Source organism: Budorcas taxicolor, chromosome 7, assembly GCF_023091745.1.
Source record: "Budorcas taxicolor isolate Tak-1 chromosome 7, Takin1.1, whole genome shotgun sequence".
NCBI classification, from domain to species: Eukaryota; Metazoa; Chordata; class Mammalia; order Artiodactyla; family Bovidae; genus Budorcas; species Budorcas taxicolor.
In genome coordinates, this window is record NC_068916.1 from 64866104 (window position 1) to 65010282 (window position 144179).

The 144179-nt window shown below is 43.0% G+C and overlaps 2 protein-coding genes and 1 non-coding gene across 4 annotated transcripts; 1 reads left to right on the forward strand and 2 right to left on the reverse strand.

The window, feature by feature from the left end:
* Window positions 1–40983: 40983 nt before the first annotated feature.
* FAM114A2 (family with sequence similarity 114 member A2) lies at window positions 40984–77227 on the reverse strand. The gene is made up of 14 exons (XM_052643551.1): window positions 77185–77227; window positions 72204–72424; window positions 71740–71839; window positions 71258–71350; window positions 66512–66603; window positions 65249–65383; window positions 64579–64737; window positions 63837–63960; window positions 60223–60302; window positions 52283–52405; window positions 51646–51785; window positions 48035–48107; window positions 44205–44258; window positions 40984–42159 (listed from the first exon to the last, which is right to left on the reverse strand). The coding sequence occupies exons 2-14, from the start codon at window positions 72408–72410 to the stop codon at window positions 42058–42060; spliced, it is 1482 nt and encodes a 493-aa protein (XP_052499511.1). The 5' UTR covers window positions 72411–72424; window positions 77185–77227; the 3' UTR covers window positions 40984–42057.
* Window positions 75577–75679, reverse strand: LOC128051877 (U6 spliceosomal RNA). Its single transcript, XR_008199794.1, has one exon. It is a non-coding gene; the product is annotated as a U6 spliceosomal RNA (small nuclear RNA).
* Window positions 77228–77288: 61 nt separating the features above from the next.
* Window positions 77289–90539, forward strand: MFAP3 (microfibril associated protein 3). Of its 2 annotated transcripts, XM_052644033.1 has the most exons (3): window positions 77289–77321; window positions 86421–86630; window positions 89746–90539. In XM_052644033.1, the coding sequence occupies exon 3, from the start codon at window positions 89889–89891 to the stop codon at window positions 90537–90539; it is 651 nt and encodes a 216-aa protein (XP_052499993.1). In that variant the 5' UTR covers window positions 77289–77321; window positions 86421–86630; window positions 89746–89888. The 2 variants fall into 2 exon arrangements, with proteins under 2 accessions (XP_052499993.1, XP_052499992.1); XM_052644032.1 differs by lacking the exon at window positions 77289–77321 and having other exon boundaries at window positions 86598–86892.
* The last annotated feature ends 53640 nt before the right edge of the window (window positions 90540–144179 follow it).

A 144179-nucleotide genomic window follows, 5' to 3' on the forward strand; every position in this document is an offset into this window, starting at 1 on the left:
TAATCTCAGTATCAGTGAGACCCTGTTTTCCTCCAGGAGGGAGAAAAATGTCCTCCATACCCAGAAATCCTAGTTATTTCCAGCGCCCCAGCTAGCCACTTCCCTTTCCTTGGTTATTGGATAATTTATAAGCATAAGGCTTCATCTCCTGTGAGACTGTAAGGGTGAAAGAATGAGAACCAGTGCTCACTGATCACTCATTGTAATCATCAGGACCACCAGCATAGTAAGCATCACCAATTTTGAGCCCCTTAGATGACCCAAGAATGTGGCATACATTGTCCTCTCCTCCTGACAATGCTGTGAGGTAGATATATCATTTATGCTTTTCCAGACACAGACACAGGGTTTTAAGGTCACTGTCTCACCCAAGTTTGCAAATCTCAAAAGCAGGATGTCTGGTCACAGCCTTCAAAGCCCGTGATCTTTCCAGTACTCCATGGGCCTCTCGGCAAATCCCTCACATCCATTCCAGTGTGTGAAAGACCATCTCAGTCAAGAAATCCTCTCATCTGTCTGACTGAATTCCTTCAAGCTGCTGCTTCAGATCTTCCCTTCCTCTCTTGTTCTTGGAGCAACTGGTCCCCAGATTTTAACTGCTCTTCTGCTATAACTGTTAAATCACCCCTTGACCATCTTTTAGGCTGAACCATTCTAAAAGCTTCCTAGGCCTGATTTTGAGGGGCCATTAATCATTTCAATTCTCTTGACCTAAACACTCTTTTGATTCTCTGCAGCCATCTGACATACTCTCTCCAGTTTGAAAGGTTCTTAAAATTGTCCAGGTGTTTTTAGGGGGAGGTGGGCCATGGCATTCAGGGGTAGAGAATCTTTCCATTTGTCTAAATAGAATCCCTTGTTCCTGAGAGAAGAGAGATTATAAGAAAGCTCAGAGGGCTGGGGCTAGGGAAACAGAACAGAAAACGAAAATAGATGAGTTCAAATGAAGATGAATCAGAAACACGGGATTAAATTTCCCTGAGGCCTTCAATCTTACCAGGAAATGTACTGGATAAAATAGATTTGGATTTGATTTATCAAATGCAAAATGATTTCTTCCTTTAAAAAAAAAAATTAGGTAAGATGCTGAGTATCCTTCCAGATTATTCACTGTTGGAATTAAGCACCACAAAGCAAGCACTGCTCCCTGACTGAGTAGGAGTCTGGTCAAGGCTGGATGCCTGCCTGTGTCTCCCTGGAGCCAGCAGTTTCTAGCAACCTGCCTCCCATGTATGTCAGCAGAGGAGGCAGCAGGCATGTAGAAATAAGAACACCATGCTGGGACATGAATGGACCTAGAGAGTGGCATACTGAGTGTAGTAAGTCAGATAGAGGAGGAGAAATATTGTACGACATCCCTTATATGTGTAATCTAAAAAGAAGAGGTACAAATGAATTTAAGTACAAAACAGAAACAGACTCACAGACTTTGAAAATGAGCTTATGGTTGCTGGGGGAAAGGATGGGGAGAAGGAATAGTTAGGGAGTTGGGATAGACAAGTACACACTGCTATATTTAAAATGGATAACCAACAAGGACCTACTGTGTAGCACATGAAACACTGTTCAATGTTATGTGGCAGCCTGGATGGGAGGGGAGTTGGGGGAGAATGGATATATGTATATGTTTGGCTGAGTCCTTCACTGTTCACTGGAAACTATCACAACATTGATTGTTAATCGGCTCTACCCCAACACAATGTCACAAACCTCATTCCATAGTTTATCAGGCACTCTGTCTATCAGATCTAGGCCCTTAAATCTATTTCTCACTTTCACTGTATAATCATAAGGGATTTGATTTAGGTCATACCTGAATGGTCTAGCAGTTTTCCCTACTTTCTTCAATTTGAGTCTGAATTTGGTAATAAGGAATTCGTGATCTGAGCCACAGTCAGCTCCTGGTCTTGTTTTTGTTGACTGTATAGAGCTTCTCCATCTTTGGCTGCAAAGATTATAATCAATCTGATTTCGGTGTTGACCATCTGGTGATGTCCATGTGTAGAGTCTTGTCTTGTGTTGTTGGAAGAGGGTGTTTGCTATGACCAGTGCATTTTCTTGGCAAAACTCTATTAGTCTTTGCCCTACTAAGGTCCATCTAGTTAAGGCTATGGTTTTTCCTTTGGTCAAGTATGGATGTGAGAGTTGGATTGTGAAGAAAGCTGAGCACCGAAGAATTGATGCTTTTGAACTGTGGTGTTGGAGAAGACTCTTGAGAGTCCCTTGGACTGCAAGGAGATCCAACCAGTCCATTCTGAAGCAGATCAGCCCTCAGATTTCTTTGGAAGGAATGATACTAAAGCTGAAACTCCAGTACTTTGGCCACCTCATGTGAAGAGTTGACTCATTGGAAAAGACTCTGATGCTGGCAGGGATTAGGGGCAGGAGGAGAAGGGGATAACAGAGGATGAGATGGCTGGATGGCATCACTGACTTGATGAACATGAGTCTGAGTGAATTCCGGGAGATGGTGATGGACAGGAAGGCCTGGCGTGCTGTGATTCATGGGGTCACAAAGAGTCAGACACAACTGAGCGACTGAACTGAACTGAACTGAACTGAATCCCAACACAAAATTAAAAGGTTTTTTGTTTTTTTTTTAAGATAGAAAGAAAAGAATACCATGCTGGGAATCAGAAGACCTGGGTTCTAGCCCCGGCTCTTTGTAACAGGTGGATAATCCTGGCAAGTCCCTTCAACCTCCCTGAGCCTCAGTTTCCCAAATTTAAATCCAAGGGCTTCAGATAAAGAATTTCAAGCATCCTTTCCAGGTCTCATACTTTATAATTCTCCATTGAGTATCAACAGAACTCAAAATGGGGCCCACCAAACACTGAACCTAAGAGATGCTCCGTGAAAAGATAGGTCAGTGGTCCCCTAGGTTTGGGAAATGCTGTCTATGTGAATTTCCCCTTAGAGATTCACAGTGGCTATTAGCACATTAAAGATACTGTGAAAACCTAATGTAAAACAAAACCCCAAATATGCCTAACTCAACCCACCAGTTCCCTAATCTTACACCACAGAACTCCGTGAGGTATTATCTATGACCTTACAGAATACATTTTGGGAAACGCTGATAAGTAAACTCCTGTACCTCCTCCCTCCTCACCTCCAGGGCTTGAGCCTCAGGTGTGCCTGTCCTGCCCAGGCACGGACAGGGGGAGCTGGAGGCTCTGAGCACTGGTGTCCTGAATGGAACGTGTTGAGGAGCACACGGCCCTGAGATAGCCACGTGCTTACAAACAGAACCAGGGCTAAAGCGGCAGGACGATGAACTGGCTGTGTTTGGGTGCTCCTGGTGCTCTAGAGGGAAGCTGCAGGTGCTTCTTGTTGTTGTTCAGGCACTAAGTTGTGTCCGACTCTTTGCGACCCCGTGAACTGCAGGCGCTTACCTGCCCCTGAACATCACCTCACAGGACGGTCCTTTTCCTCAGGGCCTTGGATGTTTCTGGGCAAACGGAGCATGGCCATCAGAAGAATGACGTCTATTTTGGAAAAACTCAGCTTCACTGGAAAAAACCCACCAGGTGGCGCTAGTGGTAAAGAACGCGCATGCCAATGCAGGAGATGCAGGAGACGTGGGTTCGATCCCTGGGTGGGGAAGACCCCCTGGAGGAGGGCATGGCAACCCACTCCAGCATCCTTGTCTGGAGAATCCCACGGACAGAGGAGCCTGGCGGGCCACAGTCCAGGGGGTCACAAAGAGTCAGACGCGACTGAGCAACTAAGCACACACACAGCTTCACTGAGGTGGTGCGGTAGTCTGCCAGCCTGACAGAGCGAAACATTACCTACCGGGGGCTTAAACAAGAGAAGCTTATTTTCTCACACTTCTGGCAGCTGGAAGTCGGAGATCAGGGTGCCTGCCGTCAGGGCTGGTTTCTGATGAGACTTCATCTCCAGGCTTGCAGACAGTCACCTTCTCCCTGTGTCTTCACTTGGCCTCTTCTCTGTGCCCACAAATCCCTGGTGTCCCTTTCTCTTCTTTTAAGAATGTCAGTAGGGGCTGCCCTGATGGTCTGGTAGTTAAGAATCTTTTTCGTAATGCAGGGGATGCTGATTTGCTCCCTAGTCAGGGAAGATCCCACGTGCTGCAGAGCAGCCCATGCACCACCGCTAATGAGCCTCAGCCCTGGAGCCTGTGAGCCACAACCATTAAAGCCTTCACTTCCAGAGCCCCGTGCTCCACAACAGGAGAAGCCACCCAGTGGGAAGCCCCAGCACGGCAACTAGAGAGTAGCCCCAGCTTGTCCCAACTAGAGAAAGCCTGCTCAGCAACAAAGACCTAGCACAGCCAAAACTGAATGAATAATAACCGCTGAAAAACAGAATGCCGTTAAGGCCCCACGTTAAAAGACGCTGGCTCCTTGGAAGAAAAGCTATGACAAACCTAGACAGCGTATTAAAAAGCAGAGACATTACTTTGCCAACAAAGGCCTGTCTAGTCAAAGCTGTGGTTTTTCCAGTAGTCATGTATACATGTGAGAGCTGGACTATAAAGAAAGCTGAGCGCTGAAGAATTGATGCTTTTGAACTGTGGTGTTGGAGAAGTCTCTTGGACGGCAAGGAGATCAAGCCAGTCAATCCTAAAGGAAATCAGTCCTGAATATTCATTGGAAGGACTGATGCTGAAGCTGAAACTCCAATACTTTGGCCACCTGATGTGAAAAACTGACTCATTGGAAAAGACCCTGATGCTTGGAAGGATTAAGGGCAGGAGGAGAAGGGGACAACAGAAGATGAGACAGTTGGATGGCATCACTGACTCGACGGACATGAGTTTGAGTAAACTCCAGGAGTTGGTGATGGACAGGGAAGCCTGGCGTGCTACAGACCATGGGATCGCAAAGAGTCAGACACGACTGAGCAACTGAACTGGACTGAAAGCCCCCACCCTAATGACCCATTTCAACCTTAATTACTTCCTTAAAGGCCCCATCTCCTAACAGAGTCACTGATAGGGGAGTGGTAGGAAGTAGGGATTCAATTTAGGAATTTAAGAGTGGGACACAATTCAATCCATAACAGGGGGATTCCTCTGAACTGTCACTCAGAAGGAGAGAGAAAGGTGAGCGTGGGAGTTTGAGAAACAGACTCAGAAAAGGAAGCAACCGGAAATGCCTTCCAGGGCTGAGTGGATCAAGGGGTCTGCAGGTGCCTCCTGCCCTTGCAGGCACTGAAGCTTTTGGAAATCAAAGGGGATGTCTTGTGACACACCTTGAGAGGCTGTGCCCTGTGTGCTTTCCAGGGGCCAGCTAGGCACAGAAGATACAGAGTCAAGCGCTTTCAAGATCCCGTAGGCTTGAATTAACGAAGGTATCAGCTGTGAGTGTGTGGACACAAGGTCTGAGCCATACACACCACCCCCCACCAACCCCTGGTACACAAGGCCTCAGGACATGCCAAGGACAAGGAAGGGCCTGAGCGATGACTGCAATGGAATCACCCACCACCCAGAACCATGAAATCTTGCAGCAGATTCAACCCGTTTTAGAGACATGAACTAGCTATTGCACACACCTGTGTTTGGAGTAAAGTTCACATCTGACACTGACATTACTACCTGGGGGCCGGGGTAGAATCCATGGGGAGCAGAGTGAGAAGCAAGGTCTCAGGGGCAGGTCCAAGCCTGGGAGAGAGAGATTTGGAGGATTTCCAGCAAGGCTGGACCACAAAAATTTGGACCAGTCAAAATTCATGACACTGGATTTGTAATAATAACCAATATAGTAAATGCTGACTCCTTCGGGACAACCAAGCCCGGTAACTCAGTCTGGCTTAGCTGTCCTCTTTGACTTAGTGGAGGGAATATTAGTTTCCTGATATAAAAAATTATCACAAACTCGACGACTAAAAACAACAGGAATTCTTTCACAGTTCTGGAGGCCAGAACTCCAAAATGAAGGGTCACCTGATTTTGTTGACAAAAAAAGGGTGTTGACAGGGCCACCCTCGCTCCAGAGGCTCCTGGGAGAATCTGTTCTTTGCCTCATCCAGCCCCTGGAGGCTGCAAGTGTTCCGTGCCTTGAGGCTGCATCACTCCAATCTCAGCCTCCGTCTTCACACCACCTCCTCCTCCTCAGTGTGTCTCTCAGAACTCCCCCGCCTCCCTCTTGTAAGGATGTATGTGACTGCATTGAGGGCCCACTGGATAGTCCAGGAAAAATGCCCTCTCTCCAGATCTGTAGCTGAATCACACCGTCTGCAAAATGAGGTCCGTTCACAAGTTTCAGAGCTTTGACACGGATATCTGTTGAAAGGTCATTTTCAGCCCACTACAGGAGGGCCAAGACCTTGGGAAGCTTGTCCCAGGACAAGGCCTGGGACATAGTGTGGTGGGTTCTTGAGATTTGCTGAGTGAACAGTTTGTTGAAAGCAATGTGATGAGAAGTAAAGCCATGGGCTTTACTTACCGGTGGACTCTAATTTTTAAAATTTTTAAGTAGATAAACCTACATACAGACACAAAAGTTGGAAGTGGGGTCACGCACAGAAGGGCCCCCACCTAGAACTTCCAGGCTTTTCAATTGCTATGTGAGGAGATGAAAGAAAATGCCATTTACTTTCATAATCATTTCATAAAAGAAAGAACATTTTAACACCAAAAGGAAGGTCATTGCCTCAGAATAAAAGACAGTCCTTGAAATTAAATAAACCCAGCCTCATTAAAAATTCACACGCAGTCCTTTTTTTTTTTTTCTTTCTTTCTCAATTTGCCACAGACAAATGAAAATTCCATCATAGAACCATTCCAGTTTGCAAATGGGCGTCTAGAAGAAACCACAGAGGAAAGACGTTAGAAAGGAAAAAGCTGAAACCGAGCAGGCCCCTGTGGGGCTCCTGGGCACAAAAGCCTTTCCTTATCCCTCGTTACTTGCTTGTGGGAAACAGGCTTCATTCAGCCTCCATGACCTTCCCTGAGTTCCAAAGGAAGGACAGGTTCAAACAGTTGCTAATCACAGAAGGGAGAGGATGAAGAGACATGGGAGGAGCAGTGAAAAAACCCCAGCTTGGGGCAGGGTCCTGGTTCCTCCTCAAGGGACACACATTAGCAATATCTTTGAGCTGTTCTGCAGACACTGAAGCCCCCACCAGGTGGAAGAAGTTAACTATATACTATCCACAAGCATGGTGACCACAGGCCTGTTGGAACCAGAAGATTGATGATGCTGACTCCCAATTACTTCACCACCAACCAATCAGAAGAATGTCCATGAGCTGATCACTGCCTCCTCTCTGAACCATTGCTATAAACCTCACTACCACCACCCTCCAGTGGGGACATACAGTTTTGAGGGCATTAGCCTACTGTGGCCATTTTTCCTGGGGAAACAATAAAGCTTTTCTCTTCTACTTCACCCCAGACTCTGTCTCTGAGATTCTATTCCATACCAGGGTACAGAGGCCAAATTTCCTCTACAAAGCTACTCAATTCTAAGAATGAAGGAATGGGCATGTGTTGTTCAGAATGCCTCCTCCTCCCCACGATACCATCAGAACTCCAGGGCATCAGCCTACCTGTGTCCTTTCCTGCCATGAAGCAGATGTGTACATTCTTGAAGAGCCTCTCCCCTTGCCAGGGTCCACCCCAGGATTGTGCCAGCAGCATCTGCTTCTTAAGGACCTGTCTGTGCCCCATGCCTGGGCCCAGGTGAGGTGAGCTCCAGGTGCTACTGTCGGGGAAGCCACTAAAGAAGGAGGTACATTCCCCCAGGTGCTATGTGACCAGGGGGATTTCACTGCTGGGCTCCACGAAGCTTTCAGAACACCTCAGAGAAAGAAGCCACTGGATCCCACGAGTCAAGCCTGTGAAGTCCCTGGAGTGGTGCCAACGGTCGCCTCTGATCCCTGGGAAGAACTTAGGACTCTGACTGGGAATTTACACAACCATCAGAGCTTCTCAGGTGGCACAATGGTAAATAATCCGCCTGCCAAAGCAGGTGATAGATCCCCTGGAGAAAGGAATGGCTACCCACTCCAGTATTCTTGCCTGGAGAATCCCCATGGACAGAGGAGCCTGGCAGCTACAGTCCATGTTGTCGCAAAGAGTCAGACGTGACTGAGCATGCATGCACGCATGCTAGAGGACAAAAAAAAAAACAAGTTCCTTAGAAATGAGCCAGATAAGGGGCCGAAGGAGGGGGACAAGGTAGGTGCTGTCCAGTGAGTATAAACCTTCAGTTATGCTCAGATAGATTGCCTATTTCCATAGCACATTAAAAAAATTTCAATTATGCAAGATGAGTAAATTATAGAGACCTGTACCTACAGTTAACTATACTGTATGTACACTTAAACATTTGTTGAGGTAGGCCTCGTTATCTATTCTAACCACAGTTTTTAACAATAAAGAAAATAATTTTTTAAGCTAGTCTCTTTAATCCAGTAACCCTACTGCCAGGAATTATGAGAAAACACCAGAGATCCATTTGCATTTTAGGTATAAGAATGTTCGCTCTAGTTACATGTAACAGGAAAGCATTGGGGAAACAGGAAATGCCATCGTGCTGGATTATCTTACAGCTAATAAAGGTTACCCTGTAAAAAAAGACTTCTTAATTACATTTAGAAAACAGTGACAGAATAATAAGTTGAGAAATTCTCTGGTGGTGTTGTCACTGTGTAGAAGCACTGGCGAGAACAGGAGCTACTGTGCCTTGCTCTCCCTGCGTTCCTTCCTTGCCCACACGAGCCACGGCTCTGCTTGTTGGCCTCAGGGGAGACTGGTGATGCAAGGCAACCTCCCTTCTGGGTTTTAGTTCTAAATTCTGAAGTCACTGGGGCGATTTGCAGGGGGAAAGGGAGAAGCTGTTGACAGGGAGAAAGAAGGGAGAGGAGAGAGGGAAATAAAGTTTGGTAGGAGCTCTTTGCCCTCCTCACTTCCCGGGTCGCCCATCCTCTGTCTGCACCATGGGTTGTTGGTGGCCCCGGGAGAAAGGCGGCAGCCTGCCCGGGGGCTTTCCCTGAGTTCCAGCCCTGTACTGTCAGTCTTGACGGAAGTTCCCTGGGCAAACCCAGCACAGAACCTGCAGCAGGTTCACTGTCAAGGGACACCTGGCAATGGGCCCACAGCCCAGCACATGCAAAGGACCCGGGACAAGACTCATTATTTCCAGGCCAGTCCTAGGGAGGCCCAAGGTGCAGACATGGGGAGCCCACCAATGGGGCACGGTGGGTATGCTAAAGGAGAAAATATTTGATTTAAAGATCTAATCTGCTTCTGCTTACATGCCCAGGTTTATGGAATAACATCCATACTGACTGCAGTAGTAAAGTGAAAAACACAAGTCATAAAATAGTGTGACCTGTATCATCCCATGAGAAAGATGATGCCATTTTCTCCATTTCACAGATGGAGGCACAAGGAAATCAAGCAGCTCCCTGGATGGAGGCCATGCAGCTGCCAGGTGTCAGAGCCAGGTTTTGAACCCAGGTTGTCCAAGTCGAGTGCCCCTCACCGTCCACAGTCCCTGCCTCCACGTCACACCCATGCAAGTGCACCCCACAGAAGCATATGGACTAAAAGGGTCATAGTCTAACCTTGTTAGCAACAATACTTCTCTATGTTCTTCTCCATATTTTTTGTAATAAACATAAATTTCTTTCACAGAGAAAATTCAGTTCAGTTCAGTTCAGTCGCTCAGTTGTGTCCAACTCTTTGCGACCCCATGAATCACAGCACGCCAGGCCTCCCTGTCCATCACCAACTCCAAGCTATATTTAAAATGAGGAGCGGGGGGAGGCCTCTGTGTTCTCTGAAGTCCCGGGAAGCACCCAGAGCTCAGAACAGCCCCAAGGGAGAACAAGTCCTAAGTCGGCACACCCTATCCCCCCTCCTGCAGGCACAGGATTCTGCTCCTTGCCCAGCAGGATGAGTCCAGCTGCCTCTTGGGGGCCCAAGGGAGAAAGGCACATGGACACAGAGGTCAGCTGAGCTGCCTTCTCCCCTCAAGAACCCACCTGCCAATGCAGGAGGCATAAGAGACAAGGGTTTGATCCCTGGAGGAGGGCATGGTGATCCACTGCAGTATTCTTGCCTGGAGAACCCCATGGACAGAGGAGCCTGGCAGGCTACAGTCCATGGGGTCACAGAGAGTGAGACATGACTGAAGAAACTTAGCTCACAAAAGAGACCCCAAAAGGCAGCTCCACAGCGCTCTTCTTCCCCTCTACCCTCCAGACTCCAGGCCTTGAATCTGCTGGCTCACTGGCTGGGTGGGAGGACTCCTGGGGGCCCTCGGAATGCATAACATTTGGCTGTGCAGGAACTGCCCTCCCAGCCCAGCTCCAGCCCTGATGTCAAATCCCAGTCAATGAGACCAGAGCTGGTGAAGGAGGCTCGGATTCCACTGAGTGGGGATGGTCTACTAGACGCCCCCTTGAGAGGGGAGGGCAGAAACTCCCCTGATGGCCAGGAACCAGGTCAGCCCCAGGGAAGAGGCACCTCAGCAGCCCATTGACTGCCAGTTCCATTCAGCCCCTGACAGCTCTGTCCTCCTGTAGCAGCCTCAGTGGGCCCTTCTTGGCTACCCTATCTCTTCATAGCTGGGATGGCTCTCTGACTTGTTCTAATAGGTTTTCTCTCCTACTCCTGATGGACAGTCTGTCCTGAGCACCCATTCCAGGAGTTCCCAGAGCACAGGAGCCCTTTCCTGCCTCTGGGCCTTTGCTGGACCTCCTACTTGGCACACGTCGTAGGACAGGCTGGGTCTTCAGGTCTCAGCTTGGAGTTACCACCACCACAGCCCCCTGAACACCCTAAGTGGGGAGCCAGTTCCTGAGTGCAACATTCCCTGGCCAGACATCACCAACTCAAAGACGAAACTGGCCCAGGGTTGGTGGATGAATGGCTATGGCACTGGGCTCCTGGGCTAGATGATGATGGGGAGTAATGGAGACGGTATTAGACCAGAGAATGGGTGCCTAATCCAAAAAGGACAGCCAGCATACAGCCTCAGTCAGGGTGCTGCCTTGTAGAAATGTAAGCTATGCTGTTGAATTTCTAGTTCTCAAGAGGAGTCAGAAACCTGGATTTCCATGGGAACCCCTTAGGTCGTTTCTATCGGCTTCAAGCACTGCCGCAGGCACCAGCAGGTTCCCCTGAGTCTCTAGGGTTGAGCTCCACCACTGCAGCCAGAGCTTCCCCCGGGGCTCAGGCCCCTTACCGATCTCCTTGCCACTGTCCTTGGCTCCACACCCCACCCCCAGGATGTGCGTGGTGGCCCGCACACTGGCCTCGCTGATCCCACTGTTCAGAGGGTAAAGCTGGTGGCCCCACCTCTTACCCAACTGAAGGAAAGAGCTTTACAGGGTTTTTCCAAGTCTGCCAACACCATACAAGTGCCCAGGAGCATCAGTGCCAAACCACCAGGGAACACAGACAAATGCCACCCCCACCCCTCGAGTTGGTGAGCTGTTTCCTGCCACATCCTGCCCTCCCACCCACAATCTGCAAACCAGCGTGTGCGCCTCCGCCTCACTAGCTGCAGGCTGAAGGATGGTGCTGGAACCCTCCCTCTGGCTCCTGGGCACCAGCAAGCAGATGCATCAGGAAGCCACTTCCTGGACTCAGGTGAGCAGGGGCAGGGAGCTGACCTGCTCCAGGCTCCATGTGCCTTGGGGTCCTTTTCCCTCATAGTCTGGAGAAGATCCCAACATTTTTCCCAGTTCTGGAATTCAGTTCCTAAACTCCTTGGGAAGGGACTTCCAGCTGGAATAAGGCTGTCCATCTCTCAACCTCTTCAGGTCCTTCATCCACGACTACACAGAAAGACAGCCAAGGCTCCAGCTGCAGAGCACACAGCAGGGGCACAGCGTCACCTTCTCTGGCCGGTCTAGTGAGATGTCGCGTCCCCGACACCAGCTTCCAGGATGAAATCGATGTGCAAAGACGGGGTTTATCCATTAGTTCAAAAATTTCAGCAAACCCATTTGGCAGGGACTGAGCCACGCTCAGCGCCAGGTGGGCTGTACTAGCTAGCTGGATGAGGTCAGCCGACACTACCATCTCCTTTTACAAATGAGGAAACTGAGGTATAAGCTTTAAGTAACTTTCCCAAAGTCACATGGCCAGTAAGTGGCAGAAGTGGTATTGAACCCCAGCCCATGGAGGCTTTCATGCTTTAATGCTGCCCAGTAATTGTCACAAAACTACTGGGGCACTTCTATACTTATCTACATAGAAACATGCTCACGATCTGTTATAAACTGAGAGAGAAAGTGGCAGAAGAATACTCAGAGATCAATCCCTTTGGGAGAAATACACATATATGAACATGCGGTTGCACAAGCTAGAACATGAAAAGTCATGTCCCAATGACAAGGCGGTGGAGGACCATGGGCCAGACAGACCTTAGCTGAGTCCTTGCTACTCCATTCTCTCCTCCTGTGCCAGCTGCCCACAAGTCACTTACCCTTGCAAAGGCTCAGTTTCCTCATCTGTAAATGAGAAGCATCTATCATCATTCGTGTTGATGAAGACCACCTAGCACACTGCTTCATTTATGTGAAATATCCAGAAAAAGTAAAACTATGGAAACAGCAAACAGATTAGTGGCTACCTGGGGCTGGAGGTTGGGAATGGGGATTAACCATAACCAGTCCTGAGAGATTTTATTGGGGCACTGGAAGTATTCAACAATTGGACTGTGCTGATGGTTGTACACCTCTGTAAATTTACTTAAAAGTCTCTGCATTAAAATGACTAATTAAAATGTGTGGATTTTATGGCATATAAATCATACCTCAATAAAGTTCTTAAAAAATTATATGGAGTGGTGCACAGCAGACCCTCAGCATGTAGAGGTGGTTACTGCCATTATGATTGTTAATTGAATTGTTGACAGGCTTATGAAGTGGTATTCCGAGTGAATTAAAATGTTTCTGCTTATCCATATTTTTTTATGTTTGTACAATAAACATGTATTTCTTGAATATTAAAAAGAGAAAGAGAAAAACAGTTACTCTAAAATATCCTTGAAGAGAAGGATCCTATTATCACGGGGGTGATTTTAATTTTCTTCCTTTGGTTTATTTTCTCCTTGGCAACAGTGAATATGTACTGCTTGGGGAAAACAGCCTGTTGTTTTCATATAGAGCTTATTTTATGTTCAACCCCGGGCTAGACACTCTGGCGTATGCACACAGGAAGATGAGAGAATGTCCGCTAGGGTCTTTTCATCTAGAGTGGAGGCAGGACAGGTAAAGGATGGATCTGGAAAGTTGAAGAACAAGAAGATAGTCTGTGCTAAGAAGCCAATGCGTGCCCCTGGCAGGGCCAGAGGACCCCACAGAGGAGAAACTCCTGCAGGCTGAGAGCTGAGCGGCCAGGGAAGAGGGCCTGGGAAGACAGCCAAAGAAGAGTAATGTCTGTTCCCTCCATAAATATTAACTGAGCACTGACTGTATTCCAGACCATGTTATGAGCTGGGAATTCATGGTGACAGGGCTGACGGGGTCACTGCCCCGCGATGCCATGCGCCTGGCCACACCAGCCCGGCTCTGAACACAGCACCCGCCAAACATCCTGTGCCTGGAGACGGGGAGGGCAGGGACTCCCGCACTGCCCAGGGCCTCATCCACAGCTGCCGGAGGCCCGAGAGTAACAGGAGGCCCAGAATTATGAGATGGCCTGAATTCACACGCCAGCAATGCTGCTAATTCCCGGATGTAAATCTCTTCCTTCTCCACGCACCAGTGTCCCCATCAGTTTAAATGAGAGCGTAAAGATTAAGTGCGCAGCTCCGAAGCCAGAAACCTGCAGGTCCCAGCCTGGCTATGCCAGTGAACCAGCACTCTCACCTCCACCGGACGGCTGAGCTTCTCGGAGCTCCAGTTTCCTCCTCTGAACAAATGGTGGCATGATAGCACCTAACTCGGAGAGGGTTGGGGGGTAGAGGGGATTAAACTAGGTAACACACAGAAAGCATGTCAATAAGCCAGACGAATAACTGGGCAAACGTGGAGTACAGCTGCAGCTGGCTTCTACCAGATGAGGGTTCAAGGAGACCCGGAATTCCTGGGGCAGCCCAGCCACGAAGATCAGATCTGAGGTAACAAACAGCATCAGCTCAGCAAATGCAGATTTAATAGCCTAGTTTGGCTAGAATGTGGGAGGGAAACAGGCTGCAAAACCACCTGAGGAAAACAATAGAGGATGGTTCTCCAGTTAGCGGTTCCTCTTCCCCCGCCTCCCCCGCCCCCCCCTTACCCACGAACTCAGTCCAGCACTGCCACCTGCTGGAGCTTTGCAGGAAAGACACCTTCCCACTGGTTGTTGAGTCGCCCCGTCCTGCGGGACTCTGCGACCTCATGGACTGCAGCACACCAGGCCTCCCTGTCCCTCACCATCTCCCGGAGTTTACCCAAGTTCATGTCCATTGCATCAATGATGCCATCCAGCCATCTCATCCTCTGACGCCTTCTTCTCCTTCTGCCCTCAATCCTTCCCAGCATCAGGGACTTTTCCACTGAGTCCGCTGGTCCTCCAATTAGCCGCTCCCACCCTTACCCACATACTCAGTCCAACACTGCCACCTGCTGGAGCTCTGCAGGAAAGACACCTTTCCCATTAGCTGGGGATCTTTAATTCCAGCCTGAAAAGATAGAGTCGGAGATGCGGAAGGGGTGTCATGCAGATAATTCCATTAGAAGAGATTAGAGCTCTGAAGCCGTGAAACTCAAGTTCAAAGGCAGGCTTTTCTAGTTACCAGCCATCAGACTTTGGATAAACTATTTAACCTCCCTAAGACTCACTTTTCTCAACTTTGCAACGGGAATAACGTCTCCTCGTAGGAAGATAATTCATGTAAAGTACCTGATACAATGAGAACTCAATAAAGGGTTTTTTCCCTTTGGATTTCTCCTCCCACCATACCACACCTCTGGGGTTTAGAAAGTGAGGTACAGCGCAGGGGTGTATCATCATCCCTGAGTGCTTGTCAAAAACACAGATGCTCCAGTTATTAGAGAAATGCAAGCCAAAACTGCAATAAGGTACCGCCTCACGCCAGTCAGAATGGCCATCATTAACGAGTCTTCAGATAAATGCTGGAGAGGATGTGGATAAAAGGGAACCTTCCTACACCGTTGGTGGGAAGGTAAGTTGGTGCAACCACTGTGGAAAACAGTGTGGAGTTTCCTCAGAAAACTAAAAGCAGAACTCACATATGATCGAGCAATCCCACTCTTGGCACATAAGCAGAGAAAACAGGGATTTGAAAAGATATATGCACCCCAGTGTTCACTGCAGCACTGCTTACAATATTCCAAACATGGGAGCAACCTAAACGTCCATCGGCAGATGGAGAAAGAAGATGTGGTATATATATATGTGTGTGTGTGTATATATATATGAATATTACTCAGCCATAAAAAATGCTATTTGTAGCAACATGGTTGCAGCTAGAGATTTGCATACTGAGTCAGAAAGAGAAAGACAAATACCATATTACACCACTTACGCATGGAATTTAAAATATGACGCAAATGAACCTATCTATGAAACAGAAACAGAATCACAGATACAGAGAACACCAGACTGGTAGTTGCCAAGGGGGAGAGGGTTGGAGGAGGAGTGGAGTGGGAGATTGGAGTTGGCAGATGCAGGCTTTTAAAGATGGAATGGATAAGCAGCAAGTTCCTACTATATGACACAGAGAACTATGTTCAGTATCTTATGGTAAATTATAATGAAAAAGAATATACATATGTATGTATTTGAGGCACTTTGCTATACAGCAGTAATTAACACAACACTGTAAGTCAACTATACTTCAGTTAGAAGAAATACAGATGCTCAGGCCCCACTGAAGTTGCTCTGGATCTTCTCTCTGGGGATGATGGCCTAAGAATCTGCATTTTAGCTAAGCCTCATGTAACTCTTACACTCCAAGCTTTAGAGTCACCAGCACGGTGCAAAGAATACCAGGGTGGGAGCTGTACTTCTACCAGAAGGGCATGTCCTCTGGCCTCTCTGTTTCTGTTTCCCTGCCCCTGAAATGTGGCCAAGAGTCCTGGCCAGCAATCCTCACAGTGGGGGGCAGGGAGGATGCCCTTTGGAGACTGTGGTGCCCATCTTAGCAGGAGAAGCAGGGGTGGTCAGGACAGCAGAGGCTGAGAGCTGATGGGGAGAGGAGGAGCAGGCCCAGCTCCCTGACCTCTCTTTCCAGAAAGAGCCAGAAAGCCTGGGTGTTCAGGCAGATGGGCCTGACTCTCAGTCCCCACAGAGCTTGTCACCTGCAAGCTATGTAACCCATCCCACCAGGTAAAAGGTAGGAGGCAGAATTCCAGCTTTGGCACGACAGCACACAGCAGCCACCACAGTCGGCTGGTCCTTTCTGAGAAGTGGGTCAGAAGCAAGGGGAAGAATCTGGAGTGTGCCTGGGTTATGCTTCCAGGGAGAGCAGCAGCCCCTCCACTCCCCTGCACCCTCCCAGGTCACCTTCCTCTCCCCCACCTCCTGGCTGGACTCACAGCATCCCTGAACCCTGGAGACAGATGGAGTCTTCACTTTGCAAATGGTAAAATCAGGGCCCACAAAAGGGATGAGAGGCCCTTGCCCAGCATGTCTTAGTAAATCCTCAGCCCAAGGCTCACTAAATCCTCCTGACAGTTACAGAGTAGGCAGGGCAAAGATGAATATTTCCATCACAATGAGGAGAAGTACAGATCAGAGATGTAGATATGCAGTTAGCCCAGAGGCACACAGCAGAGCTGAGCCTCAGACCAGGCTCTCTTCTTACTACCAAGACACGCATTTATATTCCTGCTGCAGGTAAGACACTGGGCCAGATGACCTCCAGGCCTCCTCCAATTCTCCCTTTTATGATGCCAGGGCTATATTCTTTCATGTTTATCTCCCTTAACTTCCCTCAAGAAACCCACAACTTAGGCCTCCTCTCTGTCCTCTGAGAAAAACCTGAAAACTGCCTGTTTTCCTCTGTTCCAAACCTCCCTCCACCCATCCAATCTCACGCTCATTTTGCGTATTTCTAGAAATTCTCCAGTCCTTCAAAGCCCAGCTCAAGTGACACCTGCTCCAAGAAGCCTTCCCTAGTCTCCCTGGAGAAGAATAATATCAACTTGGTGTGGAGCAGGACAATGGGATCAGAAATGCCCGCCAGTTAATCCCTGAGAATGTGATTCAGGCCCTGGGCTCAGAAATGCGTGCACTTGTATTATATATATTGTGTCTATGTACCTCATACACCTGTTTCCACATCCCCTCACTTACTCTCAAAAGCTCCCTATGAGGCAAGAACTGACAATGTGGCCATCCTGCAGATGTGGAAACCAAGGCTTAGTTTGCTGACATGATGCACTTGAAGTTGTTTGAGAAGCTGTCATCCTGCAGAGAAAGGCTCAGGAGGAAATACTATTAATAAAAACCAGTGTGAAGAGGGGAGAGTGCTACAGGGAAGCAGGTTTCAGACCAACATAAAAAGAATGTGGAATGAAAACCCCATGAGGACCGGCAGTCACAGGGCCCAGGGTCCAGAAAGTCCAGCTGTGACAGCAGCTGGTTAAATGGCACAGGACTTAGGCAAGCCTGGTCTCATTCAGTACAGCCATCTTTTAAGAAAGACAGTCTCCTCATTCTTCAAAGGAGTCAAAAACCAGCAGTAAGTCCTAAGCAGGTACACACTGGCCTGGGACAGGAAGTAAGCTAGATTCCAGAATCTATGTGCTTTCTGGTGGAGGGGTCCCCGCTTATCCATGGGGGATCCATTCCAAGAGCCCCAGGAGATGCCTGAAACCAGATAGTACCAAATCCTGTATATATCAATACTATGATTTTTCCTATGACTACATACCTATGATAAAGCTTAGGCACAGGAAGAGATTAACAACAGTAACTAGCAATAAAATAGAACAATTATAACAATATACTGTGATAAAAGTTACATGAATGTAGCTTTACGCTCTCTAGAAATATCTTATTGGATAAGTTTAACGCCTTTTGCATCTTAACTGAGCACTTATCCCACACTGTGGTAGCAAAGTTTGCAATTTGAGGCACGACAGTAAAACCAGCACAAATTGCTTTTTCCTTCTTCACTATTTCACGGATAGAAGATTCACTCTTACCGCAGATATTAGCAGCCTCGGCAATTTCATCTTTATTAAGTCAAGAAATTTCCCCTTTCCCCTTAAAAAGAGCATTTGATCGTTTCACTTTGGTATATCTGAACTGCCAGCATCACTGCTCTGGGGCTTTGGGGTCATTAGTAAGTCAAATAAGGATGACTTGGACACAAGCACCATGAGATCGCAAGGTGGTCTGAAGCGAAGTTGGTTACTGAGTGACTAATGGACAAGTTAGCTGAACACAAGAGTGATTCACGTCCTGGGCAGGACAGAGCGGGACAACCCGAGATTTCACCACACTACTCAAGACGGCGTGCAATTCAAAACTTATGAGTTATTTACTTCTGGAATTTTCCATTTAATATTTTTGGACCTCAGTTGACCACAGAAAGGAAACTGTTGCAAGTAAAAGCGAGGATAATGGGGGACTGTACACAACTTAATGTATAATTTTCAAAGTTACTCAGAAATACTTACTTAGAAGGCTCCTCTACTCCTGGTCTGGCCCATGGCCACTGTCCTGACTTGCCGCCGTCCTGGGTACCCAGACGCCCTCCTGGTGTTCAGTTGATTCTGACACTCCAGGACCCCTGATTCTGTAGAAACCCACTTCAAGTCTTCACCATCTTCAAAAGCTCCATGTGAAAATGACAGTGTGTCTGGAGGGGTTTGCTCCTCGGTAGATTCATGGCTGACTGCCAGAACAAAGCCCCGGGCAAATGGAAAATACAGCATGGAGAAAGGGGCTGGAGAAGAGGTGGGCACCCATTCACCCAGTGAAGTCTGAAGGTCCCTCTGCAGGTGTTGGGGGTACAGTGAGACCAAGACAATCTCCACAGATGCTGCCTCCCTCCCAAGTTAGCTGTCGGGGAGGAGAGCACAGGAGGGCTCCTCCTACCCGGGGACCCTGGTGGTCCCACTGGCTTGGAGTCCCTCTCAGCCACAAGCTCCATTCATCACCCCTTGTCACCCTTCTAGGTACAGCTCTTAGAGGACCTTCCCTGGCATGGCCTCCCAGAATCCCAGCTCTCCTCCCACCCCACCCCAGAGCTGGATGTGAGCTCTCCTTCCATCCTGCATCCCTCCCCCTACCCTGTGTATCCATCACATCCACCCAGAGCCCAGGGGCAGGCTCTGATCCCCTCAGGGACCTCTCAGGGTCTTGGAGATGCAAAAAAACTTTTTCTAAACGCGTGAGTGAGCAAGTGAGGTCAGTCAAGGATAGAAGGAACCAGCTATTCCACGGTCCTGACTCTGTAAAGGAAGCTGATTGGTGACAGGGTATCCAGGCAGGTGAATGCGAGTCATCTGGGTTTATCTTGTCTACCTGAGAAGCCACCTGGCAGGCAGCACCACCAAATGCAGAAGAAGGGTGGCCGGGTATGAGACCACAGGAAGAGTGAACAACTGGAGATTGTGGTCAGTGGTGGCTGGGTGACCCAGTGGGTTCAGGCAGTGTCTCTACACAACGGGTCCATGGAAGCCTAATTTGAGAGATGATCTGTAAGAACAGAGGCCACGGTTAGATTTGTTTAGAGAACGCAGCACATTCCTCCTCTTTTTACAGACTCACAGCACTAAGGCACTGAGCGGGTGTGCTGCAAAGTCGGCAGTTTAACCAAGTGCTTCCCACACTGAATTACTTTTGTTTTTGTTTGTTTTAGTAAAACCTATTTCACATCCCAAGGAACCAGTGTGTCCACAGGACACACCCAGAAAACAAGAGAGTGCTAGTTATTTAGGTGTCTGTCTCTCAAGCAGGCAATCTATGATGAAAATGTTTCTTCCTTTGTAAAAAAAAGGAAAAAGAAAGAAAGAAAAATCTGTATTTTACAGGAATTACCGCTTTAAAACAAAAGGACAAAATTCCAATGGTGGACAGTTCCGTACCGGTCAGCCACGTGGGAAGGGGGAGGAATCTGCCATAAAATCTCTTTTGCCCTCTGTTCTTGACTGTAGATGTGGCCTTTTAACAACTGACGTTTCTGGGCCCCCTGTTCCTGTTTTGTAAACAGTCACAAGGATCAAATGAGTTACTCGCTAATATATCGTGACTAGCTCTTATTGTCACAAACATACAAATTTAGTGATTTCCTTTTCCACTCACATGATAAGCTTGATAGGCTTAAACTTGGTAAAATAGCCCTTTGTGTGACATAATTTTGGAACAGAGAACGTTTACAAAGGGAGGATTCATCTGAGTCTGGGTTGCTGCTAGGAAGACTTCCTGGAGGAGTGGAAAGGTGAGTAGGGCATGGCCTGGGTAGGGAGGACGGTCCTAACAAATAAATAAATAAGAAAGGACTGTCCCCGGAAGGGAAGGGTGTCAAGGGAACACAGGCATGGAGGAGCCGATGAGAAGAGCCTGGGCCTTGTTCACTCAGCTGTCGTTCCCAGTCAGAGAGACCGCTCCCAGGAAGACTGCTGCTGACGGGAGGCGAGCCAACCACTGGGAGCTGGCAGCTCTGCTCTGTCTGCTGAAGAAGAGAACCATCTCGAGGTCGCGGAGGTAACGAGAACTGACAGGTGGTCCTCTGAGCAGAAGGCAGCGTTTGCTTCCCCAGTGTGCAGCATTTGCTTCTGGGCAGCTCTGTGAGCTTCCCACCGCCACCCCTCCCAGAAACCCCTCCAGGGCCAGGCTGGTTGGGAATCGCATCCCTGAGAGAGGCAGAAACCCAGTGGAGCTCACTCAAGTGAAACGTGGTTGGGGAGGGATTCGGGGCATCTCAGGGAAGGCAAACAAGGGCAGGGGGCAGCGAGACTTCGGGGAAGAATGGAAAAATACTGAGTGCCAGGGGCTCTGTCTGTCTGACTTCTTCTCTTTCATTGTCTAAGTCAATCTCCATCCCCGATCTCCCCCTCCCTCTCTCTCACACACGTCTCTATTCCAGTCTCTCCCTCTGTGTCTCTCTGTTTTTACCTCTGTGTTTCTGTCTCTTTGTATATATGTGTGTCTGTCTGTCTGTCTCTCTCTGATGTTTGTTGCAATCTCTTTCACTCTCTAAGTGTCCCTTTCCCTCTCCCTCTCTCTCACTGCACAATCTCCCACCTCTAGTTTCTCTCTGCTGGTCCTCTTCCTCCATTTGCTCCTCAGCATACGTGGTACACAAATCACCACCACAATCCCCAACCCTGGAGTCTGCTTGACCTCTTAGCCCAGCGCTGAATAGCATCTGTGACCCGCTCTCTTTCAAGAGAAAATCTGAATGACCCAACTCAGAGAGCACTGCTGGCCAGGGAGAATCCCGTGATGACACCATGATGGCTTCTTTTAAGAAGGGGTCACAGAGGGCTGTTAAAAGAAGGGGTCTCAGAGGGCTGTTGTCCTTCAGTGTGGCTTTTCCAGCAGGACAGAACTGCACTGCCCAGTGGGAAGGGCACCCACTAGGAGTCATGGGATTCGGCCTCTTATGAGCACCCATGGAACAGCTGTGTGAGCTGAGGCAAGCCACTGCCCTCTCTGGGTCTCAAATATCCCATCTATAAAAGGAGCAATTGGATAAGGTGTTCTGTTAAGAATACTTCTAGCCCCCAAATTCTATGATGTTCTCTTTACAGAACAGGTCTGGAGACCAGGAAAAAGAGAGGAGAACCTGTGAAGTGACAGAAGCGTGTTAAGAAAAGAAAAACTATGTCCTAAAGTGTGTCCAGGGTGGGCTTTGAGAATGGCAGGGTAGGGCGTGGGTGCAGGCAGTCGGGGCCAGTGCTAATGGCTGTCATTCCCGGTGTGGAGAGGTGGGCCAATGGCTCCTCTTCACCTGCCGAGGCTGATGTAGGTGCAGATTCCAGGCCTCTCCCCGCTGGTCCGATGCAGTGCATCACCCTACGTGACTATGGTACAGGAGGTCTCAGAACCACCCTTTCAAATCACTGAGTGGGACTTCTTGGGCTTCCTAGAAAAGGTAGTGATTCCCCCACCACTGGAGTATGCAAGCAAGGCGAGGCTGCTCTAGATGACCTCAACTCCAGATGCTAGACCTCTAGATCTAGACCGCAACTCTAGATGACCCACAAGGCTGCTCCAGAGGACCGTCTTGCCTCCTCAACACTCTGAAGTGCAAACAGAATCAAGACTGTACTGGGAACTCAAGACTCAGGTGGGAAAAAAAAAAACTTTCCTTTCTTTCTGAGGCTGCTTATCTAGGTCTCACTCATCCAAGCGAGAGCCCATGGATCTTTTTAAAAAACATTTATTAATTTGGCTGCACCAGGTCTTAGTTGCAGCATGATCTTAGATCTTCGTTGCAGCCTGAAAGATTTTCAGTTGCAGCCTGTGGAATCTTTAGCTGTGGCATGTGGGATCTAGTTCACTGACCAGGGATTAAACCTGAGCCCCCCACCCCCACCCCCGCCACCCTGCATTGAGAGCATGGAGTCTTAGCCTCAGGACCACCAGGGAGGTCCCAAGGCCATGGATCTTATGTCCAGACTAGGGGCAGGAAGAGAGTTGGCTAAACTGATCCTCCTCTGCCTCTCCCATTATAGCTCCTGAGCTTTCAAAGCCTAGAATCCTGGTCAGTGGGAGTAACTCTAAAATACTCTCTTAGACTAGGACTCACTCATCTTTCAGAAATAAGCAGAATCTGGGTGGAAGGAGGGAGTTCAACTATAGACTCTGTCAAGAAGCCTGAGATCCTGAAGCCAGGGCATTAGAAGAATGGCTCATCCCCCGTCTCTAAGGAGGGCCCCATAGCCTGTGGACTAACTGGGCTCCAGTTAGCACCTGGCATCCTATGTGGCTTGGGGAGGACTTAAATAGATGTGGTAACTTGAAGCTCTTTATTAAAGGGCTCAAGAACTCACAGAGCACCTTCACACCAACTAATCTGTTTAATCTTCTCAGGAATCTGGTGTAGGGGTTGGTTGTGTGTTGAAAGGGGAAGCTGAGGTTCAGAGAGGCTGGAAGTGGTGCAGATCTGAAGGAGACACAGGTCTCTGCCTCCCTCTCTCTTCCGTGCCCCCTACTCCTCCAGGAAAGCCCCAGCATGGAGAGGTGGATGGACACACCACCCAGTCAGAGCAGAAGCTGGGGCCAGGAGAGAGTGGATCCCATGGAAGTGAGTGGATGGAGCAGCGTGCTTATTAAGTAGATAGCTCTGTCTCAGGAGGACAAGGAGAAGTGACCAACTCGGATGGAATCCTTGGAGAAAGGGGTAGGAGTCAGCTAGGCAGACAGGAGGCCCAAGGGTTTGGGTGTCAGGGGACCTATGTGTGATGTGTAGCCTGGAGCAAGTCCCTACTTCTCCCCAGACCTCCATGTCCCCACCTGTTCTTTGGTGTGGCTGGACTCCATGGTCTCCACTGTCCATCCTTCTCTGGCACTGGGGATCTTCCCTCCCTGAGTCACCACCCAGCCACTAGCAGCACATGGCCAGTGTGACTCAGAGGCCACAGAAATTCCCTGGGCTCTCAGGTCACCTCTGGTTCTGCCGCCAGGCATCCCTAATCCCCAAAGCGACCAGAAGTTTCCTAGACACGTCTCAGTATTACCTTGCCCGAGTGCATGGACACACTGCAAAAGGCTGCAGTGATCTGGATTGGCCAGGAGATGGAGCCAAATGCCCTGAAAAACCTAAGTTTGACCTTGTGAGTTTTTGTTTCTAGCAGTACAGGCGCAGAAACTGAACCATAAGCACTGTAAGAGACGTACTCAAGGCATTCCACCTGCTCACTGGCAGAACCGGAAGCCAAGCCCCTCTTTCCTGCCCTTGGAGCTGTCTACCCTCCCTTCCTCTCTGCTTATGCCACGGGATTCTGGTTCAGTCGCATTCATCCCAAGATGCCCTGATCTAGTTGTTCATTTGTGTTAGGTTTACAGGACTGGGGAGGCCCTGAGGGAGAGACAGCGAGCCTTTAAGTGGATGGGGTCTGGCTTTCATGTTTTGTGTGGATAGGCAATATGGCCATACACACTCATATGTGAAGCCCACCCACTCCACCACTGTGTTAACTTTGGGCAAGTCTCTGATGCTCCTTAAACCTGTTTTTCTCATCTATAATTTAGAATGATGATACTATAGACCTATTGTGTTGTGATGTTAAGTAATTGAGAACCACTCTAAGCACCCTGCCTGTGATATAGTTGGGGCAGTAAGGACCAGGAAAGTGGACACTGCAACAAAGAGACATGGATTTTAGTCCAAATTCTGACACTAGCTTCTTGAAGTCTCTGACCTTAACTATAAATGGCTGCTGTCAGATTCCTTCTAGAGAGCCTGATAAAGGTACAAGGAAGAACCCCCACCCTCAGCATCAAAGGCTACAAGGGGAGGATGGAGGAGGAAGAAGTAGGCAGAGAAAAAGGATGGGGTGGCATCACAATTTTCCTACTGTTAAGTCTTCTCCAAGGGCTGCCCAAGGCAGAAGGCAGCTGCACCCATTAATCTGCTTCTTCACAAGCTTCAGAGAGAAGTTGGTTAGGAAGGAAAATTTCTAGAGGAAAGGGAGAATGTTATTTGGGGATGCTGCTGCTTGGACATAAGACTCACGCCAATGACTCTTTGAGGAAGCTAGGACCGTGTCCCTGCCCAGCTGAGGTGAGGCTGGAGAGGAATCAGGAGCAGATTCCTTCGTCTGATACAAGGAATCACAAGGACTAAATCAGACCAGTCCTTGGTCTGGGAACAAGGACAGCATCCTGTAAATCAACATGCCCTATGAAGCCCACAGTGCGGCTTCCCCAGCCTCTCAACCCTACTCAGTAATTTGTATGTGGTTTTTGAATCCTCTTATACAGCCATTTGACATTGAGGGGTCCATACACAAAGTGCTGAAGTCACTTCACAGTTGGCCAACAACTTCCTTTCTGGGTCCTCTTATCCCTGAGCAGAGCCAGCCTCCCCCACTCCAGGATATCTGTCGGCCAGGAGAAGCTTAAAGCTAGACAGCACAGTCACCCCAGGGAGAGTGTCCACATGAGCTGTGGGCCTGGCAAGTCTCATTTCCTGAGTTCTGACACAGAAAAGGGTACAGGGGCCTCTCCACCTTCTCAACCTTCTGCTGCTGCTTCTCACAGGACATACTCTTCAGCTTCCCCTTCTCTTTCTCATGCTCCTTCTCTTTCATCATCTTTGCCAAACTCTGGAGCGGGTGGTGGAGAGAAAGCATGCACAGATGAGAGATTGGCTTGACAGTGTGACCTGAACTCATCAGGGTCTGTTCCTCCCATGCCCACCTCTCCTTTGCCCCTTCCTCCTCTCACGTGCTCAGTTTTTGCAACTTTCTCAGAGCACTTTCATATCGAGTATTACATCTGAGCCCTACTGCCATTTTCAGAAGTGGGTAGGATAGGGATTATGGACCCATTTCACAGAGATGTAAACTGAGATCCAGAGAAGAAACGTGGCATCTGTAAAAGCAAGAAAGGACGTTGGTGCCATGGGGGAACTAGAATCTAGGATTTCTCCCACACAGTCCAGGGTCCTTCCCCAACTAAGTAGACCATGATGGTCTACCAGCTCCCCCATCAACACTGACTGGTGGCCCTAGTTAAGCACCTCCCCAGGTGGGACCTGGAGTCTCTGCCTGTGCGGGAAACTTTGAGGTCAGCCTTTGGGCTCCTGCGGGCTGTGGGAAGGGATGCTGGGTGCCTGGTGTATGTAATGACGAGTGAGTGCCCATGGGTGATTGTGCACGTAGCATGCCCGAGCTTGGCCATTCACACTTCAACAACCCATGTGTGCATGTCCCCCAGTGGCCATTTCTGCTCACGGCTGGCATGGCCTCTCACTCCAGTATTGTTCGTCTTGGGCTCCAGACTTCCTGATAAACATTTGTTGTCATTGTTTAGCCGCTCAGTCGTGTCTGATTCTTTTGTGACCCCATGGACTGTATCCTGCCAGGCTCCTCCATCCATGGGATTCTCCAAGCAAGAATACTGGAGTGGGTTGCCATTTCCTTCTCCAGGGGATCTTCCTGACCCAGGGATTGAAACTCCATCTCCTGCACTGGCAGGCTAATTCTTCACCACAGAGCCACCAGTGAAGCCCCTGATAAACATTATTATTTTCTAAATCCTAATCAGACCTCAGAAACCCTGGAAAGAGCCCGCTGAGCTGGCTGCTTCTCCGACCACCCCCACAGAAGGTCATGCCCAGGATACAGAGAAAAAAATCCCAGGTATGGAGTAACTCATACTTTAGGACAAAAATCTATCTTGAGTGAAATTTCTTGCTTCTCCACACACCAACCTGAGAACAAATAGATGGACAGCAACTGGCATCTTCCTGGCACATTCCAGCTTACAGGGGGTGTTTATGGATATTGTTTATGATAGGCAGCCAAATGAGGTCAGCATTGCTAGCCCCACTTGATAGATGAGGAAACAGAGGCCCAGGGAGGTGAGAGGAATTTCCCAAGAACCCATGGAATCAGTGCCCACACACAGTTCTCTTTGCCTAAAACCTCCGATATCTCTCAACAAAGGAAGGAGCTGGGTCAGGCAGAGAGCCAGGCTGGGGTGCAGAATAAGGACCATTTGCCCCTCTTTGTTTTCCTATTCTCTGCCTCCCTGAGCCAGGCCTCCAACAGCCCGGAAGCCTGGAGGATCCCCCTTTTCATATGAAGCCCCAAAGGGAGGTTGCCTCCAGCCCCAAGTGCACATTCTCCAGGGACGACTGCCAGGAAAGGCTACCCCTCCAGTCCTCATGACTCATCCCTGCCCGGTGCCCATGAGACTGCTCTACTTCTCAGCCTTGGTCTCGGGATTCTCTGAGAACACTGACACCTCCCTTCCCTCCACCTCCACCAGACAACTTGCTAGAGCAGCAAAGACCAGGCCAGGTCAGACAGCACTGGGCTCTAAATATGGGATTTCAGACTGCAGAGGCCTGGAAATGATGGTTGTGTGGATGTGAAAACTGAGGCCTGAGTGGGCAGGGACTGCTGAGAATCTGTTGGGCGCTTAGAGGCAGAGCTGGGCTGGAACCCAGGTCCAAGAACCCACCACCAGCATGCCTGGCCAGGCATTGGCCCTGCCTCCCACCATCCTGTGATCATGGGAACTGATTTTCACAGCCTCTCGTGAGCTGCCCAAGGACTTCTCTCCCTCCCCAGGGAGTCTGCCCTCTGGTTTGGGAACACCTCCGCCTGGGTTTGGCAAGAAGCATCTACCCTGGTGAGAAGACGAATGAGTTTCTCAAAGCCCCAGCCAGTTCAGAGACCAAGGGGCTCCTTTCCAATGCACCTTTGACTCACAAACTCTCATGGGTACATACTTCTCAAGTCCCCCTGCCCACAGAAGCCTGGAGGAAATGGACTTTCTCTGCACAGCCCTAGTGGATAGAATTGGGGCCAGTAGGTGGAGTTTATACAGAGGCAGACTCCAGCTCCACATAAAACAGAACTTTGCATAATCAGAACTGTTCCCAAATGGAATAGGCTGTCTCCTGAGGTGGTGAGCTCCCCAACACTAGAGGCAACCAACCTGCTAGGGAGTTATACTAACAGAATAGAGTTCCTCAAGTGTAACCCACCTGTATCAGAATGGACTATCTGGGGTTATTCTTAAAGGGGCAAAGTCCTGGGACCCACTCAACACTCACTGAATCAGGCTGCATGTGGGCTAGGATTACCTTTCTAACAAGCTCCCAGGTACTTCTGATGTAGGATTCTGGTTCACAAATGAATGTTTGAGAATTCCTGCTCCAGAAGAATACCTGATGGAATCTACTCCCTTTTACCTCTGAAATTCTATGATTCTACCCTCTGAAATGCGTCTCTCCCCTGCTTATTTATGTTGTACAGGACCATCCTAAAGACAGATTATTAAGTTACAAAGTCACAGCTCCATGATGGGAAATGGCTGGCAGGGGAAGTATGTGGGGGCAGACTGACCACAAAGGCAGCTGTTAATTCTCTGCCTCCCAACCCAGTGCTGACCTGAAGTGATAGCCTAATATTGCAGATCCTTGACTAAGACTCCATGGTCCCACGCAATTTGATCGCAACACCATGGTATCTAAGGCCCAAATTCACTAGTCATAGCAGAAGCCAAGAGAACAGAGGAAATATCCACTTACCAATCTGGAGCTCAAGGGCAAACTGGTCTCTCTGCTGCGCTGGCAGATACTTCCCTGGGCTTCTCTATTTTGCATGCTTTCTACGCTTCCTTTTTTCAGCCCTGAGGTGAACTAACTCATTGTTCATAGCCCGTAAGGCATCACAGTCAGACCATGACAGATGTTTCCAGCCAAAGCCTGGGGCTCAGTTCCACCCCTTTGGTCTCCCTGTCAGTGGCAAGCACACCCTCCATAAATTGGGGCTACATTTTATGCCAGCCTTCACACTGCTCTCCCCTCTGACCCAGGAAACAATCATTTATGTGTTCAAAGATGCGTATAAAATGGTAACAACTAATAGCATTATCAAAATAATAGACCTAAAAGAATAACCTTCGCTAACACACATACAGTACTTAGTTGTTTGATTTCCTAAACGCTTTTCCTATAATAATTTATTTAATCAGCACAATCACCCATGAGCCAAGTATTGTGATTATCCCCAGGTTAGAACTTGTACATTCCCTTCCAGAAACTGAAAAATAATTTGAAACAACCTGAGTGTCTGACAATAAGGGATTTGCCAAATAAACTATGGAACTTCTCGAAAATAGAATATTATGAAGCTATTATATGTGAGGTTAAAAAAGTTTAATAAGCCACAAGTATGCTCATATATTTGGTAACATAAAAAGCACAGCAAATAAAACTACATATCACTGAATTTGGGGTGAATGTGCGTATGAAATAAAAGCATACTGTGGTTAGGTCCTTGGCAGGGAAGGCTTCCTGGAGGAGGCTGGCATGGAGCTGGGGTTTGTTCAGAAAGCTGGTAGGGGGCTGGGGGCTGTGCTCCTGAGGGGAGAGTCCTGATGCGAGAAGCATGAGCTGTTGCCACTCACAATCTCAGGAAACGATGTCAGAGGACGGGCAGGACTTGAGATGCTTAACACTGCCTGAGAGTCTGGAGATCACTGTTCACTTCTGACTGTTACCAGGTGCACAGTGAACATGGCCAAGTACTATCTCTTCTCTGGGCCTCAGTTTCCCCATCGGTACAAAGGTGATAATAACACTTTTCCCTGACTCTCCTATGAACCAGGTTGGAAATGCAAAGCTCAAGTGAGGGCTTAAGCTTGAGAATTCCTAATGAGCCATAGCAAAACTGGACTCTTTCTCCTAACCACTTACTGAGGGCTTACTGTGGACCACAGACCAGGCCAAAGGCTTGCAAGCACATACAGGGCCACCTCATGGGTGTGTGATCAGTTCAATCACACAAGCCCCACGCTCAGAAGGGCCTGTGCTTGGGGGTTTAATGCTCTGTGGCTACTACCATCGTGAAATGCTTAATAATTTTATCTTTGGACTGGACTCTTAGAAGCAATGTCAGATGGCCAATGAAACATGTGCTGGGGTCTTGGAGCCTCCACTAAAACATGGCCCAACTCACCTTGTCTGAGGGCTTCCCTTGTGGCTCAGTTGGTAAAGAATCTGCCTGCAATGTGGGAGACCTCGGTTCAATCCCTGGGTGGGAAGATTCCCTGGAGAAGGGAAAGGCTACCCGCTCCAGTATTCTGGCCTGGAGAATTCCATGGACTGTATAGCCCATGGGGTCACAAAGAGTGGGACATTACTGAACGATTTTCACTTATTCACTTGCACTTGGGGCCCCAGGTGCCTATGAGGGTCTAGCTAGCCTGCCAAGTATCCTTGTTCCTGAGAAAGCACAAGATTCAACAGCAAATAAAAACACCATGGCATGCTGAGAGAGGAACCACAGGTACCTGCATGCTCAGTGTTTCTGACTCTGCGGCCACATGGACTGTATTACAGCCCACCAGGCTCCTTCATCCATGGAATTTTCCAGGCAAGAATAGTGAAGTAAATTGCCATTTCCTCCTCCATGGGGATCCTCCCAACCCAGGAATCTAAGCCACGTCTCCTGCATTGACAAGTGGATTCTTTATCACTGAACTACCCAGGAAGCCCTGAAGAGCCATGGAAGAAGGTAAAAAAGCTCTATTCTTGCTTTTTGAACAGAGAACCCCACATTTCCATTTTGCACTGCAGCCCATAAATTAAATTGCCTGGGAAAATCCAAACATTCCTATAAGGAATGTGCTTGTTTTCTTCCATTTCACAAGCAAGGAAGTTGCTCTTAAGAGTTTATGGTGCCTAAGGTAACATAGCTGGAAGTATTAATAGCTTAGACAGAATTTGAACCCAAGTCAGTTAGAGTCCAGAGCCTGTGGTCTAAGCACTGCAGGCTGTCAGCCCAGGTGGGGAGCCCCTCCAAACCAGTAGCCCCTGATGCCCTCTAACCACAATCAAGGCCATCACAATTCATACCAGGGTCAGCGTCTCACCTAGATAGAGAAGGCAGAGACCCCCTAGAGGCGATGAGAGGCTTAGGAAAGCCCTCACACCTTGAAATACTCTTCATCAGCTGAGATAGTCTGACCTGATCTCAGCTGGCTGTATGAGATTCCTCTGCCTCCTGGGGAAGCTGAGCGGAACCCATAAAAACCCACATTTCAGCAGAGCCACCTACAACCGAGCGAACAGACACTCCTCTCAACCCCTCCAGACCTCAGATACCCCACCTTAAAACAGGTGTGAGGCTTCTCTGGTGGCGCAGTGGATAAGAATCTGCCTGCCAATGCAGGAGACAGGGGTTCAGTGCCTGGTCGGGGAAGATCCCACATGCCGTGGAGCAACTGAGCCCATGCACCACAACTACTGAGCCTGTGCTATAGAGCCCAGGGGCCACAGCAGCAGAGCCCACACGCTGCAACTACTGAAGCCTGCACCCTACAGCCAGTTCTCTGCAACAAAGGAAGCCACCGCAATGAGAAGTCCACCCACGGCAACTAGAGAGTAACCCCCACTAGCCACAACTAGAGTAAAGCCCAGGGATCAACGAAGACCCAGCCCAGCCAAAAAAAAGTAAAAATTTTTTAATGGGTGTGGAAATACTTTTGTGCAAGTTTTATACACAGGGAAGGTGATACAGTCATTGCCATATGACCTTGCCCACATCAGCAAGGACTTGCCAGAAGCTGACTGCTTTTACGGTCCTGATGATTTGTCTAGGGGTGCAGTATTATGTGCACTGGGACTGAAAATGTGAGCCAGGGCATCTTTTGGGGTAGAGAGGAGAGCAGAAGGCAAGAAGGAGACTTTGGAGAAGCCCAGTATTCAGAGGAATATCATATGGCTTGCAAATGCTTTGTTTGAGATCCCAGACCCCTTCCTGCTAGTCTCTACATTAAATCTTACTTACTTACTTACTTACTACGGTGGGGTGGGGATCTGAAGTCTACCCAGCAGCCTCAATTCAGGATGAGGGAAATAAGCAGATCTAGCTGAGTCAGACTGGTTGGAATGGCCAGAATGAAGCTTGGTCTGGGATTTACTTCCCCTGCTGCATCTCTCAAGTTTGCAAACCAGAAATGTTGGCATTGGCTCCTTTAATTAGGAAACAGGACCACAGATGGGGACAGTGTGGGGAGCAGATTCTGCACTGGATCTGTGTTCCAAGCGCTTTATCACCTCAGTCCTCATTCTGGAAGTTAGGGCTTACTACCCGTATTCCACAGTGGAAGAGACAGTCTCAGAATGGGAATCATTTACTCAAGAATATCTTTAACATTCTAGGCCTCATGGTGCCAATTCTTCAAGTGCTCTCATATACAGTATCTTAGTGAAGTCGCTCAGTCATGTCTGACTCTTTGTGACCCCATGGAACGAAATCTAACAGGCTCTTCGGTCTATGGGATTTTCCAGGCAAGAGTACTGGAGTGGGCTGCCATTTCCTTCTCCAGGGGAATCTTCCCAACCCAGAGATCGAACCCGGGTCTTCCGCATTGCAGGCAGACACTTTACCATCTGAGCCACCAGGGAAGCCCTAACTTCCAGAGTGAGGACAGTATCTTAAGAGATGCACAAAGGTGTTATGATGTGAACAGAGGCAGATCCTAGTTTTCCCATATTATAGGTGAGGAAGCTGAGACTCAAAAAGAAAAACTAAAGGACTAAGGCAAGAAGTCCCATTTCCCCATTCTCTGCCCCCTGGAGGTCCTAGAGCCGAAGGAAGACAGAAACTACTCTGGCTTGCAGAAGATCAGGAAGCTCTGGGGACCTTATAATATCCTCAGATATCTTAGAGTCATAATCATTGGAGCTAACATTTATGGAGGGATTACTGTGGCCAGGCACTGTGCCAAGCACCTGTGTAACACTTCACCCAACTCTGTGGGGTGGATGCCAACCCGATGTTACAGGGCATGAAACAGCAGAGAGGTTCAACAACTTGCCAGGTCACACAGCCTGGGGCTGGGAAGTGAACAGAGGCTCTGTGGCTCCAGGGCTCACCCTTGCTCTAAAACATCTTGCCATTCTGCCTCCTCAGGGAAAGTGATCAGGGTAAGGATTGCAAGCTGAAGTGGATTTTAAGCAGCCGCTGACAGCTGCTGGGCCCGCCCACTCTAGGGCGAAGTGTTCTCTCACCCTAATTTCATTTGAGTGACCTCCTTTTTAAGACATGCTAACCCTGAAGTATAGAACCAAAAACCACCCAAAGGTAGTCTCCTTAAGCCCGGAGGAACTTCGAGATGCAGAAGAAAACCCCTCAGCAGTTATTTTGCTTGTTAGCAGTGTTATCTGTCCTCTCCTGTTGGATCTTGGTATTTATCTTGGCCAACAGGGGTCCTATCCTGGTTTCCTTCCTATGGTACATTAACAGCACCAGCTGCTTTTCCAGGAGGGGTTAATGTGAAATTGAATAACCAGAATACCAATATTTTATCATCCTATTGCTTGTCTTTCCAGTAATCAAAAGAGACAGGCTATGATATACATTCAACCATCAGGACTCTTTAGAGATCCTAAGTCTACTGGAGAGAGAGGGCTTATTATTCACATTTAATTAGGGTGTAACAGGAATTTCTAAGTCAGTCACATCCCTTTGAAGAGTAAAAAAGCATTTCATTACCCTCTCTGACCCTCAGCCTGCCCAGACTTATCTTCTTCCCTGTGGGGCAAGATTGGCAGTTCTTATATTATTTCCTTACTGCCCCCTGATAGGTTCAGGTGAGAACTAGCTAATTGGCTCAGCCATGAAGAATCCAGACCCAACAGCCCAATCTCCTCTTTTCAAGGCTGAAAACCAAGCTGCCGTCAGTGCAGTGGCTATAAAGGCAGGCAGAGCTGGTGGTGAATCTGCTTGCCACCAACTCCCACCACACACCATATAACCTCAGGCTAATGTCTTCACCTCTGCAGGCCATGATTACAGTTCTGGCTTTGTTGGGCTATTGTGAAAATAAATAGCATAATGTACTTAAAACCTTCAGCACACTAGCCTGACACATAGTAATCACTCAGTTAACATTATCTATTATCATTATCAGGATTAATAAACTGAAAGTGTCTCCGTATAAATCTTGAAAGTTAGAGACTAAACCAGCATTACAATCCCGCTCTCCTGGGTAGCTTCTGTTCAAACCTTTGTTTATAAATAACTTTTATTTAATTCATAATGCTTCACCAGTTTGATGAAGAATCTGGCTCTGATAATGCTGGAAACAGAATTCCACAAATATCTTTTCGACTAAATGGGTGGATTTCAATGAACAGTTCAGTCGCTCGGTTGTGTCTGACCCTGTGACCCCATGGACTGCAGCATGCCAGGCTTCCCTGTCCATCACCAACTCCCGGAGCTTGCTCAAACTCATGTTCATCAAGTTGGTGATGCCATCCAACCATCTCATCCTCTGTCATCCCCTTCTCCTCCTTCCTTCAATCTTTCCCTGCATCAAGGTCTTTTCTTCGCATAAGGTGACCAAAGTATTGGAGCTTCAGTATCAGTCCTTGCAATGAATATTCAGCACTGATTTCCCTTAGGATTGACAGGTTTGATCTCCTTGCAGTCTAAGGGACTTGCAAGAGTCTTCTCCAGCACCACAGTTCGAAAGCATCAGTTCTTTGGTGCTCAGCTTTCTTCATGGTCCAACCCTCACATCCATACATGACTACTGGAAAAACCATAGCATTGACTAGACAGACCTTTGTTGGTAATGTCTCTGCTTTTTCATATGCTGTCTAGGTTTGTCATAGCTTTTCTTCCAAGGAGTATGTATGTGTCTTTTAATTGCATGGCTGCAGTCACCATCTGCAGTGACAACAATGGATTAAAATCATCCAAAAAAACTTCTCACTTTCCACTTTGGAACCTGCTCCCCAAGGACCTGCTTATGAAGAGGAGCCAGATGGTGCTATACTTAACTACTGTTCCTGCTTCTGAGCCCCTGTGACAGGGACAGTCACCTGAGAGGCCCCTAGGCCTTTGTTAAACCCAGGAAGTGGGCAACGCTTCTTGACTCTTTGGCTCTGTTGACCCGAAGCCCTCCTTCTTTTAAAAAATTGAAAGAGGTATTGAGATAACTAGATTCACATTTGATTATAAGAAACAAGAGTCTGTGTATGTTTTACCCAATTCCTCCCAATGGTAACATCTTACAACACTAAAATTTCACAACCAGGATACATATTGATACAATCTATCTGACTCATTCAGATTCCTCAGGTTTCCCGGACTCAGTATGTGCATATGCGCATGGATGTGTGCTTTTAGTCTATACACCTTACTACACAACTAGATTCCCGTGGCCACCATTACAGCCAAGTTAGTCCATCACCACCAGGATGATGTTGTTCTTTTAAAAACACACCTACCTACCTCTTACCCCATCCGCATTCCTGTTACAGAAATGGAATTATATACCTGAAGCAGTATTGAGGGGACTGGATTTTTTTCACTCAGTATAATTCCCTTGAGATTCATCCAAGATCTTACATGTAGTTTGTTTGTTCCTCTTGATTGCTGAGTAGCAACCCATGGTGGGGACACACCATCGTTTGTTTAATTATTCTTTAGTTTTCCCCACTAAAGAACATCTCCAAACCGAGCTTCCAGTTTGGAGCTATTACAAATAAAGCTGTTATGAACATTCATGTACTCCTCTATCCACTTTGATCACTAATTGATACAGATGCTCTTACTTCACTGAGATCTTTGTTCCTGCGGCTGCAAACATGACTTGTCACCACACCATCCTTTCTGTGCCAGCTCCTAGTGGCTTTGGATAATCTGCCCAGATGCTCCCCTACAGACACTTATCACTAGATAGGCACCTTCAAGCCTTTCTCCTAAAAGAAATAAAATAGAACAAACATGAGTTTGGGAGCCAGACAACGTGGGCTCACATGGCAGGAGCTCTGCCATTTACCGTGGTGAAATCTCACAAGAGTCACTTAATGCTCAATCTGTTTCATCATCATAATAGAGTAGCTGATAGCTGGAAAAGTTTCTTTATCAACAGCTTTTGGTGGCAGTGTAACGTAACAGCTAAAAACAGGAACTCTGGTACCAAGCTGCCTGGGTTTGAATCCTGACTCTATCACCTGTTGGGTATGAGATCTCAGGCAGGTTATTTAACCTCCTTGTGCCTCAGTTTTTCCACCTGTAAACACTTCCTATCTCATGAGAATTAAATTAATACACACAAAACAAATGTTCACAACAGTTCCTGGCACATAGCATTTATTAAGCATTAGTTCCCACTGCTATGTGGCAGACACTATTCTAAGCACTTTATGCAGATTATTTAATCCTATCAATGACTTTTATTAGTGCTATTATGAGATCTATTTTACAGATGACAAAGCTGCAACTTTAAGGGATTAAGTCACTGGCTCACGATCACACCGTTGGAAAATGAGGGAACTGAGAATCCATTTTGAGCCTGTCTTTGTTTCTCACTTCTATGCCACCCTAAAGGCCCATGAACTGGGAATGGCAGTGTCCTGCCTCCAGCAGTTATGAGGATTTACAAAGAAGTGTCTTTCATGGCACCTGGGAGTCAACCTGTTCCATATGTGTTAGTGTCCCCTTGTAAATACTGGTGGCTGATGAACAATACATCATTCTATAGTTCTATATACAGCAGAAACAGGCCTCTGAAGACACAAACCACCAAAACAGAAATTTGCGGGTTTTGAGGATGCATCTTCAAACATTTACAATGTGACCTGCCCAACAATCACAACCAGATATGGGGTGAGTCCATCCAACTCAGCCTCAATCCCTTACAACAGAGCAGCTGCCTCACTTCTTTCTCGGAAGGTTTTACAGCTACCATGCAGAGATCACTCAGACAGTGGCACCCATGGAGTTCCTACAGGACAGAAGCTACACATTCTGCAGTCTGCTCCCTGTAGCCCTTATCCCAGTAAACATGTACAGAACCCCAGGGAGGCTCTGGTGTAATGGAGCAACAAGGCCAGCATCCAAAGACCCAGGTTCAAGTCTCCACTGAGCCTTCTATCAAGCCATGTGACTTTGGGGGTCACTTCCTTCTATGAGGCCTCAATGTCCCCAGCTGTGAAATGAGCATTTTCCACCTCGTTGTTGTTGTTCAGTAGCTCAGTCATGTCCAACTCTTTGTAACAGCATGGAATGCCAGGCTTCCCTGTCCTTCACCATGCCTGGACTTTGCTCGAACTCATGTCCCTTGAGTCAATGATGCCATTCAACCATCGCTTCCTCTGCCACCCTCTTCTCCTCCTGCCCTCAGTCTTTCCCAGTATCAAGGTCTTTTCCAATGAGCCAGCTCTTCGTATCAGGTGGCCGAAGTATTGGAGATTCAGCTTCAGCATCAGTACTTCCAATGAGTATTCATGACTGGTTTCATCTCCTTGTTGTTCAAGGGACTCTCACCTTCTCTAGCACCACAGTTCAAAAGCATCTATTCTTTGGCACTCAGTCTTCTTTGTGGTCCAACTCTCACATTCATACGTGACTACTGAAAAATACCATAGCTTTGACCATGTGGACCTTCGTCAGCAAAGTAATGTCTCTGCTTTTAAATATGCAATCTAGGTTTCCATTGCTTTTCTTCCAAGGAGCAAGCATCTTTTAATTTCATGGCTGCAGTCACCAGCCACAGTGATTTTGGAGCCCAAGAAAATAAAGTCTGTCACTGTCTCCACTGTTTCCCCATCTATTTGCCATGAAATGATGCAACCAGATGACGGGATCTTAATTTCCTGAATGTTGAGTTTTAAGCCAGCCACACTCTTCTTTCACCTTCATCAAGAGGCTCTTTAGTTTCTCTGCTTTCTGCCATTAGGGTGGTATCACCTGCATATCTGAGGTTATTGGTTTTTCTCCCAGCAATCTTGATTCCAACTTGTGCTTCATCCAGCCCATCATTTCACATGATGTACTCTGCATATAAATTAAATTAACAGGGACAATATACAGCCTTGACATAGTCCTTCCCCAATTTTGAACCAGTCTGTTGTTCCATGTCTGCTTCTAACTGTTGCTTTTTGACCTGTATACAGATTTCTCAGGAGGCAGATAGGTGGTGGTGTATTCCCATCTTTAAGAATTTTCCAGTTTGTTGTGATCCAGAGTGAAAGGTTTTAGCATAATCAATGAAGCAGATGTTTTTCTGGAATTCCCTCATTTTTTCTATGATCCAACAAACATTGGCAATTTGATCTCTCATTCCTCTGCCTTTTCTAAATCCAGCTTGTACATCTGGAATTTCTCAGTTCACATACTACTGAAGCCTAGCTTGAAGGATTTTGAGCATAACCTTGCTACCATATGAACTGAGTGCAATTGATCGGTAGTTTGAACATTCCTTGGGGTTGGAATGAAAACTGACGTTTTCCAGTTCTGTGGCCACTGCTGTTTTCCAAATTTGCTGGCATATTGAGTGCAGCACTTTCACAGCATCATCTTTTAGAATTTGAAATAGCTCAGTTTGAATTCCACCACCTCCACTAGCTTTGTCCGTAGTCATGCTTCCTAAGGCCCACTTGACTTCACACTCCAGGATGTCTGGCTCTAGGTGAGTGATCACACCATCATGGTTGTCTGGATTAAGACCTTTTTTGTACAGTTCTTCTGTGTATTCTTGCCACCTATTCTTAATATCTTCTGCTTCTGTTAAGTCCATACCATTTCTACTGGTTAGGATTTGGTGCTCTTACTGCTGTGGCCCAGGTTCAATTCCTGGTCAGGGAAGCCTTTCTTCTTGAGTTCCAAAGAATAGCAAGGAGAGATGAGAAAGGCTTAAGTGAACAATGCAAAGAAATAGAGGGAAACAACAGAATGGGAAAGACTAGAAATCTCTCCAAGAAAATTAGATACCAAGGGAACATTTAACACAAAGATGGACACAATTAAGGACAGAAATGGTATGGACCTAACAGAAGCAGAAGTTTCCACCTTACGTGTTTGGTATTCTAGCTCCATATTCTCTAGTAGCAGGGAAGCACTAAGCATCCTTTTCTTTTTCCTTCCCTTGCTCCTTTTTCTTCATTCTTTCTTACAGTCAGACAATATTTCCTACCATGTGCCAGACCCAATACCAAGAGCTGGGAACACAATGGTGAGCAAAACAAACACAGAAAAACAGGTACTTAAGTGTTTGTTGATTTACTGAATGCTCTAAATGCCTTTATTGTTGTTATTCAGTCACTCAGTCAGGGCCAACTCTTTCAACTCCGTGGACTGTCGCCCACCAGGCTCCTCCATCCATGGGATTTTCCCAGGCAAGAATACTAGAGTGGGCTGCTATTTCCTTCACCAGGGGATCTTCCTGACCCAGGGATCGAACCTGCATCTCCTGCACTGGCAGGCAATTCTTTACCACTGATTCTTACCACCTGGGAAGCCCCTCTAAATGCCTAAGAATACTCAATTCTTACTTTGAAACTTCTGCTTCAACATACATGCTAACCATGCAGTTTTCATTATGCTCAGTAATGCAACTGGAAGCAACAAAGGAAGAGCAGGCTGTACTAAAGAGAAGTTCTTCAGTTATGACATAAACAGCCACAACTATGATGTAAACAACTCAGGCTTAAACAAGTTTGGCTGAAATTGGCTGAACTGTCTGGTAGAAACTTTGTGACAGATTACTCCAACTTTAAAAATGTGCTTTAAAAAATTAAGGATACTGGTACGTGTATCAGCAGATTTGGGAAAATGACTTCCCTTTAGAACTAGCTTAAGAGCATAGCACTGGCCAGTGTGTACACTGGAGATAAATGTGGGACTGACATTAGTTTATGAACATTTCTATTTCCTTTACATCAAATTAATGAAGTCTCTTAATCACATCCTTTAAAAAATCCAATAGTAGGAAGAGGAACATTTAACATTTAATCTACCAAAGTGCTAAGTGAATTGGGAAGAGGTGGGTGGCATATACTAAGACACAGCTAAATCTTTGATACCAGAAAATTTAAAGGAAGTAGCACCAAAAAGGGAGAAGGCAATGGCACCCACTCCAGCACTCTTGCCTGGAATATCCCATGGATAGAGGAGCCTGGTGGGCTGCAGTCCATGGGGTCGCTAAGAGTCGGACACGACTGAGCAGCTTCACTTTCACTTTTCACTTTCATGCGTTGGAGAAGGAAATGGCACCCCACTCCAGTGTTCTTGCCTGGAAAATCCCATGAACGGAGAAGCCTGGTGGGCTGCAGTCCATGGGGTCGCTAAGAGTCGGACACAACTGAGCAACTTCACTTTGACTTTTCACTTTCATGCATTGGAGAAGGAAATGGCAACCCACTCCAGTGTTCTTGCCTGGAGAATCCCAGGGACGGGGGAGCCTGGTGGGCTGCCGTCTATGGGGTCACAGAGAGTCGGACATGACTGAAGCAACTTAGCAGCAGCAGCACCAAAAAGAGTAGGGATCACCAAGAAACTACATCATGTACTCACTCCAAATGGGATAATGAAGCATGCATCATCTAAAACCATCACCATAATCCAACAGGTTCCAATATGCCCCCTCAACCTACCTACTTCACCTATCAATGAAGGTTTATGTTCTTATTTCCTCAACTCTACCACATTAAGGAACTTTCATTCTTTTTCATTATATTCTAGGTGAAGGGTAGGCAACTGTTATGCAGAATCAACTAGCCCTTTCATCACTTCATTGGTGGTCTCCATAATCCACTGAAACACATGTGGGTGGGCGAGTGAAGCTGATGAGAAGGATGAGAGAAAAAGAAGAGGCAGTAAGTCACACTGGCTTTTGGTAAGGTCTAATCTCAAATAGGTGAAATTGGGGGCTGCAATCTGGACAGATGCATAAACAGTCACTGTTCTATCCCCCATTCTATACCCCTTTCTTAAAGAAAAACCTTAGATATGTTTCCAGATCAAAGAGTAAAAGCTGAAAATAGCCCTTATATGAGAGTCCGAACAGGCATGACCAGTTTCCAAACCTTGCTCAAAAGAATACCATGTTCAGTTCAGAGAAACTGAGCTTGAGGCACAAATTAGGGCTGGAAACACCAGCTTTATTTACCATAACACAATTGCTTTTCTGAAATTATAGAATCGCTCACTTTGGGAACAGTGAAATGTGTCTACTAAAAAAAATACTCAAAAACTTTTCTCATCATGTTAGAACACATTATAAGCAGAGGTAACATTTTAGTGATGTCGGTGAACCTTCTGATTCCAAATCTGCCTTGCTTAACAAACTGCCCCCTACCCCAAATAAGGTGACACTTAGAAATAGTCTTGATATCAACCTATGTTATAGCTTCACTTTGCTATTTCTTTGGTCTGGAAAAATACTGGGGCTTACATTTGGAAAACTAAATAAAAGAATAAACTGACAGAATTATTACATTTTATTTAAAGGTTTAGAAGATATGGGGCAGAGCTCATAAAAGTTACCTGAATCATTAAAAACCACCAAGTTGGAGAACTTTTTTTTTTAAAGAGTGGATAAGAAAATAGCTGTTAGGACTTATAAATCTTTTAAATTGCTGAAGAAAGCAAAAGGCGGCTTAGAATCTGAAGGATAAAAGTTATATTTATAAACATGCTAAAGAATACATTAAAAGAAACAAAAAAAGAATGAAGAAAAATATACTGCATCTTAATCCTATTATACATGAACATCATTTTCATGGGAGTCTACAATCCACTTCAACAATATTCAAGTAACAAAACCTCCATCACTGAAAGAGCTTCAACCCTCCTTTGGAGCTGCTATTACAGAATTCATCCTGCATATAGGGTATGCATGAAAAACATCCTAGAAAACTCAGAATATCTACAAACATGAAACTGTTTCTCCAAATTGCACTTCTTTGTCTTGAATCCGGTAGAGTGGGAGTCAACAACCATAAGCTTACCATCGTGGGATAGGAGAGCAACTTGAAGTCAAAGGACACTTTGCTATAGTTAATTAACATGGCTACAGGTAGGTATAGTCTATAAGCTTCTCCTCAATGCCACATATCTACTGAGAATTAAAGAGTAGACGAAATTTTCTAACCAATTCCAAAAATCCATGTAATAAAGGGCAATCACTACAGAGTTTATACATACTCAGTTTTCTTAAAAGCCATAGATTTTATTATAGAAAGGAGAAAGAAAATGCATTAACAGATTAAGCACATGAATTCCAAAATGCTGAATTCCTTTTCCTCTTTTTTTTTAAATTTCTTTTCCTCTTTCTTAACAACCAATTATATCCTATAAAATTACATCCATGACAAAAATATTAGTTTTACACATTGTCAAAGAAAGATCAGTATCTTTGCCCAAGTATTCCATTAACTTTGACCTAGAGCTATTATTTTTGAACAGTCTATAAAAGTTTCTTTTCAAATAATTTATTAATTATAATAACTGGAAAGAGCAGTGTGAGGACCTGAATACTTCAGTCAAGCAGTGAAGACAACAAACTTCCTTCAAATCTGCTCTCCTGCCGGCATTTTTATATACTAAAATAACCTTTCTACCTCACTTCTGCAGGGCTACCCAGAAGTGAGTGGCATTTCTCCGCCATCATAAGTCTCAGGTAGAATCTCCTCTGTTCCTCAATGTTTGGACAAAGGCCTCTGGACATGAAGCTCATGCCTCTGGTAATTCAGTCTTGTTCTCAATAAAAGAGATCTCCAATACAGGTAAAAGTAGCTGAAAGGCATCCTGAATGTAGGAAGCACTGTTTGATGCCTACAGGGATAAGAAATGAAAAATAAGAAAATGAAAATACTGCAGTCTTTTAAAAGAGAAAATATAAGACAACAAAAACCAAACTAATTTTTACAATCTAACTGAATCTGTAGCCTGGCAAATAAGAATCCGACTTAATCATTTCACTGAAGTAAGAATAACCCAGCTCTTAAGATGATATGAATATGACAGCACAAAAAAAGAATGTCACCATTTTTGTCCAACTGGTCCATCAAAAATAATAGCCATTCTTTGGCATCTTGCTCAAATTCGGCATTCAAAGTTTATGATTCCTTGAATGAGTGGGGAGATCCTGTCACAAGCATTTCAGTCAATTACTCAAAGAGGATTTCAGAAGGCTATGAATTCTAAATCAACAGAATTTGTAGTCCGTTATTACTGCTCCTCTTAAATGGACTCAGCACAGTTATGAACATGAGACAGGTGCTCACAGGTATAAACAAAGAATACTACTTTTAAAGATGATAAAGTATAGATATGCTTCTGTCTAGTACAAGAGATTTATTTATGAAAAGCTAGGATTCATTATGCCCAGAGTTTACCAGACTTCAGTAATCTCTGACAAGTTTTGACTTTCCAGAAGAAGAACAGAGTTCATTACATTAAAAAAAAAACTGTATAATTTCAAGGACAAGAGTGTTCAAATCTATTAGCAACAACAACCAACTCAAAAATAGCAGAAGGGTACCCATATCAAGTGAGTTTACCTTTTTTTGATTTATAAGTAGCATAAGTTTAAATGGTTATTTAAACTTCAGCGTGACATTTGATGCCAAATTTTCAAGCCAAAAGAGACCTCACAGCACATCTAGTTAAATCTCTTATTCTGTATATAAACATAACAAGATTGCCAATAAGGTAAATGCCTGGTCCAGGATCATACTGCAAATCAGGGGAGATCCAGAACACGACTGGGCTCCTGGTTTGCAAGCTCCTTTCATCTATACCACTCTGTCATCTATTAAATCATAAACATATTTAATTGCTTAAGTGATCAGCATGATTTCCTTTACTATTAAACAGTTAAGGAATGAAAGGCATTCCCTGATTGGTAATAATAATTGGTAATAAAAGAATCTAAAACTAAAGAAGTAACAGTCTGGTGACAAAAATATTTAATTCATATTTAAAACCTAATGGGTTATTAAATATATTTTTCCCCTTAGACTTAGATAATGTTTTAAATAGGTAACCAAACATATAAATTTTTGCACAATTAATTTACAAGACAGAGTTCTTAAAACACGGAATCCAGAAAGCATCCCACATGGAGGGACTATAATCCATCCATGGATTTAAACCACCCACCTCCTTAAATCTAACGAACTGAAGAGGGTTATGTAAACAAACGTACCCTTTTGACAAAATAAAGAAAATTTCTAGGCAAGAAAAAAGACAAAATGTTTTGTTTTGTAACTATCCTTTGCATAAACCTTAGCCCTTCAAGTAGCAGTACTAGCCTATTTGTAATTTTCAGCCCTTCACGTTTACCAGTTGGTCTCCAGAAGATGTTTCGTTACTGAGAATTGTCCACTAATTACCAAGGGGTAGTAATAAGTAATGACAGCCTACTGCTTCTTCCTCTGCACTTTACCTGGCATCTTCATCTTTATGCTTTGTAATTAAAGGACAGGAAATATGCATCAAATATACATCATTTTGGTCATATCTGCATCAACACAGCTAAAGTAGTTTAAAAAAGCCAAAAAATAAAAACTTAGAAGTGAAGTGAAAGTCGCTCAGTCATGTCCAACTTTTTGCAACCCCATGGACTATACAGTCCATGGAATTCTCCAGGCCAGAATACTGGAGTGGGTAGCCTTTCCCTTCTCCATGGGATCTTCCCAACCCAGGGACTGAACCCAGGTCTCCCACATTGCAGGTGGATTCTTTACCAGCCGAGCCACAAGGGAAGCACCCCCTCCCCACAAAAAAAAAAAAAAAAAACACTTTAGAGTTATTAATACACAATGCCCTAGAAGTTAGAGACTTAAAAAATAATAATAATAATTGGTACTACTAACCTCTAGAAATACTGCAGTGATTAATGGATTAAGGACATCAGCCTTTTCCTTAACCTAAAACAAAGGATAATATGTTAAGGGAGCACAGCATATTCAAAAAAGAAAAAATAGGTAAAGTATGACCCCACTTTGAAACACACCCATACACACCCATACGTAAATATAAGCATAGAAAAAGTCTGAATCAGATCAGGAAGGACTTTAAATTTCCTTCTATCCTTCTGTGATATCCAAATTGAGCGTGTACTCCTTTGTAGTTTTTACTGACTTTAAAAAGTATCTTCATTTCAGAAAGGGATAGAAATGGTCTATTTGACCATGAAAATTAGAAAAAATTTTTAAACAAAATATGCAGATATAAAACATGTGCTCAAAAGACTCAACTGAATTTTTAACATACACCATTTAGAAAACATGAAAACAAATAACACAAATTTAATACTTGCATGTATTAGCTAGCACCTCAGAACCAACTTGCTGGGATATCTTTATGAAATACATGGAAAAATTTAGCCTCAGAAGATTAACTTTAGGAAATCCAGAAATTCTTTTAAAGAAAATACTAAGGGGAAAAAAGAAGCTATATCACAGAATTGTCCCCTACAGGAAAAATCTAAACTCAAAGTGAGAAAAATCACTTTGGGCCATGCTCTTAACTAAAATAAACGTAAGGGCCCAGAATAACTTTGCTGCCATACTGATACTTACCACAAGCTGATTTTTTTTAGTTGAGGTATAACTGACATATAACAGTATATAAACTGCAGGTATTTTTACAGATGTACAACATAATGATTGTTATCTGCATACACGGCAAAATGAAGACAGTAAGACCAGTCAACATCAATCACTATACATAAATAATTTTTTCTTGTGATGAGAACTTTTAAAATCTACTCTCTTAGCAACTTTCAAATATGTAATATGGTACTATTAACTACAGACATCATGCTGTACATTACATCCTCAATGCTGTATATTATTTATTTTATAACTGAAAGTCTGTGCCTTTTGACTCACTTTACCCATGTGGCCCAGCCCCACCACTTGCCTCTGGCAACCACCTATCTGTTCTCTGTATGGACAAGCTTGGTTTACTACAAAGTGATTTCTGTTTGTCCATTTAAAACACCCTTGATTTTATCCCAATTCATGATTCTTCTTCTAAGTCACTTCAGTCATTGCGACCCCATAGACAGCAACCCACTAGGCTCCTCTGTTCCTGGGATTCTCCAGGCAAGAATACTGGAGTGGGTCGCCATTTCCTTCTCCAATGCATGAAAGTGAAAAGTGAAAGTGAAGTTGCTCAGTCATGCCCGACTCTTAGTGACCCCATGGACTGCAGCCTACCAGGCTCCTCCGCCCATGGGATTTTCCAGGCAAGAGTACTGGAGTGCGTTGCTATTGCCTTCTCCGAATTCATGATTACTGATGTGTGAATCATCTTCCTTAGTTCACACACCTTAAGTAAATTTTTACAATTCCTTAAACCAGAACAAAACAAACAAACAAAAAACTTTGGCTTAAACTACAACTCTTCTACTGGTTGGCAACTACAAAATATTAGAGTTATCATAGTCAAAGTAAGGTGCTGCCCTTAAGACTAGAGTCAAACTTCGGAATTCTTATCTTATCAAAGTCTACATTCTCATCACAGGTCTCAGGAGAGCAGCACAAGATATACTGAAGACTGTATATAAAAGAACAAAAATGAGTTGCAAAATTGTTCGATGTAGATAAACTGATCCTAAAATGCAGATGTAGTTGCACAGGGCCCAAGACAGACAAAAAAAGTCTTGAAAAAGAATAACAAAGTTGGAAAACTTACACTGCTTGATGTCAAAACCTACTACAAAGCTATAGTAATCTATGGCATTGGCATAAAGATACACACAGATCAATGAAATAGAAATGAGTCCAGAAAGAAATCTACATGTCTACAGTCAGTTGATATTAGACAGAAAGGGGCTAAGAAAATTCAAAAGAGGAGAATTTTTCAACAAACGGTGCTGGGAATACTGGATATACACACGCAAAAAAAATAAAGTTGGGCCCCTACCTCACATCCTACACAAAAAAATGGATAACAGACATAAACATAAGAGCTGCAACATAGAAGTCTTAGGAAAAAACATGAATAAATCCTCACGATCTTGGGTAAGGCAATGATTCTTTAGATATGATACCAAAAGAACAAATGATACAAGAGAATATTGACAATTTGGATTCTATCACTATTCACTATCAAGAAAGTGAAAGGATAGCCCATGGACTGGCAGAAAACATGTGCATATCATATACTTGTAAGGAACCTGTATCTAGAAAAACTAAAGATCTTCTATAACTCAGTGTTGTTGTTCAGTTGCTCAGTTATGTCTGACTCTTTGCAACCCATGGATGGCAGCACATCAGGCTTCCCTGTCCCTCACCATCTCCTTCAGTCGTGTGTGACTCTTTACAACCCCATGAACTGTAGCCCACCAGGCTCCTCTGTCTGTGGGATTCTCCATGCAAGAATACTGCAGTGGGTTGCCATTCCTTTCTCCAGGGGATCTTCCCAACCCAGGAATCAAACCCAGGTCTCCTACATTGCAGGCAGATTCTTCACTCTCTGAGCTACAGGGAGGCCCCCTACAACTCAATAATAAATTGAAAATAATAAAAGACAAATAGTTAAAATCAGAATAAATAAGAAATAATAAACATCCCAATTTAGAAACTAACAATAAAAAGATAAGAGGCAAAGGACTCGAAATGACATTTCTTTAACAAAGACATACAAATTGCTAACAAGCACATGAAAAGATGCTCAACACAATTAGCCAACAGGGGTATGCAAAAAAAAAACCCCATAAAAATGAGATAATACTTCATACCTACTAGCTCAGGTAAAATTTTTAAAAACAAAACAGACAATAGCAAGTGTCAATAAGAATGTGGAGAAACTGGAACCCTCATACATTGCTGGCAAGGGTGTAAAATGGTACAACTACTTTGGAAAACAGTCTGACAGTTCCTTAATGGTCTGTATTACCCATATGACCCAGAAAGTCTACACCTAACTATCCACCCAAGAGAAATAAAAACATATATGCATGTTTATGGTAACAACATTCATTATAATCAAAAAGCATAGATAACCCGAATGTCTATCAACTGATGAACAGATAAATAAGGTATATCCATAAAACAGAGTACTATTTAGTAATAAAAAGGAAATACTGATACAATGTGGACAAACCTCAAAAACATTACGCTAAGTGAAAGAAGGGCTTCCCAGGTGATTCAGTGGTAAAGAATCTGCCTGTCAGGCAGTAGATGCAGGTTTGATCAGGAAGATCCCCTGGAAAAGGAAATGGCAACCCACACCAGTATTCTTGCCTGAGAAATGCCATGGACAGAGGAGCCTGGTGGGCTATAGTCCATGAGGTCACAAAGTCAGATATGACTTAGCAACTAAACCACCACAAACAAGTGAAAGAAACCAGACACAAAATACCACAATACTGAATGATCCCATTTATAGTAAATGTCCAGAATAGGCCAATCTATAGACAGAAAATATATTAGTGCTGCTTAAGGTTAGAAGTATACAGAGGGGAAGGGAATAGTAAGTGACTGCTAATGGTGTGAAGTTTTCTGAGAGGTGATGAAAAAGATTTAAAATTAGATTATCGTGATGGCTACACAGCTCTGTAAATATATTAAAAATCACTAAAATGTACACTTAAATAGGCAAATTTTTAAGATATGTAAACTATATCTTAATAAAGCTATTCTAAAAATAAAACAAAACAGACATTAGCCCAATAAAAGTCATGAATTCTTACCCCAGCAGTTGTTAGGCAGGTGGTGAACTCTTTAGACAGACAGGATAATTCTTTACACAACAAAACTGTCAGCCTAGAAAAGAAGGGAAAAGAGGAGGGTTCTTTTCTGTTTTATTATTTTCTCTCTTTTGTTTTTAAATAAAGCTACTATCAGGAACGAACACACACACACACACCTGATACTAAATGTGAAAGAAGGCAGCTTTTAAAGCAAGTATTTGGAGGCCCATGCACACACACACACACACACACACACACACACACACACACACACACACACACACACACACACACCTGATACTAAATGTGAAAGAAGGCAGCTTTTAAAGCAAGTATTTGGAGGCCCATGCTACAGGAAGAGAAGGTTTAGTCCTTAGAGAAATATTTTTCTACAAAATTCTCTGGAAAAAACTATGCTTTCAAATTAAATCAAAGGAAATAACTAAGATACATTTTAAGGATACAAGCTAGTACCTGAAAGATCCTACTTTTCATTTAGAAAAATAGTTAAATATTTATTCATTTATTCAACACATACTGAAAGGCTTCTACGTGCCAGGTACTTCTGAGCACTGGGGATATATTAGTATACTAACTTACTTGCTGATTAAGAGGGAGACTATAAATATAGAAAGAGATCGGTATTTGTATATGTTTATAATTATGTATACATTTATACACACGTAAACCTATAGATATATTTATATATACATAATATGCACTAAATGGTGATATGAGCTAAGAAAATAAAGAATTCAAAAATATATCAGGAAAATGCAAATCAAAACCATAAAAGACAGTAACATTACACTGAGTGAAATAAGTCAGATACAGAAAAACAAATATGGTATCACTTATATGGGGAATCTTAAAAAAAGGGGGTACAAATGAACTTATTTACAAAACAGAAGTAGAGTCATGGATGTAGGAAACAAACTTATGGATACCAGGGTGGGGAGGGATAAACTGGAAGATTGGGACTGATGTATACACACTACTATATATAAAATACATAACTAATAATAACCTGCTATATATAGCACAAGGAACTCAGTACTCTAATGGCCTACGTGGGAAAAGAATCTTAAAAATAAAAGTGGACATATGTACAACTGATTTAGTTTGCTGTATACCTGAAACTAGTACAACACTGTACATCAACTACACTCCAATGAAAGTTTTTTTTAATTTTTAAAGATTTAAAATTTTTTTAGAAAACTACAATGAGATATCACCTCATACCTGTCAGAATGGCTATCATCAAAAAGAACACAAATAACAAATGTTAGCAACAATGTGAAAAAAGGGGTACCCTTGTAACTGGTGGTGGCAATGTAAATTGGTACAGCCACTGTGGGAATAGTTTAGTTTTCTCAAAAAACTAAAAATAGGACTACCACATGACCCAACAATTCCACTCCTGGGTATATATTAAAAAAAAAACAACAACCACTAACTCAAAAAGATACATGCACTCCAATGTTCACAACAGTATTATTCATAATTGCCAAGATATGAAAGTAACCTAAGTGTCTATCAATAGATGAATGGGTAAAGATGCAGTATATATACACAATGGAATACTACTTGGCCATAAAAAAGAATGAAATTCTGCCATTTGCAGCAACATGGATGGAATAGGAGGGCATAAGTCAGATAGAGAATGACAAATACTGTATGATATCACATATATGGAATAAAAAAAATAACAATAAAGTAACGGAAAATAAAGCCAATATTCTGTAATAACTGTGGATCTTTATTCTTTTTACAGGTAATCTTTAAAAACTGTATAAAACTTTTTTTAATTAAAAAAAATTATAAAACAAAACAAAATGGGCTTCTTTGGTAGTCAAGTGGTTAAGAATCCACCTGCCAACATATGGGTCACAAGTTCAATCCCTGGTCCAGGAAGATCCCACATGCCGCAGAGTCACTAACCCTGTGAACCACAACTACTGAAGCCCAGGTGCCTAGAGCCTGTGATCTGCAACGAGAAGCCACTGAAATGAGAAGACTGCACACCACACTGAAGGGTAGCCCCCACTTGCCACAACTAGAGAGAGACTGTGTGCAGCAATGAAGACCCAATGCAGCCAAAAATAAAATGAATAAATAATCCTAATAAATAAATAAAATATAAATCCAAACCTTGAGGAGGTAAATTGATCTATGTGATACTAAAAGAGTTAGAGGGGAAAAAGAATGAGAAATGGTTGAAGATAGCATTTTAGATTGGAGGTGAAAAAAGGAACCTTAGAAGTAAAAACTGAATTCAGTGAAGGGAAGAGCCATGACTTGAAAAGCATTCCAAGCAGTGGAAATAGCTACTTTCCCAAAGAACAGGATGCTGTATGTTTGTGAATCCCTCATCCTAAGGATGGGGCTTCCTTGGTGGCTCAGATGGTAAAGTGTCTGCCTGTAATGCAAGAGACCTGGGTTCGACCCCCAGGTCGGGAAGATCCCCTGGAGAAGGAAATGGCAAACCACTCCAGAACTCTTGCCTGGACAATTACATGGATGGACGAGCCTGGTAGGCTATAGTCCATGGGATCACAAAGAATCGCACATGACTGAGCAACTTCACTTCTCATCCTAAGAATGTGTAAAACAAGACTAGGCTCCCTCCTTATGGGATGTTGTAGAGGGGCAGCAAAACTGCAGTGAAGAAGAGGCCCAGAGACCGTCAAGCGTCTCTTCTAATCCTAACACACTAGACACTCTCATTCACGTTTTTTCCCCAATGAAAATTCTCATTATTTAATTAGGAGATTTAGTTAGATAACAGGAGGGCTTTGTTTTTTCCCTCTTGTGACTATAGACAATAGTAGGGTTTTTTTTTCCTCCTGTGACTATCTATAGTCTATTATTTTTAAAACTTTTGTTCAAAATCAGCAATATAGTAAAAAACAAACCAAAAAAAGGGTTTAAAACTTAGACCTGGGTTTAAATCCCAGTCTGTAAAACTTGGCAATTTACTTAAGTCTGTGTTTCCTCATTTTTAAAGCTGGATTGATCACTTATCCTGAAGCTTGTTTTAAAGATTACAAACGATACATTTACATGTATCCCCTAGCACGGAGAAGGCAATGGCACCCCACTCCAGTACTCTTGCCTGGAAAATCCCATGGACGGAGGAGGCTGGAAGGCTGCCATCCATGGGGTCGCTAAGAGTCGGACACAACTGAGCGACTTCACTTCACTTAGCATGTACCTGGCATATAGTTAGCACTCAAAAACTAGCAACTGCTATGCAACGTAGACTCAGCACAACCAAAAATAAATAAATAATTTTTTTAAAAAAAAGAATTGAGGTTCTCAGAACTATTTTCTGTTTTCACTTATGTACAATTCTATTCCAACTAAGGCCAATATCTGAAGAAAAAAAAAAATTTTCAGAGTATGAGTTTGTTAATTAAAAAGGGTAAATTTCAAATGCAGATTTAAGGCTCAATGAAAATAAACAAAATCCGAAATAAACCTCAAAGATGTGAATGGTGCAACATGAATAACATCTTATTGAGAGGAAAGTTTCTAAAACTTTGGAAAGAAAACTGCGAAAACTCTTAAAGCAATACGCATCATTTTAGAGGGATACTTATTACACTTACTGGCAAAGGGCTCTGCTCCTTTCTATGGTCGTTACTTCCTGTTTCCGGCCATGTAGAACCAGAGCCGCTGTTTTGTGAAAAAGTTCAATTGAGCAGGCAGTCAGTTCTGCTAGGCTCCGGATTGCAAATGCATGAATATCCTGGATGGAAAAACAAAACAAAGCATAACAAATCCGAGCACTCGGCTTTTTTTATACAAGAGGAAATAACACCACCTTGCTTCTCCCATACTGAAGTATTCAGTACCTTGAAAGCAACAAAGACTAGTACCTGCCCGTCAATAAACCTCCTCTTCGTCTAGAGTTGTTACATAATTTTATAACCGGGCTCACAGATGTAAAAGAGAGGCTTCCCTGAAGTGTGACCATGAGACCAAGTTTTAGTCAAACGATTAGAATAAAAGTGTCAGATGTTAGCTCCTGGGAACCTTCTCATGACGCCACACACATGCACCCTTTGTCTCTTTTTCTTCACTCTTTGCATCCTGTAGTTTGGAACTAAGATGCTGGGATCTTGGATCACAAAGTAGAAATTATGGATAGCAGTACAACAAAAACAGAAACTGCTTAGGGCCTTCTCTTATGATACTCACATCTCAAATTAAAAAAAAAAAAAGCCTTAGTTGTTTTCATTTTACCTCTATTGAATTGTTATTGATCTGCTCAGTGTTTTCTGCTTCCAACTGTTTTTCTCCTTCTTCCTTCTCTTTCAACGGTTTGGCCAGAGATGTCCTGATCCACTCATAGGCTGTATTTCTAGCCTAAATAAGAAAAAGATTACAGTCAGCCCTCTATATCCACAGGCTCCACATCTTCAGAGTTAATCAACCATGGACTGAAAATATTCAGAAAAAGAAAACTCCAGAAAGTTCCAAAAAGCAAAACCCAAGTTTGCCAAATGCTGGCAACTTCAACAGCATTTATATTGCATTTACAACTATATACACACCATTTACACTGTATTAAGTATTATAAGTAATCAAGAGATGATTTAACATATACTAGAAGATGTACATGGGCTATATGCAAATACACCATTTTGTATCAGGAAATTGAGCATGCCTGAATTTTGGTATCAACAGGGGTCCCTGGAAGCAGGATACTTCTAAGGCTGTCGAAGGATGGCTGTATAGTCCATCAGCAATTTAATTCAGCTCACCAAGATTACTATGCCTCCACCAGGAACATTTTAGCACAATGGAAGTCAGCATTCTTGTTCTCACCCGAACATACCATCGAACTTCTCAGCGCTGAACTCTTAACATTTATGACCACTCATTCCCTCTTGAATTCTCTAATCCTTGGCTTTTTTTAAACTGAGGTGTAACTTATAGAAAGTGCACAAATTTTCAGAGTATGACAGGTTACATGTGTACACATTTATGTTTATGTGACCCAGATCAAGATATAGAATATTCCCATCCCTCTAGAAAGTCCCCCATACCCCTCCCTAGTCAGTACTGCTCAAACCAAATAGCAGTCATGGCTCTCTACTTCTCTCACTCTACTCCCTTCTCTCTCCATAGTCCTAACTCAGTAATTTTAACTATTCCATATCTGCTGCGTACTCCTGAATCCTTATCTCCAGCACTAACTTCTCCTGAAAACAACATATTCCAACTCCTTGCTTGACATACATATCAGGATATCCTATGGTATCTGTATCATGTATAACATGGACAAAATTTAATTAAATTTGTCATCTTTCTCTCCCTGCCCCTAATTTTTTCATCTTCTCTTATTCCCTTGAGCTTTAGAAGAACCACCAGTCATCCAAGCCAAAATACCTGAGCCATCCTAGATTCTTCCTTTCCATGCACCAACATGGTCTGATTTTAGCCTACGTATTTCTCCAATCTGCCCTTCCTCTTCCTCTCTGTTACCACCACAGGAGTTCAAATATACTTTATGGCAATAGCACTCTGGTCTCCCTGCTTCCAATCTGGCTCATCTTAAAATCCATTTTCCATAATGGTACCAGTGATCTATCTAAGCCCATAGCGGATTTCTCCGCTTCTCTTCAATGGCTCCCCATCAACTAGATCATGCTCTTTGACATGATCTAAAAAGTGCCCATGATCTACTCTACTCACCTCCCCAGCTTCTCTTACCACTTTTCACTTTATGAACTGATAATAATAACCAATAATGTGCCTGTTCTTTCATGTTATTCCCTTAGTCCAGAGTGTCTTTCCCATTTTTTCCCCTTAAATCAAGGCAACTCTATTTTCTTTCAATTCTCCATCCAAACACTGTCTGCTCCAAGTAACTTTCAAAGACATTCCAGGAGACTGGGGACCTCAACAACCCTTTTATGTATGCCTGCTGCTGCTGCTAAGTCACTTCAGTCATGTCCGACTCTGTACAACCCCATAGACGGCAGCCCACCAGGCTCCTGTGTCTCTGGGATTCTCCAGGCAAGAATACTGGAGTGGGTTGCCATTTCCTTCTCCAATGCATGGAAGTGAAAAGCGAAAGTGAAGTCGCTCAGTCATGCCTGACTCTTAGTGACCCCATGGACTGCAGCCTACCAGGCTCCTCCGTCCATGGGATTTTCCAGGCAAGAGTACTGGAGTGGGGTGCCATTGCCTTCTCCTTATGTATGCCTACAGTCCCCTAAATACCCTTTCAACTTGTTGTTTGGTTGCTAGGTTGTGTCCAACTCTTTTGTAACCCATGGACTGTAGCCCACCAGGCTCCTAAGTCCATGGGATTTCCCAGGCAAGAATACTGGAATGGGCTGCCATTTCCTTCCCCAAGGGTTCTTCCCAACCCAGTGACTGAACCCAGGTCTCCTTGCATTGGCAAGCAGATTCTTTACCACTGAGCCACCAGGGAAGCCCCAGCTTTCTAGTTTCTTGAGTTAATAAGTATGTCTTTCTCTTAATCTAGTCTGACTTAAGTTTCTGTCATTTGCAACTGAGAGAGTCCAGGTTTCTAAGGAAATGTTTACTGTCATTAAATGAGTTAACCCACTTGAGTGACTTTATATAGACAGAATATGTTCAGAGTTGTAACTAAGCAATAGGAATCCAAAGAAGACCTTGACAGTCATTCCAACTGAAAACTGAGAGAATCGCAGGCTTTATTACAGACATAGTGTTAGCGCTGAGCCTTTAAGGATCAACAAGTGGTGCTATAACCAAGGGTACACATGACTGAGCTAGAGTAGAATCTATGTACTCGACATTCACTTCAAGGTTCTTTCCTCTGTAAAACAGGGACTCCCAAAAGCCCCTCAGGTATAATCTGGCTCTGATCTATAACCTTCCCACTACTTATGCATTCAAAATTAAAAAAATAAATAAACAAATTGACTATATAAAGGTTTGGAAGCAAGAAAACACAAGGTGTACTGAGAAAACTGTCAGATAACTGGCAAGGCCAGATAATAGAGTACATTCATTCATTGGTTACAAATATGTAGCACATACTGTTCTAGATGCTGGGAATATAGTGACTAATACAAACTATAACCCTGATCTTTATTCTACTACAAAAAGACAATTAACAAGCAAACATGCAAATGCATGAAGAAAATAAAGTGGAGTGCTAAAGAGTGTAGAGTGGGTAAGTAGAAAGCAGATTCCATTTGGGTGGGCAGGAAATCTCTGAGGAGCAATATTTGAGCTGAATTATGAAATGTAAGAGGTGTTAGCCATATAAAATATTTAGACAATGAGAGACATAAGCAGAGGGAAACCAGATTGGTATATTCAAGGAACAGAACCAAGGCCAGTATGGGAGAAGTGTGATAAAAGATGAGGTTGGGGAGGTGAAATTTATATAGAAGAGAATAGTGAGAGATGAGGCTGTTAAGAATTCTAACAGTTGACGGATAGCCTAAATATACGTGAAAGTCTTTACAATTTCTTTGAGGAGATAAAATGAGAGAAAAAACAGACACTGATTTATGTGAGATGGAAAAAAGGAAAATAGAAATAAGGCCATATAAAACAGAAAGAAAACTGATACTATAAATTTAACATACTTAAGAATCATTTTAGTAGGCATAATATATACTTAAAATAACCTCTCAAGTAATAAATACATTAAGTGACGTTATTACAGTCTATTGTACCAACTCAACGTAATTTATCATCCTTTTCAAAAAAAATACCAACAGTAGCCACCCTCCACACCCAGATCAGTCTGGAACTAGTCTGAGATCTAGACTCATCAGTGCTTGTTGCTGTTGTCAGTTGCTCAGTTGTGTCCAACTCTTTGCAACCCGATGGACTGTAGCCCATAACCTGTCACTCTCCTGTCCATGGAATTCTCCAGGCAAGGGTACTGGAGTTTGCAGCCATTCCCTTCTCCAGGGGATCTTCCTGACCCATGGATCAAACCCAGGTCTCCTGCATTGCAGGCAGATTCCTTACCATCTGAGCCTCTAGGCTCATGCTTAGTCATGTCCAACTCTTTTCGACCCCATGGACTGTAGCCTGCCAGGCTCCTCTGTGGGATTTTTCAGGCAAGAAAACTGGAGTGGGTTGCTATTTCCTTCTCCAGTGGATCTTCCCAACCCAGTGATATAACCTGCATCTCCTGCACTGCAGGCAGATTATTTACCCACTGAGCCATTAGGGAAGACCTACAAATTAAAAGGTACCTTTGCGCCTAGCTTCTGCAACAACTTATTTATTTATTTATTTTGCTGAAAAAAAGTGAGGCCTAAAGAAGGAATGGGATTTGCCCACATCACATGTGAGGGTCAGAATAAGAATCAGAATTGTGCTCTCAGATTTTTACTTCATTGCTTTTCCTCTGCATCATACAAACTCTCATATAAATTCCTGGAAATAATCAGGCCCTTATCCTTAATCACTGTATATCTTAAGTCTCAAAACCCAAAATATAAACAATATGAAAACTGCTTTCAGAGAATGACTAGGACTAATAACTTATTATTATAATCTCTTTGAGCAGAGAAACTATGTCTCTTTCATTACTTTTTCCCTAGCACCTAGCAAAATAAATGTTTATTGTAAACATATATTTATTGAACATCTAAATGTATAACACACTGAGATAGCTTCTTCAGGACCATAAACAATGTATATTTACTATGGGCCAGGCACTTTTAAGAGCTCTGTGTGTATTAACACATTAAATCTTTACAGGAACCCTACATTATCCCTGCCTCAAAGACAGAGAAGCTGAGGCACAGAGAGATTGAGCAACTTGTTTAAGACTGCACAGAAAGTAAGATGGTAGAGGTGGGATTTTAAGAATAATAAAGCGTATCACAGATCCAGCCTTGAAGACATTTAACTGTTAGAATGGGAGGTAAGATACACACATTTAAAAACAAGTAAGAACAAATGACAATTTTATGACTATATCTGCACAGTTAAGTGAATAAAGTGCTACATGGAGTATACATATAGTATGTATACTTTTACATAAGAAGGAGATAAAAAAATATATGTGTTATCTAAAAAAGAAACATAGGAAGGATATGCTGGAAAACAAGAAAGTTCAAAATATAAAAGGAAAGAGGAGAATGGAGTAGATAGGAATTGGGAAGGAGCGACACTTCTGTGTATATTTTTTTGAAGTTTTGACTTGAAAACATGTTAATATTCTACATATTCAAAGATGAAATTAAATTAACAAGAGGAGACAGTAAATAAATCACAAATTTTTTTGTAGATTGGTTTTATAGTAGTATGGGCAAGCATACATTTCAAATGTATTACAGGATAGACGAAAGTAGAAAATGTGGTAATGTTATTGGGAGACAAGAGTTCTTACTGTGAAAGAGACAAATGTAAAATGGGGAGAGGCAAGGAAGAACCCATAAAAATGGACTGAAACTGGGGTTATTGGTATGAACTCATGCTCTCAAAAATAAGTACATGAGTATACACATTTACACACATACATATATTTATGCATACACACAGGGTGGTGCACATGTGCATAGTTAAACACATTTCCTAGCTCTGCAGCTTCCCAGGTAGCACTACTGGTAAAGAACTTGCCTGCCAACTCAAGAGACCTAAGAGTCACAGGTTCGATCCCTGGGTTGGGAAGATCCCCTAGAGGAGAGCATGGCAATCCCTTCCAGTATTGCCTGGAAAATCCCATGAATGAGGAGTCTGGTGGGCTACAGTCCATAGGGTCACAAAGAGCTGGATGCGACTGAAGCAACTTAACACACACACACAGCTCTGCCAACAAGCCTAGAAGCAAAGACACCCTAAGCAATGAGCACATCTAGCACCCAAGTTTTGGCTTGAAATAGCAAAAAGGAACCATGGCTCCTTGAATTTCAGGTTGATTCTAATCAGGAGAAATATGGAAGGCACAAGATCTTGTTATGCCCCAAAGTAAGGAGGTACTCAAAGACTAATAGGGACACATCACACAGGAGTCAGCTTGAAGGACAATTTGAATACCAAAGTAATTAAGGACAGTAATGAATTACAAACCAATGAGGAAAAAAAAATAGCAACCCATGAGACCATACCAATAACAGATAATAAATAGACAGAAAGAAGGGAAAGTTCTTAACTCTTCAGCAGAATGCTGACAGCCAACTGGTAAATGTGAAGCATGTACTGAGACTGAAACAAATCATCATTTGGCAATCATCACAGTAAAGACTGTTGCATCAAGAATCATGAATAGTTGCTAAATCTAGAATGCTAAATTAGCAGGGTATTTGTATGGTCTTAAAAATGTCTCCCCACAGAAAGCTCATTAGTAGCACAGGAACAAAATCATAACCATACTGTAAGAAATCAGACAACACCCCACCAATAAGGGACAGATGGACATCATGTGCCTCTAGATATATTGTACCCTGTGCAGGATATAACATTATTTATGAGCTCTTTCAGCTGAGAATGCATAACCTGACTTTAATCTTGAGAAAACATCAGATAACCCTCAAGTAAGGAATACTCTACTTCTATAAAGCGAGAAGGGGCTTGTATTTCTCAAAAAAGTCAAAATCATAAAGAACAAAGAACGGCTAAGGACTATTCCATATTAAAAGAGACTAAAACAAAAACAAAGCAAATACAGATTAAGAGAGACAGAGTATGTGACAAAGAAATACAATTTATGATCATGTTCTTGCTCCAACATTAGAGGAAAAAAATGAAGGACATTATCAGGTCATGACAAAACTGGAATGCAGGCAACAGGCTAAATAAAGTATGGTATCAATGTTAAATTTATTGCAGTTAATAATTAGTGTGGTTATGGAAGGGAATATCCATGTTCTTAAGAGACACATATTGAAATATTGAAGAGTACAGGGCTATCATACTTACAATTTACTCTCAAAAAAATAGTCCCAGGGACTTCCCTGGCAGTCCAGCGGTTAAGATTCCATGCTTCCACTGTGGAGGGCATGGGTTTGACCCCTGGTTGTGGAACTAAAGATCCTGCATGCCACATAACAGGGCCAGAAATAATCCCAATAATAGTTATAACGTGTGTGCATGTGTGTATGAGGGAAGTAGAGAGAAAGGGATAGAAAAAGAGAACACATTTGCAAGCACAAATGATTAAGTAAATGAAGTAAAATGTTATCAGGTACATCTGCATAAAAGGTATATGAATGGCTATTTGTACTATTCTTACAACTTTTTTCTAAGCTGGATATTATTTCCAAAACACAAACATTATGATCCAAGCTATAAAACGCTATAGACAAGATGAGGGAGAGGAGCTGCTGAGGCGAGGTGCTGAAAGCTTTCTTGGAGAATGCAGCATTTTCACTGGTCATGACAGAGGAATGCGTAACTTTCCTCAAGCATCACATTTCTTACCCTGGGGTATGCAAGAGATGACTCTGATGTCTATTTAATGGCTGTCAGTTCTCCCTGGCCAGGAAGCAATGTGTACCTGCTGCTAACTGATTCTAAGACGTTTCTTGAGATTAGGAGAAGACAGTGAAGAGACAGGAGGCAGCCCAAGACCCAGAGAATAGTTCCTAAGAGCTGGCACCCTGGCGTAAATGCTAGGCAGTTCCTACTGGGTAAACAATCTCTCCCAACCCACTCTGAGCTCTGACCAAATTCCTTCCGTGCTCCAGTTGTATGAAGACAGCTCAGGCATCACCACCAAAGAGCAAGGTCCAGGCCAAGAACTCTCTCATTTCCACAAGGTAAATGGTCATTATCTGAGTTACTGGGTTCCGGGAAATGGCAACCTCTAGCTACCTAATTGCAAGGGCCACATGCCATCATCTGTGAATCACTCAGAGCCCTGAGAACGTCAACAGAGAGTGAAACCTCAATAGAGAACTAGCCCATTAGTATCACAATGGCTGGTGAGCACGACCAACGAGACTGGAGCCTAATTTAAGCTTTCAGACAAGCAAAGCAATCCATATGGAAACAGGTGAGGATGGCAGACGTGTAGGGGCGTTGGGGGGTGGGAGGCGCAGTGTGAGTTTAGCACACTAACCTGTGAAACCAAGAAGCAGACACAAGGTATGGATCTCAGAATGCACCCTTGGTGTTGGTGACATCCTTGACAGGAATTTACAACCTTACATTCTTTATCCACTAAATGTATGTATGTAAAAAATTGAAAATCACAAAAAGGAAAAACTTACCCTGGCAAGTTTTTCTGGTTTGGAGGAGACATGCAGCTGGGAAAATAGCTCTGTTATCTCTTTGGTAAAGTCTTCATCCCCTAGAAAAACAAGTCCCATGTAAAACACTGTACAAAGACTGGAGTGGATCATTGCAGGGGAAGAAAAGAGAAATAGTAGCAGCAGTAGTAGTATTAACAGCAGAAGCGAATTATATGAGCAAGGTGCTTTAGTGCTTACAAAATCCTTTTTAATGTATATTTTATTATGAATTCTTTCAATGGGCTTGTTAAAAAAAAAAAAAAGCATCATTATCCCATTTTAGAGATGAAGAAAATAGGGCCTGAAGAGGTTAATTTACATCCCCTAAATCTCATAACAAATTAGGAGTCAAACCTTGGCCTTCCCACCCCCAATCCACAGCCTGTGCTCTTTGTATTACATCCTATAAGCATGAATGGAGAACTGATGAAGGCAGAGTACTAACTGAGTACTACACATGTGCTTCCAAAGAAACTAAATTTAAGTTGCGACATAAAAGATGAGTACAAGTTAGCCAGGAGAATGGCTTCAGGCAGAGAAAACAAGTACAAAGATCCAGAAAGCATAGCAAGAAGTTCCATCTGTTGGCACTGTCCTGATGGAAGAAGGAGAAGAGGGACAGAATGAAGCTAGGAAAGTAAGCAGGATTCAGGTATTAAAGGATGTTATAAACCATGGTGGAGAACTCAGAACTTCTCAAAAGAGAATGAGGAGCTGCTGAATGATTTTAAACAGACAAGTAAATCCAATTAAAATTTTAGAAAGATCACTTTAGCTTCCTGGTAGGAATGGAATGAGAGAGAAACATGAAGGAAGGCAGGAAGGCTGAGGCAATAATGCAGGATCCAGATAAGAATAATGGTAGATAATAAGAAAGGAAGAGGAAAAAGGATTCCAAGATGCTGGAAGGATGGTGAGGAAGCTATCGGAATAAGCTTGATGAGCAATGATGTGGAACATGGAATACTTAATACCTAAGAAACATGCAAGCAAATAGGTGAGTCAAGATCAAAAACAATCAGCATATCCAAACAAATGACAGGAAACGTTGTTTCTCTCTATTCATCTAAATCCTAGCCAACCTCCTCTCTGAAGCACAGCCCAAGTGTTTTCTGCTCCAAAGACTACAGAGAGAACTCTTGTATACAGAAATCTCCTAGTACTTACAAACTGTGTGAGTATCTCTCATCAATCACTAGTTCATGGTTACCAAAGCAAATTATTACTGCTTCATACCTGCTTTCCTCCCCAAAATCCTTAGGGGGAAGAAAATCTGCCTTGATTCTTCTCTATCTGCTGTTCTTTTGTCTTCCCTTGGGATTCAAGGCAGAACATTCAAATCATTTAGTGATCCCAGGTATAACACAGTTTGGGAAAAACTGATCTCACTCAACGATACAACTGTGACCTTTGTAACTTTTTAAACAACTCCTAATCATATCCTACCAAAAATTTGACTCTTAGCAGGGGATTTTGTTTTCCCAGCAAAGCTCTAAATTATTTGGGATCAAGGGATGAATGTGCATCCAAGTGGGATGCAAGCATCTCAAAGAGTGGTAAGTGTAGGAGGGGGAAACTGAAGATGATCAACATCACCAGAGTCAGGCTCTGTGGTTTTCTCTCCCCTATCCTACCATCACTTTTCTTTTTTTTAAACTTCATGGAGATATAATTAAATACCAAGGTCAGTGTTGCGTTCTCAACCAGAATCACTAGGGAGGTCTGTTGGAAAGGGTGGCATGCAGCACTCCAATGCTATCTTTGAAGAATCCTGATTTCTGGCAAACAGGTAGGGAATAAAAATATCAGACACAAATCCATCTGTTTAGAAATTCCTCTGAATGGTATTTAAAATCAGGATTTTTGATTACTACACAAAGTGAGACGTTGACTAAATTAAACAAATACTGTTAATGGTATTATGTACCGCGGCTGCTACTGCTAAGTCGCTTCAGTCGTGTCCAACTCTGTGCGACCCCAAAGATGGCAGCCCACCAGGCTCCCCGTCCCTGGGATTCTCCAGGCAAGAACACTGGAGTGGGTTGCCATTTCCTTCTCCAATGCATGAAAGTGAAAAGTGAAAGTGAAGCTGCTCAGGCTCCTCCGCCCATGGGATTTTCCAGGCAAGAGTACTGGAGTGGGGTGCCATTGCCTTAACCTAAATTAAGTTCATAAAATAACCAGGAATTGATTAGGAATAATGGAGCAACTTAAGCAAATCAAAAATCAGTTTATAGGTGTCCTGCTAAGTGAGACTTTGAAAATGAAGATCTTTATTTATTTACTTCTGCCATTCTAACAACAAAAATAATAGCCACCATTTGTTGAGTGTTTACTATGAGCCACACCTTAAACATAACATTTCATTTAGTTATGAGAGGGATTAGTCACCTCTACTTATAGTTAAGGAAACAGGAGCTCAAGGTTAAGTAACTTCCCAAAGTCACAAGGCTTAATAAATGGCAGATCTTGATTTAGAACCCAGGTCTAACTCCAAAATCCATCCTTTTATCTACCATGCTTACTGTCTTCTCAGTATATCAAGACAGCTTTAAAAATTCATATTCAAGGACCATTTTGTATCAGGACTCTTTACACAGAGTAAGATGTTATATAAATATTATCTATTTAGCAAGGTATTATATAATCAGACAATTGGTTTAAGATGTGGTACACACAGGGTTCTGGGATAACCTAGAGGAGTGGTATGGGTTGGGAGGCAGGGGGGAGACAGGAGGGGACATGTGTATACCTATGGCTGATTCATGTTGATGTATGGCAGAAACCAACACAACATTGTAAAGCAATTAGCCTCCAATTAAAAATAAATAAAATATATTCCACATCACCCATGAAAATTACCACAGACCAGAATAAATCCCTGCCCAATATTCATTAATTAATACCCCATCAGGTAGGAGGCCACAGAAGAAAAAAATCTATGCTATCAGCTTACATTGAGACAGGGCATATTGTGCCTTGCCCCAACCCTTGTAACACTCCCAATCTGCTGGTTAAAAAACCTAATGGTAAAAGTTAGAGATTTGTAAAAGACTGGAGATCTATCAATGCTATTATTCTTTGCCATTTTATAGTGCCAAACCCCCATACCTTACTGTCCCATATTTCTAAAATAGTGACTTGTTTTCTGTGATAGATCTCTGTAGTGCATTCTTCAGTATCTCTGTACATTCTGGTGACCAATATCTTTTTGCCTTCATCACGTGGAATGAACAGTAATATATACGGACTCTAATGCCACAGGGCTATGCTGAAAGCCCCACTTATTTTCCCAGATATTAAAAGCTGACCTTGATGATCTAGATTTTCCTCACAAGTCAGTTCTAATACAGTACCTAGACCATTTGCTGCCATGTTCAAGTTCTTTGATAAATAGCCAACAAGATACCCTGTACTTACTTCAGAAGCTAGTTTCAAAGGTACATAAAGTGTCCAAGGAAAAATTATAATTTTGCAAGACTAGTATAAAATATTTAGGACGTATGATGGTTATATATGTACTGATATCTACATACATACTGCACATAAACACGCTACATCCTTCCCACTCAAATGCTGGATTTCCATATTACCTTTCTTCTCTTCCTCCTCTTCCTCACAGAGCTCTGCTAGGGAAAACGCTTCTTTGAGTTGCTCCAATTCAAGTTTTAGAGTCTTTAACTCTTCTCCACTCAGAGAATTAAGAATAGACTTCACCTGAATTGATATAATAAGCATGAGAAAGAAAAACATTCTCAAATGCAGAACAGGTTATAGACCATAGTAAAATTAAAATTATGAATTCACAAGCTCTTAAGAACCTTAACACAAGAGGAAAGATAGGGAGAATTTGTGCTTCCAAAAACAATATAAACCACTGCAGCCATACCACCCTGAATGTATTTCATCTCATCAAAAATGATATAAACTAGAAATGTACAGAAATCAGTGCTTACCTCAGCTTAAAAATTAGGAGAACATGAAACAGTCTCGAATCAATTAAAAGCTAACAGGTAACTAAATCCAAATTGGCATCTTAAGCCAAAGAAACTTGGAAAAAAGAACAAGATGAAGGACAAATAATAGATGTACTATTAAGACATCTTTGTTAATCTGTCCATTTGTCTTTAAAAATTTAGAGAAACAACATTTGACTCATTCTTTTCTAGTAATTAATTCAAATATTAATTTGTTTGTTTTGGCATAGTATTTTCAGAGTGTCTCAAGCCTCTACCTGACATACATTTCATTTTCCAACTGCACAAAGGAAGAGAGATTATGCAGTGTGCTTTTGCTGGAAGACTACCCCAGATGAAATTTTTGGTTTGGAATTACCTTTATTTCACTTTCTCGAGAGAGCATCTCCAGACCTTCTAGATGTGAAAGGCCTTGAAATTCATCAAAGAGTAGCCCATAATGAGTTTTCTTGTCTGTTTCCATGGTAACCTCATTGGAAGTCCATAGTTCTTCTTTCTCCTTTGCCTCTCGTAAAACCTGAAAGAGAGGTGGAGGCATTATACTGCAATACATAACAAAAGCTTAAGGATGAGTTTTCAAAGTCTAGGGAAGCAAAACTGAGATGAATAACACTGCTCTTTCATTATGGAACTGTGATTCAAATCAGATAGGCTCAGGAGCTGCAGGGAAAATATGACCACATAATTTGCTCCTACACAGGGTAAATAACACCCTAGGAACCAAGTGTTTTTCTGAACATGGTTTTTACTATTAATCTAATAAACAACCCTAAAAGGGCTTGGCATCTTATACTGCATTGAGAAGACATTCTGAGGGAAGGAAAGAGGAGAAAAAAAAAAAAAGAACTGTGCATTTTTCTAAGCATTAGGGCTGTGCAGCCCCTCACCAAAAAAAAAAAACACCTTAATTAAAAAAAAAATCACTAAAAAGTCCTCAAAAGGAAATACTAACAAGGTCCCAAGTTAACACAGGCAAAAATACAGATCAAAATAGAAACAGAAAGTAAACAGATAAATGCAAATAGTACCTGAGACAGTGTAGAAGTCCGGTTCATCAGACCCTTGGTTCTTTTAAATCCAGGATCCCCTTCTGCTATTACATCCATTGTCTTTTTTCCAATGAATTCTAAGGCATCCAAACCCCCACTGATAACACTCTTTCCCTAGGAAACACATGCAACCTCGTCACAATAATGTTGAAGAACGACACCTGCATGTTTTGATCACATAAAATAGTGGATAACAATATCAACTGGCAAGAAAGTGGGGCAACTAAAACAATCATACTGCACTTATGGGAATGTAAAGCAGTATACCCACTTTGGAAAATTAAGAGTATGTCTGAATATATCAATATCCTATGACCTAGCAACTCTACCCATGGTTTAAAAACTCAAAAAATTGTGTAGAGGTTCATCAAAAGACACACAGGAATGCTCACAGGAGTACTAGTATAAAAGCTAAAAACTGAAAACTACCTCAACACTTGCCAACTCTGGAATGAGTGTTACACAGTCACTCAGTGAAGCACAGCAAAGAAAATGGAATACACCACACAGCTATACCATGAATAGGTTATACAAACATAATAATGAATCAAAGAAACCAGATACAACAGAGTACATTCTTTATGATTCTTTATACAGCAAGCAAACTTAATGTATGTTGGTAGAAGACAGAACTGTAGCTACCTTAGAGGGCAAGAGAGGGAGGCATACAAGACAGGGAGACAGCACAGGGAGACATGTGCTATACCCCTGCTGTTTCTCAGTCTGAATACGTGCACACTGTGAAAATTAAAACTGAACCCTTATGATATCATTTTCCTGAATATAGATTATACTAAGTGAAAAGTTAACCAGTACCAACTACTGTCATGCAGGAGATATTAAGCTTCCTATATAATCCTTTCAAAAATGTTTCTAATCATCTATGGCTTTATAAGTATTCATCATAAACATCTCATTTTCCCTTCATCTAAAAGATGTAATTATGAGAAAAGTATTCTTGTAAAGCAGAAAGGTTTTTCTAGGACCAACAAACTAAGAATTCTTAGTCCATAAAATATTATGTACATTTCCTCTCCATTACTCATCTCCTCCTCCCTCTTTAGCTTCTAAGTTTTTCAAGTAGCTCTCACTCTACACTTAAAATCAAAGTGAATGATCTTCAGCAATCTGAACTCCCATAAGTGTAATCATTCCCCATGACTTAAGGAAAAAGAAAGAGAGAGAGACAAAACCCATTATAATCATGGAAGGAAGCAGGCCACCTTGGCAATTTTTACTCACTGTGCTCTGAACAGCAGTAGAGATGGTCGAGAATACCCCAAACGGCCCACTCATTGGAGAGGAGTTTCCATTCTCTTTGGCATTAGTCTCTCCTATAGTAGGGAAGGGATGTGTAAAAATGGACAGTCCATGAATAGGTTTGCTTTATTAGCATCTTGGCAAGAATACACAGAAGAACTGTACAAAAAAGATCTTCACGACCCAGATAGTCATGATGATGTGATCACTAATCTAGAGCCAGGCATCTTGGAATGTGAAGTCAAGTGGGCCTTGGAAAGCATCACTATGAACAAAGCTGGTGGAGGTGATGGAATTCCAGTTGACCTGTGTCAAATCCTGAAAGATAGTGCTGTGAAAGTGCTGCACTCAATATGCCAGCAAATTGGGAAAACTCAGCAATGGCCACAGGCCTGGAAAAGTTCAGTTTTAATTCCAATCCCAAAGAAAGGCAATGCCAAAGAATGCTCAAACTACCACACGATTGCACTCATCTCACATGCTAGTAAAGTAATGCTCAAAATTCTCCAAGCCAGGCTTCAGCAATACGTGAACCGTGAACTCCCTGATGTTCAAGCTGGTTTTAGAAAAGGCAGAGGAACCAGAGATCAAATTGCCAACATCCGCTGGATCATGGAAAAAGCAAGAGAGTTCCAGAAAAACATCTATTTCTGCTTTATTGACTATGCCAAAGCCTTTGACTGTGTGGATCACAAGAAACTGTGCAAAATTCTGAAAGAGATAGGAATACCAGACCACCTAACCTGCCTCTTGAGAAATCTGTATGCAGGTCAGGAAGCAACAGTTAGAACTGGACATGGAACAACAGACTGGTTCCAAGTAGGAAAAGCAGTACGTCAAGGCTGTATATTGTCACCCTGCTTATTTAACTTCTATGCAGAGTACATCATGAGAAACGCTGGACTGGAAGAAACACAAGCTGGAATCAAGATTGCCGGGAAAAAAATCAATAACCTCAGATATGCAGATGACACCACCCTTATGGCAGAAAGTGAAGAGGAGCTAAAAAGCCTCTTGATGAAAGTGAAAGTGGAGAGTGAAAAAGTTGGCTTAAAGCGCAACATTCAGAAAACAAAGATCATGGCATCTGGTCCCATCACTTCATGGGAAATAGATGGGGAAACAGTGGAAACAGTGTCAGACATTATTTTTGGGGGCTCCAAAATCACTGCAGATGGTGACTGCAGCCATGAAATTAAAAAGACGCTTACTCCTTGGAAGAAAAGTTATGACCAACCTAGATAGTATATTCAAAAGCAGAGACATTACTTTGCTGACTAAGGTCCGTCTAGTCAAGGCTATGGTTTTTCCTGTGGTCGTGTATGGATGTGAGAGTTGGACTGTAAAGAAGGCTGAGCGCCGAAGAATTGATGCTTTTGAACTGTGGTGGTGAAGACTCTTGAGAGTCCCTTGGACTGCAAGGAGATCCAACCAGTCCATTTTGAAGGAGATCAGCCCTGGGATTTCTTTGGAAGGAATGATGCTAAAGCTGAAACTCCAGTACTTTGGCCACCTCATGAGAAGAGTTGACTCATCGGAAAAGACTCTGATGCTGGGAGGGATTGGGAGCAGGAGCAGAAGGGGACGACCGAGGATGAGATGGCTGGATGGCATCACGGATTCAATGGACGTGAGTCTGAGTGAACTCCAGGAGATGGTGATGGACAGGGTGGCCTGGCGTGCTGCAATTCATGGAGTCACAAAGAGTCGGACATGACTGAGCGACTGAACTGAACTGATATGAATTTTTTAAAATCAGATCTTACCTCCAACATATAAGGCCTTAGCATTTTTCAAGAATTTTAAACCATTTGCCTATTTAAAATATAAGCTAAGGCAACTTTTTTTCATTTTCATTTCAAAACAAAATCCAGTCTTTTGAACAACCTACTGACTATATATAAGAGACAACATGATTTTCTGCACAAGCTAAAACCACAGGGTCAGAAAACAGATCAGTGGTCACTGAGAGTGAAGAACTGGTGGAGGGGAGTGACTACAAAGGGGCATTGGGGTGGGGGGGGGGGGGTAAAAATATTCTTGTCTCCTGTCTATACAGATATAGGAAATATTCTACAACTGAATAATCACAATGGACTATGATTACACAGTGTAAAGAGGACTGAATGTTTGTCAAAATACATAAAACTATAAACCGTTGGTCCTCTGTTCTGTGGATGTCAAACCTGTGGATTCTCATTTTATATAAAGGACTTGAGCATCTGAGGATGTTGGTATCCATTGGAGGGCTCCTGGAACCAATCTCCATGGATATTACAGGATGACTATACCTAAAGAGAGCAAACTTTATGTAAATTATTAACTTAATAAATCTGATTTTTTTAAAAATCCAGGCTATTTTAAACTTTATCCTAGAAAATTATGCTTCTTCATAAGATTCGGATATGCATTAAGGAGATTTTTTTTTAATCTGTACTATTAACACTAAAATCTCTTATAGGAGATCAACAAATAATCTACTGTAGGGAGGACTTTTGCTTCCAACTCTGATGGATTATCTGATGTCAGACTTGCCCTTCTACCACAGTATCTAGAAAAGTGGACAAAATATAAAGAACAATTATCTCCAGATACTAGACAACAGACTATACTGGACTATGGTTCAGAAGAGACAAGAAAAAAATGAAGAGAATTCTGATTGGTTTGCTTTTCAGACCACAGCACAAGGAAGGGAAACCCAAGCAGAGCATGGTAGTCTTACTAAGTGGAAGAAACAGGCAGGAAAGCTGAAGCGCCTGGAATTTGCAGCTCAGAGTACAAGTATACCTCATTTTATTGCGCTTTACTGCACTCTTCAGATAATGCTTTTTTTTTTTTTTAACAAACTGAAGGTTTGTGTAACCCTCCATTGTCAGATAATGGTTAGGATTTTTCATTAATGAAGTATTTTTTAATTATATACACTTTTTTTAAGATATAATGCTACTGCACATTTAATAGGTTATAACACAGTATAAATTTTTACATATGCTTGAAAACTAAAAAAAAATTGTGAGACTCGCTTTATTGCAATATTCACTTTATTGAAGTGGTCTGAAACTGAACCCACACTATCTTCAGACTTTACTGTACTGGAGAGGAGGGAACTACAGAGGTAAAGATTTCCAGCTATCTACACAGGCATGCCCTTGAGTCTTGGGCTGAATACTAAGCTATTGTTATATTGGAAGACTCCATGATACTGGGCAAAGAATGACCATGAAGCTGTTAAGTAAACAATGCCCAAAGCTCATGCTAGGCTGAGAGATATTTGACTTCCAAACAATCAAGTAGACAGACCTAGTTTAACACCTAGAAATTAGATAGAAACCTCAGAAGTGTTAGAGGCTTAGTAGCTAAGCTAAACTAGCACTTATAAAGGCTACCCTAATTCACTCTAAAGCAGCTTAAAATGAAGTCTTAAAAAGATCAATCTGATCTACAAATGGGCTTCCTTGGTAGCTCAGCTGGTAATGAATCCACCTGCAATGCAGAAAACCCTGGTTTGATTCTGGGTCGGGAAGATTCCCTGAAGAAGGGATAGGCTACCCACTCCAGTATTCTTGGGCTTCTCTGGTGGCTCAGGCGGTAAATAATCCACCTGCAATGTGGGAGACCTGGGTTCGATCCCTGGGTTGGGAAGATCCCCTGGAAGAAGACATGGCAACCCACTCCAGTATTCTTGCCTGGAGAATCCCCATGGACAGAGAAGCCTGGCAGACTACAGTCCATGGGGCTGGTAAAGAGTCGGACATTACTGAGTGACTTAAGCACACACACAAGCTACAAATATCTTCACTGCCCTCCAAACAAAATTCACTCCCTTTCAAAGACAACAAAATCCACTCAACTATGTAACATTTTTAATTTCCAGCATCAAAGAAATGAAAAATGTGATCCATAACCAAGAAAAAATACTAGTCAACAAAAATAGACTCAAATGTCAGAGATGACAGTATTAGCAGACAGGGACACTAAAATAAATACATCAGAAGGTGAGAAATAGAAAATTCAAAGAAAAAAGAAACAAATGGAATTTCTAGAGTTGAAAATATAATGAAAGTGAAACTGAACATCATTCAGTTGTGTCCGATTCTTTGCGACCCCATGGACTGTAACCTGCTAGACTCCTCTGTCCATGAAATTCTTCAGGCCAGAATACTGGAGTGGGTAGCCATTTCCTTCTCCAGGGGAGCTTCCCAACCCAGGGATGGAACCCAGGTCCTTTTAAAAGTCACTGAGTGGACTTAATAGCATTAAACACAGCAAAAGATTAGCAAAGCCACAACAAAAACTATGCAAACTGAAGGACAGGAAAAAAAGGCTTAAAAAAATGAACCAAACTTTAGTGACAGGGCAACACCACCAAAACTAACACATTAAAATATTTTTTCAAGCCACAACAGATTCACATTCAGCTAACTTTTATTAGACTCTTACTCAACTGTACCCAGCAAAAAGCTAGGCAATTTTTACATTCTATATTTATGGTTTTATTTAATGTTTATAACAGTCCTCTGCAATATAAAATGTTGCATAAATAATGAAAAATATACACCTAAGTGGTTAAAGGACATACATCTCTGTCAGTCAAAGATCTCAAGTTTTCTTTCTCATCAGTCCCATGATGCCCTGAACATCACACTCCATAAACATCTACTGAAGAAATGAGCTGAACTATTCCATTTCAATCTATAATTTTAGGCTGTAACATTTCCATATACTGACCTGTTGCATACTGGACTGCTGTTGAAATTTCACTAGGACTAGGGATTCCAAGGGAAGTCTCTGCCTTCTCAATGACATTTGAAATACCTTGTCCTGATGAGAAAAATGATAACATTTTCATATTTGAATATTATTTGCAATTAGCCACCAAAACTTAAGAAACAAACCAAAATTTAAACCCACAGATTTTAAAATTCATTACAAGACTTTACTTTGACCTTATATAACTGATCTTGGGGAGTTTATCCTTATCCCCTCCCCTCCAAAATTGATTATCACTAAATAATAGTTTTATAATTCCTAAATGTCAACCTTCTAATGAAAATTACAAATTTTAGTGGCAATATAAATCAGCCCATCATTCTAATGCATCCTCAAACTATAAAGCCTCTGTATAATCATGCAAGAATAATAAACTCATTTTTAACACAGATCTGTAGCAAAATATGCACAAGAATTAACAAAATGACTGATGACCTTACCTACTGTGGCTACTGTAGCTGAGGCTGAGGAGAGCAAGGACTTGCCCCAACTGCCCCAATAGCCCCAACCGGACTGAGGTACATCTTTGGAAACAGTCTCCTATTTTTCCCAGTAGCGAGAAAAACCAAAGGCAAAGAAAAATGGAAAAATTAGAGGAAAAGTCAGAGTGCATACACAAGGTAGCTAATTATTGGCCAAAAGTATGGCTGAACAAACACATACTATGTGGCTCAAGAAATGTTTTGACTGACAGATGTATGTTACCTGCATGTAAGCATCAAATAGCAAAGGTAACTACTCATAAGCATTTATAGAACTGAGAAAATTTAGTGTTTTATGGTTATAAAAGGAAATAAATACATATAATCCCAATTTGATATTGATTCCATATTCCTTTTAGCCCCAACATTTTTTAATCTCAGTGTTTTAATAGATACTCTACTTTGCCTGCAGCCTGTGATACCTGAACAGGGAGAACTTCTGTCTCAAGGTCACTGGAAGGTTTGGACTCTGGTCTTTTCCGAGTAGCAGCTACAGCTTCTGATTTACTCTCTGACTTGGCACTTTGGTCAACTGACTCAAAATTCTTGACTGGCTCACAGTTCTCATCTTCACAGATGGGAGTTGCTTCAGTTATCACTGCAGTCTCAAGATCATCTTTATTCGACATGATTAGATCATTGCCTGGTAAAATAAAAGCCCCACCCCAAAAAATTGATTATAGGCTTTTACTTGTTACTTGTTAAAAACATTTTGAGATTATCACTAAGTCACTAAGTCATGCAGGTGTAAGAAATAATAGAGCTCTAATATACTCTTCATCCAATTTTCCCCAAGGTAACAGTTTGCAATAGCAAACACAATAGCATTTCATAACCAGGATACCGATATATACCATCCCCTGATCTAACTCAAAATTTCACCAGCTTTATACTCATTCGTGCGAGTATAATTACTTCTATGAAATTTTATCACATGCACAGATTCATGTAATCATTATCACAGTCAGGATACAGAATAATTCAATTATAACGATCCCTTGTGTTTTAGCTATCTTTAGCCACTCCCACCCACCTCCTAACCCACAGCAATCACTGATACTCTCCATCTCTATACTTTTGTCATTTCAAGTTGTTATATAAATGCAGTCATACAGCATGTAACCTTTTGAGACTGAGTTTTGTTTACTCAGCAAAAGTCCCTCAAGATCCATGCAAGTTGTTGCATTAGTAGTTTCTCCCTTTTTATTGCTGAGTAGTGTTCCTTGGTATGGATGCATCTCAGTTGTTTCACCATTCACCTGTTGAAGGATGCCCGGGCTGTTTCCAGTTTAGGCCTATTACAACTAAAATGCCTATAAACATTTATATACAGGTTTTTATGGGACTATAAGCTTTCATTTCCCTGGAATAAATGATCAGTGCATGCTTAATTTTGTAGGAAGCTGCCATACTCTTTTCCAAAGTAGCTGAACTATTTTACATTTCTACCAGCAATATATGAGGAATCAAGTTTCTTTTTATTCTCATCAGCATTTGGCAGTGTTATTTTTTATTTGAACCATTCTGATATAGGTGCGCTAATAGGGGTTTAAGCTTTATGTTGCATTTCTCTAATGGCTAATGATACTGAATATCTTTTCATGTGCTTGCCATCTGCATATCCTCTTCAGTGAAACAGCTATTTTTATCTTTGGTTTGCTTTCTAATTGGACTTTTTTTTTTTACTGTTAAGTTTTAAGAGCTCAATTCAAGTCCTTTGTCAGACATGTGGTTTGTAAATATTTTATTCCAGTTTGTAGCTTATCTTTTCAACCTCTTCATAGTTTTTCACAGAGCAAAACTTTTTAGTTCCAATGAAGTCCAATTTATTAACTTTTCCTTTAATTGACATTTTTTAAAAAACCTTATTAGTTATTAATCATCCCTACCTCAATTTTTCAGAGAGAAGATTATGAAATCTCAGCTATCAGGATAAGATTTACATCACGCCAGCTTTTGAATAGCAAAGTTAACCAATTCAATTTCTTCCAGAAGTACAGATCTTTAGCGATTAAAGCAAAGATATTACTGATGTATTTACAAACAGGAGATGCTGGTTTCTGAGATAACAAAGTATCACCAAGGGAAGAAAAAAAATGCATTTCACACATACACACACCCAGACCTTAAGTATATATAAGCACATATCCTGTACCTATATATACTGACCACAGGCTTTCCTGGTGGCTCAGCTGGTAAAGAGTCCACCCCAATCCAGGAGACCCAGGTTCAATCCCAGGGCTGGGAAGATCCCCTGGAGAAGGGAATGGCAACCCACTCCAGTATTCTTGCTGGAGAATTCCATGGACACAGGGGCAGTTCATGAGGTTGCAAAGAGTCAGAGGAGACTAACCCCCACACACACAATCTAATCACATAATTAGATCCAATCCATCAATGCCATCAAAACACTTCTAACATACTAAAAATGAGAGACATAATAACAACTAAGGCAGCCTGTAAATAGCACTATAATTGAGGTACACAGAAAATTTTTAAAGGACAGGCAGCAAGGAAAAGTATGTGAGAATCAGGAAATAACATTCAACTTTAAATACCTTTAAAAAGCACACAACGCATGTACACCCATGGTGGATTCATGTCAATGTATAGCAAAACCAATACAGTGTTATAAAGTAAAATAAAGTAAAAAAAAAAAAAAAAAGCAAGACCAAAACCACAAATATAAAAAAATAAAATAAAAAATAAAAATAAAAAGCACACAGCAGTGATCACAAACTGGAATTCTGAGTTCCAAATCAAGCCTAGAGAGGTTTTCGTTTGGCCTGCAAAGTGTTTAACGCTTTTTTATACTAATTGGTTAACATTTAAAAATCAGACTTCATATTCAAATAGAAATCTCCAACTTCCTTTGTAAAACTGAACGATCTGACAACACTGGGCCCACATTCAACTTGGTAATAACTAGCTCATGCCATGGAGAAGGCAATGGCACCCCACTCCAGTACTCTTGCCTGGAAAATCCCATGGACAGAGGAGCCTGGTAGGCTGCAGTCCATGGGGTCACTAAGAGTTGGGCACGACTGAGGGACTTTACTTTCACTTTTCACTTTCATGCACTGGAGAAGGAAATGGCAACCCACTCCAGTATTCTTGCCTGGAGAATCCCAGGAACAGAGGAGCCTAGTGGGCTGCCGTCTATGGGGTCGCACAGAGTCGGACACGACTGAAGTGACTTAGCAGCAGCAGCAGCTCATGCCAAATATTTGCTGGGATCTTTTAGACAGGGTAGTGGTCTCTAGGTCCCCCTAATCTCCACCCAACTCCACTTGACTCATTTATGTTACCTGAGTAGCCTTTGTAGGCATCTGAACTTGCAACATCTGCCTTAAAGGGCACTTAGGATTTTGGTCTTTTTTAATTTTTTTTTTTAATTACAAAAGCATGATAACACATTTACAGGAGACTTGGAAAAACTGAACAAGGTTACATATGGATCCACTATATATTATTTTTTTAAGTAAATAAACTAAGATTTTTAGTTGGAGTTTCCATATAAAACTCTCAAAAATTAATAGAATGAATATACAGAGAAATGGATATTAATAGAATGAATATACAGAGAAACAGGATATTAATAGAATGAATATCCACTAATAGAATGAATTAGAGAAATGAATATCCATTAATAGAATGAATATAGAGAGAAACAGAAGGTCTACTACCTGAAAAGCATTGTGAACCAAACCAACATAATTAAGATTTATACAATTTTCACATAACAGTAGAATGCAAATTCTATTCAAATTCCTACAGACTATAAACTACTATCCAAAAAATACGGAAGGCTTCACAAATTTGGGAGTCATTCTTGGGCAGGGCCCCTGATAATCTTCTCTGGGTGGTTCCAATTTTAGTATATGGGCTGCCAAAGCCAGCACAAGGGCACTTAGGATTTTGACAGATCAAGACACCAATGAGAGAATTCAAGGGTGTGGAAACAACACAAAGGAAAGCTCAAAGGTCTGAGATATGAAAGTGTGGAATGCAAACAGATAGCAGAAGTAGTTATTATGAGAAGGAGAATGATGGGGAGGCATAAAGCTAGAAAGATAGATTTATATAACATCATAGATCCTAGACCATAGAGTATATGATATACCATACATTATATGATACATTATACACTTCTAAAATATAAATGAAATCAGTCCTGAATATTCATTGGAAGGACTGATGTTGAAGCTGAAACTCCAATACTTTGGCCACCTGATGCAAACAGCTGACTCATTTGAAAAGACCCTGATTCTGGGAAAAATTGAAGGCGGGAGGAGAAGGGGAGGACAGAGGATGAGATGGTTGGATAGCATCACCAACTCAATGGACATGAGTTTCAGTAAACTCCGGGAGTTGGTGATGGACAGGGAGGCCTGGTGTGCTGCAGTCCATGGGGTCGCAAAGAGTCAGACACGACTGAGGGACTGAACTGAACTGAACTGTATGACACGTTTTGGGGACTGGGAATTAATTTAAGACAATTTCTGCCTACTTACAGGGGCCTAACAGGAAAGGCTACAGAGTTGGTATTTTTGTTGTTTTAATTAAATTATTTATTTAGGCCACACAGCGTGGTTTGTAGGATCTTAGTCCCCAGTCCTCGGACTGGTCCCCAGTCCGAGGCAAGTGAGGGTGCAGTCTTAATCACCGGACTACCAGAGAACTCCCAGAGCTACACAGTTCTTGCACAAAGTTCCACCAATGTTTCCTGTAGCTGAATATACATATTTACTTTTTCTTTTACCATCTTTTTGCTATCCGTGTGCTCTTGCCAAGCTACAACACACGGTGATATGTACTTAACACACACATTAGATGTTATATATAGTATATAGTAATATAATGGGCTGTGGAGTTAGGCTGACACTCTTCCAACTCTATACCTGAGTGACTGTGAGATTAGTCACCTATCTGCGTCTCTGCTTCCACATCTGTAAAACCTACATGCCAGAATTCCTAGAAAGACAAAACGACCCGGTGGACGTGAAGGGTTCGAACAGAGGCTGACACATAATCACTCACGTACTAACAGCAGCTGTTAGTACGAAGTGGTTGCCTGGAACATTACTATCTACTAAAATAACCACTTGTCTTGAGACGGACAAAATCTGCTCTCCCTTCTCGCCAATTACAAGAACAGGTGCCCAACGGGAGTTCTGGCGTAAACCTGGGCTCCTAAGTTCTCCGACGCTGACAACGACGAGAATTCCTCACACGGACTTAGCGTTTCAATAACCAAAGGACTTCCGCAGCCTCAGCGTCCACCGCGAGGGGCCAGCCGGCCAGCCCCAAGCTGCTTCCTCCCGCTCCGCGACGACCCCGGGACCCCACACCCGGCCCGCCTCCTCCGGGAAAGCCCCTCACCCAAGCCGCCTCCTCCCTCACCGCCGCCACTGCCTTCTCCGACAAGCTGCTCCTACTGCCCCGGAAGTCCTCTTTCAGGGTGGAGACGGCCTCGCTTAACCGAGAGAACTTCCGGGTCAAGCAGCAGCTCCGGCCGGAAGGAGCTCGGCAGGCGTCTGGTGAGTGATGGCTAGTTGGGGGTCGTTGTAGGGGTTGTGGAGGGGTTAGTGGGGCTGCCGAGACGTGGGTTTGAACCGGTGGGTTAGGGTACGAGGTAAAAGAAGCTGGAGTATCCGTGGCCGTTTTGCAAGCCTAGCCTGGGCTGCTGCAGGCATTCGGCCATCCTATATTTACTGAGCTCCACCTACCTGCCAGACACTTCTCTGGGCTTTTGGGACACTGTGGTTTACGAGGGACTGTGGCTTTGTGCTCAAGTTGTTGACAGCCTAGTGGAGGAAACCGACCATAAACAAGTTTACAAGCAAACATGGTTATCTAAGATGGTAGTGCGTGCTCTAAAGAAAATTAAGCAGAACAAAGTGATGGAACGAAGCGAAGGGTAAATCTTATGAAGAGCTGCTGAAGAGTGTTAGGAGCAGAAGGAATAGCAACTGCAAGGGCCGTATCATGGGAACAAACTGAGCCGGTTTAAGGAAAAGGCAACGGGCCACTGTGAGTGGACCGAAAAGAGGAAGGTGAGACCAGGAACTTAAACTGGCCAAATTTTGTAGGGTTTGTGAGCCAAGTTAAGAATTTTGACTTTTATTTGAAAAGCAATGGAAAGGTATTTGAAGGCTTCTGTGCTGAGGAGTAACATGCTGTGATTTATGACTTTAGATTACCCCTGACCCCTCATCAGAAAGATGTACCTCTTGAGTTGCTCTTGGGCAATGAGAATGTGTGAAACCCAAACTGATAGCCAGAAGAAAGTTAGAGACACCTTCATTGTACAGCTGTACAGATGTGAAAAACTAAGTCCCAGAGAGGTGAAGGCACCTGGCCTTTTAAGAACCCGAGACTTCTAACTCAATTTCATGTTTTCAGAGTTATCATTTTAATATCTATACATAATAACTGTCACTTCCTAAAACCCTTCAGAAAGTTTATTTGCTTTAATGGTGATCCTCTAAATTTAGGGGCATCAGTGTCACCTGGGAGCATGTTAAAACTGTGTATTCCTCCCAAACTAAAAACACTGTAAGTATAAAATAGGTGTTTTCTTCCGATCTTCTGTTGTAATGGAAAGTGCATAGAATTTGGAGTTTAAGAATAGAAATTTGGTAAACCAATTAACTGTGTCTTAATCTTATCTTTTAAATACTGTTGATAATTGTAGTGGAAAATGTTCCAATTTTTTTTATCTTAGAATCTCTTGAGACTTTTAAAACTTTTTGAGGATATCAAAGAGATTTTGTTTGTGTGGCTTATGTCTATCATTATGCCATTTTAGATGTCAAAACAATTTTCCAAAAAGTTATTAATTTGAAATAAATGCATTACATGTTAACATAAAAAGCATGTCTATGAAGAATAGTTTGCCTGCAAAAAATTTTTTGAGAGAAATGGCATTGTTTTGCATTTGTACAAGTTTCTTTAATATCTGACTTAATGGAAGACAGCTAGATTCTCATACCTCCTTTGCATTCATTCTCTGGTGATATCATTCATTATGTAGCCTCTGGAAAACAGCACCTATTGTGTGAGACTGAGAGTGAAAGGGCAAATAATGTTCTAGTATTGTTATGAAAATCATTTTGACCAAGTCTTAGGGACCCCCAGGGACCCCTGCAACACATTTTGCAAATTGCTGAATAACAATATGGTTATGACAAATTAAAAGATACATGGGCTAAGTTTGAGGGGGACCAAAAAATCTGCATCTTTAATAAGCACCCCAGATTAATTTGATTTAAGTGATCTAAGAATTGCATTTTGAGAAAACGAGTTATAGATCAAATTCACTCTAGAGTGTTCTGCCCACCAAAAAAAAAAGGAGAGAAAAACTATGTTTCCATATTTCATATCTCTCCATTAACAGTTTCAGAGATTGAGACTAAAAAGTCAATAAGACGTTTATAGCAGGTCCCTTTCTGACTGCCACATTAATGGGTGTCTGAATTCAGCATGTTGATTCCAGTGCCTTACCAAGGGGATTTTAGGCTCTGTCATTGGTAAGCTTTCAGTCTTTTGGACATACAGATAACTGATAAAAGAAGGAAACTGAGAAGTCTTACAACTGAGTGCTGTGAATGTGCTAGGGGACTGACAGCAAAAGAATCCATCTGAAATCCAGAAGGAAGAGTGAGAGCTTAGGTAGGAAGGCTTCTTGAATAAGGTCAAAAACACATTGGATATTGTAGAGAAGGTCCAGTTTCCACAGGAAGATGAAAAGGGCAGGAAGTTTCAAAAATTTTAAGTGGAAAGTTATTTGGAGAGAATAGAGAGTGAAATAAGTATAGTTAAAGCTTTGAGCCATGACAGGGAAGCTGGGGAAATTATAGGATTTAAAGGAAAATAGGAATGATAATCAGTTTGTAAGAAAACTAAGACCACTAGAGATCATAACTCATTAGTGACAGGTGTAACTAAAGACCAAATTTGACTTCTAAATCCATTCATTCCTTTAGCAAGGAATTAGTCTACATGGAGGCACATCTGGGCTCCATCTGCGTGCTTCTCTTCTACCACCGGAATCTATTCCTGAAGAATTATGGATACCGTAAAATTTGAAGCTTATTTCATGGATAGAGGATTTTAAAATTGCCTTAACTCTTCTGGATTTGTGTTTAGGGCCAGTTCTGAGGGGAGCAGTATTTGGGACATGAGAGGGATATGGTGGGAATTAAGGAGACCCATTTAAGAATTAAGAGGATAGTGTGGTACCCAGGTAAGCTAAAAGGACCCAGGTGACCTAGGGCAGGGACAGTAGGACTTCATTGAAAAACATCTAGAAGGAAGAAGAAGGAGAAGGTGAATAATAATGGCATGAATTTAAAATGTACATTAGTTCATCTAATGTTCACAACTACCTTATGAGGTGGTTACTGTTAATAACCTTATTCAACAGATGTGTACACTAAGGCCTCTTGATCCCATAGCTTCGCACAAGGATAGGATCAAGCACTCTTAATCCTAATCCGCACTCCTGACCACACAGCCATGATGATACTGTAACTTTGATCTTGCAAAACTGGAAGATTTGTATTGTGTGCCTATCATTCAAGTTATGTATATGCTAAACAGGTAGATCTGAGGGTGAGAGGAAAGAGCTCTTTTTTAGTTATCCTGGAGCTTGAGATACTGGGGGGTAGGGTCAGACCACAGAGGGAAAAAAATGAGCAAGGAAATCATAAATCTAAGTTTATTATATCAGTGTCTTTGTGTAGCTTCAACAAATGCTTGTGGCAAAAATGATCATAGTCAAGGGCAAAACAAATAACCCTGGGTTTGAAGCACAGCTTCAGCAAATACAGAAGAGCGTATTCCTCAGTGTGCCAGAAAATAGGCTGACGTTTGAGTGCCTAAGCGACAATGATGAGGTATGCAGTGGCTCCAAGATTCTATTGGGAGCATAAGGGCTATGTTAAGTTAGAAACTTTTTGGAGAATGGCCCTCAAAATTGTGATTTCTCTTTGTGTATTACTAACCTTTGTATTTTACAGATCGCTATAGTAAGGCTTGCGTGTAAACAGAACAGCTTTTTGTTTGTTCTCTGAAAGGATAGAGGAGTGCTAACAGTCTGCTCTTCATTTCCTTTTTCTCCCCTTTGCCAATTCAGAATGTCACTTTGACCATTTGTGTGCCTTGTGTAAGGGAACTTCTCCATTTTTCAAGTGTAACAGTGCAGGCAGAGAAGAGTGGATGAGTTGTAAATACATTTAATTATGCATTTAATTATGGAGAATGAACCATTACTCTCCCAGTATTCTTGGAGCAAAAACCAGTACTATCTGGGCGTCAGTGTTTTTCCTTCCTTTGAATTATCCCAGAACTATTTCTGCAAACAGCCATTTCCTCAGCCAACTTAATATTGAGCCATGAGAATGGAAATCAGCCATGTTGCTTCCTTATTCACTTCTGTTGAGAATTGGAACAGAATGGAAATATTTCTTCCCTCAGAAGTTGGCAGGCACAGCAACAAGGCAGTCTGTTAGGGATGATAACTTAAGCACTTTTCTTTTTCCTTTTTAATGATACAGCCAATATCCAGAATGGTTCTGTAGGGTAAAATCATCTGTATTTCTGATTATTCATGATCCTAGAGAAGCTAACATTTTACTGTACCTGAAAGATGAAAAAGGAGTTAGATTAAATTTAAATATCACATTCTTCTGTTATTCCTATTCATGCAGAAGACAGGTAATAAAACATTCTACTAAGTAACTTCATCTGCAGCATAGCATAGCTCTTTTTAACTGTTTACAGGAAGTGGCACTTTGATTTTCCTTTTTGAACTCTTCTTACCCTCCATATGTCAGCTGCCCCATTGAGAATAGCAGGCATGATATACAAAGTCCCAAACTTAAAACTGAATTGCATTCCTAAAATTTATGAGGTCTCCCTTTCCCTTTTGTGCTCAGAGCACAATTACACTTCTGTTCAGTACTTCTCCCTATCTTATATATAGTTAGCCCTTTGTTTTCCTGTCTTCCAGGTTTTGCTGAACTTAATCTTCTTTCTCCCACCTGACCAATTCTCCATTTCTTTCATTGTTTGCACATTCATTTTTGTGGTTTTAATTTTGAATGAAATTAGATAAAGATGTTTATCTCTTAAAAAAAAAAAAAAGTCTTATTGGAATCAGAAAGTAGAACTCTGTCAAGAGCCAGAGCAGCATGTGTGAGCCTCTCTTTCTCTTCCCCTCTGTAACTATTTCCACCACCACCACCCACCTTCCTAGCCCCAATCTCCTGGCTGCTCTTTTTCCCTTCTCCATCCCTGTTGTCCTTTAACGTGGTTGCCTCAGCTTGTAATCCTTCTCTTCCTCAAATGTCCCTAACCCACAGTGTCTCAGTCCACATTCCAAAGGAACATTCTTCTTAGTCAGTCAGTGAGTTGACTTCCTCCTGGATCCAAGAAGGCAGAGCTCCAAAAAAGGAACGACAAAGGCTCTCTGGCACAAACTCAGGACACAGTGAAAACAATGTAACGTTGTGTTGGTCTCCAAGGTCCGTTTACAATGCCTGTTTGATCCATATTTTTGTGAAATATTTGCACTGAGAAAGAGAGGAGTGTGAAATTTAAAATTAAAGACTGAAATTACCTTATGATGTTACCCCTTCCCCCTCCAAAATTTTTAAATGGTTTCATGGTATTCCAAGTAAAAGTGTTTTATATATCTTAAATAATGGTTTTGTTGTAAAGTGTTGATTTTAGCACTCGAAGCGATGTCAACAAGAATAGTAACTAGAGTTATCAGTGATTACTGTTACCAGACTCTGTTTTTTACATACTGTCTTTTTCAGACCTTGCAATAGTCTTGTGAAAGTAGATGCTATTATTCTCCCTCATTTAAAGATGAGGGAACTGAGGCATAGAGAGATTAAGTCATTAACAAAAGTCACAAGGCTGATTAGAGTCAGAGCCAGGATTCAAGCCTAGGAAACCTGGTTAGAGTCTGTTCACTGAATTTCTCTTCCACTCTGCCTATCAGAGCCTGCAAGTATGAGTTTCTAGGGTGAACTTAATCCAGAGTGGAATCTGAGTGATAGTTATTTTGTGCTGAAAGTGTTCAGACAGTCAAGCACCATCAGGTAGGGCTGTTACAGAGGAAATGAGGAAGTATATTAGTGGTTGCTAGTCCATGAGCACTCTGCCTTAGAATCACCCAGAGAGCTAGTTAAAAACCGTGAATTCCAAGGTCCAAACCCAGAGATTTTTATTCACTGGTCTGGGGTGGGACCCAGTAATCTTTATTTTTAACAAGTTCTCTAGGAGATTGAGATGTTCAACCTGGTTTGGAAACTGGAGTTGGTTATCTTTTATTCCCTCCATTGTTTCCTAGGACACGATGGTAAGTGAAGACATTGAGGGTTAGTGGTCGGTTCAAGGAATGCATTTAGGCATTATGCCTTTAACATTTTTTGAGGTTACTAGCAGTAGCTCTTTTTGTCTCAGAGAATAATAACAAGTACTAGTAAATGCACGTAAGTCTGAATAATTGTGATCCCTGTTGTATAACATTTGTCACCTTACAAAGATCCATCACATACTTGATCAAATTTAAACTATTCTTCATCGTTAAGTATTTATAGAGTATGTGCTAGTTATGACACATAGCATTAAAAAATACAGTCCTTGTGCTTAAGAGGCTCATACGTGAGATGGAGTAGACTGCCTGGCAGGACAGAGCCAGGTGAGTAGAGTACTGGTGAGGGCCTCAGGGATCAGGGAATAGCCATCCTGCATCCAGGTGAACTCCTGATCTGTATGGGAAGAAGAAGCTGGCCTTGCGAGGAGGCTCGGGGAAGCTGCGTGAAGAAGGAATTCCACACTGCAGGAACACTGCCAGGACACTTGCCCCACAGCCCTCTCACGTGGAGGCTGTTCATTCCCCTGAAATTCCTACATCTCAGAGCAGGAAGAATGAGTCCATTTCTTCCATTCCTGGTGTCTTCTTCCTTGATCCTGGGGTGACAGTAGCACCCCCACAGGTGAGCTACCTCACTTTTGAGCCTTTGACTGCTTCACCTTGGACAATTATTAGTTATGGTGAGTCTCCTTCACTCACTTCAGCCTCCCACTCCAGTTCCCAGAGTCTTATCTTCAGCTTTGCTGTTGGGCCAAACTGCTCCTCTTCCGGATCAGGAATGAGACCCATGACTCTCTGGCCACCATCTCTCATTATGACTGCTTGTGGCTCTTTTTCTTGAATACCTCCCTAACCAATGACTGATCTGCTTTTTCTCTGCCCTGTGTCCCGTTACCTCAATGGCTCTCCCCAACATTCTTCATTGCCATTTATCCCCCAGGTCCTGTCACACACCTTACTTTCTCAGGGAAGCTTTCTGCGACATGGTTAGCTCTCTGTAGCATCCTGTACTTTCCTTTGGGTAGCATTTAGTGTATTTTGAATATATTTAATGACCATGTCCTCCACCTGACTGAGTACCATGGAGGCAGAGACAGTGTCTATGGTACAGTAGGTTGGCACGTAGTCGGTACTCAGTAGACACTGTTGAATAGATGAAAATGTATACCCCTAGTCTAAGATAGTGGGTTGTAGACTCAGTGGTAGGAAGCAGAGGGGAGGAAAGGAATGGCAGGATAAGAAATGAGGTGCTACTAGAATAAACTAGAGTTGTGGGAGGTTTGTTTTGTTTTCTCTACAAAAAGAGCAGGCCTGCAGCTCAGAGCCTTCAACAGAGGGCAGTATCTCTGCAAGTTAATAACATGGCTTTGTCTCCATTGTGCCTAGTGTACAGTTACTTTTATCCAGACTTTTATCCGGACTTGCCTTTTAACATACATGTGTGAAAGACAATGAGTTTAAGAAAAGCATAAAATATAATTTTAAGAAAAGCATAAAAAATAATAAAAGATATAGTTTTTAAACAAATCATGACATTAGAAGAAACGAACGAAATTTGGGAAATGCCAACTTGGATGAAGCCACAGAATCTTTTGGAAGTCCTGGGTGAAACTTGGAGTACTTTTCAGCACAGTCATTTCCTGTCACCATTGAGAACCCGTGGTCTAGAATAAAGGACAAAATCATATCTGCCCATTGTAGTAGAAAAGAAGTTGAGAACTCATATATATCAAGCCTAAGCACAGTGCCTGGCTTACTTCAGTCATTTTGTAAGCTTTTATTTCCATTGTTTCCACTCTCAACTCCCTCCCAGTAGAGGCCAGAATTCTCCTGCTTACTATATAATATGAAGAGCAAGTCAAGGTGAAGAGGTTAGATCAGATCACTTCTGTAATCCCCTTCGGTGCCCAAGAGCTTTGTGTCATTTTAATGGGCTTTGGGGAAGAAATGAAAACATACAGTGTTCATCTATTATGTATAGCAAACTCTTTTCTTTGTTTTGCTTCAAATGGTCCCTCCTTAAATTTGCAAGATAGAGAAAATTATTGTCATCATCTAACCATCCTTTCAAGGACTAATGAAATTTAAATGATATTTACAACTTAACTGTCAAATTTAGACTCTGAGCAGTTTAATGGCAAAATACAATGATCTGTTGCTTTTTGTGTTACATGATCAAGCAGCTTTTGTATGAGTATACAGGGAAGTAAGTGTTATTTCCAAAACTCTTTAGTTTGGCCCTTATAAGAAATAAAGCTAGGTGTTTCATCCCATATTTTATAGAAATTGAAATGAAATTTTTCTTTAAGAGTCAGTGATTTTAAAAGAGGAATCAGATGACCAGGAAGTTGATCATAATCACATGGATTCTTGAAATGGGATATTATTTTGCTTTTATTTGTGATATTTTACTCTTCTTTTAAATGTGTCTAACAATCTTTCTCTCTAGTTTGTATTTCTGCTAACTAGACATTTAAGGTGTCAATTCCTCCCATAGCTAGTTTATAGACTTTGAGTTAGAAATTTGGTATTCTTACAAGCTTATTAAATATACTGTATTTTATCTCTTGATATTGAAGAAATTATTAAAGGAAAATTCTTTTGTTTAATGTTCTTACCCAAGAGGAAAGTTCTATAGCCTCAAAAGCCAGTAACTATTTATTTATGCATATTGGTGCAGTTTTCTAATATTACAACAACAAAACTACTTCAGGTAGCCCTGCATTATTTATATCTAATGTCTGTATACTTGAATTAGTCAAATTTTGAACTCCATGGTTATAATTATTATGTAGCAGTTGATTTACATTATTGGTATAACAGCAGATGGTAATGGTACAGGTTGGAATAAAAGATCATTAAGTTAAATATTTTAGCCTTCATTGGCTCCCTCTTGCATGGAATTTGTCAGAGTGAAATAAACTCACATTTCAGAACTAGAAGAGCCCTTAGAGATTGTCTCATCCAGTCCCCATTTGACATATGAGAAAACAAGCGTAGCTATTTGCCAAGGGTTTACAGCTAGTTATTAGCAAAGCTAATACCAGAATCTAGATCTGCCATTTCCCAGTTCAGTGTTCTTTCTACTGACTCTGTTGAAATTTTTAGGTGTTGTTTTCACTGTTTCACTTCATAATATTGATGTCAGTTATTCTAATCAGTTTCACATCTATTTATTTCTCGAACATAGAGTTCCACTCCATTGTGAGTCTTTGTTGGTTAAATTTTATATCTGGCTCTCTTTCAGGTTGGCCTCCACTCGTATCTTTTGATCTTGAAGACTCCAGAATATACCTGGATCTACCTTTTTTTTTTTTTTTTGGAAAATGCCAGTACCAAGTAATCAGTGACCCACCGTGCTCTTGTTATGATATAGAAGCTATTGAGTTCTCCAAATATAAACAAGATTTTCTCCCATTTTCCCATGAAGCCACTTCGTTGTTTATCCACTTTAGTGGTGAGTGTTATTGTGCCAGCTGCTTTTGCTTTGGAAGATGTAGACTTCAACCAAATGATCCCACTGGGAACAAATCACAGTTCTTCCAATGCATCATTTCTTCCAAGTTTTGAACTCTCAGCAGATTCCCACTCAGGTGATGATGTCATTATAGCCAGAGAGGGAACTAGTGTTTCAATCAAGTGTCTTCTCACAGTCGACCACTATGAACAGGTCTCTTGGTACAACTCAAAAGGACAGCAGCTGGATGACAGAGACAGAGGTAATTATCCCAAAGTATAATTAGTCAAGATAAGTCATTTCCTGTTACTTCAATCTTGGTTTTATGGCATATTCAACAAGAAATCTCCAAGATGAGGTACTGCAATAAATAGTTAAAACTTTTGAAAGGCCTGGGGTATTATACCTATCAGGAAAAGTGAAATAATGGTAATTACTGAACCAGAAGAAGAAGAAAAAGAAAGTATAGTTACAAATTTAGGAAGTGTTCACATAATGATGGTGAGCTGTTTTCTCCGCTATTGGCGAACTGGTTTCCTTCTTCATTCAAGGTTGGCTCCATCAGGGTTGCTGCACACAGCTGTGTGGACTCTGTAGTCACAGTTCCAGGGGTACCATTTACCTAGACTGTAACGTGAGTAGTATAGTGTGCTGGCCCTGTATGAGTAGAGCAAGAAGGATTTTGGTTAAGTGAACTTGTCATAAATAATTTTTTTGTTTTTACTCAGAAATGAATTACTAAAACTGCTGGAGGAAACCCCGGATGTTTTTGAAAATGGTTATAAAGATCTGTACATAAAAGTTTTAAGTCCCTCTGAGAATCAGAAGTGCATTGAGGAGGAACTTTATAAGCCCTTCCAGCTCATTTCTCTTTTTAATTCTGTACCTTAATTTGCATGAAAATAGGAAAGTTTCTCTTACATATTTTTGTTTCTCAGTCTTAAAAAATCACACAAACATCATAGTAAGGTGACCAAGGTCTACCTTTTGACAGGTTTTTACTTGATTTTGCTATTTAAGAACCTGTGAACACATCTTAATCAAAATACTGTTTCCTTTAACTACTGTTCTGTTAGGTTTTTTTTTTTTTAGACTACCTGTGTTAAAACACCTTAGAAAGAAATCACCATGAAATATCAATGGGGTAAAGATTAAATAATGGTATCCTCACAAGCTACACTTTGGAAAAGGCCTGCTTATATTTTCTGTTAGAAAGATAGTCTAATCTCTTGGAATATAGGGATATTTGGCTATTTATATTAGACTGGAAGACAGAAAAGGAGACAGATGGTGCTTCCTTCTAAAGTATGTGCTAAACATTTTAACCTACAGACTGAGTAACTGGCCACCAAGGAATTGAAGAGTTAGAATGTTAGAAAGACCAGAGCTTCTTAAGAATATAGATCTATTAAACCAGAATGTCTAGAGTGGTGCCCTGAACATGTATTTTGAACATAATTTGAGGTTCCCTATTTGGATCCACTGAACTAGACTCATCTTTTTTGGCCCTAGGGTCCTGACAACTCAGTCAGTATGATTATTATAGACTGGTCGTATAAACAGATTTTAGGAGACCAGCCAAGTGGAATGGCAGTTTTATTTTTCTATTTTGCCTTTACTTTGAAAACCACTGACATCTATCACTGATGCTTTCAGCAGCAGCTCTGGACAATTGTATTAAATTTTATGAATCTCAAGTGAGAGGAGTTTAAAGAGTGTGTCAGTCTAGTGTAAGGTTCATAAGTCTTGAGCTACTATCAGCAAGTGAGCTAGAGCGTTTAGATTGTGGTTATAGTGGTTGATGAATGGAGTCTGTATATAGTTCATCGTACTGTGGATTCACAAGATATCTTTTTTATAGCTCCAGGTATATAGACAGAAGCTTGAAAAATAATGACTATATTCACAGCTACATGTTTTCCTCCTCTTTTCACGTTAGTAAAAATATAACTACAGAATTTAGATAAATTTTGATGTAGATAAGAATGGGCACGGTCCACAGTACTTACTAATTGAAATGCCCCTAAATCCTGAACTGTAGAATCTCAGGGATGAAAGGGAGCTGGAAGATTAGGCATTGAAGCAGTGCTTAACAAGCAGTCCCCCAGCCTCCTCTGGGGCCTATAGGCATGGGGCCCCATACCCTCCACCCCATGTTAGCCCATCTATCATGTCTTTGAATGGCTTGCGTAGTTAAAGCACAGAGTACACTGAGAACGTATCAGAGAGGTGAGAACTGTGCAGGCAGAGCCAAGTTACTCAAGGATGTTGGTCCTTGTGCTTTGGTTTTCATACTCATATACATTTGTATACACATTCCTCAATGAAGACACCTTCATGTATGGAAGAAAGGTAGCATGTTTTCAATTTAAAATAGAAGCCTAGGCATGTTAGAGCAACTTTTATTCTGTCTGCCAGGCTGTTCATTTACCCTCACTAGTGAGACATTGCTTTTGGCCTGTGCTTTATTTACTCTGGCCAGAAAATCAAGATGTTATCATCAACCAACCTTTTCTAACAAGACAAATTAACATGTGTAAGGCATGCCAGATTAGCCAGTTAGTAGTTGAACAAATACATTAAACTGGTAGGGTTTTTAGAAAATAATTTTGTCTTTTCTTGAGTAAATAAGTAAACAGTAAATTATTGAGAGTTAAAAAGGAAGTAAAAATTACTCATTACCCTATAAATAGCCATTGTTTTGTATTTCTGAGACATAGCCTTCTAGTTTATGAGAATGTGTAGGTAGAGACTGTGATATAGACACTTACACAGATATATATAAACATTTATTTTCAAGGTTAGTCACTTAGCATTATGTTGACACACCTGTCTCCCTGAAAGATGTCTTACATCTAGCAGTGAAAAGGCAGCCATGATAATCGTTAGTTTCAGGAAGATCTTGATTCCCTATTTTAAGTTCCAGCCTGTTTAAAATTCAGACTCTGAACATAAAAGTCTGCCCTTTCTTACATCATTTAACAAAATAGCAGAACCTAATAGATGAGTTGATGTCACGTGCTCTCATGAAGAGGTGGAATATTGATAAGGCAGTTTGCATATTTAGTAATAGTATTCTTTATGCTGTAATTTTTTATTTCTGTTGGGTTATCAGGTGGAAAATGGTTGGTTTCTGATAACTTCCTGAATATCACCAACGTAGCCTTTGCTGACCGTGGGCTCTATACGTGTTATATCACCTCTCCAATCCGTGCCTCCTACTCGGTCACCCTGCGTGTCATCTTCACCTCAGGAGACATGAGTGTCTACTACATGGTTGTTTGCCTGATTGCCTTTACAATCACTCTCATCTTGAATGTGACACGGCTGTGCATGATGAGCAGCCATCTTCGTAAAACTGAGAAAGCCATCAATGAGTTCTTCCGAACTGAAGGGGCAGAGAAACTCCAGAAGGCCTTTGAGATTGCAAAACGCATCCCCATCATCACCTCGGCCAAGACTCTGGAACTCGCCAAAGTCACGCAATTTAAAACCATGGAGTTTGCTCGTTATATCGAAGAACTGGCAAGAAGCGTCCCTCTGCCACCCCTTATTCTAAACTGCCGGGCCTTTGTAGAGGAGATGTTTGAGGCTGTGCGAGTGGATGACCCTGATGAGATGGGAGAGAGAATTAAAGAGAGACCTGCCTTGAATGCGCAGGATGGCATCTTTGTCATTAACCCAGAGATGGGCCGGAGTAATTCACCAGGAGGAGATTCAGATGATGGTTCCCTGAGTGAACAAGGCCAGGAGATAGCAGTTCAAGTTTCTGTCCACCCTCAGTCAGAGACGAAAAGTATTGATACTGATTCTCAAGACAGCAGTCATTTCAGCCCGCCTGATGATACAGGATCTACCAAATCGAACTCTAACTACAAAGATGGGTCATATGAAAGCTGCCAGCTGTGAGCTACCCTTGTACCTACAAAAACAGCTTTCAGAAAAAGAACCTGTTTCATGCAGAAAATAACATTTTCACCGAAAAATAAGTAGGATTTCCCCCCCTCATTAATATTAAGCCTATCAGAACATGAATTATTACCAAATGATCTTTCTAAAAATTCAACATTTTTCCTATGTGATCTTTCTCAGTCATTTTCCCAAAGCTTGATTAAATGATACACGTTGAGATTTAAAGGGGCCTGAGAGATGAGTGTAACGGGGAAAGTACCACACCCAAAATTACATGACTTCGCTTCTAGTCACGGTTCTTTCATTGTTTAAGGCTGACACTTCTCTTGAAGCCTCAGTTTTCCCACCAGTAAGATGAGGGATTTGCACTAGATGATATCTAAAGTCCTTTCTAGCTCTCTGACTTCTTACCTGCCATCTTTAAACCATAAGACTCTTCAGCTTATTTCTAAGTAAACCCTTCCCTAGACTTGGAGTCCCTTTTTAGAGAAAGGACTGACCTGAGACTTTGTTCTGTGATTTGGATTCCCGCATGCTGTGCATAGAGGTGTGGGTGTTTTTCGGATGTCTTGCTGGTGGAGCATACAATTGTATATGCTCAATTGAATCTTTCCAGTATCGCCATGAATATATTGCTATACAGATATCAGGGACCTAACTGCTCATGAGTAAGCTACTTTCCATGAGTAAATTGGTCCTTGTGAGGGTATAGCAGTCTTTTTAACTTACTGAGGCATCATTTAGCTCACTGAGCTGGCAGTGATTTCTCAGCTGATCTCTCAAAGTGAAAAATTTGTTCCTAAAGAATAATGTCTTCATTGTTTTTAGAATAAGAAGCAGTGTCAAATCATTTGTCTCTGGTAAATTATAGATTTTGGCATTTCTGTTAATGGAATTTCTCAGGCTTTCCCTTTTTAAAAGTACTGGACTCTACAAGACAGTTCTGTGTTTGGGATCTCATTCCAGAGGAAAACCTACAGCTGAATTCCTTTTTAGACCTCTGTCAACACTCTTTACTCTATTGTCTTAAATACGGTGCTAAAGGTTGCATGCCTCCTTACCTTGTTTGTCTTGTTTATATTTATTGTTGCTGAGGTTTTTATTTTTGTGGACATCAGATGTAGAATTTTAAGCTAGGGCTGCTTTTGTGGCCTTTCTGAGAAGCACTAACCTGAAATAAGATTAGATAATGGTGTGTGGTGTGTGTTACTATATTAAATATATAGATACAGATATATAGGTATATATATACACACACGTACAAATGATCTAGACATAAAGAGGGAGACAAATTATGAATGATGCCACTTGATTCAACTGTGTACAATAAACACTTTGGACAGTATTTGTTGCCTGGCTGAGATCTGATATAATGGAATTGTAAATATTCTTCAGAGTCATTTCTTCAACCACAGTGAGCTTGGCGTCATATAATTTTAAGAACTTGGCAATGGAGCTCCGTGTGCTTCATGTTTCTTCACTTGGCTTCTGATTACTGAAGCTTTACTTGAACTAGAGGTTCCTGAGGGAATGTTCGGGGGAGGTTTTATCAGCATTTTAATTTAAGGTTTCAAATGGAGGAAGGCAGTAAATTTGAAGTGTGACCGGATAGAACTCTTGCCTCCCTTTGTGAAGGCTTATCAGAAGTAATACATCTGGTTCTGGATAGCATGAATGAATCAATATGCAGTTTTATCACATGGCATTTCAGATAAAGACGATAATGCTGCCTTTTCTGTCTCTCAGGCTGTTTCCATGGAAACCTCCAGAGCCAAACAGAAGCTACCAATCATTTAGCCAAATCTTGTCTTGGCTCACAGACCTGTATTCCTTTAAGGAAAACTGTTTTCATACATTTGGCTATGAGAACAAGGGCTCTGGAACATGCCCTAGATTATAGAACACTTCTTCCCGTCCCAGAATGTTTCTCTTGAGAATTTAAAATTCTTTAAAATCCCTTTCTAAGGTCTGAGTCTGTCCCTTGAACATCCCTCAGATCTTTAGATAACACTTCATAACCTGTACCAATATAGCAGGTTTGGGGTCATTTTTAGAATGTAGCTTGTCACATTAAAGAGAATGAATTTACCCCCCCCCCGTGTTTTCATAATAGACATAGGTATTTGGAACCTTAAGGTAGACATATTTAATGATCAAAGTCCTGGGAAACAGGGCTTGGGAAAAATAAGAAATATTCAGAAAAAAAACTGTAAGTTGCACAATGCTGTATAACAAATATAGGCTACTCTAGTGTATCCTGGATAAATTACTTTAGAAGTGTAATGGTGACAATTTAGTAGCCAAAGTAATTGGATTACTCTTGAGTATTCCAGGTTATTTAAGTGGAGCTGGTGTTACTTTCTAAATCTGAAATAGTTGTTCACAGGAAGAAAATCACACTCACTAACATTTTCTCTAGCTAATCAAATACTCTTCATATATAATTAATACTCCTGTTATCTTTTTGTAAAATCCTTAACCTTTTGAACTTCAACTACAGTCTTAACAGTCTTTTGACAATAGTGGTGGTGTAATTATCCTTCTGTCTTGCTAGATTGTATAATTGGTGAACATGCCTTTACTCAGCAAATTGGATTTGAAATAGTTCTGTCATCTCATTTATAAATTTTGTCTTGTATTGGGATTTAATGACCCTTATCATCCTTGTGAAATGAAATGGTGGCTTTGTAAAATAAATTTACCAAGACAAGGCGTATAAACATTTTTAGAGATTCCTTACCAGTCAGCTGAAATTCCTTACCAGTCAGGCATCTTTTGAACTGGTACGCCACTTGTTTATAAGCTGTTTGATAAACCTATCCTCAAAGTTGTATCTGTTCCAACACTTTAGTTCTTGAGTCTGGCCCAGTGGAGATTTTTATTTCCTCCCAGCCACTTTGATATAAGCATCTTAGGAGTTGCTGACACGGAATGGTTGTGAGAAGGCTCCTGGCTTCTTCACCTCACTTAACACACATTTTAAAGTGAAAATTCACAGCTTTCCCTTTTGTCCTCAGTGAACCCCCACCATAGTCCTCTCCACGCCCTGCATGTTGTTTCAGCCTAGGTCAGATTTTGTATTCTGTATCCCAGAGCAGAATGGGAGCATGGCATGTTTGTTTCCAGGGCCCAGCCAGTCATGGGTGCTAGTCTTGCCTCCACACACCAGCTATTGTAACACAAGTATTAACTATATCAGATTTCCTGAATCACCATTTAAAGAATACAATCTTTTCTCTCCTAGGCCAGCAATGTTAAAAATGCTAAGCCTTATGCATAACCTCAAGGTTCTCAACACATTTCATAAAAGTTAATGAGTTACTTAATATGGTTCAGATGATGTTTAAATAGTTACCATTTTAATGAATACTTATAATTTTGTCCTTTTTTTAAAAAAAAGTTGTACTTGAATGTAATGCATTAAATGTTCAGTGGAGTATATTTTGTTTGTCTGAAGTCTTCTGTAGAGATGTGTTCATTTTTATGTGTGGTGGAATTTGATGTTAATGATTTTGAGCAGGAGTAAATTTGAAGTCAACTTGGATACTACTATGTCTACCCGTTTAAATTTTACAGATGTTTACTAAGCATCTTTATGTTTTTCGGTGCTATGAGCCATACTGAGATGGGTGTCCTGCCTACAGTTGGCATGAGAATGCAGTTACCAGACCATCCTCACCTGGCCCAAGTACAGCAGCTTCCCATTTCTAAAATAAAGGATTCTTAGGAAAGGCAGAGCTTGAGCAAAGGCCTAGAGATCAGAGGATTTAGCACATGTTTTAGAGCAGTGGTCCCCAACCTTTTTGGCACCAGGGGCAGGCGGAGCAGGGGAAGTGGATGGGTGAAGGGTGAGGGTGGGCAGGATGATTTCAGAATGATTCTCATAAGACGTGCACAGCCTGAATCCCTCATATGCGCAGTTCACAGTAGGGTTCTCACTCCAATGAGGATCTAATGCCACCACTGACCTGACAGGAGATGGAGCTCAGGCAGTAATGTGATGAATGGGGAGTGGCTATAAATACTGAGGAAGCTTGACTCGCTCCCCCACCGCTCAGCTCCTGCTGTGCAGCCCAGGCCACCGACAGAGGGGTACCAGTCAGGCTGGGGTGGTTGGGGACCCCTGTCTTACAGAGCTTATGATTAGTGTGTAGAGTTTGTGATGAGGTGTGGCAGTGGGTAGAGCAAATGTCTGCAGTCCCATGGCAGTGAAGCAGGCATGGAAAAGCACAGGATCTCAGGAGACAGGCAAAGAACAAGTAGAGGTCAACTCATTTCTTAAATGCCACAGACTCCTTAGAATGAACATTTAGCCCCTATCTTGGGACTTGGCCTCTCTGGACTTCAGTAAAGTGGAGTTGATAACACCTACCTCACAAAATTAACATGAGGATTAAATACAGCAACATGTAAGCAAACACTGTGCAAGCTATGACATGCAATATAGTGTTAGGGTCTGGTAATCACATAGCCATAGTGTCAGCTTTATTAGCAGGCATGTCCAGCTGATGACTGGTTGCGTTTGGACTCAACTGAGAATTCCTCCAGATGTCTCAGTTACAGTTGCATTTGGCTGCATGCCACAGAAACCCAGTTGTGGTGGCCTACCCAAGTAAGAGGTTTATTTTTCTTAAATAACACAAAGTCCAGAGAAACTCAGCCCAAGGCTAGAACAGCCCAAGTTTGGCATCAAGGGCTCCATCTGAGTCTTCTTTATTAAAGGACTTGTAGATACCTTTCCATCCTTAGCATGTACCTTCATCTGCACAGTGACAAGATGTCTGAGATTGGGTTCCCCAGAGAAAGGATTCCTGTGCAAGTAGTTTACCTGGAAGGTGAACCCAGGAGTGAGATGAAGAAGAGAGCCAGTACAGGATGAGTGCATTTTTTCTGTGAGCAAGTGGGCTCAGCTCCTCTGGGGGAGTCAGGACACTCTATCTGCCCTTTGTGTTTGTAGCTTACACCTCAAAGTTGCCCCATCTGAAGGCCAAGGAGCTTGGATGTTTATACACCAACTTCTATCTGGCAGTGAGGGCTGCTTCCAGCATCACTAACTCTCTGGTACTTCCAACCAGGCCAAGCATGATCCTGTAGCCAGCAGAAGCCCTCTGCCAGAGGTACAGGAGCTTTCAGTAGAAAAATCTGTGGTCAATATAACAATTTAATGTGAGTTTCAAAAGGTTATGGTCAGAGTTCTGATGGTACCTGCCAGTACCTTCTGCAGTAACCTTTCTGCTTTTGTTTGCTTACATGTTGCTGTATTTAATCCTCATGTTAATTTTGTGAGGTAGGTGTTATCAGCTCCACTTTACTGAAGTCCAGAGAGGCCAAGTCCCAAGATAGGGGCTAAATGTTCATTCTAAGGAGTCTGTGGCGTTTAAGAAATGAGTTGACCTCTACTTGTCCTATGTATGATGGTACATAGGACAGTTGCTTCCCTTCAGCATCACATCTACATTCCAGGCAGAGACAAAGGTGGATGGTCAGAAGGCAACAGACATAGCAGCTGAGTTTGTACCTTTGTATCAGGAAGGCAGTAGCTTTCTAGAAGCCTCACCTGACTTCACTGCCAGAACTGGGTTACATGCTACCTGCTGTAGCTGTAACGAAGCCTGGGAAGATGAAATTGTATGTTTTTTAACTGGACACACTTCCCCAAAGTGTTCTATTAAGAAACAAGGGAGGAACGGAAGTTGTGGGCAACTGGTAATTGCAACAAGTTCATCTTCACGTGAATTGCAGGAGTAAAATGCAATTCTGTGGTGGGTAAAACTGCAAGCCATGTTCCTTGATATTCACATGTGTGGACGACAGATGTCACCTGCTATATCTGTAAAGAAAGGATGGTGCAGCCATCAAGCCATCAGCCACTGCAGCCTTCCACAGTTGCGCACCATAAGGGGATTCAGGATGGAGACTAACAGGATACTGGCCTTAGATAGGTAAGGTGCCTGTCAAAGGGATGATTTCAGTGACCCAGACTTGCATCTTCCCAGACATAGAGAAGTGTTAAGTTCACTAAATTGAGATATCTGGGTTTTCTTTAATTAACAGTAAGCAGCTGCAGTAACCTGTCTGCTTTTGTTGCAAAAACTCATGTACCTGGCTCCTCTGTTACTTCTTCAAAACAATCCCTCAGAGCTCTCTGGGAGCCTGGATCCTGGACTTTACTCAGCAAATTGGATTTGAAATAGTTCTGTCATCTCATTTATAAATTTTGTCTTGTATTGGGATTTAATGACCCTTATCATCCTTGTGAAATGAAATGGTGGCTTTGTAAAATAAAGTCCTCAGAGTCCACTGAATAAAACATGATTCTCAACTTTTAGGTTGTGGTGGTGGTGGTTTTTTCTTTTTTTCAGTCGACACATGCAAGAACAAGAATCAGAAGCATTAAATCTTAGGTTAAATCTTCAAGTCATCGCTTATATTATCTCCAGTTGGCTCAAAGAGCAGACAGACAAGTTATGGGTTTCTGTTGGGGCATAATTGGCTTATCTTAACCTATTTATTCATGAACAGATATGTACTGGCCACCTGCTATGAGCAAGCAATAACAAAAATCCTAGGGGACAAGCTTGACCTGTTGTTAAAAGTAAGCTTGTGTGGCTATGAGGAAAGACTGTCAGAGAAGCATACAGGGCCCGGGAATAAGGTTAAAATATTTCAAAGTTCATTTCTTAAGAGGAAATGCTAGCAGTACCTAAATTGGAAGAGGAGATTTAGCAATTTAGGGAGGAAAGTTTGATCATTCAATAGTAGTATTCATTTTTGCCCTGGAGTTATCTGCAGCTGAAAAAAATCCCAATTGTGCTAATTTTCTTTAAGGGATCAAACTCCTTCAGAGCTCCTTAAATTCCAATCATGTTCTTGAGTTTTCATGTTTTCACTGGAACCTATTGATTAGGAAATATATATGTAAATATACATATGTCGCTCCATCTGCCTGGATGATCATAGCTGCTGCCAGCGGGCCGCTGCTTCCTGACAGTTGGGAACACTGCTTTGCCTCCTGTTCAGCTGTGTGAAGAAGGAGGACTCAAGTGTCCTAAGTGACAATAAATCAGCCTTTGAGGGGGCCTCCTTACCAGAGAAGAGCCACCCTCTGGGAAAGTTTGTCCCTAAGCAGAAGGGAAGTTAATCAGGAAGAACTCCATCTGAGGGGTAGTTTTGCCATGTGAATTTCATTGCTCTTTCAGAAACTACAAGCAGGTGGCTCATGCTTGAGGCTGCTCTGCTCAAGCCCCTTGACCCTTTGAACACCTAAGGCCCTGCTTATTCAATTTTTCAACAAATGTTTGTTGCACACAAATGAGGGATATCATCATGAGCAAAATCAGAAGTGGTTCCTGCTCTTTGGGAACTAACAGCCTATGGGAAGACAGAACCTATTCAAATAGTCACATGTAGGGTTGTTTTAGTTGCTCGTCGTGTCTGACTCTGCAACCCCGTGGACTGTGGCCCACCAGGTTCCTCTGTTCATGGGATTTCCCAGGCAAAAAGTACTGAAGTGGATTGCCATTTCCTTCTCCAGGGGATCTTCCCAACCCAGGCATGTCACCTACGTCTACTGCTTGGCAGGCAGATTCTTTACCACTGAGTCACCTGGGAAGCCCCCATATGTAGGGTAGATAGTTAAAAACTGAGAGGTGTGCTAGAAAATGAGTCTCTGAGATCCTAGAACAAAGGAATCTGATCTAATCAGAGGTCAAAGAAGAATCCACTGAAGTGACACTAGAAGCAGCAGGCATTGCTTGAGGGCTTATTATGTTTCCCTCCTGAGCCAGAGACTATGAATTTAAGACCTGATCCTACTTAGAAGGAATTTATAGACACCTTGACAAAGGAACCATCTGAAAGAGACAGTGTGGCATCAAGCACTAAGTGGATTAGCACTAGATAGGAAAAGCTGAAGGGTTAAAGATGAAAAGTGAGTGATAATAGAGGGTGGGCAATAATATGAAAGGGGTGAGATTTGAGGCAGACCAGAGAGGCTGAACAAGCCTTGGACAGGGAAGGAAAGGTGTTGATCTGGTCATGGAACTCAGAAATCTTCAATACTGTCCTAATTTCTTTGCAGTAAAAAAAAATCTTGACCTCCCCATAATCTTCTGGGCTTCCCCAGTGGCTCAGCAGTAGAGAATCTACTTGTGATGCAGGAGACAAGAGTTTGATCCCTGGGTGGGGAAGATCCCGAGGAGAAGGGCATGGCAACCCACCCCAATGTTCTTGCCTAGAGAATCCCATGGACAGAGGAGCCTGCTGGGCTACAGTCTGTAGGGTCACAAAGAGTCAAACATGACTGAAGTGACTTAGCATGCACGCACATGATCTGCTCCCAGCGTGTCTTCCCAAGTCTACCTTTTAAAGACCTCCACTCTCTTGGAAATAAAATAACATTCTACCTTTTATATTTGCTCTTTTCCTTACTAGTTTATGAGCAACTTGAGAGATGACATCATGTATTAGTCACCTATCTTTATAGCCCTTTATTCCTTAGTATAACACCTTTCTGACAGATGGAGAAGGAAATGGCAACCCACTCCAGTACTCTTGCCTGGAGAATCCCATGGACAGAGGAGCTTGGTGGGCCACAGTCCACAGGTCGCAGAGAGTCGGACACGACTGAGCTACTTCACTTTCACTTTCACTTTTCTTACAGAAGAGACAGTAAATGTTTTGTCTAATGTAATTGGATGCTGGATGGGAGGGGGCAAAATTGTTGTGGTATGGTGCATGACTGTATTGGTTAACGTGGGACTTAGGGGTAAGGGCTGGGGAGGTGTGGCTGCCCCTTCTCCAACAGCACTCTCTTCCTTGGAGACATCAGTGACGTTCTAGTTCTAAATACCATCATCACGCTGGTGACTCCAATTTGATATTTCCACTTCTAAGTGCTCTCTTCCAGACTTGTGATTCTAACACTTCCCTACTTGGCATCTCCAATTGGCCAGGCACCTCTAAAAGGCATCTCAAAATGTCCAAGACAGAATTTTTTATTCCCTGCCCTGATACCAAAAGAATATATTCGTTTCTGTCCCCACCATCTTCCCTCAGTAAATAGCACCATCATCTAGTCATTTGCTCAGGCCCAAAATTGGTTTCTTCCTTGACTCAAGTTCCCTTACTCTCAGTATTCAAGAGATCAGCAAGTTCTCTTGTTTAACTTCAGAAACCATATATCTAATCCATCCACTATCCTCTACTTCCTTTGACATTGATGGTGTCTGGTCCAGAACACCATCCTCTCTTGCCTGTACTATTTGATGTCCCCAACTCTTGTTCCCAAGTGATCCATCCATTCTCAACAGTTCAACCAGACTGAACTTTAAAAGCATAAACCATATGTTATCCTCGGCTTATATTCTATAGTGTCTCCCATCACTAGAAGAAAATTCTGAAAGACAGTCCATACTCCTCACTGTGGCCTTTAAGACTCCACATAAGCTGGCTCCTCAATTGTGTCCACACTCATCGCCCACCACACACCTCATTCTGCATCCCAGCCACCCTGACTTCCTTGCTGATCCTTGAACATACCAAGCTTGCTTCCACTGCAGAACCTTTGGTCTTCTGCCTAGAATGCCTTCCTCCAGATGTTCCCTTCACTGGTTTCTTCTTGGCATTCAGATCTCAACGATGCCATCAACGTGTCAGAGAGGCTTCCCGGACCACACAATAGTAGGTGTCCCCAGGGCTGGGATTAGAGTCAGGGCTAAATAACTAATAATAACTTTTAGTTTTACCATAATGTTTGTCACTATTTGTCTTAGTCCATTTGGGCTACTGTGACAGAACCCCGTAGACTGAGTAGATCAAAATTACCTCTTATGGTTCTAGTGGCTGGGAAGTCCAAGATCAAGGTGCCAGCAGATCAAGTGTATGGTGAGAACCTGCTACCTGGCTTGCAGATGGCTGTCTTCTTGTGTCCTCATGTGGTGGAAACAGGTAAGAGAGCTCAGCCTGGTCTCTTTTATAAGGACACTAATCTCATTCATGAGGGGCTACCCCCATGACTTAATTACTTCCCAAAGACCACCCCCCCACTACCCCGTAATACTGTCACACTGGGGATTCGATTTCAACATACAAACTTGGAGGAACACAACTATTCCATCTATCACTCCATTAGATATTATTTATTTACTTACTCATTGTCTATTCCCCCTATCTACAGTATCAACTACATGAAAACAAGGACATTACCTTATTCCCTATTATCAGCAACTAAAACAGAGCTGGGCACCAAACTGACAATCACTAAAAATTTGTTGCATCACTGATGCAGGTGGATGTATGGATTTTGATTATATAAACTTAAATCATTTAGCATCTTTGCCTCACTTTACCTCCTTCCCTGATGCAGATGGAAGGTACTACACTACTTATCTGGAACACAAAGGACACGGTTAAGAAATGAGAAGGCTGAACGCTTTACCACTTATTATGAGAAAAATATTGGAGTATATGGGCAAGAAGCCATTCGAAAGTGGCAATGACAGGCTAATGGAGAAAGAAATTCATTTGTTCTATTACCCGTGAACCTCCTGGGGAGTAAATAAGATGGGGGAAAATGAAATGTACCCATTTGTAATATAAAAATTCATAAACACAGCTTATGTTAATTCAGAGTAGAGTAACACTTTGTTTTGCTGGCATCAATAGGTATTTTGCTAAGTGTTTTGTTTTTCCAGATAGTTAATGTTCCCATTGTAAGAAGATTTTTTTTCAGTTTGACCGCTTTAATGGAAATAGTTTTCAAATGAATTTCATTGCCACTTTCTCTGGCAGCACACTGAGTAGAGTCTTTTGTCAATAACTTGGGAATATCATTATACGCTTACATTATATACTTGGGTATAAAATAGTGATAAACTATGAAATCACAGATGTGTACACCTTTTATATACATCCTGAGATCTTTTATGTATATTGCATTTTCTTTTCTTATTTACTTGATCAACAAGTAAGACACTAGTCCCTGCAGGCTGACCTCTAAGAACACTGCCCAGAGTGATAAGAGAAATGTGGTTTCTGCCCTTGGAGCTCACAGGCTGCTGGGAAAGATTACAGTGACCCAGGAAGTACAAGGGTGACAAGAACCTCAAAAGCCTTCCCTGAGCCTTGGGAAACACCTCCCCAAAGAAATGGCCTTTAAGCTAATTCCTACAGACAAATTGCTCAGGGGAAGAATGTTCCAGGCAGGTGGAAAAGCATGTTCAGAAGATGTGAATGACAAAGTTGCATTTGAGCAGAAAGAATAAGATGAGCAAGTCTCCTGATAATGCCATAGTGTAAGGAACCAGATTGAGGACCCCTCCTTCCATAAACTCAGGCTAGGAACCTGAGACTTTATTCTAAAAATTAATGGTTTTAAAGAGGGGAGTAACAAAATCAGCATTACCCTTCAAAATACATGTTAGAAAGAAATAACCTTTAAGCTCTATGCTTCTACACATATTTTTGGTTTAGAGAAAGTTAAATGGTGCCATATATATCAACCATCCACAAAGTATGGGATTGACAAGGGCCATAGGGACAGTGCAGAGTACATCATGAGAAACGCTGGGCTGGAAGAAGCACAAGCTGGAATCAAGATTGCCAGCAGAAATATCAATAATCTCAGATATGCAGATGACACCACCCGTATGGCAGAAAGTGAAGAGGAACTAAAAACCCTCTTGATGAAAGTGAAAGTGGAGAGTGAAAAAGTTGGCTTAAACCTCAACATTCAGAAAATGAAGATCATGGCATCCAGTCCCATCATTTCATGGGAAATAGATGGGGAAACAGTGGAAACAGTGTCAGACTTTATTTTTGGCGGCTCCCAAATCACTGCAGATGGTGACTGCAGCCATGAAATTAAAAGACGCTTACTCCTTGGAAGGAAAGTTATGACCAACCTAGATAGCATATTGAAAAGCAGAGACATTACTTTGCCAACAAAGGTCCGTCTAGTCAAGGCTATGGTTTTTCCAGTGGTCATGTATGGATGTGAGAGTTGGACTGCGAAGAAAGCTGAGCGCTGAAGAACTTATGCTTTTGAATTGTGGTGTTGGAGAAGACTCTTGAGAGTCCCTTGGACTGCAAGGAGATCCAACCAGTCCATTCTGAAGGAGATCAACCCTGGGACTTCTTTGGAGAGAATGATGCTAAAGCTGAAACTCCATTACTTTGGCCACCTCATGCAAAGAGTTGACTCATTGGAAAAGACTCTGATGCTGGGAGGGGTTGGGGGCAGGAGGAGAGGGGGACAACAGAGGATGAGATGGCTGGATGGCACCACGGACTCGATGGACGTGTCTGAGTGAACTCCAGGAGTTGGTGATGGACAGGGAGGCCTGGCGTGCTGCGATTCATGGGGTCGCAAAGAGTCGGACATGACTAAGCAACTGAACTGAACTGAACTGATAGGGACAGTGCAAAAATTAAGAAGAGGATGTTCAGATTTGGGAAGTACAGGTTTCAGAAAGGAGCCTCGTTATTGGGGGCCTCTTACAATACAGTACATGTAAGAGCCCAATTTAATTCAGTTCAACGTTGTCTGCAACACCTTCCATATACCCAAGAGTTAAAGGAAAGTTAAGGTGGGTGAACGTGTACTGCAAGCAGATGCCCAAGTTCAAGGCCCACCTCAGCCACTACCAGGATGGACCCTGGTGTAGGGACCCTTCTGCAAGTCTCTTCCCCCATGGACCTCAGCTTCCTCTCCTGCAGGATGAGATGATGCCTAAGCCAGCCCCTTTCCTGGAATGCTGAGATGCACATAGCTTAGCAGACAGGAGGCTCAATGCCGGGCTCCACTTGGACAGGTTACTTGACTTCTTTGAAAGCCAGTGTACCTATTTGTGAATCCTCTACTTCACAGATGGCTGTGAAGTGTAAAATGCCTGGCATAGACAATGCAATCGGGAGAAACAAAGATCACTCTGTAATTTTACAGCTTAATGTCTATTGACTCACATTAGCCCACTACAGCAGGAAAAAGAATTTGGAAATGAATGTTTCCTTCAGGAAAAAAGTGGCCCCTTATGAATGAAGAACTCATGCTACATATTACATTTTTCTGTATCCTTTGGAGATTTAGTAACATTTTGGGAACCATCTTGCACCATCCATCTGTCCAACACTTGTGCTCTGGAATATCTTTCCTCTGTCAGCCTGGACACTCTGTTTTGAATGTGTTGTGACACTGGCCCTAGTCTGTCTATTCTGAGCGTGTCATTAAGCTGATGTTGCATGAATCAGTATAAATTCTGCTAAGAGCCAACATTTTCTTAGTTTCTGAGCATCAGTGCAGAAATGAGCTTGCATGGTTTCTTTGTGGTCTCTTTGTAAACCCCAAGGGTGTTACTAACAAGTCATATACTCTCTATTTTTATTATTATTTTTAAATAACTGGGTTTTTAATTAGTTTAATATATGCACATTGTTTAAAAATATGAAGAGTGAAGAAGGTTTTGAGGTTAAAATCTTTTTTGCTTTTTCTGGTCCTTAGTTATACTCCCCATATATGAACAGTATTTTATACATTCTTCCAGAAATGTTTCCCCTCCCTCCCTTTCTGTATATACCCTATGCGATTATCTTTATTTTACACAAATAAGACTATATCATCCTTCTTTCCTACCTTCCTTCCTTTGTGTATTTTTTATCATTGTACTTACTTTACACAAATGGGACTGTACTATTCAGACCTTATATCTTGGACATTTTTCCATGGGAATAGTAGGTCTGCCTCATCCTTTTGAGTGGCTTTCTGGAATCCTATCAACTGAATGTACCCTTTAACCAACCCCTGTTGTTGGACATTTTAGATGTTTCCAATCTTCTGCTCTTGCAAACATTTCTGTAACAACTATCTCTGGACATATCTCTTTGCACACTTGAGAAACTTTATCTGTAACATAAGTTCTTATAAGTTTTAAAACCCAGAAGGACATCCTCCTGCATGTTCACCAAACCATCAGCCTGTCACTGCTAATGTCAGACCTCCAGAAAGAGCTCATTCTGAGGCTGGTGGCAGACTCAGGTACAATCAATATCTCAAAAGGTATTATCCACTCAGGTGGACAGTCAGGTCCGCTCAGGTGGACAACACAGATGCAATCAATATCTTGACAGGTGTTGTCAATCTTTATTGTGAAGATAGGTAATAATGTAGCAAAGTGCCTGACGAATATCCAACATACCATTGTTAACTGATGAATGGTGGTTTTTAGTCATGTTTCCTTTATGCTTATGAACAACCAGTGGAGAATTTATCTCCAAGGCCTGAAGATAAGCATAACTAGAGTTAATGGATTGGTATAATACTAGCAAATTTTAGGTGGCACTACTTTTATGAAACTCAGCCATTTATTAAAGAAGAATGTCCGATGGAACAAGAAAGTCCTTTTCGGGTAGTAAAGGAAACCTGTGAAGCATTATGCTTCAATTTTAGAAATTTTCTCTGGTTGGATTCTCCCAGAAGCCTTGACATTTTCAACAATAGAAATCGATTCATAGCTGATAGGTATTAGTCGTGGCATTTGGGGGAAAAGAATAGCTAATTTAAATAATGTAGTATGGGTTTTGATCTTAGCAAATCTTGAGAACACCATCAGGCATTTGGATGCCATTCATTCATTCATCTGACAGATGTGTATTGGCCACCTGCTAGGTACCAGCAGGGTTCCAGGCTATAGGGGTGGAACATAAATAGCCACGTGACCTTGAACACACCTCTTTCCTTGATTCGACCTTATCTTCCACATCTTTAGAAGAAGCTGGCTGGACTGTATTATCTCCATGCATCCTCCCAGGTGCATCATTCCGCCCCTTTCCTTCGTGCGTTCTTGATGGCAGTCTGAATGCAGTGCTGCACTACTTGACAGGCATAGCGCATGGAAGCACCACAGACTCCCTCACAGGAGCTCTGCCAAGTTTTGGCCAATGGATACTGTATTCGTTTCCTCAAACTGCTGCCACAAATGGGGTGACTTAAGACAAAAGGAATTTACTCTCTCCCAGTTCTGGAAGTTCAAGTGTGAGGTCAAGGTCATCAGGGCCATGCTCTCTCTGAAGAGTCTACAGAAGAATGCTTCCTGGCTTCCTCCCAGGTTCCGGTGTTGCCAGCCATCCTTGGTATTCCTGGGCTTGTAACTGCATCACTGCAGTCCCTGCCTCGGTCGTCACGTGGCCTTCTCCCTGAGGATCTGTCTGTGTGTCTGTTTTCTCTTATAACAACAACCATCAGTAGAATAGGGCCCACCCTAATCCAGAATGACCTCAGCTACTTACACTGCAAAGACCCTATTTCCAAATAAAGTCACATCCGAAGGTTCCAAGTGGACGTAAAGCTTCAGGGGAGACTGTTCAACCCAGTCAAGATACTGTTTTCTTTTGCTTCTACCAAGAGTATGGACTGTTACAACAGTGTCTGCCAGCAGACCCTGAGCTGGGGAGGTCACTCAGCCTGGGGCAGAGGGGCACTCTGTGAGGAAGAGGTAGGGAGCACACCTGAGCATCAAGGCTGGCAACAAAGGAAGGAGATGTGTTGAGCGGAACCTGTGAGACTGCCTTACAGATGGCTACAACAGGGCGAGAAAGGCCAGCTTGTGCACCCAGGACGTTCCAGGCCATAGACAGCAACATCGCGTTAGGAGGGGCAGTGGAAAGAGAAAGAAAACTGTAAGTTTTCCTCCCAGTTATAACTGGGAGACTTTCTTATGGTGCTTTCGGCATGATTGCTTCTAATTAATTGTTGGTTGCTTTGGTATTGAGTCATTTCTTCCCTTCTAGCTGAGCACCCAAAATGCAAGGATTTAAAAGGGCAACCCACATGCAGAAAGGCAGACAGTGGGGCTTGGAGAGAAGGGATCCAGGGCTGTAGCTCTGGAGCCAATTCCAGGATGGAACCTCTGCTTTCCCCTCCTATTGGCAATGTGTCTTTGGGAACATTCGTTTATTTCTCAGAGCTCAGGCTCCTTAGGTGTAAACTGGGGATAATAATAGAAACTTCTCATAGGATGGTGGAGAAGAGAAAATGTGAGGAGAATAATTCATGTGCACCATGAATAAAACAGTGCCAGGAGCATAAAAATGTGCTTAATATATGTTTGTTGCTATTAACATATCTACTAATCTCCCTGCACTGGAAGAGTGTTCCCAACAAAAGAGAGAAACTTGTTATGTTTCTCATATTTAAAAAAAAAAAAAAAGACCTTTCTTCACTCTATTCTCTTCCAAAACCTGCCCTTTGCAGCAAAATTTCATAAAAGATTTGTTTGTCTTCTGTGTCTCTTAATTCCTCTCCACCCATTCCATGAACAGGCCTCTGCCCCTCTCCCAGTCCCTCCACTGACACTGTTCTCAGTCAGTGTGGTTCCCCGTGACCTTGATGCTGCTAAATCTGGCGATCAATTCTCAGTCCTCACGTTACTTACCTGTTCATCCACTTGTGACATTTGGCCATTCCCTTTCTCCTGAAACACTTTACCACTTGGGTTCCTGGGACACCTCTGACTCTTGGAGCCTCCCTTGCTAACTTCTCTTTTTCATCTACATTCCCTTCCTAAGTGACTTCAGCCAGTCTTAGGGCTTTAAGTACCACCTACACCGACATCTCACACACTTAGAATGTCCAGCATGAACATTTCCCCTGAACCTAGTTCAGCATCTCCATTTGGATCTCAAATAGACATCTCAAAGTCAACATGTTCAAAATCTTGATTCCTGATCCTGCTGCATGGGGGAAACCTCTTCCTCCCACTGTCTTCCCCACCTTAGCAAAGAGGAAACTGTCCTCCCAATTACTCAGGGTAAAAACATGATAGTCATCCTGACGTTTCACTTTCTCTTACACTCTGCATCGAATCCATCAGAAAATCTTGATAGTTCTACCTTCAGAACAGATCCAGAATCTGACTATTCATTACCTCCACTGCTGCCTCTCTGGTCTAAGCCAACATCACTCCTTGCCTGTATAATAGCAATATCCTCCTAACTCACCCATATTACATCAGTAGCCTCTCAACTGAGCTTCTCGCTTCTTCCCTTGATCCCTTGCAGTCTGTTCTTGACCTGGAAGCCAGAGGGGCTGCACTCTTGGCTGCACATTAGAATCACCTGGAAAGTTTCAGAAATTTCACTGCCCAGTCCATATCTCTGACTAATTAAATTAGAATCTCTGAGGATAGGACCAGGGCACAAGTGTGGTTTTCTTCTTTCTTTTAAGTCAGATCACATCACTCCTCTGCTCCCAAACTTCTAATGTCTTCTCACCTCAGAATAAAAGTCAGAGTCTCCAAGATGGCCCAGGGGGCCTCACGGCAGCAGTTCTCACACTGCAACAGCATCTGATTCACCTGGGGGGCTTGTTCAAACACAGGCCGCTGGAACCCACTCCCAGAGTTTCTGACTCAGTGGGTCCAGGACAAGGCCCGATAATTTACACTTCTAGCAAGTCCCCAGGTGACACCAATGCTGCCCAGCTGGGGGCCACACTTGGAGACCCAGCACCTTGTGTGATCTGGCCCCACCACCTCTCAGACAGCAGCTCCCACTGCTCTTCCCCAACTCGGTCTGTTCCATTCAAACTGGCCACCATGTTTGTAACATGGCCAGGTGTCCCTCACTTCAAGGCCTTTAATCCTTGCTGTAGCAACTCCCTGGGCGTCCCTCACATCCATCTTAGATGTCACCTGTTAATGAGACTTTGCTCTTATTGCAAAGTGCTCCCCTCCCCATCCCCCCACAAACCCTCTCCCCTGCTTTACTTTTCTATAATTATTTTTCTATATTTCTTCTATGGTTTTTTCATGTATATTTACACATATATGTATGTACATTTTCTGTCCCCTACCCACAACACAAGACCTTTCAGAACTAACACCCAAAAAAGATGTCCTTTTCATTATAGGGGACTGGAATGCAAAAGTAGGAAGTCAAGAAACACCTGGAGTAACAGGCAAATTTGGCCTTGGAATGCAGAATGAAGCAGGGCAAAGACTAATAGAGTTTTCCCAAGAAAATGCACTGATCATAGCAAACACCCTCTTCCAACAACACAAGAGAAGACTCGACACATGGACATCACCAGATGGTCAACACCAAAATCAGATTGATTATATTCTTTGAAGCCAAAGATTAAGAGTCTCTATACAGTCAACAAAAACAAGACCAGGAGCTGACTGTGGCTCAGATCACGAATTCCTTATTACCAAATTCAGACTTAAATTGAAGAAAGTAGGGAAAACCGCTAGACCATTCAGGTATGACCTAAATCAAATTCCTTATGATTATGCAGTAGAAGTGAGAAATAGATTTAAGGGCCTAGATCTGATCGATAGAGTGCCTGATGAACTATGGAATAAGGTTCGTGACATTGTACAGAAGACAGGGATCAAGACCAACCCCATGGAAAAGAAATGCAAAAAAGCAAAATGGCTGTCTGGGGAGGCCTAAAAAACAAAGGAGAAAAGGAAAGATGTAAGCATCTGAATGCAGACTTCCAAAGAAAAGCAAGAAGAGATAGAAAGCCTTCTTCAGCGATCAATGCAAAGAAATAGAGGACAAGAACAGAATGAGAAAGACTAGCGATCTCTTCAAGAAAATTAGAGATACCAAGGGAACATTTCATGCAAAGATGGGCTCGATAAAGGACAGAAATGATATGGACTTAACTGAAGCAGAAGATATTAAGAAGAGGTGGCAAGAATACACAGACAAACTGTACAAAAAAGATCTTCATGACCCAGATAATCACGATAGTGTGATCACTCATCTAGAGCCAAACATCCTGGAATGTGAAGTCAAGTGGGCCTTAGAAAGCATCACTATGAACAAAGCTAGTGGAGGTGATGGAATTCCAGTTGAGCTATTTCAAATCCTGAAAGATGATGCTGTGAAAGTGCTGCACTCAATATGCCAGCAAATTTGGAAAACTCAGCAGTGGCCACAGGACTGGAAAAGGGCAGTTTTCATTCCAATCCCAAAGAAAGGCAACGCCAAAGAATGCTCAAACTACTGCACAGTTACACTCATCTCACATGCTAGTAAAGTGATGCTCAAAATTCTCCAAGCCAGGCTTCAGCAGTACGTGAACTGAACTTCCTGACGTTCAAGCTGGTTTTAGAAAAGGCAGAGGAACCACAGATCAAATTGCCAACATCCATTGGATTATCGAAAAAGCTAGAGAGTTCCAGAAAAACATCTATTTCTGCTTTATTGACTATGCCAAAGCCTTTGACTGTGTGGATCACAAGAAACTGTGGAAAATTCTTCAAGAGATGGGAATACCAGACCACCTGACCTGCCTCTTGAGAAATCTGTATGCAGGTCAGGAAGCAACAGTTAGAACTGGACATGGAACAACAGACTGGTTTCAAATAGGAAAAGGAGTACGTCAAGGCTGTATATTGTTACCCTGCTTATTTAACTTATATGCAGAGTACATCATGAGAAACGCTGGGCTGGAAGAAACAAGCTGAAATCAAGATTGCCGGGGAAAATATCAATAACCTCAGATATGCAGATAACACCACCCTTATGTCAGAAAGTGAAGAGGAACTAAAAACCCTCTTGCTGAAAGTGAAAGAGGAGAGTGAAAAAGTTGGCTTAAAGCTCAACATTCAGAAAACAAAGATCATGGTATCCGGCCCCATGACTTCATGGGAAATAGATGGGGAAACAGTGTCAGACTTTATTTTGGGGGCCTCCAAAATCACTCCAGATGGTGACTGCAGCCATGAAATTAAAAGACGCTTACTCCTTGGAAGAAAAGTTTTGACCAACCTAGATAGCATATTGAAAAGCAGAGACATTACTTTGCCGACTAAGGTCCATCTAGTCAAGGCTATGGTTTTTCCTGTGGTCATGTATGGATGTGAGAGTTGGACTGTGAAGAAGGCTGAGCACTGAAGAATTGATGTTTTTGAACTGTGGTGTTGGAGAAGACTCTTGAGAGTCCCTTGGACTGCAAGGAGATCCAACCAGTCCATTCTGAAGGAGATCAGCCCTGGGATTTCTTTGGAAGGAATGATGCTAAAGCTGAAACTCCAGTACTTTGGCCACCTCATGAGAAGAGTTGACTCACTGGAAAAGACTCTGATGCTGGGAGGGATTGAGGGCAGGAGGAGAAGGGGATGACAGAGGATGAAATGGCTGGATGGCATCACTGACTCGATGGACATGGGTCTGAGTGAACTCCAGGAGATGGTGATGGACAGGGAGACCTGGCGTGCTGTGATTCATGGGGTCGCAAAGAGTCGGACACGACTGAGTGACTGAACTGAACTGAACCCACAACTCACACAAGAAAGTGTAAACCTTATGAGGGGTAAAGATTTTGTTTTGTTCACTGATATGTCCAGAGTGTCTAGAACCATAGCTGACCCTCAGTAGGTTTCGATACACACAAACAGGGAAAAAATGAAGAAAACCAGAGACAGACAGGAATGCCTTAGTTCTTCTGACAGCCACGAGAGGCCGCTGTTGTGTCGCAGAATGGACAGCAAGGCTCACTGCTGCTCTGCCTCCCACGGCCAAGGGCCTAATGTAGACCCTGGGTGGAAAACAGCACATGGTACCTGGGTGGCCGTGCAGGCCCAACTGGGACCTGGGGACATGTTTGTTATTGCCTCCTAAAGCCTCATGCCCAGCACCAAGCCAAGCTCCTCCTGGAGATCAGCCGCAGCCCATATCCTCACTGCTTTTGGAAGGCAACACATCAAGATGAAAGCATTTGAACAAGTCCCTGATGGGGTCTGATGGATACCAGCTCCTGGGGAAAGGCTGAGGAGAAGGAGTAAAGTCGGCCTTGTCCAGTTAGACACAGCCCAGGGGCAAAATTAAATAGCATAGGCAGTTGCTTCAAGATTATATCAAGAAGCCAAATTCTCAAAAATTCCAGAGGGGAGTGGTGAGGAGCCTAGCTTGAATGTACCCCTCCCTGGATCTGGGATATTCCAGGGCCTGCTCTTACCTCCTTCTTTTTAAACATAGCCATCTATCCAGATGAACTGAAGGCTCGGAAAGAATTCATTTTCATTCACTATAACGTAATATGTAGAAGCTCTGGGCTTAGGAGTTAAAAAAAAGTTTTAGTTTCACTTCCAGCTATGTGTCTCAAGTCTTACCTTATCTGTTTCCTACCTCATGGATTAGTTGTGCTAATCAAATGATGAAATACTGTGAAAGATCTTTATGAACCATCTAAACATCAAGATGGCAGTTTTGATGAGGGTGGGCTGCTTTCACATATGGCACTTGAATCCAGCAGGAATTTAACAGAAGACCCCATGCAGCATAGAATCAAAGTGAGCCAATTCAGTCGCTCAGTTGTGTCTGACTCTTTGCAACCCCATGGACTGCACCACGCCAGGCTTCCCTGTCCATCACCAAAACTCCTGGAGCCTACTTAAACTCATGTCCATTGCATCAGTGATGCCATCCAACCATCTCATCCTCTGTCATCCCCTTTTCCTCCCACCTTCAATCTTTCCCAGCATCAGGGTCTTTTCAAATGAGTCACTTCTTTGCATCAGGTGGCCAAAGTCTTGGAATTTCAGCTTCAGCATCAGTCCTTCCAGTGAAGATTCAGGACTGATTTCCTTTAGGATGGACTGGTTGGATTTCCTGGCAGTCCAAGGGACTCTCAAGAGTCTTCCCCAACACCACAGTTCAAAAGCATCAATTCTTCAGCGCACTGCTTTCTTTATAGTACAACTCTCACATCCGTACATGACTACTGAAAAAACTATAGCTTTGACTAGAAAGACCTTTGTTGGCAAAGTAATGTCTGTGCTTTTTAATATGCTGTCTAGGTTTGTCATAGTTTTTCTTCCAAGGAGCAAGTGTCTTTTAATGTCATGGCTGCAGTCACCATCTGGAGTGATTTTGGAGCCACCAAAAATAAAGTCTGTCACTGTTCCCACTGTTCCTCCATCTATTTGCCATGAAGTGATGGGACCAGATGCCATGATCTTAGTTTTCTGGATGTTGAGTTTTAAGCCAACTTTTTCACTCTCCTCTTGCACTTTCATCAAGAGGCTTTTTAGTTCCTCTTCACTTTCTGCCATAAGGGTGGTGTCATCTGCATATCTGAGGTTATTGATATTTCTCCCTGCAATCTTGATTCCAACTTGTGCTGCATCCAACCCAGCATTTCGCATGATGTACTCTGCATATAAGTTAAATAAACAGGGTGGCAATATAGAGCCTTGACATACTCCTTTCCCAATTTGAAACCAGTCTGTTGTTCCATGTCCAGTTCTAACTGTTGCTTCCTGACCTGCATACATGTTTCTCAAGAGACAGGTCAGGTGGTCTGGTATTCCCATCTCTTGAAGAATTTCCCACAGTTTCTTGTGATCCACACAGTCAAAGGCTTTGGCGTAGTCAATAAAGCAAAAGTAGATGTTTTTCTGGAACTCTCTTGCTTTCTCAATGATCCAGCAGATGTTGGCAGTTTGATCTCTTGTTCCTCTGGCTTTTCTAAATCCAGCATGAACATCTAGAAGTTCACTGTTCACATACTCTTGAAGCCTGGCTTGGAGAATTTTGAGCATTACTTTACTAGGGTGTGAGATGAGTGCAATTGTGCGGTAGTTGGAATATTCTTTAACATTGCCTTTCTTTGGGATTGGAATGAAAACTGACCTTTTCCAGTCCTGTGGCCACTGCTGAGTTTTCCAAATTTGCTGGCATATTGAGTGCAGCACTTTCACAGCATCATCTTTTAGGATTTGAAATAACCCAGCTGGAATTCCATCACCTCCACTAGCTTTGTTCATAGTGATGCTTTCCAAGGCCCACTTGACTTCACATTCCAGGATGTCTGGCTCTAGGTGAGTGACCACACCATCATGGTTATCTGGGTCATGAAGATCTTTTTTGTATAGTTTTTCTGTGTATTCTTGCCACCTCTTCTTAATATCTTCTGTTTCTGTTAGGTCCATACCATTTCTGTCCTTTATCAAGCACATCTTTGCATGAAATGTTCCCTTGGTATCTCTAATTTTCTTGAAGAGATCTCTGCTGCTGCTGCTAAGTCATGTCAGTCGTGTCCGACTCTGTGTGAACCCATAGACGGCAGCCCACCAGGCTCCACCATCCCTGGGATTCTCCAGCCAAGAACACTGGAATGGGTTGCCATTTCCTTCTCCCATTCTATTGTTTTCCTCTATTGCTTTGCATTGATGGCTGAGGAAGGTTTTCTTATCTCTCCTTGCTATTCTTTGGAACTCTGCATTCAAATGGGTATGTCTTTCCTTTTCTCTTTTGCCTTTCACTTCTCTTCTCTTCTTTTTTTTTTTCATTTCATGTATGTTAGCATATTCTTCTTTTTTTAAAGATTTTATTTATTTATTTTTTTACTTTCGCCACTACTTTTTTTTTTTTTTTTTTTTTACTTTACAATATTGGTTTTGCCATACATCAACATGAATCCACCATGGGTGTACATAAGTTCCCACTCCTGAACCCCCCTCCCGCCTCCCTCCCCATACCATCCCTCTGAGTTATCCCAGTGCACCAACCGCAAGCATCCTGTATCCTGCATCGAACCTAGACTGGCGATTTGTTTCTTATATATATTGTACATGTTTCAATGCCATTCTCCCAAATCATCCCACCCTCTCCCTCTCCCACAGAGTCAAAAAGTCTGTTCTGTACATCTGCGTCTCTTTTGCTGTCTCAGAGGCAGGAATATACAATAGATTAAAGACAATCTCTTTAACAAGTTGTGCTGGGAAAACTGGTCAACCACTTGTAAAAGAATGAAACTAGAACACTTTCTAACACCATACACAAAAATAAACTCAAAATGGATTAAAGATCTAAATTTAAGACCAGAAACTATAAAACTCCTAGAGGAGAACATAGGCAAAACACTCTCCAACATAAATCACAGCAGGATTCTCTATGACCCACCTCCCAGAATTTTGGAAATAAAAGCAAAAATAAACAAATGAGACCTAATTAAACTTAAAAGCTTCTGCACAACAAAGGAAACTATAAGCAAGGTGAAAAGACAGCCTTTGGAATGGGAGAAAATAATAGCAAATGAAGCAACTGACAAACAACTAATCTCAAAAATATACAAGCAACTCATGCAGCTCAAGTCCAGAAAAATAAACAACCCAATCAAAAAATGGGCCAAAGAACTAAATAGACATTTCTCCAAAGAAGACATACAGATGGCTAACAAACACATGAAAAGATGCTCAGCATCACTCATTATCAGAGAAATGCAGTACCATTTCACACCAGTCAGAATGGCTGTGATCCAAAAGTCTACAAGCAATAAATGCTGGAGAAGGTGTGGAGAAAAGGGAACCCTCTTAGACTGTTGGTGGGAATGCAAACTAGTACAGCCACTATGGAGAACAGTGTGGAGATTCCTTAAAAAACTGCAAATAGAACTACCTTATGACCCAGCAATCCCACTGCTGGGCTTACACATGAAGGAAACCAGAATTGAAAGAGACACATGTACCCCAATGTTCATCACAGCACTGTTTATAATAGCCAGGACATGGAAGCAACCTAGATGTCCATCAGCAGATGAATGGATAAGAAAGCTGTGGTACATATACACAATGGAGTATTACTCAGCCATCAAAAATAATACATTTGAATCAGTTCTAATGAGGTGGATGAAACTGGAGCCAATTATACAGAGTGAAGTAAGCCAGAAAGAAAAACACTTCTCTTCTTTTCTCAGCTATTTGTAAGGCCTTGTCAGACAACCATTTTGCCTTTCTGCATTTCTTTTTCTTGGGGATGGTCTCAATCACTGCCTCCTGTTCAATGTCACAAACTTCTGTCCATAGTTCTTCAGGCACTCTGTCAGATCTAATCTCTTTAATTTATTTGTCACTTCCACTGTATAGTCATAAGGGATTTGATTTAGGTCATACCTGAATGTTTTGATGGTTTTTCCTACTTTCTTCAGTTTAAGTCTGAATTTGGCATGATCTGAGCCACAGTCAGCTCCCGGTCTTGTTTTTGCTGACTATATAGAGCTTCTCCATCTTTGGCTGCAAAGAATATAATCAATCTGATTTTGCTATTGACCATCTGGTGATGTCCATGTGTAGAATCTTCTCTTGTATTGTTGGAAGAAGGTGTTTGCTATGACCAGCACATTCTCGTAACAAAACTCTGTTAGCCTTTGACCTACTTCATTTTGTCCTCCAAGGCCAAATTTGCCTGTTACTCCAGGTAGCTCTTGACTTCCTACTTTTATGTTCCAGTCACCTATAATGAAAAGGACATCTTTTTTGGGTGTCAGTTCCAGAAGGTCTTGTAGGTCTTCATAGAACCATTCAATTTCAGCTTCTTCAGCATTACTGTTCAGCCCATAGACTTGGATTACTGTGATATTGAATGGTTTGCCTTGAAAACGGACAGAGATCATTCTGTCATTTTTGAGATTGCATCCAAGTACTACATTTTGGACTCTGGTTGTCTATGATGGCTACTCCATTTCTTCTAAGGGATTCTTGCCCACAGTAGTAGATATAATGGTCATTTGAGTTAAATCCACCCATTCCAGTCCATTTTAGTTCACTGATTGCTAAAATGTCGACGTTCACTCTTGCCATCTTCTGTCTGACCACTTTCAATTTGCCTTGATTCGTGGACCTAACATTCCAGGTTCCTATACAATATTGCTCTTTACCGCATCAGACTTTACTTCCATCACCCATCACATCCACAACTGGGTGTCGTATTTTCTTTGGCCCGTCCCCAGCTGGGAGGCAGAGACAGTTTTTCGACAGCCAGAGCTGGAAGGCAAGGGGCTGCTGCAATCTCAGCCCCAGAGAGGGCATCTTCCATCAAACTCTGAGCAGGCTCCCAGCTGCTAACTATGTCTTCCTGAGATCCTGGATGGTTGACATCTGCCAGCAAGGTCTCATTCTGAGATCAGCTCTCCAGAGGAGACATACAGCACACCTGAGAAGATGCTCTTGCGCTGCACCAGGGGAAACAGAGGTGATTAAGATGCACGGCTCACCTGGGACAGTGTGCTCACCAAGCACCCTATGAGGGTAGATGTTCATTAAATATTACTTCACCTCTGACTCCTCACTAAAGATGAAAAAGCAAAGCACTGAGAAGCTAAATGTCTTAGCTGATATTTCCCAGTGTGTTTTCCCAGACTTTGTGGTCAGTCCCTGGACCATCTCCAGATGAGGTTTTCCTCTTTGCTGCAGTTAATGGTCAAACATCTTGACTCTCGTCAGTGTCCTCTTAGCCAAGGTGGCACCCGATCAGAGAGGACCCATCAGAAGCTTTTGTTCAGCCAGTCTTCCCTCTTGCTGTCCCTTCTTATCTGCGCCCCTTCCTATAGGTTGAAAACAGTAGGACAAGGAGAAGTTAAAAGCTTTCCTTGGTCATCAAGAGAATTAAGGTGAGGAGAAGGGATGACATGGAGGGGAGAGATCTGTGGTTTGGATCATGTCTGCACTCCAGTCAAGAGCCTCTTAGCCCTAAGCCACCCACTTATGCACAGCAAGATTCACTTAGTCACTCAGTCCAGAATCTCATTTAATATTAGAGCTGAAAGACCTCAGAGATTATTTCATTTTCAGCCAAACTTCATGCTTGGTAGATGAGGCATCACAGGGTGATTCACTTGCCTAGAACCTCACATTAGCAGAGTCACCCCAGCCTCCCTCCCAGGATCCTGGTCCCCAGGCCTCTTTGCCTTTTACTACTTTGACCCTCATGACCTCGCCATTCTCTACAGGGCCGTTGCCTAGGAGCTTTGCATGGTCAAGGCTGCAGTGATAGATTTTACCCTCCTAGTGCCATCTTCCCCCTACCCCCACCCCCAACATTTTTGCTCTACTGAGAACCACTTATTCAAAACATTTTTGCTGCCTCCTGGCTGCCCAGGACCCCACACTGAGGTGACCTCCTTTGACAAAAATCCATGTCCTGAAGCTTCCCCTCCGACCATTTCCCTAGCACGTTGACCTTTCTTATATCCCAGTCAACAGTCAAATTCAAAAGGAGATCTGGTAAATTCAAAAGGAGATCTGATCTGATATGCATATGATTCCACCATGCATATGACTGAAAATGAACTCAAATGGTTGTAAGGTTGTTTATTTTTTAAAATTGGGCTTCTAGAGGAACAAAATATCTACCCAAAGAGATAAGGCCATTAGGGCAGAGAGAATTCTAGGAATTCTGGTGCAGAAAACTCTCCCCAGCATGCCTCCAACTGTCCAGTGGAGACAGCCACCAGCACTGCCCGTGTGTGATACTAGCCTTGAGTTAGAGGTATGTATGGTTTCAAGCAATAGTCTGATAGTGGTTTGGTCTCTTTCCTGAATCTAAGAAATTCCTTGGTCTTCTTATCATAGCAAATCTAAAGTCGTTTATCTCCATTTCCTTGGAGACTGTTTTAATCTATTTCTCTTTTTCACTTAGTGCCTGCAGTCAGAGAGTGAAAGAAAACCAGGGTCTCTAGGGGGAGGGTGCCAGCTGCTCTTTGACTACTTCTTGTAGCAACTCTAGAGGCAATTAAATTCACTGCTTCCAAAGATGTCAAACACCAAACCCCAAATGCCTTATTTCCACAGGACTTTACCTCTTTCCTAAAATGCTTCCTAAGATCAATGTAAATGTTAATTGTAATAATTAAATTGGTGCTTCTGTCAGCTGTAGTAGATTTCCTCTCCATGTCATCCTGATTTGGAGTGGTCCTGAGGGATGCAGAGAACCCAATGTTCAGGAACTGGAATGACCACACACCCCTGTTTCTATCTGCTATCCTGGCATAATTGTTGATAGTGCCTTTCTCTCTCAAAAGTGTCCTGGGTTGAATGATAAGCTCTATTAAGAGCATGGGCTTGGGAGTGAGTCTGACCTGAATTTAAAGCCTAGCTGGCTCTTAGTAGCTGAGTAAACTTGGACAAGTTAAGTAACGTCTAGGAACCTCGGTTAGCAGATCTGTTATTCCCCACACCCACCCCCGTTTATAAAGTTGTTTGGAAGGACTGACTTTGCACAGTGCCAAGCACATGCTAAAAGTGTGACCTGAGTTATCTCTGCTTCTAGAATTAGCATCCATGTACATCCCTCTTACCTGTGGAGTCCCCACAGAGAGACTCCATTGAGGGATATTTTGAACTGGAAAAACAAAACCAGACAGACTAACCTTCAAATCCCAGCTGTGCTATTTCTAGTTCTGTGACCCTAGGCAGTTGAAATGAACTTTTTTTACCCTCACCTTACTCATCTGAAGTGGAGATAAACATCTCAGGGCAGTTTCAACTTTCAAGGAGAAAGTAAGATAAAGGTATTGGAAACACTGTGCCCTGTGTACTAATAAAATGCTGCTTCTTATTGTTATGTTTAGGGGAAGTGAGGCACAGAGAGATAAGAAGAATTGCCCAAGTACACAACTAGGGCTCCCCAGTGAAAGAGGGAGCTGTCTGGCCCTGTGCACTCTCCACTCAGTCTTATAGTCTCTGAGAACTATATTCTCCCTCCTCCCAAGGTCATAATCATACCCTAAGCCATCAGCATCATTCCCAGTGCTATATCAATCCTCCTCAGGCTCTCCCCTCCCTTACCACAGAGATTCAAAACCAGCAAAGGAATTGTCATGAGGACATGCTGCTGGCCCTGGGGTTTCTGGATTAGAACCAAATTTCACATTTGTGGAATAGATGTCAATTTGCTGGCTGTGTGACTTTGAGCAAATTACTTCACCCTGCTGAGCTGCAACTTCCTCCTGTGTAAAAAGAAAATGATACCCCTTGCAGGGTGAGCAGGGAACCAAAGTCGTCCTGACTCCCAAACCTGTGCTTTTAACTTTGATCCTCTATGTCAAGTTCAGTGGCTATCCAGCCCCACGGTCATTTGGGAGTCAGTTAAGATGAAAGAACCCACGTTACAGGTATGTGAGGTTGGCTTGAAAAACTGGGGATTTGAACGAAGGTATGAGATAGAATCGGAGAAGACAATGGCACCCCACTCCAGTACTCTTGCCTGGAAAATCCCATGGATGGAGGAGCCTGGTAGGCTGCAGTCCATGGGGTCTCTAAGAGTTGGACACGACTGAGCAACTTCACTTTCACTCTTCACTTTCATGCACTGGAGAAAGAAATGGCAACCCACTCCAGTGTTCTTGCCTGGAGAATCCCAGGGACGAGGCCGCCTGGTGGGCTGCTGTCTATGGGGTCGCACAGAGTCAGACACGACTGAAGCGACTTAGCAGCAGCAGCAGCATGAGATAGAATGCTTTTGTTTTCCATACCTAGGAGCCTCTAGCAGAAACTGTAACCTGCAGGTCGAGTCCAGCCTGCTGCCTATTTTGTAAACAGAGTTTTACTGGGGCACAGTCATGCCCATTTGTTTATGTACTACCTCTGGCCGCTTTCTGGCTGCTGCGGCAGAGATGAGTGGTCGCAACAGAGACCATACACACTGCAGAGGCTAAGATATTTACTATGTAAACCTTTACAAATAAATTTGTAATTCTATTAGAGAGTAAATACCACTTAAAGTTTTAATAATGATAATTACAGGAATACCTGATGCTATCACGTGCTTACTCTGTGCCAAGCAGCATTCTGACGGCTTTATATGTGCTGTCTAATTGAATACTTGCAACAATCCCGTGGCACAAATGCACTTTTGTTCCCATTTTATGAGTGAAGAAACTGAAACAGAAAGAGGTTAAGTTAACCTGCTCAAAGTAAGTGACACAGTTGGAATTCTAGTCTAGGTAAAGCGTTAGACTTCCTTAGAAACTTTCACACCCATTTTCTTTCCTGACAAACTTAAGTCACTCATGATATGAGAGAATTTCAGATAGTTCACAGCACATTAAAAAACATCCTCTCCTATGGTTAAAATAAAAACACTTTCCCTTTTAAATTCTCTTTAACATTACGACTCTCCCTTTTCAAAGACTGAGTGGTCTCTTCACATATAGCACTACCTTGCTAAAATTGAACTGTGTTGCTTCGTTTCGTAGCATTTATTTTTACAGTCACCTTCTATTTGTGGTAAATGATCCTTGCTTTCCCTTTGCAGCAGTTTCCATTCAAAATAAATTTATTTAGGAATGAAAAACCAAATCAACTCAATTAATACAGAAACCAGGTTAATAAAGGTACAGATGGCATGTAAATATGACAGAAATCATGACAATGGCACAGAAATGAATGGCAGAGCCCAGAGCATTGGCCCAGGACTCAGGCAGTTCAGCTCCCAGGCTCAGTCAGCAGCAATTTGTCATGTGGCCGTGGACACACCAGTGCCCCTTCTCCACCCCCAAGCTTCAGGTTCCTTATCTAACGAGAGAAGGAGTTGAATTAAATTATCTCGAATGTCCTATGGCATCTCAGTTTATTCTTCCCAGCCTGGAATTCACTGTTCCTTCACTTGAGCCAAGATTAAATTAGACTTGTTAGAGATCCATCCTTTCAAGTGCTGTAAACACAAAGGACTCGATGGCACTCCTTGCGTCTCTCCTTAGAGTAAGCCTATTAATCCCTCCCCCCGCCCCAGGTTCCTGCAGAAAAGAGAGAGGAGACAAATGCATATGGTACAAGATTCAGTTTGTGCTTCCGGCCTATAAATTAAACAGCTCCCTGTTGGTCAAGGGCCTTTACTAGGAGAATGAGAAGGCTTTGACATTTCCTCGTTCATAGTTATTCCACCTGGACCCAGCCGATCTGGTCTGATGGGTTTTCTTTCCCATTGGAAGGCCCTGTGTCCGCTCACCCAGAGACAGCCACAGCCATAAGCTCACAATGGCTGGGGGGAAAGCAATAGGATCTCTATTAGAAACCACAGGATACAACACTTCAAATGGGCTTCATGTCTATATGAAAAATGTCCTGAGCATTAGTGGCAATTGTGGAAAGATCCACTCTTCTTTCCTTTAAGGAGACTGAGGGTTAGAGGGGCACCCAGGATATGCCAGGGGCAGTAACCTATTCACAGCACACTGCTTTATTTAGTTCTTTAACCGCTGCCCCACCCCACCCCACCACATCAATTCTGAGAGGTGCGAATGATCAACATTGTCATAATCATCATTTATCATTCATTTTATTACACTGTTGTACAGGTGAATAAATTAAGACTCAGAAAGTGTCCAGTCCCCTATAACTTCAATAGAGTCCTAACAGGTGTAGCTGTTGGGTTTCCCTGGTGATTCAGATGGTTAAGAATCCACCTGCAATGCGGGAGACCTGGGTTCTATTCCTAGGTTGGGAAGATCCCCTGGAAGAGGGCATGGCAACCCACTCCAGTATTCTTGCCTGGAGAATCCCCATGGACAGAGGAGCCTGGCGGGCTCCAGCCCATGAGAATCGCAGAGTCAGGCACGACTGAGAGACTGAGCACAGCGCAGCACGGGTTTTCACTCCCAGTTTTATATGTGAGGAACTTGAGATTCAGGGTAAGTGACAGAGCCAGGTTTTGAACCCAGGACCGATTCTCTACAAGTCTTTTTCCTGTGCTTTCTCTCACGCAGGCCTCAGGCAACTTTAACTTAAGCCTTCTAGTCCTTAGCAGGAGAGAGGGAGGGAGAGGGAGAAGCAGGCAGGCTGGATTCTAGTCGAGATGATAGTAAGAGAGGCCAAGAGGATAGTAAGAGAGGTCACATCTTCATAAGGGCACCAGGCCCACCCAACAAGTCATTTTTCATCCCTCATGTTTGTAAAAAATTTCAACACAGTCAATACAATGCACATTTCCCCCCAGCTATTCATGTAGACTTGAAACCACCTGCCGGTCCTTCACAACAGTAGCATATCAGGTATCTATGGCCAAAAGCCACATGGGTCCCCCATGGGTCCTAGCAAGACAGTGGCATGGTTAAGAGCCATGTTGTCTCTCTCGATTAAAATTCTTTCCCACGGGCTGTTACTTAAGCCCCGTTCACAGTCTATGAAGCCCAAGTTACCGGGGTGCTGGGACCTCAGTCTGCAGGGAGTCTCTCTATAGTGGGCACTATGCCACTACTCCATCCCTTGTGTCCCACCCAGAGCCCTTGGATCCCCTTCACCATTTCTGCAATCCCTCAGCCAGCTGCTGTATGTTCTCCTGATGAATCATGCCTGCTACTTTCTGCAGAGGCCTGCCTCTTTCTGCAGAGGCCTGCCTCAGGCTTTGGATCTGCTCTGCCCTTTTGGAGAGCCGGAAGTACCTGAGAACCAATGACCAACGAGGGTGGGAGTCTGAAAACTCAGCCCTCTTGCCTCAAGTCAGGGCCAGACCTAAGGTGTCTCTTAACATTCCAGAGCTCCCCCAGGGATCAGGCTGGGACTGAGCATGAAACCACAGCTTTGCCTGGCCTCTTTCTGCTGCCCACACACCCTCACCAGTTTCTCCTTAAAGCATCCCCTTAATAAATCACATGCGGGCTCAGTATCATCTCAGGGTCTCCTTCTGGGAAACCTGCCCTACGACACCACCTCTCATTCATCATATACCTTCTTTTCCTCTGGGCCTAGAGACTATATTCCCTTGAATAACTATCCCCTCCCCAAGATCTTCATCAGCCTCCCTTGTGGAAGTTTATCTCGTGAATATAAACATGGTAAACAGGAATGACACAGTTCAAAGTTATCTACTCTATCAGCAAATTTCTACACGATAATAAACCCAACCTGGTGGTGTTTGTGTTCATTTCCATCTTATATATAAAGTCTCTCAAATAAGGAAGTTACATTACATGTAATGGCAACCTTATCCATTCCTTTTATAGCTAAAAAAAAAAAGTGAGAAATTTAGAGTTGGGGTTTTTGCCTTTTAAAATTTTTTGGCCCATGCATTTATTAAGTGGTTCATCTATTCATTAGCCATCGATAAGTTATATAAACTTTATTTTTAAAAGTAAATGTTTTCCTGCTGCTTATTAAGGTGATATATATATATATATATATATATATATATATATATCTCCTTTGTGAAAATATTAGAAAATACAGAAAAATATTTAATTCAAGTATAAGCTAACATCAATCAGCCCTTTTTGGTAAATTTTTACCCAATTGTTTTTTCTATACAGATATTCATGAATAACTGTGATAGACATTACTCATGTCTATCACCTGGCTCTCTTCTCCTTCTAGATGCTTCGGACAATTATACTTCCTTCCCCTCACCCCCGCCCCCCCCTTGATATTCGGCACAGTCATATTGTTACAGAAAGAGGAATCTAGCTGCTTGCCACTCAAAAACCAATAAAGAGGGAAGGTTGGTGGAAAGGGCAGTTTGCTTTGTTTTGGATGCCAAAAGGGAGAGCAAGTCCTGTCCAAAGACCCAACTCCCCCTGCTTCACTGACAATCAGTGGATAAGATCTTTTATCAATTTATTTACGTTACATAAATAAATAGCACAGTCAGCTCTGACAGACAGTCATCTTGCAATTAGTCATGCAGTGACCTGACCAGCGTCATCTTGATTGCCTTAAATAGAGTCAGTCTTTAGTTCGGGGTTGGTTTGTTCCCGTTTCTTTGAGGCCAATTCTTGAAATTGTGGCAGCTTATGTCATGATTATGCATTGGAGAAGGAAATGGCAACCCACTCCAGTGTTCTTGCCTGGAGAATCCCAGAGACTGGGGAGCCTGGTGGGCTGCCATCTATGGGGTCACACAGAGTCGGACACGACTGAAGCGACTTAGCAGTATGTCATGGTTACAGGCTGGTCATCATGTAGTTAACCTCTTCTACCTGGTGAGGGTTTCAGTGTCTATAAGACAGCTCACAGGACATGGTTCAGAATATTATCTATAGCCTTAGAGAAGGAGGTAAAGGTCCTTGGGTTTGCTTACTCACCTAACCATTATTGTTTGGTCTCATCTGACTATTTTCCTGTTTCTGCAGTTTCTCACTTCTCTGATTAAACTTATTCTTTTGCTAAAGTTTTTCCACAGACAAAATGAGGGCATGGAGGACAAGTACCATAGGGTCCTGCTTGGTTTCAGTATGACCTGGTTTGGTCAATGAAATGTGAGCAGTGTATTTAAGGACTTATTTGTTTTTCTTCAGGCTTCCCAGGTGGCACTAGTGGTAAAGAATCTGCCTGCCAATGCAGGAGATATGAGACATATGTTCAATCCCTGGGTCAGGAAGAGCCCCTGGAGGAGGGCATGGCAATCCACTCCAGTATCCTTGCCTGGAGAATCCCCATGGACAGAGGAGCCTGGTGGGCTACAGTCCATGGAGTTGCAAAGAATCGGATACGACTGAAGCCACTTAGCACACAAGCACCTGCTAATCTCCATGCTCTCTTTTGTCACTAAGGTAAACCCTGAAGCTTCAAGTTGAGATGGTGACTCTCCCATCATTTTGGGTACCTGAAAGATTATGATAGCAGAGCTGCCTGCCAACCCCAAATGGGCATGTAGCATATGCAAAATATAAACTTATTTTGAGCCATTAGAACTCAGTAGATACAATAGTTTGCTAGTGATACTGTAACAAAGTACCACAAACTGCATGACTTAACACCTGAATTTACTGTCTGACAATTCTAAAGATTAGAGGTTCAAGTTTAAGATGTTAATGTGGCTTAATCCTTTCTGAGGGTTGTGCAGGAGACTCTGTTCCATGCTCTCTGCTCGATTCTGGCGGTTTACTACCTATCTTGGGCATTTCTTGGCTTGTAAAAGCATTACCCTGATTTCTGCCTTCATCTTTGATTTTTTTGGTTGTTGTTTTTGATGTGGACATTTTTAAATTCTTTATTGAATTTGTTACAACATTGCTTCTGTTTTATTTTTTGGCTGTGAGGAATGTGGATCTTAGCTCCCTGACCAGGGATTGAGCCTGTACTTCCTGCTTTGGAAGCAAAGTCTTAACCACCGGACCACCAGGGAAGTTCCCTCTGCCTTCATCTTCACCTGGTATCCTGCAAATATACATATCTGCATCTAAATTTCTTCTCTTTAATATGGATACTAGTCATATTTGATTAGGGCCAACCATAATGATTTCATCTTAATTGTATAGGTAATGGCCATACTTTCTAATAAGGTTACATTCTGACTCATTTGAAAAGACCCTGATGCTGGAAAAGATTGAGGGCAGGAGGAGAAGGGGATGACAGAGGATGAGATGGCTGGATGGCATCACCAACTCAATGGACATGAGTTTGGGCAAACTCCGGAGTTGGTGATGGACAGGGTGGCCTGGCGTGCTACGGTTCATGGGGTTGCAAAGAGTCAGACTTCACTGAGCAACTGAACTGAACTGAACTGAGTACTGGGGAGTTAGGACTTTAATATGTGATTTTTAGGGAGACACAATACAACCTATAATAGTGGATGTTTGTTAAGTTCAGTTCAGTTCAGTCGCTCAGTCATGTCCGTCTCTTTGTGACCCCATGAATCGCAGCACGCCAGGCCTCCCTGTCCATCACCAACTCCCGGAGTTCACTCAGACTCACGTCCATCAAGTCCGTGATGCCATCCAGCCATCTCATCCTCTGTCATCCCCTTCTCATCCTGCCCTCAATCCCTCCCAGCATCAGAGTCTTTTCCAATGAGTCAACTCGTCGCATGAGGTGGCCAAAGTACTGGAGTTTCAGCTTCAGCATCATTTCCTCCAAAGAAATCCCAGGGTTGATCTCCTTCAGAATGGATTGGTTGGATCTCCTTGCAGTCCAAGGGACTCTCAAGAGTCTTCTCCAACACCACAGTTCAAAAGCATCAATTCTTCGGTGCTCAGCTTTCTTCACAGTCCAACTCTCCCATCCATACATGACCACTGGCAAAATTATAGTCTTGACTAGATGGACCTTTGTTGGCAAAGTAATGTCTCTGCTTTTCAATATGCTATCTAGGTTGGTCATAACTTTCCTTCCAAGGAGTAAGCGTCTTTTAATTTCATGGCTGCAATCACCATACAGCAGTTTATTTTAGCCTAAACTGACCAATATAGCAATCATCTTTCTCATGCTGTTTTTCAACTTCCTATTTTCACTCTATATGGTTAAATAACTTTCCCCCAGTCACATAACCAGTAAGAGGCAGAACTGGAACTCTAATCTAGGTTTTTTGGATTCAATAAAGTCTGTTTACAACTAGTTTCCAGAGGTTGATCCCTGACAGTTCAAGTGCATTGTAGCTCAGCACAGTACCCACCACTCCCCATTATATTCCAGAAATTGAGGGTGAAAAGTGAAAGTCACTCAGTCATGTCCAACTTTTTGCGGCCCCATGGACTGTATAGTCCATGGAATTCCCCAGGCAAGAATACTGGATTGCATAGCCTTTCTCTTCTCCAGGGGGTCTTCCCAACCAAGGGATCAAACCCAGGTCTCCCACATTGCAGACCGATTCTTTATCAGCTGAGCCCAGAAATCCAGGGTAAGTACTGCTTATCTTTGGGCTTGGCCCATTGTGTTTCCTACATGAATCAACCATTTATGATACCTGTTGTCTCCCTGTGGGCACTGCCTTTGCAACCTTACACTATGCTATCGTCCCTCTGTAATAAAGATTAAAGTGGAAACATATGACCTTCCAGGTCACCAAAAATCCTCGAGTCAATAAGATAATCTGAGCCACTCTCACTGTAAGCTCCCCTTGTCCCTGACTCTCTCCTCCCTTGAGCACAGATGAAGGAACTAGGTCCCCATTACCCATCTTGTACCTGTTTTCTGCCAAGCAAATTTCCTCTCAAAGGAATGAGCCAGTAATAAAAATATTGGATCGATTAAAGCAAATGGGTTGTCAGGTAATGGCAGCTCCTTCTGTGTACATCCTTTGTAGAAGAATCTCCCCATTACAAGGGACTCAATCAAATGGCAACTTTCATTCCTGATGTTTGCATCTCTAGGGCAGAGAAAAGAAGAAATCCTGCTTTGTAAAGCTTATACCCAGGCAGAGAATAACAGAAGCTCTTCAATCTCTTATTGCTTTTTCCCTCTCGCCATTCCATTTGAGCATGATGTCTTTTTTATCAGACACCAAGGGGCTTTGTGTGTGTGCTACTCCTCATTAATTTGATCACAGAGGGTAGATCTAAGATGTGATTCAAGTAAATGAAAGGTTCTCCAGAAACTATCCAGGTATAGGCATTCTTTTCTAAGCTCTCATCCGTGCCTTTGAATTCATTAGCTCGGAGCGCACAGCACTTCCAAAGAGGCACGTAGACCGCATACACACACCCCAGAGAGCCCGACTCTGCAGATTGGCGTCAAGTCACCTTCTCCCAACCCCAGTCAACAAGACACACATCATGTTTACTCCAATTTTCTCATTAATTTTGCTGGCTGCCTGACAGTCTCTGCCTCTCTGGATTAGATTTCTGGAATTAGACTGATCTTAATGCTGCTGGAGAATGGCAGGCCCAACCCCCTCCTTCCAGGCAAAAAAACCCCCATCCCCATTTTGCAGATGAAAGCAACTGAAGCTCTGCCAAGGAAAGGCGTCTCTGAATTGGTGAATGCTGGGGAGACTTGCCTTAGTGTACAGGTCAAGTGATTTGCCTAACCAGAAAGAAACCCTCACCAAAATATCTCTCAGGCTGCCTGCCACTATACTGCAGTGTACAGCATTGGTCCAGGATTTAGATGAGGTGTTTTAAAATGCAGCACTTACCCAGAAGGATTGCTATAATAAGCCATTAATGCTTTAGTGCAAATGAGTTTGATCAAATTGACTTTAGCCACCTGGCAGGGTCAGGAGGGACATGGCAAGATAAATTCTAGTGAGTAAAAAGGATTCAAGAAAGGCAGAAAAAGCAGGAGTAAAAAGGAATCCAGCACCCCGGGAACATCAAGTGGACATTAGGTACCAGGTGGGGGAATGAAATGCAGTGGCCAGAGAGCTCAAGGAGGTGCTGCTGCTGCTGCTGCTGCTGCTGCTGCTGCTGCTGCTGCTGCTAAGTCACTTCAGTCGTGTCCGACTCTGTGCAACCCCATAGATGGCAGCCCACCAGGCTCCCCCGTCCCTGGGATTCTCCAGGCAAGAACACTGGAGTGGGTTGCCATTTCCTTCTCCAATGCGTGAAAGTGAAGTCGCTCAGTCGTGTCCGACCCTCAGCGACCCCATGGACTGCAGCCTACCAGGTTCCTCCGTCCATGGGATTTTCCAGGCAGGAGTACTGGAGTGGGGTGCAGGGAGGTGGTGCAGACAACTCTTAATCACTTCACAGTCTTGGATAGGGGAGACTTGAGATGATGTCAAACAATCTGTGACCTTGAGCAAGGCTCTTAAAAGCCTCTGACCCCATTGCAACTATCAGAAGCAGACAACAGTGGTTTGCCCCCCCAAAGGCAAAAGGATGAATTAGAAGATCCCTTTCTCCACGGGGGTTCTGTGGGTCAGACTGAAGTCTGGTCAGTGAAGATGTCCTCTGGTTTAACCCTTCCAAGCCTTACCATCATCTTTAGAGCCAGGTAGACTTGGTCTCATGGAGAAGGCAATGGCACCCCACTCCAGTACTCTTGCCTGGAAAATCCCATGGACAGAGGAGCCTGGTAGGCTGCAGTTCATGGGGTCTGTAAGAGTCAGGCATGACTGAGTGACTTCACTTTCACTTTTCACTTTCATGCATTGGAGAAGGAAATGGCAACCCACTCTTGTGTTCTTGCCTGGAGAAACCCAGGGACGGGGGTGCCTGGTGGGCTGCTGTCTCTGGGGTCGCACAGAGTCAGACATGACTGAAGCGACTTAGCAATAGCAGCAGCAGACTTGGTCTCAATTCTGAGCTCCGCCACTGCTCAATTCACTGGGCAACCTTTGTTTTTATTGTTCAGTCGCTCAGTTATGATGGACTGCAGCATGCCAGGCTTCCCTGTCCTTCACCATCTTTCAGAGCTTGCTCAGACTTACGCCCATTGAGTCAGTGATGCCATCCAATCATCTCATCCTCTGTCATCCCCTTCTGTCTTTCCCAGCATCAGGGTCTTTTCCAATGAGTTGGCTCTCCGCATCAGGTAGCCAAAGTACTGGAGCTTCAGCATCAGTCCTTCCAAACTTGGGTGAGTCTAAATCTCTCCGGACTTCAAGTTTCTCATCTACAAACCATAAAACCTACCTCACTGAGTTGTCAGGAGGTTTCAATTGGACAATGTAGGTAAATCACTTAGTAATGATGTTAGGCACAAAATACCCTCAGTAATAATAAACTAGCTTCCACGTGTCATCATCATCACCACCACCACCACCATTATCGTCACACCACACTCATCAATGATTGTCTGCCTCCTGGTGGGCAGAGTCCAGCAACATCCTGGTGAAGGGAGTGGGCTCTGGAATCAAACCATCTTGGTCTCAAATCTGGGCTCTAATGGGGATTAGATATCTGATCTTGGGCATGTTATTTATTCTCAGCTTCATTTCCCTCATCTGTAAATGGAAATAATAAAAGTACCTACCCAAAGGTGAGGATTAAATGAGATGACCCATGCAACTTGCTGAGGATTTCAATGAATGGAAAGTGGGGAACCCCAGAAGTCCCTTTCTTATCCTCTGCTTTTCTCTGTGGTTCTCTTTTTTTGTGACAGATGTGATTGAGTAGGGAGAATGAAATCCAGTTCTATGTGTGATCAGAGTAGATGCAAAAAACCTTGCTTTTCGACCAAGAGACAAAGAAGATCCCTGTGAGCCATCTCAAGGAGCCAAATCTGGTTTCATCCAGCTTTCATGGTAGCATTCTGCCTTTTAGGCTGCAGTACAGAAAATTAGTTCCCCTGAAGCTGTCCCCTTCAGAGTGGAACTGCAGAAGATAAAGAGCAGCCAAAGAAGTCTGAACAATGGAGTTCTTTGTCATTAATCTTTTCATTAGCACTTCAGAGAGGAGTGATAATAAGAATTCACTGTCAGCTGAGCCCCTACCTTCTAAATTTGTGTCTCCCTCCTGGAACCTTACCGTCTGTCCCTCTTTTATTATTCTCTCCTTTTCCTCATTTTCTATCTTCCTGTTTCCTTCTGACCCAGAACTAGGCACACCCCCTTTCATCTTTTTCTCTCATAACTAACATAATATAGGGTTGTGTGGTCAAGTGTTTATTTCTTCATCAGTGAGACATTTGTGTACATGCTCAATCGCCCAGTCATGTCCAACTCTTTGCAACCTCATGGGCTGTTGCCTCCCAGGCTTCTCAGTCCATGGGATCTCCCTAACAAGAATACTTGAGTGGGTCGCCATGCCCAGCTCCGGGGGGATCAAGCCCGTGTCTCCTCCATTGGCAGGTGGATTCTTTACCACTGAGTCACTGAGGAAGCCTGTTCTCAAGGAAATGGACTAACAAACCATGGACAGTGCTTCCAAACAACTGCAATTGTTTCAGCAAGAGCTTTTTCAGAAGAATTCATCAGGCACAAAATGCCAAATTGTGGCTGAGTGGAGCAGAGAAAGCTATTTTACAGAAGCAGATCCTGGGCCTGAGGCATGAAAATTAAGTCTAGGCTTTCAAACAGTATACTCATTCAGCCAAGTGCAGCTCTTTGTCTTCATTCAAACAGTTGTGACTTAAACGTGCATTCATCTGTCACACAGGAACCATATTCTTAAACTAACCAACTGAGTTGTTTCAGGCGTTTGGATAGCCCTCAGTTTTTCTCTTTATATGTCAGTGACCAGGATGAAAAGGACCTTCCCCTCCTCTGGGACTCCTTAATCCCAGGGAACGTTTAAGGTGAGGTGAGTGAAGGAATTGATTGGGAAAGTCAGTAGTAAGGCTCCTCACTCATAATATCTGTAGGATAAGGGTCCTGTGCTTACAGTCTCTAAGGTTTATTCCTTGTGATTAAGGTAAGGCTTTCAGAATAACCCAATGCCTTCCCCACCCCACCACACTCCCCACCCCCGTCCCCACCATCCCTCTCCCTGGCCAGAGACAGCAAGTAAGAGAAGCATGAACTTGAAAGGCAGACCTCTCCCTACCCAATCATTGATTTGTCCTCACTTTCCCCAGATCAATGGTTGGAGCAGTTTCTGAGTGACAGCTTACAGAGACAGCATGTTACATTTAAGCCTTTTGGGTTTTGAAGCCTTTCAAGTTTGTCAAAACAATGCCACCCCCTGCTGTGTCTCTGGCATAATAATAGGCCTGCACAGGCCAAATCTTGACTCAACTTCCATGTGACCATTTGAACATATGGGGATAAAAGGAGAAAGAGAGAGGCAGAAGGGAGAGGGAGTTCTTTCTTCTTTCTTTTCTTTTTTTCTTTTTTTAAAATTCTTAACAAATACAGGGATCTTTTTGGCCCAGTTTTCCCTGTGATTCAATGCCATGCACCAGTAAATCTGGATCTAAGAAGAGCCCAGTTTATCTTGGAGTATTAAGGGCTTAGTGAAGCAAAGGAAATTCACTCCCAGCATTTAGAGGAAGTTGAAGAATATCCAGTTAACCTCTTTCAGGGTGGGAACAGGAAATGCTTTATTCATTGGTGTCCAACTCTTGTGACTCTATGGACTGTAGCCTGCCAGGCTCCTCTGTCCATGGGATTCTTTAGGCAAGAATACTCGAGTGGGTTGCCATTTCTTTCTCCAGAGGTGTGGTAGATGCACAAAAGAATTTGTTGAAGGAATGAATGTTTTTACCAGCACCATCTCTACCATCCCCCACCCTCACGCCATCTGGACTTCATTCTCAATGGTCCGCTCCTGGCGGTGGTATCATCCACGCCAGCACCTTGGATTTTGAGGGAGCTACTTTGAATGATCCATCTTCATCTCGTATTTGAGTAGTTTTTGATCTGCTGCTGAAACCATTTGTTTGTCAGCCCTATATTTGTACAGAGGGACTACTAGAGCCAAGCTTCCAATTAGTGACAAGATGCAAAGATGAGAGATATATGGCAGAGGCCCTTGAAGAGATGACAGTTTGGTAGAGGAGACAGGGATATGGACATCTAAAGTCAAGAGAATGAGCCTGAGCAGAGATGAGTAAAGATGGAAACAGGAAAAAAAAAAAAAAAAAGGACAGATCCTCAAGGCAACATCATCAAAGGGTTTAGAGAAATGAGAGATGTCTAGTTTGTGGGATTGGAGGTTAAGAGTGTGAACAGTGAAAGAACTATACAAGGAGTGTCTTTGGAGTTGTCTATGTGGGTTGCCTGGAAACAAGCTAGTTGGGACCAAGATCCCTCCCCCTTCACACTACCACACTACACCCAAACTCAGCTCCCCACAGGACTGATGGTTTCCTTCATCTGGTAAGGAGAAATCTAATCATTGTCCCTTCAGACGCAAGTCAGGTCATGTCAGTAACAGGCTTGGGCATTCCAGTGACTCCTGATCACACTTGAAATAAAACCCAAAGTCCTCATCATAGCCCATGTGGCCCCTGCCGTCTGCTGCCCCTTCATCTTATCTGCTTCCTGTACTCCCCCATCCCAGGGTTATCTCCAGTGCTTGGGCTTTAAAAGCTCTCTCCCTGGGTTCTTTGCCCTTGCTGTTTGCTCTGCTGAGAAAGCTGTTCCTTCTCCTCTTCTCATTTCTGACTTGTGCCGAGTTTTCAGCTTAAATATTCTTTCCTCGAGGAGGCTTTCTTGACTCTGTGGTAGACAGAATAACATCTGCTCCCCTACCCCCCGCAAAATGTCCACATTCTGATCTCTGGAACCTGTCAATCTGTCACCTCACATGGCAAAAGGGACTTTGCAGGTGTGATTAAGAATTTTTTTTTGTTCGTTTTGGCCATGCTGCACAGCTCATGGGATCTTAGTTTCCCAAACGACAATAGAACCCATGTCCACAGGAATGAAAGAGCTGAGTCCTAACCACTAGCTTGCCAGGGAATTCTCTGATTAAGAATCTTGAGAAGGGGAGATTATTCTGGATTATTTTCTTGGGCCCAGTGTCATCACAGGGGTCTTTTTATGAGAGGGAAGTGGGAAGACCAGAGTCAGAGAGGCGATGTGACAACAGACACAGAGGTTGGCATGATTCCAGGAAAGGGTCATGAATCAAAGAATATGGGTAACCTCTGAAAGCTGGTAGAGGCAAGGAAACATTCTCCCCAACACCTCCAGAAGGAAAGCAGTCCCCAGACACCTTGACCCTTAATTCAGTGAGCTGCGGCTGCTGCTGCTGCTGCTGCTGCTGCTGCTAAGTCGCTTCAGTCGTGTCCAACTCTGTGCAACCCCATAGACGGCAGCCCACCAGGCTCCCTCATCCCTGGGATTTTCTAGGCAAGAATACTGGAGTGGGTTGCCATTTCCCTCTCCATAATTCAGTGAGACTGATTCTGAACTTCATTCACATCTATAACTGAAAGAGAATACACTTGTTTTGTTTTCAGCCACTAAATTTGTGTTGATTTGTTACACCTGCAATAGGAAACCTGTACAACCACTTATTCTAAAATATTCCCTTCCCTCTCAATAGTTTGCAACTTAGGCCTTTGTTAGTGTCCTTCCAAGCATTTATCACAACTTGAAATTACTTTGATTGTTTGCTTAGTTTTGGTCCCTTTGGCTGCTAGACTGGTCTCAAGATGACAGTGCTCAGCATACTCTAGGAGCTTGGCAGATATTTATTGAAAGACTAAATTGGTTATTGAATAATTGGCCTCATTATCCATCCCAGGTGCCTTCATCTGAGCACATTGAGGTTGAAAATGTCCCTATTTAATGGTGGAACTTAGGACTGAACTCAGCCAGGTGCAAGTGTTTCTCTGAAGCATAAGAAATAATCAGAGCTTTTAAGGAAATTAGGCAGCAAGCCCAATGACAAAACAGGCAATAAGCCCAATGTAAATTCATCTTCTGTTTCCTACATCCCTGCTGCTCTCAGCATCACCTGGGAACTTGTTAGAAATGCAGACTGTCAGGCCTCTCCTCAGACCTAGAGAATTAGAATCTGCATTTTAACAAGATGCCCAGGAAATCCACATGCACACGAAAGATTCGGAAAAGCGGCACCGCGCTATTGGTTGGAGGTGGCGCTCTTCTGAAGGGCATGCTGTGGGTATGTTTGCCACAGGCAGGTGCAATAGCATTAGCCACCTCATCGCTGTGTCCGGAGCGAGCCCCTGACCCAGCAGCTCTTTGCTGCCTCATTCCATCACCTGCTCCATATACTGAGTTCTCTGACTCTGCTGATAATACTCTTAGTCCCATCTCTCCACCCCCAGTCACCTATCAAGTCTGTAGAGACAGGTAAACAGATAGATGTTTTAACCTACAAGTCCATTAAGAGCCAGGGCTAATCAGTCTAAGAAGCCCCTTCCCACCGTTGGTGATGATGACGGGCTCTGACTTTGTTGAATCCCACCCTGCCTTATTCTTCCAGAGGATGGAAGAAGCTAGAAACTATGAAGGGCCTCTAGGCAGCTGGGTCTGTAGTTGGAGACAATAAAAATATCAGTAATTTCCAAGAGTTGGGGGAAGGAATCAATAGATGGAGTGCAGGCGATTCTTAGGGCAGTGAAACTATCCTGTTTAATATTGTAATGGTGGATGCATGTCATTATACATTTGTCAAAACCCATAGAATATACAATACCAAGAGTGAACCCTAATGTAAACTATGGACTACTATATAGTCAATAGCCTTGTATCAATATTAGCTCATCAAATGTACCACACCGATACAAGATGCTAATAATAGAGGACACTCTATTATTGGGGAGGGACAAAGATAATGGGATATATGGGAACTCTTTATACTTTTCACTTCATTTTTCTATAAGCCCAAAACTACTTTAAAAAATCAAGTCTATTAAAAGTAATAATAAAAAAGAGGGAAAATGCAGACTGTTCAGGTTTAAATCTGGATTAGGCACTTAAAAACTGGGAGATCTTAAGCAGGCTGTTTAATCTCACAGCCTCAGTTTACTCAGCTGTATTATGAGGGAGAAATGGCAACCCACTCCAGTATTCTTTCCTGGGAAACCCCATGGACAGAGGAGCCTGGCAGGCTACAGTTCATGGGGTCACCAAGAGTTGGACATGACTTAGCAGCTAAATGACAATTACTCACCTCGTAGGGCTGTTGTGAAAGACAGGTTAATGCATAAAGTGGCTAGTGTCGTTCCTGCCATCATGGAAGAAGCACACAATAAGTGTTAGGCTTGGAGACTGGGCCGTAGAAGTGTTGTTTTCTGTAAATACTCAAGAAGCCTTGGGAATTTTCTATGCTGGAAGCAGCTGTTCAGAATCCCCCTTCAACAGTCTTCAGATGGCAACTTTCTACAGAATGGATTGTCATACAGAGATGGTAGAGGCAGGAAGATGAGTTAGGACATTATTCCAAGAGGATATGGCAGTAGAGATAGAAAAGAGGTAATGATGTGGGAGGTGTTGCTCTACGGCAGACATGGAGAGGGATCTTGGGAGAGGCCTTGTACAAAGACTGGACTTGTGAGGGCAGAGGCAGTCAGTACTGAAATCTTCAGCTGGTGAAAGAACTGGCTGGATTCCCGAGACTGTTTATCCCTCTTCCTCTCTGGCTGAAGGCAGTCCTCATGTCTGACTGCCATCAGAGAATCTAACATGATCTCCTTGCTCCAAAGCTGAAAGTGGATTTTTTATGCAGAAATTTACCTGCCAGTTGCGCTGCCACCTTGACATTTTAAGTGGTACCTGCCCTTCTGTGTCAGACTTTCCCCAGAAATATGAAAGGGGTGAGCTTCCCTAATGGACATTCAGCATTCAACCAAGTGAGAGCACTGCTGGGGGTAGGGAAATGTGGTGTCTTCAGAGACAATGGCAGCACCAGCAGCAAGCATATTTTGAGTAATTGTCTCAGGGCCCTCCCACCCAGTGTCCCATGCTCAACCAAGCAAGGTCTTCAGGAGGAAGGCTGAGTGATGGATGGGTGCTTCCTCCCTGCCTCCTGAGTAACTTGAGCAAATTGCAGCTGGAAAATAGAACTACCTTGCAATCAGCATAACCAAGCTTCAGAGAGCACAAATGTTGGCTTTTTAGATTTGAAAATGGATGAAAAAAAATTGGCATCAGACTCTCATAGGAGGAAGAACTGTAAAGGCCATGGGTATGTATCTCACTGTCCCCATGACTGAACCCCCTCTGTGACTTAGTGACCATGGGCTTCCCTGGATATGACTAAGGTGTACTCCCAACCATAGGCGTCTGGCCACTGAACCAGCGCTACCTGGCTCACTGGAGGATTTAGAGCTGATCCACTCATTTAGCTGAAGAATTCAAAGCCCATATGAGGAGTTTTATTTGCTGTAAAGTCAGCCAGTGAGCTGGAGGCTGACCTTCTGGGTCTCCTAGAATGCAGTCCCAAGCAAGTTCACTAGGCCTGACATGGTATCTACAAGGTGGGTTATGAGGTCAAAACTCAGTCTCTGCCCTGAGTCAAGTCATTTTTCAAGTTCCAGTTTTATTGACTAAAGAAAATGAAGCAATAATAGTACCTAACTTACTGGGTTGTTCTAAGGATTAAATGAGAAAATGGATACTAGTACTTGCCACTGTGCCTGGCATATAGCAAGTAAACAATACCATAATAACTGCTAAATATAATTAATACTGATTCTTCTTATGTTTATCTACAATCCAAGATGAGTGTTAGAAAGTTGTATTTACCATCCTCACTTTTTACTGCTCATCATATGGTTCTGTTTGAACCCTAGGGTCTTGGAGTAAGATGGCTGTGAACTTCCAAGAAGACATGCTTACAGGAAACAACTCAGGATGGTCAGCCCCCACCCACCCCCACCCCCTTCTGACCCCCTTACCAATCTTTTCAGCCATGCAAACACACACACACACACACACACACACACACACACACACAGGCTTCCCTGGTGGCTCAGATGGTAGAGAATCTGCCTGCAAGGCAGGAGACCTGGGTTTTATCTCTGGGTTGGGAAGATCCCCTTGAGAAAGGAATGGCAACCCACTCTAGTATTCTTGCCTGGGAAATCCCATGGACAGAGCACCCTGGCAGACTATAGTCCACAGGGTCTCAAAGAGTCAGACATGACTAAGTGACTAATATTTTCACTTCATACACACACACACACTCTGCCCCCTAACCACTGGTCTCTGTGACTGCACAGTGCAGTCTTTGAGATCTCCTCTGAGATTTCCATAATAATAGCAGCTATCAGCACCTTGGACAGCGACTAAGTGATTCCACATCTCCAGATATCAGGTAGCTGTCAGTCCCTTGACACAATACCAGGATGGCTAAGATATTTGAGAAGAAGGAATGCTGAGGGTTTTTTTCCCTTGAGATAAAATTCTTAGGGAAATTGTATAGATAAGGGAATAAAAAAAACAAACAAAGAATAAAATCTCCCAGTTGTATAGCTTTCATTCTCCTCTCACAGAAAGCCCACTGCTTATTAAAAGTTTGAGATGGAAAAATAAAGTTGGTAGCCATTCCAAAGAAAGTGATTGGAACAAAGTAGGCACATTTCATGGGACTGGTTGATTTGTCAGCTCCCTCTCTGCAGCACTGTTACAATTACAGCTATTCTTATGGACACAATTCATTATGGACCCATTATTCCCAGGAAGCAGAGAAGAGCAAAAATCAAAGATTTATCATCTGGCTGTGGTGCACAGAACACAGCAGGCTGCCTGCTGGGCACATCCTGGGTGGCAATTAGAAACCAGAGATCAGGGACAAATATACATTCCACTGAGCCCAACTGTCCACTCAGATGAGATGATGCTATTTGCAACAAGGAAAGAAGGCTGTTGGCCTTCTGGGCAATTTACAGTCAGCTGGCCAACAGAGGAAGAGCTGCTTCCTGGGGAGAGGGGGAAATGCCGGAGGAGGAAGGACCATGAGCAGCGTGGAGCTCCCACTCTGTGCCGGTGCTGTGCTAGATATCTCACATGTGGGGGAGGGCTCCTGTCAAACCGTGTTTAACAGAGGACAACCTTGAGGCAGAGAGAGCTTCTTCAGGACTCTTTCAGTGACAAAAACCCAGTTGTGACCAGCTTAAACAAAAAAGAGAAGATATTGACTAGAGTCACTAAAAGGTCTAGGGGTACGTTGGTCTTCAAGTTCAGCTGGATAGAGGGACTTAAAGCTGTCACCGTCCCATCTCCTGCCGTGACTTTTCCTTTCCCTCTGTGTTGCCATCACCCCCAGATGGCTTTTCCTTTTCATTGTAAGATGGAGGTTATGAACTCCTGGCTTCATCCTTTTAGTCTAGCAATGCCACAGAGAAAGAACTTCTCTTCTTTAATAGTTCCAGTAAAAATCCCAGAACTGATGGCCACTGGCCTATCCATGGGTCACATGCCCATCTCCAAAACAAGCCCTGTGATCACTGTAGGTCAAGTCTCTGACTTGAAGTTAGTGTCCTTGACTATGTGCAAGAATCTAAAGGAAGCTCCATTCTTGTTGGGAGATGAAGAAAAGGTTTTTTGGAGAAGGTAGCATTTGAGGAGTGTATCAGTCAGAAACTTGGAGCTGTAAATGACAGAGATTCCACTCATGCTGGCTTAAACAGAAATACAGGAAAATTTTTTTGTCTTGTAAAAAAAAGAAGAGAAAAACTGGGAGAGATGAAACTATAGACACAGGCCAACCCTGGAAACTGGGTTGGCAGGACTCACTCTCTCTCAGTCCTTCTCTCTTCTGTGGGAGCTATGTGAGCACTTGAGGCTGACCTTCTAGCTTAGCCACTCTACTGGAAAAAAAGCCTTATTGTTTCAGGAATTCCAACAAAAATCCCAGATCTGAATCTTATCATGTGGCCATCCTAATAGCCAGAGATACACTGATTGACTGTCTTGGAGTCAGAGGAACAGGTGGATTAACTTCACCAAAAGCATACAGCATAGAATGGCATTAGGTGTGTGTGCCTAGTTGTGTCCAATTCTTTGTGACCCCATGGACTGTAGCCTGCCAGGCTCCTCTGTCCATGGGATTTTCCAGGCAAGAATACTGGAGTAAGTTGCTATTTCCTTCTCAAGGAGATCTTCCTGATCCAGGAATCGAACCTGTGTCCCTTGCATCTCCTGCACTGGTAGGTGGATTCTTTACCACCAGCACCACCTGGGAAGCCCAGTATAGACTGGAGGAGGGTGTTAATCACTATAAAAACAGGTTGCTATTACCAATAGAAGGGGTAGAAGATTAGACTGATAAGACAAATCAATGGCTGCAGTAGTTATCTATTGTGTTCAAGAAACCACCCAAAAAGTGTAACTTAAAATGACTGTTTGTTTAGCACAGGATTCTGTGGTTGACAGTTTGGACTCATTCAGGCATCTGTGAACAGACATGGGGTCCGCTTGGGGCTGACTGGTCTAGGGCCCTTGGCTGAGCCATCATCTCTGTTTCACAAGACTTCTCAGGCTATCCCAGGCTCATTCACACAGAGGCAGAAGATTTCCAAGAGAAACTGAAAGAGTACAAGCACATTTCGGGCCTTTGCTTGCATCACATTCACTATTATCCCATTGGCCAAAACCAGTCACATGGCTGAACCCAGAGTCAGAACGGGAGGGCAGGTGGAGTCAAAAAGGGGAAGGATTTATGGTCTTTCTTCAGTCTACCACCATGGCCATTTCAAGCAGCATCAGAATAGTCTCTGCCACGTAATAGACACAATCTCGTCTAATGAATGACAAGGTTAAGATGAGAGAAGAGCATAGGCCTTCAGGCAGAGGAGACAGCATCAGCAGAGGCCCAGAGGTAGTAAATAGGGGTTCATTTATGGTGAGCATGTATTGTGAAGTTGAAACATGGAGCGAAGGAAGCAGTGGGACTTCAGGGCCATAGCAGAGTAAGCTGCCTCAGGCGCTGAGTTTATGGGTTAGACTTAGTTCTGTATCCTGGGGACAGTTGTTGAAGGTGTTCAGGCAGTGACCTGAGTCATTTGGCAAGTCCCCCAGCAGGGAAGCTGTAGATGGGGGACTCCTCCGGAGGACAAAATCCTGGGGAAGGAGGAGGGACATCCTTGAAGGCACAGAGATGGAGCAGCTGCAGAGTCTACTGTGCTCCAGTGGGCACCACAGCTGAGTTTTGAGCTCATTTCGCCTTGGCATATCCCAGATCCCGAGCTTCCTCCAGCCTCCCTCAGGCTGTGAGGACTTGGAGATGCTCAGTATCCTGAGTGCCAGACAAATACTGCTTGTTTCCCATATCGGCTTGTGTGCGGCCACCCCTAGCACCTGGGACCAGCTGGCTGTTGGTCCTCCCACCCCAGATGTTTCTTAGTGGCTGTAAGCGTCCACCTACTGTTCTGTTCTAAAATCCAAACTTTCCCTCACAGATAACCTGTCCTGGGCTTTGCCAGCCTCGTGCCTCCCCTCCCCCGCCCATGTGATGCCAGCAAATACCAAAGACCCAAGACCCAAGACCCGATGAGGCATGTCATTTCTGTGCAGAACCTCCCCAAGCCTCGTCGCAAGCACAGCAGACTTTGAAAATGGCTGTGGTGGATTTTTACTCTCTCCTGATTTGCCTAAACATGCCTCTCAATAGCAGTGTTTTGCAGTGCGGACCTCTTTGTTTGTGTATTTTAGCAAATGAGACACATGCTGGCCTATGGCAAATAAAAACAAACCCACAGTCCACATGGTTGTCTTTTGAGAAATAGTAAGCTTCGTGTCCATATACCCAGTGATCTCCCACCGCGATCCTCAGAGCAGAGCTGCAGGTTAACCGCGCCATGGGCTGCACCCAGAAACCCCAGCTCATGGAGGCTGGACATGGCTCCTGCAGCCTCCAGGGGCACAATTTAGAAACTGCAGGTGTCTGAACTGCTGCTGTGACTTATTCAGACCCACTTTCCACCTGAGGGTGTCCTCTGGGATGGAAGGCAAGAATCATAGAATACAGTGCACGGCCTCATTCTAAGCACTGTATACATTTTAACTTATCTAAGCACCCTTGGAAGAGAGGCTTGTGGATCTGCTAAAATTCACACAGCTTTGATGATAATGCTTTCTTCATGATTAAATGCTCAAACTTATACAAAACTGAAGCTAAAATAAATAAGTGAATTTTTAAACTTCTAATACGAGTTTAAGCAAATGGAAAATGCAAGTAACTCATTGGAAAGAGCAGGAGACATCTCAAGCATTACCTTTGCCCTAGACCTTCAAGACCCCACCCACCTGCTTCCCCTGTCTACCACAGAAGTATATACTCTCTACTCTGGGGTCCCCCTTGCAGGAGACCCACATTTATTCCTGTACCATCACTTCTAACGTAACATTCATAACTTCATGTTTCTCTCTCAGTAGACATGCACTTATCTGCATGTAGCACAGTCCCTGGCACACAGCAGAGACTCAACACCTGGTTGAAGACTAAGACTTAGAAGGGCTCTGGGTTCTAGCTGGAACTCATAAATGCAAACAACTATAAGTAACTCATTGCCTGGTTTGTGCATCTATTTTCTCATAAAGTCTGAGACAGCAGGGACTACTGATAAATTTCAAGTGGTAGTAAACTCAGAGAAGTTGTATCTATGGACTCCTGAGCTCAGATGCCAAAGACTGGGAAAGCATGTGTGCTAGGCTGCACATGGGAACCAGCCTGCCTGGCACTCCCACCCATCACTGGCACTGTGTCTGGAAGCGAAGATGCTCCCTCAGTGCTCATGCTGTGGGTCTGTGGCTGCCACATGGGGCGGGGAGGTGTTACTGACTTAGCCATGGCGCTTCCCTGAATCTCTGCATCATGCAAAGACTGCCAAGTGACAGCTGGCATCTTTGGCTGCCACAGTGGACCAGGCAGCGTGTGTTGCTCCAGGCACCCAGCTGGCTTTGTTGGGGAAAGACTGGTGAGATTTGCCTTCCTTCTGCTGGGTGTATTGGCTGGCAACACTCAGCAGGTGGGTGGGTGGGGGGGGTCATCAATGACACTGGGCTTACAGATGATCATTTTCTGCACATGGAAGCTGGGAGTTGGCATGAGCAAGGCAATCATCTGGATTCCTGACATCCCCATCTGAGGTTTTCCGCCGCCCGATGCCTTCTGGGTCACCTACAAACAACCAGCTTCAAGTCCCAGTTCCTTCTTGTGCTGCATGGGGCAAAGTATCTGATTTCTCTGAGCCATGGCTTCCTCACAGGAAAAAATGGAGAGGAAGGGGTGAGAGAAATAAGAATAGGCCACTGGCAAGGTTGTTATGAAGAAGGCTGAGTGCCGAAGAATTGATGCTTTTGAACTGCGGTGTTGGAGAAGACTCTTGAGAGTCCCTTGGACTGCAAGGAGATCCAACCAGTCCATTCTGAAGGAGATCAGCCCTGGGATTTCTTTGGAGGGAATGATGCTGAAGCTGAAACTCCAGTACTTTGGCCACCTCATGCGAAGAGTTGACTCATTGGAAAAGACTCTGATGCTGGGGAGGGATTGGGGGCAGGAGGAGAAGGGGACGACAGAGGATGAGATGGTTGGATGGCATCACTGACTCGATGGACGTGAGTCTGAGTGAACTCCGGAAGTTGGTGATGGACAGGGAGGCCTGGCGTGCTGTGATTCATGGGGTCACAAAGAGTCAGTGACTGAGACGACTGAGTGACTGAACTGAACTGAACCGAAGGTTGTTATAAGATTCCGAGATGAAATACGTCACCTCTATACTCTAGCTAAACACCTGAACTGGGTACTGATTCACTTGGCAGTCACCAGTCCTGATAATCATCTAAAAAGTGTCCTCAATCCTTCCCCATCAGTCAATCCTGTTCTATTTTCTATGTATTAGTAGCACCACAGTCTGTTTAGTTAAGTTCTTATTTAATGATTTGCTTATAAAATGTATATTTTAAATGTTTGTTTAGAACATTAATTAAGCTAATTCAGTGTTAAGCTGTGTGGTCTTCCCTGCCTAGAACCTAAGTCCCACAAGGGCACAAGCTTTGGGCACAGTCTTGGTCACTGCTATTTTCCCAGTACTTTAGGCAATGCCTGGCATATAGTAGGCATTTTAAAAACAAAAGTCCAATACATGAATGAATGAATCACAACTTATTTTATAAACTCTAAAATTCTCCTTAAATATTATGGATTGTTATTACTTTTAAGGTCAGACCAAGGGCTGCAAATGAAACAGATATCCATGAATTCAGGTATTCAAGAAACAAGCAAGAAGAGTCTACCAAGAAGATTCCTGGGGTACAATACCAAATGAACTCTAGCTGGAGTGCACAGAGATTGCTCTTGTCAGACTTATCATCACCATCATCATGGTTACTATTTATTGCGTGATCACTGTCTACTTGGCACTGCATTAAGTGGAGGAAAAGCTATTATGGCAAGAAAAGAATAATTTACTTGCTCTTTATATCATCTATGTATTTGAAATTGAGTTCCTCCAGAAGTAAACCCTGAGACAAAGATCAGGATGAATGTAGTTTATTTGGAGATAATCTCAGGGAGTGATGATGAGGGAGTGGATTAGGAAAGACAGGGAAGGGAAAGAAGTCAATACCAGGTTTAATTCTAGGAGGATGATACTGTGGACAGTTGGGGCTCAAATCTTTGGAGTCCTCAGGAAGACAGTGCAGAACATGCCTCAGAGTTGCCCCATCTAAGGGGTGAAGAAGCTGAAGGATCTATCCACCAACTCCTGTCCGTCACACTACAGACCCAATTCCCTGGCCTTTCCGTCCTTCCTGTGGGCAAACCAAACCAAGCAAAGTCTTTAAACAAAAAATCTCAAGTGTGTTTGTGAAGAAGCAGAAGATGTGGCAGTTTGGGGACAGTGAGTGCCGAGGGGCCCTAGGTGGCTCAGTGACACTGTGTGTCACACCATCTAAGGG

What these genes read in the sequence shown, in the direction of transcription:
- FAM114A2 (XM_052643551.1), bottom strand. Translation starts at nt 72,410, where the DNA reads ATGTCGAATAAAGATGATCTTGAGACTGCAGTGATAACTGAAGCAACT. An exon ending in AGAGGAGGAAGAGAAGAAAG is followed by an intron (nt 60,303 to 63,836) that starts GTAATATGGAAA and finishes TTGTTTTTCTAG; the next exon opens with GGGATGAAGACTTTACCAAA. An exon ending in CCTGCCTAACAACTGCTGGG is followed by an intron (nt 44,259 to 48,034) that starts GTAAGAATTCAT and finishes CCTTTGTTTTAG; the next exon opens with GTTAAGGAAAAGGCTGATGT.
- MFAP3 (XM_052644032.1), top strand. Translation starts at nt 86,598, where the DNA reads ATGAAGCCACTTCGTTGTTTATCCACTTTAGTGGTGAGTGTTATTGTG. An exon ending in GCTGGATGACAGAGACAGAG is followed by an intron (nt 86,893 to 89,745) that starts GTAATTATCCCA and finishes TTGGGTTATCAG; the next exon opens with GTGGAAAATGGTTGGTTTCT.